We start from the raw sequence: 123,618 nt of genomic DNA, 5'->3' as shown, positions 1-123,618 counted from the left end.
AAAGTTAATGTCTCCTCAATCTTCTTATCTGTGAAATGAAGACAATGATAGTATCTCTCTCGGGCATGTGAAGCGTAAACCAGATAAATTAGGTCAAGTGCCTAGTATATAATAGGTGTGCTTACACAAAAGTAAGTTTCTTTCGGAAACTAAGACCTAGATTCCAGGACCTGGAACTGGAGAACAAGATTGATGAGGTTAAATGAACTAGCTGTCCCTAAGGTTAATTTCAGGGTGTAAGGAAGGATGGAGAGCAAAGTGATGATTTATTTTTCTCACATTTTGCCCATGAACTCTGTGAGTCAGAAAGTGTTTAAGTATTTTAAAACTTCATTCTTAAAAAAGTGATCAGAAGTACATTAAAATTTTGTATAACATACTCATGTATTATTATTTCCTCTGTTATTAAAATAGAGGCATAGGGGAAATTGGAAAGCCAGGTATAAAGAGAGATAATGTAAACACTTATGGTAAATCAGATAGCTGCATAATGTTATAGAATATTTTATGACAGAAAATTCATAAAATGTTAAGTAAAAAAAGGATACAAAACAATATAGTATATGGTATGACTATATATGTATAGAAAAAAAAAGGCTAGGATAGGCCAGTCATGGTGGCTCACACCTGTAATCCCAGCCCTTTAGGAGACTGAGGTGGGCAGATCACCTGAGGTCAAGAGTTTGAGACCAGCCTGGCCAATGTGGTGAAACCCCGTCTCTACTGAAAAAACAAAAATTAGCTGGTGTGGTGGCACATGCCTATAATCCCGGCTACTCAGGAGGCTGAAGCAGGAGAATGACGTGATCCCAGGAGGTGGAGGTTGCAGTGAGCCAAGATCTCGCTACTGCACTCCAGCCTGGGTAACAAAACCAGACTCGTCTCAAAAAAAAAAAAAAAAAAAAAAAAAAAGCTTGGATATTCAGCACAATGTTAAAAGTGGTTATTGCGGAATAGTGAGAGTTTTACTTTTCTTCCTAATATTTTTCTGTACTTTTCAAATACAATGAACATGTATTTATTTATATGATTGGGATGTGCCTTTTAAATCATATTGTTGAAAAATATGATACAGAAAAATGCTTTGAAATGATAAGAATAAAAGAAAGATACAAAACTCTAAATCCAGAGGCGTATATATACCTATTAGTGGTTCTCTCTGGGTGCTGATTACAAATGTTATCTTCTTTATATTTGTTTTATTTTCCAATCCTTTCTCTGAAAAATGCATATATTTTAAGGAAAAATGAACCAATGCTATTTTCAAAATACAGCATCAATCCAAAAGCTTTTCCAACCTCATTCTCTTCCACTTTTAGGTGAAAGTATTGACCAATCTCCCTTCTTTTCACCTTTTGGGACCATCACGGGCTCATAATCTAATGGGAGATCACTCAAGAAACTGTTGAAATGATCCAGCCACATGATGATGGTGGTTTAACCAAATAACTGTTGATATTTATTGAGTATGATTTTATGTCAGTTACTCTGCTAAGTACATTTTTACATCCTCACCACCTACCTGATAACCAGGCAGGTACCATTACTTCCTCTATTTTAAGAGATACAGAGAAGTTAAAAGGTAGAATTAAGATGGCCGGGCATGGTGGCTCACGCCTGTAATTCCAACACTTTGGGAGGCCAAGGCGGGCGGATCACGAGGTCAGGAGATCGAGACCATGCTGGCTAACACGGTGAAACCCCGTCTCTACTAAAAATACAAAAAAGTTAGCCAGGTGTCGTGGCAGGCAACTGTAGTCCCAGCTACTGGGGAGGCTGAGGCAGGAGAATGGCGTGAACCTGCCAGACGAAGCTTGCAGTGAGCTGAGATCGTACCACTGCACTCCAGCCTGGATGACAGAGCAAGACCCTGTCACACACACACACACACAAGGTAGAATTAAGATTTGAACCCAGGAAGTCTGACACTAGGACTGATAAGGCTTATGTTTTAGGTTTGGGCAAGGGATGAATGGTGGTACTCGTCACTGAAAATAGGAAAATATAAGAGATGGCAGAAGTTTGGGGAATGAGAGGGAGGTGATGAGTTCATTTTATACGTTAGGTTAGAGTGAAGATCTCTATCCAAGAGGTACTTAATTATATGTCTCTGAAGATAAGGAATGATCTGGAGTTAAATTTGTGAACTGTGAGCATACAGATGATAATTCAATCTGTAGGCATGAACATTATTCATGAAGAATGTGGAGAGCTTGGGGAAGAAACAGATAAACCCAAAAATGCAAAGAGAACTGAGAAGGAGCAGTCAGAGAGGTAGGAGGAAAAGGAGAATAGTATATTTTAGGATGTTTTCGGAGTTTCATGAAAGTAGGGACTATATCAATCTGTTCACTCTTACCCATGTGAGGCCTAGCCCCATCACACACACACACAAATTAATATATGTTGAATAAATGCATAAATAAGTGATCAACAATATTAGTTGCTATAGACAGGAGAAGGAAGGGGTAAAAAGTGTCTACAGGATTTAGCAACATGGAGGTATTTGATGTTATTGCTGAGAAATCAGTAGAGATACGAAGGCAAAAGTCATACTGTAGATGTTTGAGGATGGATTAGAAGTGAGGAAATAAAAACAGGAATTGCAGATAACTCCTAAGAAAGTATGACCAAAGAAAGAAGAGATGGTATCTGAGGAAAAGAGCGGCAAGGATTTTTTCTTTCTTGAGGCAGGGTGTTGCACTGTTGCCCAAGCTGGAGTGCAGTGGTACCATTACAACTCACTGCAGCCTCGACCTCCCAGGCTCAAGCAGTCCTCCCACCTAGCCTCCCAAGTAGCTGCGACTACAGGCGTGCGTCACTACGCCTAGCTAAATTTTTTTTTCTTTTTTGTAGAGGGGTGGGGAGGTCCTGCCATGTTGCCCAGGCTGGTCTGGAACTCCTGGGCTCAAGTGATCCTCCTGCCTTGGCCTCCCCAAATGCTGGGATTATAGGTGTGAGCCACCAAACTCAGCCAATTTTTTAAAGTTTAGTTCTATACTCGTATATTTTCTCTACACTAACACTCTAGCATACCATGGGTTTAATTATGTTTCTTACATATATGGCTCCAAAATCTCTATCTCTAGCCTAGACCTATTCCCCAAATTTCATCACCAAATCGATAACTATACTGCTGGGTAATTCTGTATTTATGGCCCACCAAAGTTAAATCATAAGGAGATGGAGGAGGTTAGAAAAACCTGGTTACAGAGTTGGACACAGCGGTTTACACCTATGATCCCAGCACTTCGGTAGGTTGAGGTGGGAGGATCACTTGAGCCCAAGAGTTTGAGGCTGTAGTGAGCCATGATCATGCCACTGCACTCCAGCCTGGGTGACAGAGTGAAACCATCTCTAAAAAAAGAAAGAGAAAGAGAGACAGGGGGAGACGGGGAGAAAGAGAGCGGGGGCAGGGAGAGAGAGAGAGAGAGAGAAACCTGGTTCAAGGTACAACTCCTAGCAGATAGACATAGATTTCGTAAAGATGTCATTAGAAAAATCTTTAAGAGGCTGGCCATGGTGGCTCATGCCTGTGATCACAGCACTTTGGGAGGCCAAGGCAGGTAGATCACCTGAGGTCAGGACTTTGAACCCAGTCTGGCCAACATGGTGAAAACTTGACTCTACTAAAAATACAAAAATGAGCCAGGCATGGTGACACATGCCTGTAGTCTCAGGTACTAGGGAGGCTGAGGCAGGAGAATCACTTGAACCTGAGAGGAGGAGGTTGCAGTGAGCTGAGATTGTGCTGCTACACTCCAGCCTGGGCGATAAAGCGAGACTCCATCTCGGGGGAAAAAAAAAAAGAAAAAGAAAAAGAAAAAAGAAAACTTTTTAAGAGCTTTGATTCATACCTCTCTGCTGTTCAAAAACTTTCAACTTCTCATTGCCTAACATGTTTGAAAGCTATTCTTCCCCCAGTTTCCTCCATCTGTGTGCTCCTTTCTTTGCTTTTCTCATCAATAAAATGGAGGAAGATAGTAACCATAATATTGAACAATGAAATAAATTACATGTAAGGCACTTAGAACTATGGCTGGCACATAGCATGGACTATGGAACTATTTCCTATAATTGTGACTATTTTAATAAATTGCACTGAGCTGCACAAACCAGAAATCTAGGGGTCATTCCTGATTTCCCTTTCCTTCAACTGCCACATCCAATCCATCTCCAGTTGTCAATTCTACCTTTAAAACCTCAAAGCCGTGGCTGGGCACTGTGGCTCACGCCTGTAATCCCAGCACTTTGGAGGCCGAGGCGGATGGATCACAAGGTCAGGAGTTCGTAACCTGCCTGGCCAAGATGGTGAAACCCCATCTCTACTAAAATTAGCTGGGCATTGTGGCAGGTGCCTGTAATCTCAGCTACTGGGGAGGCTGAGGTACAGAATTGCTTGCACCCGGAAGGCGGAGGTTGCAGTGACCTGAGGTTGCGCCACTGCACTCCAGCCTGGGCAACACAGCAAGACTCTGTCTCAAACAAACAAACAAACAAAAAACAAGTAACAAAAAAATCTCAAAGCCATCCAACTCCCTCTATTCAATCTCATGAATCCAAGCCACCATCACCTTTTGCCTGGACTATTAGAAGCCTATAAGTCTTCTCTCTACCATTGTCCACATAGTGGCCAGGTTGTTTAACTTTTTTGGATGTATAACATACATTTAAAAACGTGCATATCTAGCCTGATGCGGTGGCTCACACCCACAATCCCAGCACTTTGGAAGGCAGAGGCAGGGGGATCACTTGAGGCCAGGAGTTTGAGACCAGCCTGGCCAACATGGCAAAACCCTGTCTCTACTAAAAATACAAAATTTAGCTGGGCTTGATGGCACATGCATGTAGTCCCAGCTACTCGGGGGGTGTGAGGTGGGAGAATCACTTGAACCCGCGAGGCGGAGGTTGCGTGAGCCGAGATTGCACCACTGCACTCCAGCCTCGGCTACAAAGGGAGACTCTATCTCAAGAAAACACAACAAAAACAAAAATGTGCATATATCATAAATGTAAAGCTTGATGTAAATATTGCACACCCACAAAACCATCAGAGACATCTTTAAAAAATATAAACCTGGCCGGGCGCGGTGGCTCACATCTGTAATCCCAGCACTTTGGGAGGCCAAGACGGGTGGATCACAAGGCCAGGAGTTCGAGACCAGCCTGGCCAACATGATGAAACCCCGTCTCTACTGAAAATACAAAAATTGTAAACCCGGGAGGCGGAGCTTGCAGTGAGCCGAGATCCAGCCACTGCACTCCAGCCTGGGCGACAGAGCGAGACTCCGTCTCAACAACAACAAAAAAACAAAAACAAAAACAAAAAAAACAAAAATTAGCTGGGCGTGGTGGTAGGTGCCTGTAATCCCAGCTACTTGGGAGGCTGAGGCAGGAGAATCGCTTGAACCCGGGAGGCGGAGGCTGCAGTGAGCCATCACACCATCGCATTCCAGCCTGGGCAACAAGAGCAAAACTCCGTTTCAAAAAAAAAAAAAAAAAAATATATATATATATATATATGTATATATATACACACACACACTATACACACACCTGATCTCATCTCTGGTGTGTGAATCCTTGATTGGCTTGCTTCCCATTGCACTTGGACTAAAATCCAGGGTCGTTCCCATGGCCTGTGAGTCCCTGCATGGTTTGACCTGTCTACCTCTCTAACATCATTTTATGCCTTTCAGTCACTGCTCATTTCCTCATCATTTCACATTTTGCTAGCTATAATAGCCCTCAAACACACCAAGCTCTTTCCCACCTTAAGGTCTTCACAATATTGTTCCTTCTGCCTAATATTCTTTTCCCCAACTCTTCATATGGCCGGCTCCTCATAATTTAGGTTTGTTATGTCCTCAGAAGGACATTCCGATCATCCAGTCTAAAAGAGTTGGGCCTCCCAGACCTCTTATTCGACTTGCAATTTTTTTTTTTTTTTTTTGATACAGAGTCTTGCTCTGTTCCCCAGGCTGGAGTGCAGTGGTGTGATCTCAGGTCACTGCAACCTCCGCCTCCTGGGTTCAAGCGATTCTCCTGCCTCAGCCTCGAGTAGCTGGAATAACAAGCATCCGCCACCACTGCACCACTACTCCAAGCTAATTTTTGTATTTTTAGAGATGGTTTCGCCATGTTGGCTAGGCTGGTCTCAAACTCCTGACTTCAAATGATCCACCTGTCTCAGCCTCCCAAAGTGCTGGGATTACAGGTACGAGTCACTGTACCTGGCCCTACCTTTCCTTTTTCTTTTTTCTTTTCTTTTTTTTGGAGACAGAGTCTCGTTCTGTCACCCAGGCTGAAGTGCAATGGTGCAATCTCGGCTCACCACAACCTCCGCTTCCTGGGTTCAAGATTCTCCTGCCTCAGCCTCCCGAGTAGCTGGGATTACAGGCATGTGCCACCACGCTCGGCTAATTTTTTGTATTTCTAGTAGAGACGGGGTTTCTCCATGTTGGTGAGGCTGGTCACGAATTCGACCTCAGGTGATCCACCCGCCTCGGCCTCCCAAAGTGCTGGGATTATAGGCGTGAGCCACCGTGCCCGGTCTCCTTTTTCTTATGCCATTCATTTAGTTAACTTCTGGAGTACTTCCATGGGACTATCAATCAAGACATCTTGCCTTCCCCTGGCTAAGAGTAAAAGAGAGGGTGGAGAGGGAACTTGAACCGAGAGGTCAGTCGAAATTTGTATCATGAGCACAGACACAAACAGAAATTAGTGGAATCTCGTTCATTGCCAACAATGTTGCCTGGATAAGTACTTCTAATTCCTGTTAGGCAGTCCCAATAGTATTGTTACTTTCTTATTCTTTAGGGCTGGCTTTACCTATTTTTGTGAGGTATTCCATACACTTCTATAAATTCCGTTTTAGTTTAAATTAGCCTGTTTGTTTCTTTTGCTTGTAACCAAAGATCCCTAAGTGATAAAAATGTTTAATTTCCTGCTTTAGTTGATGCTACTTCTCAACTTTGTATTTTTGCTATTCACTTAAGAAAAGCTTGCACATAACAGTTACTATTAAACAAGCAACTAATATGTATCCAGGTGCTTTATATCGATAAACTATGTCCAGTCTTAAAACTCTGCAAGGTAAAAATCATGTATCAATATGATGGATTTTGGTAGAGTAAAAAACACTTTTTATAACTATAATTAAGGACAATTTGCAAGACTTTCTCTCCTATTGGAATAACTAAATCCAAACCTTGTTTTTGAGGGTTCTCATTATGCAAACCAATTATTTTTATAACATAAGGGCCTCTAGGGCAGTAAACAACACTTTCTATTCCCAGTTATTTAGCCCAGAGGTGGCACTTCCCAGAGGAAGGGAGGAGAGGTGGAACTCTCATAAGCCTGTGTCAGCCAACTCCAGCGAGACAAAGCTGTACATAATGTAAAAGTACTTTACAAACCTTAAGGTAAATCACATTCGTTTTGGCATAAAAACGGCATGAAGGGAACCTTTCTGTCAAGTGTTCCCAGTGCATGCTAGTTACAATTCATAAAGCTCCCTGTTTTAGCACTGTATTCACATCGCTGGTGGTGACATATCCAACTGTGTTCAAGGACGGAGACCATTTTCTTCCAGTATAGCAAGAGCATGGAGTTATGCTTGAATATAGACAAAACCTGGAAGACGTTAAACTACCAGCTTGGATGAAAATTAACCGTCTCAAGTACTGAGGAACAAGCATGAACCTTTCTCAATCCAATCATCCTTCCTGATAATTGGCGGCAATAAATCTAAGGCTCCTATCTCCTGCTTCGTCGCTTTAAATCCTTTCTGGAAGGCGAAGACATATAAATTAACCACCATCCCTGCCGCGCGTGTACAGCAAGGTCCTTTCCACCTCCAGATTCCCTTCCTCCCTCCGCCCCTAGCTCCATCGCCTGCAGGAGGAACACAGGGCTCAGCAACTGGCCCGAGCTCTGGCTCCCGGCGCCAGACGTCTGCGCGGTGCCCCAAACAGCTTGTCAAAAGGACCTCGCGAGAGAGGTTCAGAGCTGTAGCTTTCAAACAGCGAGGCTACCATGCAGACCCAGCTACGAAAACTAAAGCAAACCAGCTGAATATTCATAGCCAAAACCAGACCGCAAGACCCCTCTTCTATTTCAGCGGGACGGGAGCGGAAGTTCGGGTGGGTCATAGTTCTCTAGTTCCGGTTTCCGGGCCGCATTCGGGACTAGAGTGCCTCTCTTCCGCCAGGCGTCCCTGAGGTCTCGGTGGTTTCTATTTCCGGGTGCGGCTTCTGTCATAAAGCGGAGACCTCCCTTCAAACGTGGCGTCGTGGGTTCTTTGCGCCTCGCGTGGGGTCAGCGAGCAAGGACGGGCGCGGGCGGGGATACTCAAAGCCAACAGCTGGAGCTAGCCTTCATGTCCCGGGCTTACAGTGACACGACTGAATCCTTAAGAGTCGGCTGGCTTTTGAGCTCTCACGATTGGAGAGGAGGGGGTTTTCTGGTTCGCAGCTCGACAGGATCGCGTCCCCCACAGTCACGCTCTGCCCTGAGGTGCAGCATTTGACAAGTTACCCCCTCGCACATGCCACTTCCACCCAGATCCGAGTTAACTTTGTTATTAACCTTCTTGAGACTCCCCTCCGCCTCCAGAACAGGTCTTTTTTCCCCAGTTCATTTTTGCCCTTAAGATTGAGTTTCGAGTTTCAGATATTATGCAGAAAGTTTACCTTTAAGACTGAGCACGCATCTGATACCCTTCCTCCCGAAAAAGTTCATGCTCACGAGAGAGTTTGTGGGAAAAGTGAAAGCCAGTACACACAGGAAGCTATGGCTGAGCACGGGGCTCACATCACAACTGCTTCTGTAGCTGATGACCAGCCATCCATCTTTGAGGTGGTAGCACAGGACAGTTTAATGACAGCAGTGAGACCCGCTCTTCAGCATGTGGTCAAGGTAAGGTATTAATTCTTGGAAAGGTTTTAGGGACAACTGGGTAAAAACCAACGAATAATTTGTGCTTATTTGGTAGCCTAGCGTTTGAAATAGCCAATTTGCAAATAACTCGTATCCCATGACTTAAGAGTTATTGAGTCTGTGTTATGTGTAGAGACCTGTAGTGAATACCCAGCATTTCAGGGTCCAAAAGTGACTTAAGACAAAATGTGTAGACTTTAGAGGAAAAGGGGGAATGTAAATAGAAGGTGTAGAACTTGTGTAATGGAATGAATTTTACTTACTGCTTTATTTTGCTTTAGGTTCTTGCAGAATCAAATCCCACCCACTATGGCTTCTTGTGGAGGTGGTTTGATGAAATCTTTACTCTGCTAGATCTTCTGGTCCAGCAGCATTACCTGTCTAGAACCAGTGCCTCATTTTCTGAAAACTTTTATGGCTTAAAGAGAATTGTAATGGGGGACACTCACAAGTCTCAGAGACTGGCTAGCGCTGGTCTCCCAAAGAAGCAGCTTTGGAAATCAATTATGGTCCTGGTTCTTCTTCCCTATCTGAAAGTGAAGCTGGAGAAGCTGGTTTCTAGCCTGAGAGAAGAGGATGAATATTCTATTCATCCCCCTTCTTCCCGCTGGAAACGATTTTACAGAGCCTTCCTGGCAGCCTACCCATTTGTGAATATGGCCTGGGAAGGATGGTTTCTTGTACAACAACTTCGATACATCCTAGGAAAAGCTCAGCATCACTCACCACTGCTGAGGCTGGCTGGAGTTCGGCTAGGTCGACTGACAGTTCAGGATATACAAGCTCTGGAGCACAAACCAGCTAAGGCCAGCATGATGCAGCAGCCAGCCAGGAGGTAAGGCCTTAACATTTCCAAAAGATCTTTAGTTAGTAAATTCTAAAATCTTATCCCAGTTTTGTGAAATTCACCTGTTAACTTTGTGGTATTGCATAAAGTCACAGAAAAGCTATTCCTTGTGTCCATAAAATAAGGACTGTCATCTGGTAACCTTTATCATACTAGGTATACTTTAGTGCATACTTGCTATGTCCCAGGTTCTGTGCTAGGTGCTTTCTTTACATACATTATCTTAATCCTCAACACAACCCAATGAAGTAAATGTATTAGCTCACAGTTGAGGAAACTAAACCCAAGCAGTTAAGTACCTTGCCAAGGTCATGTAGCTACATAGCTAGAAGGTGGCAGAGCTGGGATTCAAGCCAAATCAATACAATTCTAAAGACTGTGCTCTGTGAGCCACTGCACCCAGCCTAAGACTGTGCTCTTAATCATGTTGTTGTGCTCCTTCTAGTTCATATTTATGTTCTCCTACAAGTTCAAATATATACATTCCTCAATACTGCTAAGTTTTTTGTTAAGTGAATTTTTTTTTTCTGGATCACTATCTTCCACTAAAAAAAGGGAGGAGATTTATATAATCAAATTCTCTACTGATTTCTCTTTCAAAACACAAAACCAAACCCTAATCATTTGTTACTAAAAACAAAGCTTAGCTCCTATGCCCCTAAAATACTGTAAGTTAGAAAGAATAATTTAGAATAGATCCTTAAGGAGATAGTCTACCAACCATTCAGTCCCAGTGATTCTGATCAAAAATGTAAGAACTGCATTTATGTTAGTCACTTTGTAATTATACCTAAATAAAGTTTCTCTCTTTGCCTCCTTGTTCTTTTCTCCCAACAGTGTTAGTGAGAAGATAAAGTCAGCTCTGAAGAAAGCTGTGGGGGGTGTTGCCTTATCCCTGTCTACTGGCCTTTCTGTGGGTGTATTCTTCTTGCAGTTCCTTGACTGGTGGTACTCATCTGAAAATCAAGAAACCATCAAGTCATTGACTGCCCTGCCTACTCCACCACCACCTGTACACCTAGACTATAACTCTGATTCTCCCCTCTTACCCAAAATGAAGACTGTGTGCCCACTGTGTCGTAAAACCCGGGTGAATGATACTGTTCTTGCCACCTCTGGCTATGTGTTTTGTTACCGCTGTGTGTTTCATTATGTGAGGAGTCACCAAGCTTGTCCCATCACAGGTTATCCAACAGAAGTACAACATCTGATTAAACTCTACTCCCCCGAGAACTGAAAAGGAATTGTGTCTTATCCTCACAACAAAAGTATTGCGCTATAATGCCACAGAGCTGGTTTCAGTATGGTACTGAGTTGACACTTCTCAGCCTCAATTCATAACTATATGAACTTTAAATGACTATATGGATTTCTTTAAAAGGATATGCCCATTTGATCCTAACCTTTTAGCCTGCTCTCCAGAACCCTACTTACAGTTGACCAAACTGCTTAAAGTAGAAGAATCAGGACTGGCAGGGGATATGAGGGCCAGTGTAGAGATTAAACAGAATAATGAGTACACAAGTTTTTGTCTATCCCTTTCCTTAAAATATAAGAAGTACAGAAGCTCTTGGGAAAAATAGACTACATAAAAAATAAAGTGAACAGTGAGTTGTTAGCAAGCCTTTTTAGAAAAGAAAGCATTTACTTGCCTGTCTGTAAGGTGGAAATTTCATCAGTTTGTAAACGATAAGAAATGTAGACCTGCTCTTGATAGAAATGCTTAGAAACACTTTGGGGGGGGAAAAAGCTCCTTCCATATACTGTGACCCATTTGGTAAGTGACATCTATAGTTTATCAGCTTTTAAGGATAAAAAAGGACATCTTAAAAGTTGGATATTTAGGATATTTAAGGATATTCCTGTATGAGCTCTCCATATCTTTCTTGAGAAACTGGTTAAAAAAGGAATAGGGGTTGAGTGTTACAAAGAGACTAGTCTGAAGATTCCTGTATAAAAGCAAAGCTAACAAGCAATGAAGATGTGAAGCAAAATACTAATCTAATTGTGTAAAGAAAGGATATTTTAATAAGTTCTTTCTGCTTGCTGCTAAGAGTTTGCTAAACTGTCATGAATTATTCTGGTTATTACTAAAGTTTCTATGAAACACTTAAGTAGATTTTAAGAATAAATGTTTCTGGAAAAGAACTTCCATGTTGTTATGATTTTGTAGAAATGTAAAGATTACTTGAGGTGTTTAAAATAATTTTTCATTCAGACTACTGTTGACTTTTTGAGGTGTTTTTATATTGATGTTTTGCCAATTCAGTTGTTGGAACAAAAATCCTCTGCTCCAACAATAAGAATTCAGCCTCATGCGAAATACCTTGCATCAACTTAAGAAACACTTAAGTTGCCTATGTAGAAGCATTTATGCCATTGGATTGGCAGGCTGGTGAAAACATGGTTTAAAAAAAAAATCATCACTAGAAGAGGAAGGATGAAAATGATTTTTGAGAGCCTCTGCTGACATAGGTGTTTTCCAATACTTTAACTCATTTTACCAATTCAAAGCACATTCTCTGATAGCACAGAGGTGATAAAGCTAAAACTTTAAATAGAATATCCCATGGATTTTAACATTAAGGCATTTATGATATTAGCTGAGACAATAAAAAAAATGTAAACTTTTATATGCCATAAGAAAAGTGTAATGGATTTTAAAATTCTCTTTAAACCTCAAAATTTTTACTAAAGCAAATATCATGGTTAAGTAAACATTTTTTATTTTTTATTTTTTTACTGAGACAGAGTCTCACTCTGTTGCCACGGCTTGAGTGCAGTGGCGTGATCTCAGCTCACTGCAACCTCCACCTCCTGGTTTCAAACAATTCTCTCACCTCAGTCTCCCAAGTAGCTGTGATTACAGGTGTGCGCCACCACACCCGGATGATTTTTGTATTTTTAGTAGAGGCAGGGTTTTGCCATGTTGGCCCGGCTGGTGTTGAACTCCTGACCTCAAGTGATCCGCCCGCCTTGGCCTCCCAAAGTGCTGGGATTACAGGCATGAGCCACCGTGCCCAGCCAATTAAATGTTTTAAATACAGTAATAAGTGAATAATAGAATTGAGCCAGATTCAAGATTGAAATGATGTAGTCCTCCGTGAAGAATTCAAAGCAAGATTTTTCATCTCAACCTAAGAAGGAAAACATGAGTATCAGTAATTCAAACGAACATAAAAGAAACACCTTAAACATGATAAAACCAGTGTCCAAACAGGATATAACACACCTGTGTGGAAAAACCACAACCAGAATCAGCTCAGAGAGAAGATTAAGAGATCATACCCTGGTCAAAGCCAACATTGAAGCAATGGCAATACCAGGTCAGACTACTTCACTCATCATCGCATTGCTGCATTTCATCTTGTATTACCTAAGAGCAACCCACTGCCCTAGTTTCACATCCAAGAAAACACAGGCTTACCTATGAGAAAAATAAAGCGTTCTATTCAGGTAAGTTTCAACCATGGGTTTCTAATTAATATTTCTTTTCTTTTTTTTTTTTTTAAAGACAGGGTCTTACTCTGTCACCCAGGCTGGAGTGCAACGGCCTGATCATGGCTCATTGCAGTCTCAACCTCCCCAGGCTCAGGTGATCATCCCACCTTAGCCTCCCAAGTAGCTGGGCCTACAGTCACAGGCCACCACACGTGGCTAATTTTTGTACTTTTTGTAGAGACAGGGTTTTACCATGTTGGCCAGGCTGTTCTCAAACTCCTGGACTCAAGCAATCCACCCTCTTCAGCCTCCCAAAGTGCTTGGATTACAGGCGTGAGCCACCATGCCTGACTTGTTTTCAATTAATATTTATTTTTATTTTTTATTTTGAGACAAGGTTTCACTCTGTCAACCAGGCTGGAGTGCAGTGGTGCGATCATGGCTCACTGTAGTCTCAAACTCCTGGGCTCAGGCGATCCTCCCAGGTGGCTAGGATTACAGGTGCACGTCACCACCCCTGGCAAAGTCTTTTTCAATTTTTTGTAGAGACAGGGTCTTGGTATGTTTCCCAGGCTGTTTTCAAACTCCTGGCTTCAAGTGATCCTCCCACCTTGGCCTCCCAAAACCCTGGGATCACAGGCTTGAGCCTATAAGCCTACCCTTAGCCTAGTTCAAAAGCAAAAGCTTTAGAAAATATATTTTCTTTTCTTTTTTTAAAATTTATGTCCTTTTTGTAGAGACAGGGTCTTGCCCTGTCACCTAACCTGGAGTGCAGTGGCATGATCATGGCTCACTGTGGCCTCAAACTGCTTGGGCTCAAGCTATCCTCCCACCCCAGCCTTCTGAGTAGCTGACATCTTAGGTGAGCACCACCACACCCAGGTAATTAAAAAAAAAAATGTTTGTAGAGACAGGGTCTTGCTATGTTGCCCAGGCTGGTCTCAAACTGCTGGGCTTAAGTGATCCTCCCTCTTTGGCCTTCCAAAATGCTAGATTACAGGTGTAAGCCACTGTACCTGATCTAGAAAAGATTTTTTTTTTTTTTTTTGAGACGGAGTCTCACTGTTTCCCAGGCTGGAGTGCAGTGGCACAATCTTGGCTCACTGCGGCCTCTGCCTCCTGGGCTCAAGCAATTCTCCTGCCTCAGCCTCCCGAATAGCAGGGACTACAGGCATGTGCCACTACGCCCAGCTAATTTTTGTATTTTTAGTAGAGACAGGGTTTCACCATGTTGGCCAGGCTGGTCTTGAACTCCTGACCTCAAGTGATCTGCCAGCCTTGGCCTCCCAAAGTGCTGGAATTACAGGCATGAGCCACTACACCCGGCCTAGAAAAGATTTTCTACTAAATTTCTTTATAAATTCCAGTTCATTTAATATGCAATTTGATTTATAATTCTTCTGCCAACAAAGATTAAAATTACAGTCATAAAAGTTTTTAAACCAGAATCTTCTTTTTTTTTGTTTTTCCTGAGACAGAGTCTCACTCTGTCGCCCAGACTGAAGTGCAATGGCCCGATCTCGGCTCACTGCAAGCTCCACCTCCCGGGTTCACGCCATTCTCCTGCCTCAGCCTCCTGAGTAGCTGGGACTACTGGCACCCACCATCATGCCCGGCTAATTTTTTTTGTAATTTTAGTGGAGACGGGGTTTCACTGTGTTAGCCAGGATGGTCTCGATCTCCTGACCTCGTGATCCGCCCGCCTCGACCTCCCAAAGTGCTGGGATTACAGGCGTGAGCCACCGCGCCTGGCTAAACCAGAATCTTCTATCTGAGGAGTCGAAGAACCCAGAGAGGCTATGATTTGCCAAAGATCCATAGGAGATTAACTGCAGAGCTAGAAAGAGAACTTGAGGTATGATTACCAGATTTATAGTTTTTCAGTAACAACTAAATAAAAGGTTCAATTTCATTTCTCTTTAGGGTCCTACCTTTAGATTTACTAATGAGGAAGGACATGGAAGATAAAGAAAGCAAGGTGAAGCATGGGTAATTCACAATCTGAAAAATCAATTTGTGAATGAAAAAGGTGACCTCCACTCCACTCCCTCACTCTGTCGCCCAGGCTAGAGTGCAGTGGTGCAATCTTGGCTCACTGCAACCTCTGCCTCCTGGGTTCAAGTGATTCTCCTGCCTCAGCCTCCCAAGTAGCTGAGACTGCAGGTGAGCACCACCATGCCTAGCTAATTTTTGTATTTTTTAAGTAGAGTTGGGCTTTCACCCTATTGGCCAGGCTGGTCTTGAACTCCTGACCTCGTGATCTGCCTGCCTCAGCCTCCCAAAGTGCTGGAATTATGAGCGTGAGCCACCACGCCTGGCCTCTTTATTTTATTTTTTGAGACAGATTCTCACTTTGTCACCCAGGCTGGAATGCAGTGGTGCTATCTCAGCTCACTTTTGCCTCTGCCTCCCGGGTTCAAGCAGTCCTACTTCAGCCTCCCAGGTAGCTGGGATTACAGGCATGCACAACCAGGCCTAACTAATTTTTGTATTTTCAGTAGAAATGGGGTTTTGCCATGTTGGCCAGGCTGGTCTTGAACTCCTCACCTCAAGTGATCTGCCCACCTCAGCATCCCAAAGTGCTGGGATTACAAGCGTGAGCCACCCCACCTGGCCTCTCCAGACTTTCAAAATGATATTGTCAGTATCTAAAAATCTTGGGGCCACCATATACTGCCTTCAGCCGTCTCTCAACATCCATAGACTGATATTCCCTAGTTAAAACTGATAGCTGTTGGTCTGTGTTCACCATTCAGCAACTAAGCTCCATAAAGAGGAAAAACTAGGTTGGGCACAGTGGTTCGCACCTGTAATCCCAGCACTTTGGGAGGCTGAGGCAGGCAGGTCACCTGAGGCCAGGAGTTCCAGACCAGCCTGTTCAATGTGGCGAAACCCCATCTCTATTAAAAATACAAAAATTAGCTGGGCATGGTGGTGGACGCCTGTAATCTCAGCTACTTGGGAGGCTGAGGCACAAGAATCACTTGAACCAGGGAGGCAGAGGTTGCACTGAGTCGAGACTGTACCACTGCATTCCAGCCTGGGCGATAGACTGAATCTCTGTCTCAAAAGAGGGAAAGTAACTTACGAAGTGCCTGTTACACAAGGGTTATGCTTGACCTTTTAACTTATCATCTACAGGTGAAATGAGTACACATTAGAAATAAGAGACCGGGCGCGGTGGCTCATGCCTGTAATCCCAGCACTTTGGGAGGCCAAGGCGGGTGAATCACCTGAGGTCAGGAGTTCGAGACCAGCCTGGCCAACATGGTGAAACCTGTCTCTACTAAAAGTACAAAAGTTAGCAGGTGCCTGTAATGCCAGCTACTCAGGAGGCAGGACAATAGCTTGAACCTGGGAGGCGGAGGTTGCAGTGAGCTGAGATTGCACCACTGCACTCCAGCCTGGGCGACAAGAGCGAGACCCTGTCTCAAAAAAAAAAAAAAAAAAAAAAGAAAGAAATAAGAAAACAGAGGCTGAGAGAGCTTAATAATTTAAATAAATCTGCCAGAAATAATGAAACTTGTGAGCAAAGTCAAGCTCTGAACCAATGAGTGCTTGACTCTAAAACCCACGTTCCTTTTGGCAGACAATACTGCTATCTCAATGGGCCTCCTGCCTCCAGTTTCTCTCCCATCCAATGTACTTTGAATCTTACAAACATACTAACCCTTATATATGGAGGTATGATTAAGTCATTACTCACTACTCACAAGCATTCAATTGCTCCCCATAGTCTAGGAAATAAAGTCCCACGACTTTGTTTAGCAATCAAGATGTTTCAAAACAGACCCAAATTTATCCTTAAATACACCATAAATAAAGCAAACATGTCTTTTGTTTGTTTGTTTTTCTGAGATAGAGTCTCGCTCTGTCACCCAGGCTGGAGTGCAGTGGTGCAATCTCGGTTCACTGCAACCTCCGCCTCCTGGGTTCAAGCGATTCTCCTGCCTCAGCTTCCAAAGTAGCTGGGATAACAGGCATAAGCCACCATGCCCAACTAATTTTTGTATTTTTAGTAGAGACGGGGTTTTGCCATGTTGGCCAGGCTGGTCTTACCTGACCTCAAGTGATCCACCTGCCTTGGCCTCCCAGGTGCTGGGATTACAGGCATGAGCCACCGCACCTGGCCTTCAAACATATCTTACAGTCTAATCAACCCAGATTTTCCTTAGTCCTCATATTGGCTCTATTTGACCTTATGCCCTCCATCTGCAAAGTCTTTTCCCCTCTGTAGAAATCCTTTCTATACTTCAAAATCCTATCCCTGCAGTTTGCAACCCTCCAAAATGCCATCTTTTGCATGAAGCCTTTTTTCATCAATCCAACAGGAGGTACCTGTCCTCCTTCTGAATTATGAAAGCACGTTAATATCTGTTTTCTGGTACCTATTTCACTTTGTATTTTAAGATCCAGACAGCCAGCCTACCATGTAATTCAAGATCTTTACAAGTCTAATCCCTCCCTATCTGCTCCATCGTCAGCTGGGCAAACCTCCCATGTGCTCCAGCCACATGATGGCAGGTACGCCTTCCTAGTTCCTGGAGTGCCTTCTCCACCCCTTTCGATGGGGAGAAAACCTAAGTATACTTTTTTTTTTTTTTTTTAAGATTTTTAACATTTATTTGGATTCTTAGTTTGTGGGAAAAGAATAAGATAGTCACATCTAGATTGTTACATAGTTCAAGCTTTTTAAGGGGGATATTTAAACATAGAGTATATAACTTTAAAATGCTGTATAGTTACCATAAAATAACAGCAACGAGAAACTAGCACTGTTCTACCTGTCTTCTCCCCACAACCCAGGTGTGGGGAGATTTGCCTTATCACTCAAAAAACGAGTGAAGAGTAATCATCCCAAGTTTAGGTTGAAGGGGGTGAGATGACAGCCAGAGATTAAAAGCTCACATATCCATAAGCAAGGTCCCAGTCAGGCATCTGGAACGGCAAAGGGACGGCTCTGTGCTGACTGAGTAAAAGGCGCTTTCGTGGAGGGATAAATACCCACCCTAAGTATACTTTTTAAACTTCACTCAAGACCGGGCGCGGTGGCTTTCGCCTGTGATCCCAGCACTTTGGGAGGCCGAGGCGGGTGGATCACGAGGTCAGGAGTTCAAGACCAGCCTGGCCAACATAGTGAAACCCCATCTCTACTAAAGATACAAAAATTAGCCGGGCATGGTGGTGTGCGCCTGTAATCCCAGCTACTTGGAAGGCTGAGGCAGAGAACTGCTTGAACCTGGGAGGCGAAGGTTGCAGTGAGCCGAGATCGCGCCACTGCACTCCAACCTGGGAGACAGAGCGAGACTCCCGTCTCAAAAAAAACAAAAAACAAAACAAAAATAAGCTTTACTCAAATATCACTTTCCGTTAAATGTCCCTAATTACTTCAATCATCCCCCCTTCTCTCACAGCACTTTCTTCAACCACAGCACGCATCACAGGCCAACTACTCACCAGTTCACGTTTTCCGCCCTCACTCCCACTTGCCCAATCACAGAGTTCCTAAAGAACCAGGACTATGTTCTACTGGCCTTTGTAGCCACTGCACTCGGAATGGTGCCTAGTACACAGGAATGAGCGACTGTTCCTACTAAACCCTAAGCTCCTAGATTATAAAAGCATGAACACGTTATAAATCCGACTTACCTCCAACATTTCACGTAGGTAAAGACCATACCTCAAGCACCTCCAAGCCCTCATTCTCCCAGCCTCTACCTCATGGCGCTCTGCACAGCCATCTGCGCACAACCAGTGCTTACACACAGGAGGCCCTCAAAATAATACTAAAAATCTAAGGTCCAAATCTCACGAACTCCCGGGAAGACAGAGTAAGGCCAGAGCCAAGGCTTGAACCAAACACCCAGGCAGGGGTCTGCACCCCGCTTTTTTAACTCGTAAAACTCCTACGACCTGGACTGTCTCAGGAAGCCTGTTCTGGCCTGAGGAGGATGAAGGTAGCCAAGCTCTCCAGATTTCAGTCCCAGGTCAAACATGTTTCCCGCGTCCCTCTCCTCTGCTTCTCCGCCCGGCTCCGGTCTTACAGCCTAGCGTGGCTCTCGCCGAACAACCAATCCCACGGCGGACATCGGGTCACGTGGGCGACCCTGAGGCGTGGCTGGTGCAAGGAGCAGCCAATCGAAGGTCGAGGCGAACGTCAGGGGTGGAGTGAAAGCGATGGCTGACGCATCTTTTTCGTCGTCTCTTTGCGTCGCTATTTCTACCCTGAGAGTTAAGCCAATCGCTTTCCAAGTTCTGAGCAATTCTCTCCCGCCCCCTCCACAATTCTCCGCCCTCGGCAGTCGGGGCCACTGTTAGGCAGAGTGATTTCGCCAGTACCCTGTTTCGTAACTGGGAATGAGCATCTGAGGCAGGATTATAGTAGTGTGTGTGTGCCCTGGGATTGCGGGAAGAAATGGTTTTGGGTGTTTTGTTTTGTTTTGTTTTGTTTTGTTTTGTTTTGTTTTGAGACAGGGTCTCACTCGAGTCGCCCAGGCTGGAGTGCAGTGGCGCGATCTCCTCTCACTGTCACCTCCGCCTCCCAGGCTCAAGCGATTCTCCTACTTCAGCCCTACGAGTAGCTTGGATTACAGACAGGCGTCACCACTCCCGGCTAGTTTTCTTTCTTTTTTTTTTTTCCGAGATGGAGTTTCTCTCTGTCGCCCAGGCTGCAGTGTAGTGGCACGATCTCGGCTCACTGCAACCTCCCTCTCACAGGTTCAAGCGATTCTCGTGCCTCAGCCTCCCAAGTAGCTGGGATTACAGGCACCCACCATCATGCCCGGCTAATTTTTGTACTTTTGTAGAGACAGAGTTTCACCGTGTTGGCCAGGCTGGTCTTGAACTCCTGACCTCAGGTGATCCGCCCGCCTCGGCCTCCCAAAATTCTGGGATTACAGGCGTGAGCCACCGCGCCCGGCCTCAACTGTATTTAGATTGGTGGGGGGCAGAGAGTGAAAGCTATTGCAATGGTCCAAGTGAGAGCTAATAGGAGCTTAAATTAGACCGGCAGTGGAAATAGAGGAGTGGCATATGAAAGGCGAATGAAGATTGTGATGAATGTTAGATAGGGATGGGTAGAAGGACACGAAGAAATAAAATGGAGAGTCTTCAGTACCAGACCGACTCTAGGCCTCTTTCGTTCGTTAAGGATTGGAGAGATTAGACAGTGAAGACAATGTGCCTTTGCGTGTGCTATTTCTTCTACCTGGTTTATCTTTCTCCCATTTATCTCCCTTTCTCTCAACCTGTTGCCTTCTTTCTTTTTTTTTGAAATGAAAGGTCTCACATATTTTTTACTGAACCCAGCCAACCAACACGTTCATAACAGATTCAGAGAGTAAAAATATATTCCCAATAAAAATATTCAACTCCCCAGATAGTGGTGACATTTTCAGCTTGATATGGTAATGTGATTGTGACCGTCAGACAGCATAAATATATGTGCCATTTCATGTGCAATTCCTTATAGACCCAGCTTGGTTCTTCTCCAATGTCTCCTTTTGGAGTTTTACCTGATTTTATTATCGATTTTCATCCAAATCCACTGGAGAATGGGACGATTTTGCTTTTGTTTTTTTTTGCCAGGAATCACTTAATCCTGAAAGTCTTGTGAGAAGACATGGCAAGAAGCAGAGTCAAGCACACACCATGATGGCAGAGAAAGGAAGAGAGGGGCCAACCTGTTGCTTTCTTACTTACAGGTTCCAGCCCACAAATCATCTCATTTAGGAAATCTTTTCTGATGCTCACTCATAGTTATTGTCACTCCTAGAACACCTAGAGAACACTGCTCATACATTGCAAACTCTCCAGAGTGGCACTGGGGTGTAGTGGTCATGTATGTGGACTATTTTGGCAAGTAACTTGAATTCTTTGTTCTTCAGTATCACTATTTGTAAAAAGGAGGATAATAATAACATCTACCTGACAGAACTGTTACAAGATCAATGACAACAATGCCTAATACATAGAGTGCTCAGTCAATGTTATCGTATATGTTGTACTGTCATGAGTTGCTTAGTACATGGTTTCCCTCTTTAGGTTGTGAATGATCTCAGCTCAGCTTACTGCAACCTCCGCCTCCTGGGCTCAAGTGATTCTCCTTGCTCAGCCTCCCAAATAGCTGGGATTACAGCGTGCACTACCACACTACCACACCGGGCTGATTCTTACATTTTTAGTAGAGATGGGGTTTCGCCATGTTGGCCAGGCTGGTCTCGAACTCTTGACCTCAAGTGATCCACCCACCCACCTTGGCCTCCCAAAGTGCTGGGATTACAGTCGTGAGCCACCGAGCCCAGCCGGGATGTGTGTCTTATTCTTCCAGCTAATGCTAAGGCTATGTGGCAGGATGAGAGTAATTGGGCTTTGGATTCAGATAGATCAGTGTTCAACTCTCAGCTCTGCTACTTACTAGATGTGTAACTTTGAGCTTTACCACAATGAACTCAGTTTTTTTCATTTATGTAATGTGAAATAATGCATGTCTTGCAAGTTATTCTGAGGATTATATTTGAGAATGAAAGTTGCATATTTGGCTCAAGGAAGGCAAGCTTTTATTTTGATGGGTAGCCCTAAATTGTAGCACCATGTTTAGAACATTGTAAGTGCTCAACAATTGGTTATCATTATTATTATTTGAGACAGAGTCTTGCTGTGTCACCCAGACTAGAATGTAGTGGTGCAATCTCGACTCACTGCAACCTCCGCCTCCTGGGTTCAAGCAATTCTCATGCCTCAGCCTCCCAAGTAGCTGGGATTACAAGCGCGTGCCACCATGCCCCGCTAATGTTTGTATTTTTAGTAGAGATGAGATTTCACCATGTTGGTTAGGCTGGTCTTGAACTCCTGACCTCAAGTGATCTGCCTGCCTTGGCCTCCCAAAGTGTGGGATTACAGGCGTGAGCCACTGTGCTAAGCCAACAATTGATTATTGAATGAAAATGACAGTACATGCCGGGCACCATATGCTGCAAAGAGCACATGACAATACACATTTACTCTTTATGTATATCATCTCACTTCATTCTGACAAATATTCTGTGGAGGAGGCTCTGTTATTATTTCCAGTTTACACAGAAGAAATCAGAGGCTTAGGTTAGTTTAACAAAGTTCTCATAGCTAGAATGTGGCAGAGCTGGGATTTGAACACCTTAGGCACCCCAAAATAGCTGATTGAATGAAAGAATGAATGAAAGTGAGGAAACTTACACAGAGTCAGGTAGTGGCATAATGGAGCCCTTGGTCACTATTCTATTTATACTCTTTGGATCATCTCTATGAAAGAACTGAGGTGAGATGGAGGCACCTGCGGGTAAAGAGACCAACTTTTCCCCTTTAGTTGCTATTTGACAGTTTATGTCTGATGAACATGCAGGCTTGTGTCTGGTGAACATAAGTACAACTGTTGATAAACAGAAATGCTTAGTGAATAAACACATCTTAAATAAATTTGGGGTTCTTGTTCTTAGCAATCATCAATAGCATGGCCAGATGAATTTTCCTGAGACAGGAAAAAGCATGATCTAAGTTACTAATTTCAAATTGCTTTGTATCAGGAACATTTGCTTGGGAGCTATCAAAGCCAAGATGTGAAGTCCTCCCTGGCCTGACAACCTAACTATTCATAACCAAGGGACTTGACTAAGGAGCTTTGAAGAAGGAAAAGAAGTTCCCATTGCTCATTTTCCACGTTATTCCCTGCTTCTCCTGATTTGATCCCCAGTACTACCCTGCAGAAGAACAAGGAGAAAACAGTAATCTAGTTCCTAGTTCTCCTGACCAAATGATGTTATTCCTCTTGACTGGGAAGAAAATGGGGAGATACTTATAAGACTTCTGATTTTGAAGGCTTTCAAGCAATCCAGGATCCCAGACTTGAAAGAGTGAAAGAATACAAGTCTTTGAATTAGACAGACCTAGTTTTGAATCTTCACTCTTCCACTCACTGGCCATATAGTCTCAGTTTTTGTGTGATGTGTAGTACTCCCAGCATTGTCTCTTGCATCTGGTAAGCATATTTTCAGTAAATGGTGGTCATTTTTAGCCTTTGAAATGTAAATAATATCAGAGGGATTTCAATATGAAAGTGAGGCTAAGAATTAAGGTAAACAGGAGAATTAAAAGTGAGACTGGATTCAGAAGTGACACGAATGAAAAATGAGTTAAATTCAAAGCTGAGAGCAGGCCTTTGGAGGTTTTTATGTTGCTGTGCGAATTATACATCATAGTACCCATTCTGACTCCTCTCCTGGAAACTCCATTTAGCCAAACATGTACAAGGAGTGATGCCAGCAGAGCAGAACTTTGTAGGGCAGTGGCCTCAGCTAACGACAATGACAAAAATAGGGATGTCCAGAGACTTATTTAAGGATGTCATTTCATCATAAACGAATTGAAGTAGAGACACAGAGTAGTTTGCTGGTTTGATTTAGAGGGAGAGAGGTATATTAGTATTCTGTGGCTGCTGTAACAAATCACCACAAATTTGGTGGCTTAAGACAACAGAAACGAGGCTGGGCGCGGTGGCTCACGCCTGTAATCCCAGCACTTTGGGAGGCCGAGGTGGGCAGATCATGAGGTTAGGAGATCGAGACCATCCTGGCTGACACGGTGAAACCCCATCTCTACTAAAAATACAAAAAATTAGCCAGGCGCGATGGCGGGCGCCTGGAGTCCCAGCTACTTGGGAGGCTGAGGCAGGAGAATGGCCTGAACCCGAGAGGCGGAGCTCACAGTGAGCCGAGATCACACCACTGCAGTCCAGCCTGGGCGAAAGAGTGAGACTCCATCTCAAAACAAAACAAAACAAAAAAACAACAGAAACGTATTGTTTTATGAAAGCTTATTTTAGGTTCAGGAGTACATGTGTAGGTTTATTATACGGGTAAACTCACATCACGGGGGTTTGTTCTACAGATCATTTAATTACCCAGGTATTAAGCCTACTACCCAATAGTTATTTCTTCTGCTCCTCTCCCTCCTCCCGCCCTCCAACCTCAGGTAGGTCCCAGTATCTGTTGTTCCCCTCTTTGTGTCTATGTGTTCTCATCATCGAGCTCCCAGTTATAAGTGAGAACATACAGTATTTGGTTTTCTGTTCCTGTATTAGTTTGCTAAGGATAATGGCCTCTAGCTCCATTCATTTGGTTATTTTTGTTGTTTTTGTTTTTGCTTTTGTTTTTTGAACAGCTAGAAGTTCAACATCAGTTTCACTGAGTTGAAATTAAAGTGTTGGCATGGGCCAGGTATGGTGGCTCACACCTGTAATCACAGGACGTTGGGAGGCTGAGGCAGGCAGATCACATGAGGTCAGGAGTTCGAGACCATCCTGGGCAACATGGCGAAACCCTGCTTCTATTAAACTTACATAAATTAGCCAGGCGTGGTGGTGCGCACCTGTAATCCCAGCTACTCTGGAGGCTGAGGTGGGAGAATTGCTTGAACCCAGGAGGCAGAGGTTGCAGTAAGCCGAGATCACGCCACTGCACTCCAGCCTGAGCAACAGAGCAAGACTCTGTCAAAAAAAAAAAAAAAAAAAAGAAAAGAAAAGAAAAATAAAATAAAATAAAGTGTTGCCATGGACCTGCTGGAAGAGGGGATACTCTTCCAGCTTCTGGTAGCTGCTGGCGTTCCTTTACTTATAGCTGCATCACTCCAGTCTCTGCTTCTATGATCACATTGCCTCCTCCCCTTTTGTGTGTATCAAAGCTTGACCCAGTTTAGCCACCATCCTCAAATGAGATAACTAACTGCCTCCCATCTGTTGTTGTTTTTTTTCTTTTTTTGAGATGGAGTCTTGCTCTGTCTCGTAGGCTGGAGGCTGGAGTGCAGTGGCGCAATCCCAGCTCACTGCAACCTCCGCCTCCCAGGTTCAAGTGATTCTCCTACCTCAGCTTCCTGAGTAGCTGGGATTACAGGCGCTGGCCACCATGCCCGGATAATTTTTGTATTTTTAGTAGAGACGGGGTTTCACCATGTTGGCCAGGCTGGTCTTGAACTCCTGACCTCGTGATCCACCTGCCTTGGCCTCCCAAAATGCTGGGATTACAAGCATGAGCCACTGTGCCCAGCATCTGTTTTTTTCTTTTTTTGTTTTGTTTTGTTTGTTTGTTTGTTTGTTTTTGAGACAGAGTCTTGCTCTATTGCCCAGGCTGGAATGCAGTGGCACGATCTTGGCTCATTGCAACCTCTGCCTCCCGGATTCAAGCAATTCTCCTGTCCCAGCCTCCCCAGTAGCTGGAATTACAGGCGCCCACCACCATGCCCAGCTAATTTTTGTATTTCTAGTAGAGACGGGGTTTCACCGTGTCGGCCAGGCTGGTCTTGAACTCCTGACCTCAGGTGATCTTCCTGCCTCGGCCTCCCAAAATGCTGGGATTACAGGCATGAGCCACTGCCCCCAGCATCGTTGGGTTTTCTTTTTCTTTCTTTCTTTTTTCTTTCTTTGTTTCTTTTCTTTTCTTTTTTTGAGTTGAAGTCTTGCTCTGTTGCCCAGGCTGGAATACAGTGGCACGATGTCGGCTCACTGTAACCTCTGTCTCCCAGGTTCAAGCAGTTCTCCTGTCTCAGCCTCTCCAGTAGCTGGGATTACAGGCACACAACACCATGCCAGGCTAATTTTTGTATTTTTAGTAGAGACAGGGTTTCACCATATTGGTCAGGCTGGTCTTGAACTCCTGACCTCAGGTGATCCACCCATCTTGGCCCCACAAAGTGCTGGGATTATCGGTGTGAGCCACCACGCCCAGCCCATCTGTTGGTTTTTACCATTTGTTTTTTAATTATGAAAAACAATTTATACTCATTATGAACCATTAAAAATACAGATCAGTTAAAGATAATGAAGGGAAGAAAAATAAATGGAAAAATTACCTTTAATCCTCCTACCCAGGGATAGCCAGCTCCTAATCTATGAGGATTTTTCTAGGCTGGGTCTTGTGTTTAACAAAGATGAAAAGTAGGAAAAAGAATAAAATTAAATAGAATAGAACAAACCATTTAGAAGGTAATTTAATAGGTTAATATTGCCCACAATGAATATGTACAGGACAGCTTAATTGAAAATAAAAATAGAGCTTTGCACACAAAATTTTCCAGGGCTGAAGGTACTTGTATGATATGTGGAAATGAAGCTCAGTCTCTTAGAAGTGCTAAGTTTAACTTTTGCCTTTCACCCTTGCATTTTCTCATTACGACCTCATTCACTCTCTGAGGTCAGACCCTGGCCTGCTAATCTGCCCTGTCACAGGCTCTTCATGAGTCCTTATCAGCCTTCCTCAGTATGTCAGTGTTATGAAGAAGTGGGGAGTCTGCTCCTCCCAGGCTAATATCGAAGGGCAAAAGGGGCTGTGACAGAGGCAAACATTCAGACTACAGCCAGATGTGAAACTGAAGCAGCGAGAGGAAACACAAGAACATAGGTAAAAAAGAAAAAAAAAAAAAAAAAAGAAAAAAAATTCTTTTTTTCCCCATTTATCTAATTTGAGGTGCAGTCTACGTCTAAGGGCATGAGGGATTAGTAAAATGTATTTAAGGGAAAATTTGTGAAGGAAAATGAGTAAAAAAATTCTAGGAAGGCCGGGTATGGTGGCCCATCCCTGTAATCCCAGCACTTTGGGAGGCTCAGGTGGGTGGATCACCCGAGGTCAACAGTTCGAGACCAGCCTGGCCAACATGGTGAAACCCCATCTCTACTAAAAATACAAAAATTTATCGAGAGTGGTGGCTCTTGCCTGTAGTCCCAGCTACTCTGGAGGTTGAGGCAGGAGAATCGCTTGAACCTGAGGGGCGGAGAGATCGTGCCACTGTACTCCAGCATGGGCACAGAGCCAAACTCTGTCTCAAAAAAAGAAAAAAAAAATTATGGGAAATGTGGAAAGGATATTCATCTGAAGCTAGAACCTCAGTAAATGTTGTATTTATCATAATTGTTATCAGTATTCAAATAACATTGATGAGACTTAGGAGTCACGAGACCATAGGGTCTGCTAGTTCAAAATCAATTAGATTTGTTTTGTGGGTCCCATCAGTGGAAGTTATGGGGAGACAAACTGCAGCTTAAAGTAAGGAGACCATTTCTAACACAGATGTCAGAGAACAGGAGAGACTAGAGGGACTATTTGATAGGTAGTGAGTTGCTCATCGCTGGAGGTTTGCATAGCAACTTGTTGGGAGTTGGGAATATTATAGAGGAGATTTTAGAATCCGATAGATTGTTGGACCGGAGGCTCTTTAAAGTCCTTTCTAATACTTCTGTGATTCTATGATATAAATAGAATGTTATGGGAAATTTCCCTAAGGAGCCATAAAAGACTACATTTACATGTACCTATAGAAGAGGCTCACATTCTAAAAACAATTCCCCAGGTCGACTCTGGTTTTCCTGAAGGAAGTGAGAAGGCAACCAAGAACAAACTGATGTCAGAGGAGTGCACATGTCTTGCCGGATGCCTGCTTTCTTCCTCTTGGTGAGTACGTACAACACCCACAGGGCCCCTGCTTTGCAAAGATCATGCAGAAAGATGGATTCTCTTCTCCTAGGGGAATAATTTTGGTTGAATTAGCAAATATTTTGTTTTTTAATTAACTAAAGGTAAGGGGATCTTTTCTAAAATATTTGTTTCAGAGCTCAAATTTCAGTTTAGGTGGTTGTTTTCTGGTCTAGGAAGCAAAAGAAGAGTGACAATAGTTTAGTGACCATGCCCCAAAAACTCGTGTTCTTTTCCAAGTCTTAGGGGTTTCCGCAGCACAGGGCAGAACTATTAGAAGGAAAGGAAAATGCTGCTCTCACATCACACTATATATGAAGAAATGTACTTTTGAGATTTAGAACATGTGAAGAGTTAAAAAGGTTTCTGCATTTGGTATCAAATGACATTCTTTCAGGAGTAAAATAAAGCTTTTCAAAGTGCATGAAATACTACATAAAAATACTGAATTTTATTTATTTACTTTTATTTTCATTTTTTTAGACAGAGTCCCACTCTGCCACCCAGGCTGGAGTGCAGTTGTGCGATCATGGCTCACTGCAGCCTCAAACTCCTGGGCTCAAGAGATCCTCCCACCTCAGCCTCCTAGGTAGCTGGGACTGCAGGTGTGCACCACTATACCTGCCTAATGTTTAACATTTTAAAAATCTTTTGTAGAGATGGGGTCTTGCTATGTTGTCCATGCTGGTCTCAACTTCTGGCCGAAAGCAATCCTCTCACATCCACCTCCCAAAGTGCTGAGATTACAGATTGTGAGCTACCACACCCAGCCTATGTTTGTGTTTATAGCAAGATCTTCTACAGTACATATACTATAAAATGATACTTCCTTAGTTCTCTAGTGCCTTCCTTTCTTCCCCTTTTGAATTATAAATAAGAGCATCTTCTCACTTTGACTTCTATTTCTGCATATTCTTTAATACCTTCCTGGGCTCCTGTGCCAACCCATGCCCTTTACATCCAGGCTCAGTGTTGGTGTTTACTGATTTGAAATGCAAAACGGCTGAAAATGTTAGCAATTTAATTTTTCCATTATGACAAATATTAAGCATTCACTTTTATCTATGCCTACTTATTCTGGCAAGGCTAAGGATATTTGGCAAAATGATTAGAAAACAGCAGTACCAAAGATAATTTCCAGTTGGGTGTGGTGGCTCACATCTGTAATCCCAGCACTTTGGGAGGGAGGTCCAGGCAGGAGGATTGCAACACAGCAAGACTCCATCTCTCTCTCAAAAAAAAAAAAAAAAAAAAAGAAAGAAAGAAAGAAAGAAAGAAAGAAAAAGAAAAATTAGCCAGGCATGGCACGTGTCTGTAGTCTCGGCTACTAGGGAGACTAAAGTTGGAGAATCACTTGAGCTGGGAGGTTGAGGTTGCAGCCAACTATTATTGCGCCACTGCACTCCAGGCTGCACAAGAGAGCAAGATCCTGTCTCAAAAACAAACAAACAAACCCTAAAAACCCAAAACAAACAAACAAACAACAACCAATATACATATATAGAGAGATGATTTCCAACATTAAAATGTATCTCCAGTAATTGATAGTTTTGAAGAAAATAATGTAATCTTTGGAATTCTTGTTAATGTAGAAACATTTCTATCCTGATTATAGGAACTCCTTTCTTTTATTGTTTGGAGCACAGAGGGGCTGCTGAAATGGAGAGTCTCAAGACTGATACTGAAATGCCCTATCCTGAGGTAATAGTAGATGTGGGCAAAGTGATTTTTGGGGAAGAAAACAGGAAGAAGATGACCAACAGCTATTTGAAAAGATCTGAGAATTCTAGAATTATCCGGGCTATATGTGCACTGTTAAATTCTGGAGGTGGTGTGATCAAAGCAGAGATTGATGATAAAACCTATAGTTACCAATGCCATGGGCTGGGACAGGATTTGGAAACTTCTTTTCAAAAGCTCCTTCCTTCAGGTTCACAGAAATACCTTGACTACATGCAGCAGGGGCACAATCTCCTCATTTTTGTGAAGTCATGGAGCCCAGATGTTTTCAGCCTTCCACTAAGGATTTGCAGCTTGCGCTCCAATTTATATCAGAGAGATGTGACTTCTGCTATCAACTTGAGTGCTAGCAGTGCCCTGGAGCTTCTCAGAGAGAAATGTTTTAGAGCCCAAAGAGGAAGACCAAGGGTGAAGAAGTTGCATCCTCAGCAGGTTCTCGATAGATACATTCAGGAAGAGGAAGATATGAGGATATTGGCCTCAGAGTTTTTTAAAAAGGACAGACTCATGTATAAGGAGAAACTCAACTTTACTGAGTCAACACATGTCGAATTTAAGAGGTTCACCACCAAAAAGGTCATTCCTCGGATTAAAGAAATGCTGCCTCATTATGTTTCTGCATTTGCCAACACTCAAGGGGGATATGTCCTCATTGGGGTGGATGATAAGAGCAAAGAAGTGGTTGGATGTAAGTGGGAAAAAGTGAATCCTGATTTATTAAAAAAAGAAATCGAAAACTGCATTGAAAAATTGCCTACATTCCACTTCTGCTGTGAGAAGCCAAAAGTAAATTTCACTACAAAAATCCTGAATGTGTACCAAAAAGATGTCCTGGATGGTTATGTCTGTGTGATTCAAGTGGAGCCCTTCTGTTGCGTGGTGTTTGCAGAGGCCCCAGATTCCTGGATCATGAAAGACAATTCTGTCACACGGCTGACAGCTGAGCAGTGGGTGGTCATGATGCTGGATACTCAGTCAGGTAAAGGGAAGTGAAGTCATTGTCCCCATCAGCAGGGAGGAACCCCTTTCTCTGCCTTTTGTGGATATTTGATCGTATATTTTAGTTAAAAAAAATAGAAATTTATATTTGCTTATAAGTGTTCTCCCATTACAGTGTTCCTTATCTAACATTTTTAGTTCTAAAGACTCAGAATATAAACCATTTGAGGTCAAGAAACGTTTGGATTCTATGGCCTAAACAACTTTTTTTTTTTTTTTTTTTTTTTTTTTTTTTAAGACTGTCGGCCGGGCGCGGTGGCTCAAGCCTGTAATCCCAGCACTTTGGGAGGCCGAGACGGGCGGATCACGAGGTCAGGAGATCGAGACCATCCTGGCTAACACGGTGAAACCCCGTCTCTACTAAAAAAAAAAAATACAAAAAACTAGCCGGGCGAGGTGGCGGGCGCCTGTAGTCCCAGCTACTCGGGAGGCTGAGGCAGGAGAAGGGGCGTGAACCCGGGAGGCGGAGCTTGCAGTGAGCTGAGATCTGGCCACTGCACTCCAGCCTGGGCGACAGAGCGGGACTCCGTCTCAAAAAAAAAAAAAAAAAAAAGACTCTGTCACCCAGGCTGGAGGGCAGTGGTGTGACCTTGGCTCACTGCAACCTCCACCTCCCAGCTGCAAGTGATTCTCCTGCCTCAGCCTCCCAAGTAGCTGGGATTACAGGCACATGCCACCATGCTGGCTAATTTTTGTATTTTTAATAGAGATGGGGTTTCGCCATGTTGCCCAGGCTGGTCTTGAACTTCTAACCTCACGTGATCCACTCACCTCAACCTCCCAAAGTGCTGGGATTACAGGTATGAGCCACCACTCCTGGCCAGCCTAAGCAACTTTTAAAGGAAATTTACAGTATGCCATCAGCCATGAGTTAGGAAAGGTCTCCTTTTATTCTCTATAAACCTGTTGAAAAAATTGTGTAGGCTGATCATCCCAGTCAAAATTGGAATAACCTCATTTTAGAGATGATATTCTAGAGAAACACTGTTTAAGAATGACTCCGAGGCCAGACGCAGTCCTAGCACTTTGGGAGGCCGAGGTGGGCAGATTGCTTGAGCCCAGGAGTTTGAGACCAGCCTGGCCAACATAGTGAAGCCCCATCTCTCCCCCAAATATAAAAATTAGCCAAGCGTGGTGGTGTACCGCTGTAGTCCCAGCTACATGGGAGGGTGAGGTGGGGGGAATTGCTTGAGCCTGGGAGGTAGAGGTTGCAGTCAGCCGAGATCATCCACTGCACTCCAGCCTAAGCAACAGAGCAAGACCCTGTCTGAAAAAAAAAAAAAAAAAAAATGACTCCACTATTCCACTAATTCTTTCAAGCAAAACATTGTTGACAAATTTGAACTGTTTCAGTAACATTAGGAGCTAATAACCTTAAGCCACTGGGCTTAGGGCACCACCAAGTGGGGGAAAATGACGCAAAAGAAGATGCGAACTAAGCCTATAGTCCTTTATGGATTATCTGCTTGCCTTCACCGCCAGTGTATTCCAAATTTGATCAAGACTTGAGTGATTAGAGAATTTTACTGGGTCATTCTTTCTCTTGTTTTAAATTTGTTTGAGTTCACTTCTCTCCTCCTCTCCCCCAAAGATCCTGGCACTTTGGATTCCATCTAACCTTAGATGGGGACATAAATAACTGTAACAACTTTTTTTTTTTTTTTTTTTTTTTTGAGACAGGGTCTTGCTCTGTCACCTAGACTGGAGTGCAGTGGCACGATCTTAGTTCACTGCAGCCTCTGCCTCCCAGGTTCAAGCAATTCTCCCACCTCAGCCTCCCGAGTAGCTGGGATTACAGGCGCACCACCATGCCCAGCTAATTTTTGTATTTTTAGTAGGGACAGGGTTTCATCATGTTGGCCAGGCTGGTCTTTTACTCCTGACCTCAGGTGATCCACCCACCTCAGCCTCCCAAAGTGCTGGGATTACAGGTGTGAGCCACCACACCTGGCCAACACCATTTTTCAAATACTGTGCTTTAATCCTTGCTGATCCCCACTAGATGCTTTTTCTTCTTAGAGACAACCTGGAGTCAGAATATTGTAATTGAAATGAACCTGAGGGATTATTACTTCACTCCTGCGTGAGAGAGAGGTGAAATGACTTGCCCAAGCTGAGTCACACAGTGACTTAGAATATGTATGATATGTCCCCTGCAGAAATCCCCAGACTTCCTTTCCTGACATATGTGAGCGGTCTGAGGCACAGTAAGTATGACGGCTCAGGCACCCATGCACATCACAGGTCTCCAGTAATAAGAGCCAAAAAAAGAGGCTTTTTTTTTTTTTACTTTTTATTTTTTGTTTGAAACAATTTTCCATGTAATTGTCTAGCTCCTTCCAGCTTGGCCACAGACTACAACTCTTACTTGATTTCATCAGCTTCATCTGCACGAAAAAGTCCTGGATATCCCATAAAAGTCCATGAATTTAAGGAGGGTCTGCAACGACATTTGTTTCCAGGTATTCATTCCCTCTTGATTTCAACTTAGGGGACTATTTGTTTTCTAAAATTGAGTTGGGAGGTATTAGTAGCAATGAGTTCAAGTGTTTCTCCTTAGAGAAGGTCAAATGAAGGACTTAGCAGACATAATGATCCTGAAATTTTACACACACATATATATCTATATCTTATAGATATATATGATAGATAATATCTATATATCTATATATTTGACCCTTGTTTCCAGTCATCTGATTCCCACTGTTACTATTTCTGTGTGCTTTCCAACTTCTCATAACATATGGCTTTTGTTTTCCAAATTTGAGAGTGCAGGGAATTTCTCAGGTCTCAACCATCAAAAAACTGCCCCCTGGCTTTCCAATGGAGAAGGAACTATTGGGTTATCTGAACTTCTTCTGAAGCAGGGTTTCTCAACCTTAGCACTATTGTCATTTGAGTCAGATAACTCTTTGCTGGGGGAGGGAGAGTCCTGTGAATTGTAGAATACTTAGCAGCATTCTGGCTGGTACCTACTACATACCAGTAGCTCCCCTCCAATTGTGACAATAAAAAATTCTCAGGCCGGACACGGTGGCTCATGCCTGTAATCCCAGCACTTTGGGAGGCCGAGGCGGGTGACCTCACCTGAGGTCAGGAGTTCAAGACCAACCTAGCCAACATGGTGAAACCTGTCTCTATTAAAAATACAAAAATTAGCCAGGTGTGGTGGCGTGTGACTGTAATCTCAGCTACTCTGGAGGCTGAGGGAGAAGAATCGCTGGAACCAGGGATGCAGAGACTGCAGTGAGCCAAGATTACGCCACTGGACTCCAGTCTGGGTGACAGCGAGACTCCATCTAAAAAAATACATATATATATATATTCTCTAGACATTGCCAAATATCCTTGGGGATGGGGGAGAGTTGGGGAGTAAAACTGCTCCTGGTTAAGAATCACAATTCTAAAGGAAAGCTCTTATTTTCCCAAGTGCACCAGGTATCACTTTTTTTCTGCAATGTTGCAGGAATACTTACCATATGCTTTTGTAAGTTTTGGTAACATCTATTCCTTGAATTTTCAGTGACACAGCAAGAGGTACAATTTAAACCAGAATCCCTCTGTAAGAAGCTGTTCTCAGATCATAAAGAACTGGAGGGATTAATGAAGACCCTGATACATCCTTGTTCTCGGGGGATTGTGATATTTTCTAGAAGCTGGGCTGGTGATGTTGGCTTCAGGAAAGAACAGAATGTCCTGTGTGATGCTCTCCTAATAGCAGTTAACAGCCCCATGGTACTCTATACAATCTTAATAGACCCCGGTTGGCTTGGAGGACTTGAATATGCCCGAAACACAGCTCATCAGTTAAAGCAGAAACTGCAAGCTGTTGGTGGTTACACAGGGAACGTGTGCATCATTCCAAGGCTGATACACCTGACCAGCACACAGAGTAGAGCTGGTGATATCCCGCTGCGCTACCCCAGGTCCTACAGTCTTGCTGATGAGGAGGAAATGGAAGACTTGCTACAGGCTCTTGTGGTGGTCTGCCTGTGCTCCAGATCTCTTCTGAGTGACCAGCTGGGCTGTGAGTTTTTCAACTTGCTCATAATGGAGCAGAGCCAGTTGCTTTCTGAGAGTCTTCAGGAGACACGTGAATTATTCATCCACTGCTTTCCAGGAATCAGGAAGACAGCCCTAGCCATAAAGATCATGGAGAAAATTAAGGACTTGTTTCACTGCAAACCAAAAGAAATCCTCTATGTTTGTGAAAGTGACTCCCTAAAGGATTTTGTGACGTAAGAGTTTTACCAACTACACACACACACAAATGTATTTAGTCAGTCTTTTCAAGAGTGTCACAAAAGTAATTTGTGTTTTTAGTTTAAGTTTTTTAGTGCCTCAGCTGCATAAGTGCAAGAGCCCAAACTATATACACATTTCCAAATAATCACAGAATTGAGCTGTAAACAGGTAATTTAGAATGTTCAACCTTAAACATCTCATTATAAATAACCCACATGTGCATAACTTAAATTTATAGAACCAGAAACTTTCTTTTTTCACAATCCTTAGCCTTAAATTTAAGAGAAGTAGAAATGAACCCATTCTGCTTTAAGTATACTTTTTGTTTGATACGTAATGTCTTAAAGTCATAGGGTATTTCTGCTAATTAGACATTGTACCTAGCGAAACTTAAATTTAAATACAGCTTGATTTTGTTCATAAAATATTTTCATTTTTGACTTGTAAAATCAGTAATTTTAGAAAATATACAAATTCACTTCTGATTTAAATCTCTAACTTTTAATTTAGTAAAATGAATTGGTCATTATGGAATTCAGCAAATGAGGGTGAAATCATTATGATTTTTGGTTTGGTTTTGTTATTCAATACATCTTTTTGAGCACTGTTGATATGGTATCTACTGTGCTACATTTGGTGTTAGAGGAGAAAACATATTGAAGACCTTGCCATAAAAAAACCATGTGTGTATTGTATAATAATAAAGGCATGCTCATTTTAATTAATTAATTTATTTATTTATTTATTTATTTTTGAGACGGAGTCTTGCTCTGTCGCCCAGGCTGGAGTGCAGTGGCATGATCTCAGCTCGCTACAACCTCTGTCTCCTGGATTCAAGTGATTCTCCTGCCTCAGCCTCCTGAGTAGCTGGGATTACAAGTGTGCCTCACCATGCCTAGCTAATTTTTGTGTTTTTCATAGAGACGGGGTTTCACCATGTTGGCTAGGCTGGTCTTGAACTCCTGACCTCAAGTGTTCTGCCCACCTCCTTCTTGCAAAGTGCTGGGATTACAGGCGTGAGCCACTGTACCTGGTCTCATGCCCATTTTAACAGGCTAGAGGTTGGTTGGCAAATATTCCCCAGTGAAGGAGACCATTGGGCACACTGTTAAGAAGTCAGCAGGAGAAGTGAATCAAATGTGGGAGGGCCTTCTAGGAAAAGGGCATAACAAGTACAAAGACATAGAGACACTAGAGAACCAGAATGGTAGGTCCGACTAGAGTCGTGCAGAGTGTGGGTATATAGCAGGTGGTGATGTTGAAAAGGAGGCAGATGCCAGATTATGAGGGATCCTGTAGACTGTGCTGAGGACTACATTCTTTATTAAGATTTATAGCTAAGTTTAAAAATACTCCAGTAAAAAGGCTAACTCAACAAATATCTATTAAACCCTTAATGTAAGAGGGATACAAAGATGGCTAAGAATCAGTGCTTTTATTTGAGTCCACACAGTCCAAACCAGAAGAGAAGAACATAGTTATGATTCAAGGCATAGGGAGTAAAGGCCCTAGAAACTGCATATGTAAAATCATGGAATGTGTAGGGATGAGTGATGTTACTTGGATCCAAATTAAAGGAGGCAAAAACCAACCAAATTTGTTAAGAAAAAATACACATATGCTAAAGCATACTATAAAGGAAAATTGAGCTAAGTAAATGAGGTAGCTCCAAAGAGGCATAGCCCCGTAGATTTGGCACCCTACTTGATGTGTCATGGAACTCAGCATCCTCTTGATGTTTTTCTTACCCAAATCTAAAGAAGCTTTAGAGGAATTTGAACTAGTGCATGCTTTTTTTGCACATAAAAGTTATGATATGCATCTAGGTAACTGTTCTCCAGCTCTAAAGAGGATAGAAAGTAAAGAAATGGTAGTGGTAGTAAGAGGTGTAACTTAACTTTGAGATTTCCTTTAGATGTAATGAACTTGTCTTCAGGATTGCCAGACAGTAGGAACAGACTGCTAATAGAAATAATACAATCTGTGACCTGGGTTCATTTCAGAAATTTCACATGCAGATTTAACTGGATAACCCCAAAGAGCAAGGTGTAAAATTATGCATTCGGTCTGTCAGGTAACTTGTAATTAGAACTGTTTTGTGGTATTCACACTACTGAATCAATGACTCAGTCTGCAGAAGAGAATCAGCCTCTGATTCCATTCCAGAGAGTAATGAATGCTGATGTTCTCTTTGGTGATATGCCTCAAGCCTTGTTTTTTCCATCCTTACAGCCAACAAACCACCTGCCAAGCTGTGACCCGGAAAACTTTCATGCAAGGGGAGTTTCTAAAGATTAAACACATAGTGATGGATGAGACTGAGAATTTCTGCAGCAAATTTGGCAATTGGTACGTGAAGGCTAAGAACATCACCCATCCAAAGGCAAAGGGGGCTGGAAGTGAAAACCTTCACCATGGGGTTCTCTGGCTTTTTCTTGACCCTTTTCAAATCCATCATGCAGATGTCAGTGGCCTTCCCCCTCCATCTGCTCAGTTTCCTCGCAAAACAATCACTGGTGGGATCCACTGTGCTCTGGAAATAGCAAATGTTATGAAAGAAGAAATGAAGAGGATCAAAGAAAATCCTCCCTCCAACATATCTCCAGACACATTAGCATTGTTCAGGGAGACTGCCTATGAGGAAGCAATGTGTGCCCAGGGTCTGCCTGGAGTGTGTGAGACAAAGACTAATCTGACAACAGAACAAATAGCTAACTATGTGGCAGGAAAATGTCACAGCCTGTTCCAGTGTGGCTATCTGCCCAAAGATATAGCAATTCTGTGCAGGAGAGGGGAGGACAGAGGACGCTATAAGCTTGCACTGCTAAAAGCAATGGAATTAATTGAGACCCACAGAGCATCAGAGGTTGTATTTAGCCAGGCCACTGGTGTTTGCGGAAGCCACATTGTTTTAGACAGTATTCAGCAATTTTCAGGCCTGGAGAGGACTATCGTGTTTGGGCTTAGTCCAGAATGCGACCAGTCAGAGGAATTTCATAAGCTCTGCTTTGCTTCAAGAGCTATTAAACACCTCTACCTGCTTTATGAAAAGAGGGCAACCTTCTGAAAATTATTACAAATAATAGAGGAAGGCAGGAAGAGCAGAGTCCTTTCTCCTAGACAGGTGGCAGTGACTCCCTTTTAATATTACAAGTGAGGAAATCAAGGTACATCAGTATGGCCTGGAGCCACAGAAATGTCTCTTGGAGCTGAGCCTTCCACTCTATTTCAATGCCACTGGCCTTTTCACAGTCTCCTTCACCTCCTACCTATGCAATTACAATAGACTAAATTAGTCCCCTGTCTCCAGCTTTCCCATTCAATCCAGCTATCATCCATTAAACAGAGAAGTTCTCCTTAAATAGGGAACTGATTTTATGTAATACCTTGCTAACATATCTTCAGTGAGTCCCCACGGCCTTCAAACCTAACCAGTTTTCAAGACTTTCATTAATATGCCTTGACTTGCTCTCCCAACTACATCCCTTATTGTATCTCCATCTCCCAGTGTTTCTCATGCACCCCAGCCTATGTGGCATAGTTTTTGGGTGGTGGTATGGTGCCCTCCAGGCTGGATCTTTGACTGGATAGGTCTCAAAAGTAGCCAGTTGACTGGCACCTCATACTGGCTATGGGTCTCAAGCTTTCCAGGTCCAGAACTCGATTGCCTTTTTGTACCAAGTCTAGATCAGTTTCTTGGGGATGCTTTATGCTAATCAAGCTCACAAAGGACCAATGCATAAATGAAAATGCTACTCTGTTAATTTATACTGAGGACCATAGTCATAAGTGGGTCAAATGCTTTTGCTAATCAATGCCCTCAACAGTAATTTAGGAAGCTAAATTATATGAACACAGCCTTACAGTAAGGGAAGCTAGTAATTTGATTCAAATGTTAAAAGTCTTCAGGCCATATTAGACTATTGCAATATCTATTAGGTGGGTTCAAAAGTGCAAAAACTGCAGTTACTTTTGCACCAACTTAATATAAAATAAGATTGCAATCATTTCTAAAATAAAGATATTTTTATCACAAGCACTAGACAAATTAGTTTACAGGTTTACAAGCTAAAGCAAATTTATTTATTTATTTTATTTTATTTATTTATTTTTTTTTGAGACAGAGTCTCGCTCTGTCGCCCAGGCTGGAGTGCAGTGGCCGCATCTCAGCTCACTGCAAGCTCCGCCTCCCGGGTCTATGCCATTCTCCTGCTTCAGCCTCCCGAGTAGCTGGGACTACAGGCGCCCGCCACCTCACCCGGCTAGTTTTTTGTATTTTTTTAGTAGAGATGGGGTTTCACCATATTAGCCAGGCTGGTCTCAATCTCCTGACCTTGTGATCCGCCCGTCTCGGCCTCCCAAAGTGCTGGGATTACAGGCTTGAGCCACCGCGCCCGGCCGCTAAAGCAAATTTAGAATGCTAAGGATGACTAGTTTTTCATTATTCTCTGCCTTCAGATGAATTTTTTTTTCTCTGTCTTGGTTTCTAAAGTTTCCAGGTTCACCACCAACCCTCTCTGTACTGCCCCCAACATTTTTTGCCTACATTTATTCTCTACGTATATGAATACACACATGTAGGCTAGAAACGCCTTATACTCTGGCCTGGAAAGTAGTCTTCCTATAAGAGGCCTTTGCACATCTCTGATCTCTTCCATTATGACTTGGTGCTAATTTTTAAATCCAACTCTCAGAGTTTACCGGGACCCTGAATGGCAACTTTACCACCGACACCACCCACACACATCCCTGACTCTTGGTCTGTGCCTGTGCCGTTTTCTCAGTCTTTAAACCCTTTTCTGTCCGCTCCACCTTTGAAATCCTTACTTGTCAATCACATCCTTGTTCAAATGCCTACTACCTCAATTAAACTTTTACTATCTCCTTAAGTGAAACTTTCCAATGTATATGATACATATGAGAAATAAAATAAAAATTCCCTTTTTCTAGTCAGCTCCTCAAATGGCTGAGCCAATTCTGTGCTCTTCAAGTTACTCTTGCTTTTGCAAGGATTTTTACATTGCTTTGGAAGTATTCCTATTTCCAAACTTTTTAACTTCTAGAAAAGTTTAGGATAACTTGATTGACTCTAGGGAGGCTTGAATCCAGGAGAACACGTGGAAATTTTGGTTATGATTTTAGATAAAGCCCCTCAGCCTCCCAAGAGGTGGAAGAGCAGGCAGGGTTTTGAGAAGCTCTCTTAGCTGCCTTTCTGAATTGCTTAGGCCCGTTAGAAGAGCTAGTCTGCACCTAGGCACGGATTGAAAAGAAAAACCTCTCCCTTGCTTCCCACTGCTCTAATTACCTGCTGTTTCTTCCTTTTGACCTTTCCTTGGGGGCTTTAAGGTATTTTTGGGTAGGAGGAAATGAAGTTCAGCAATCGGTTTTGCAAAAGATGCCAGTGCATTGACATTCTGATGTAAGGAGATGTATGAATTCTATAAAAATAATTTAAAGAGTCAAAGTCAACAGGGTATGAAGGAGTATGAGTGGGACAGGGAATTGTTATATTTTAGTCATAAGCCTTAGTGCCATTTGACTTTTTAAAATATATGCATGCATCACATAATTTTTAATAACATAATTGATTTGTAAAGAATCGTTTCAAATATTGAATTTGAGAGTCTTTGTCAGTTCTTAGTCTAGTGAAACAACTCAATCAGGATGAAAGTAGAATAACTAACTCAGTGATTCTCAACCCTGGATGCTCATTACAATTTCCTAGGGAACGTAAAAAAAAAAATTCAGTGATCAGGCCAGACATCAGACTAATTGACCTTAGCAAGTCTGGATACAGGCTCGGGCATCGGTATTTATTAAATGTTGTCCAGGCAGGGTGCAGTGGCTTGTGCCTGTAATACCAGAACTTTGAGAGGCTGAGGTCGGGGGCAATCCCTTGAGGCCAGGAGACCAGCCTGGGCAACATAACAAGACCCCATCTCTACAAAAATGTTTTTTAAAAACTTAGCTGGGCATGGTAGTGCATGCTTTTAGTCCTAGCTACTCCAGAGGCCAAGGTGGGAGGATCACTTGAGCCCAGGAGTTTGAGGCTACAGTGAGCTATGATTACTCCACTACACTCCAGCCTGGGTTAGAGAGCAAGACTCTATCTCTTAAAAAAAAAGTCCAAATGATTCTAATATGTTACAAGGGTTGAGAACCATTGAACCCTTCTCCTAGTTTCTTATTTCTGTCCTCAAAAAATGTGTGCACATTTCTCTTCCTATTAAGACTGTGAGCTCCTTAAGAGTAAGAGGATGAGTAGAGCAACTAGTACGGTGCCTGACACACGGCAGGTGCTCAGTAAATATTTGCTGAACTGTACTTGTAGCTTTTAGAAAACTAGAATCTACAATGATTCTATTCAATAGTATGAATTTCTAATGTTAGCGATTTCAAAGAAGTCAGTGTGGAGAATAATCTTTAACACTGTAATAATGAAGAATAAGGGAACAATAAAGGCAACTCAATTGTTTTTAGGCAACAGGTCAAATTAAGGATCTATGATGATAGTTCGTTAGATTCAAATGTAAGATTAGGAACTGGTGGGGACTAAGAATAATTGACTAACTGGGTTGTACTTAGAATTCTCAATGTTTTCTACAAAGTCTTAATATGTATGGGTAAAGCAATTAACTAAATGAAATAACTAAGATAAAAGAGAAGCTTTAGAAGCTGTGAGAAGCTTCTAAAACTTACTCTTAAAAAGGGTAATATAATATTATTATGGAAATGGAGAAAAGCAAAATTAAAAGTTCTTAAATCAGGCTGGGTGCAGTGGCTCACGCTGGTAATCCTAGCACTTTGGGAGGCTGAGGCGGGTGGATCACCTGAGGTCAGGAGTTCGAGACCAGCCTGACCAACATAGAGAAACCCTGTCTTCACTAAAAGTACAAAATTAGCTGGGTGTGGTGGCGCATGCCTGTAATCCCAGCTACTCCGGAGGCTGAGGCAGGAGAATTGCTTGAACCTGGGAGGCGGAGGTTGCGGTGAGCTGAGGTCGCACCACTGCACTTCAGCCTGGGCAACAAAGGGTGAAACTCTGTCTCAAAAAAAAAAAAAAAAAAAAAGTTCTTAAATCATCTTGTTATCTAGGTGTAACTTTTTTTCATTTTTGCTTCTTTATTTCTATTCTTTGTTGATATGGAAAAATATTTTCACATAGTTATGATCAAGTTGTGCTGTCAACTTTATATCCTATATATGTGCTTTTTCCATTTAATTGTTGTGTGAGATATTGCTGTAGACTACATTATTGTTCCCAATATTTCATACCTGTCTATATCTATACCCTTTGTAGTTACTAATGTTAGAGGTAGAGATATTTTCCAGCCCTATAATATGGCCTTGGTCATGTGACTTGGAATGTTAGTAGTTGTGATGTGCACTGAGGCTGCACCTGGACTTCCAGCATTGGGTTTACTCTCTCGGGTTTCTGCTATTTCCATACAAAGAATGTACCCTGGGTGGTGCTCCAGCCACTGAGATATGTGAATCCAACTCCAACTCAACTCATGGCCTGGAGCCAAGTTCCACCAGTCCTAACTAGCTCCACCAAAATCCAGCTGATCTGAAAGTGCATGAATGAGAAATAAAAGCTTATTATTTAATGACTGAGATTTCAAGGTTGTTCGTTTTGTAGCTGTAGCCGACTAATGCAGGCATTTCCTTATGTTGCAGCAGTCTTCAATATAATCATTTTTAATGGGTGCACCATATCCTAGCCAGATCATATGAAATTTCAATGATCATTCCCTTGTTATTTGTGTCACTAGCAATTTTACACCAATTAAAATTAAGCCAGGCACATACTCAGGCATACAACCTTTTCTTTTTCTGGTATAGTTATAAATCCCTGGAGATGGGTTTACCGGATGAAAAGGTGACCTGGATGAAAGAATCACCTTATTCAGATTAGTTCTGATGGGAAGTGAATAGAAAACCCCAATCACTGCATCTGATAACATAGACATTTTGCTGCATTAACTAAGAGAACAAAATGCTGACATCAGGTTCCGATGACAAAAAAGGCAATGATATCTTGGAAACGGGTGACTCTAAAAGGGCTGCAAGGGAGCACAGAGAGTGAAACTAAGGCTCACCACCCTAACCCAGAGCTGCAGAGGAAGCACTTAACTTGGAGAACTATGGGTAGAAACATGAATTATATAAGTTCGACACTGTATTAAAAAAAAAAAATCTGTGGTCACTTAAAACTGACATAGGGTACAAAGAGAAAAGAAAAGATGCCTCTGACTATGAACAGAACCTTTTAATATATTTTTAATTAAATTTTTTTTTGAGACAGGGTCTGATTCTTTTTGCTCACATTGGGGTGCAGTAGCGCAATCACAGCTCTCTGCAGCCTCGACTTCCCAGGATCAGGCGATCCTCCCACCTCAGCTTCTGAGTAGCTGGGACTACAGGTGTGCGCCACCACGCCTGGATAATTTTGGCACTTTTTGTAGAGACAGGATTTTGCCATCTTGCCCAGGCTGGTCTCAAACTCCTGAGCTCAAGCAACCACTTGCCTCAGCCTCCCAAAGTGCTGGGATTACAGGCGTGAGCCACTGTGCCCAGCCTAAAGAGGACTTTTTAAAAGGAGAAACTCTGACATGGAGAAACTCATTTGAGAAAAGAGGAGAAACTGCAGAGGTCAACTCGATCTTCTATGAAGCTGACTTGCCTCCGTTTCCCCAAGGTTTTGGGCAAGCTGAACATAAAATTATTTTCAAGAAGCTTCAATCTGAAATAAATACAAAGTTTATAATAAATGCATGCTACTATTTATTGAAATCTTACTATAATCAGCTACAATTTGCTAAATGCTTTGCATACATTCTCACAACAACTCTATGAAATATCTACACATTATCTCTACTTCGTAAATGATACAGCTGAAGCACAGAGAATTTCACTTTCTCAAAGTCACATATCAAGTAAGTGGCCAAGCTTGTTAAATGTGACATTTAAATAGAATCCTTATTCTCATAATCCAAACTCTGAGAAGTTATAAATACTCTGAAAATATTCTCCAGTGTATGCTGGAATATTCAGAGTGAACAAGAATACTTATGTTTTCCATCAGGGTCCTCTGTCAAGCTCTTGTCTCTGGAAAGTTTTAGCCTTTATTGTAAGCACACAGCTGACTAGCCTATTCTGTTTCCTACACTTAATATCTGCAGTCATCACAAAGCCTCTTGATCATTCTGGAAAAATCGGAATTTCTTGATCTGCAAAGCTCAGGATCAGACTCTGGTCATCTTCCTGATCCATCCAAGGTCAGACCCTACTGACATGAACTGCCAGATCCCCTCTAAGGCTGCTGCATCTTACCTTCTCCCCTTGCAACCTTGCAGGCATTTCCTGGTGATGTAGAATTATGATGTCCCCACCTTCCTTCCCTTAAAATCCCAGACAAATATAGGTACAACGTCAGAGCAGATATTGCTGATTATCAAAGGAAATGGGCATTTAGAAAGTTCCAGGGACAGTGTTTTCTCTCTGAATCTACCTCATTCGCAAAGGGAAGTAGGGCCCTTAGCTGCCCCATTCAATATCTTCAGTTAACAGAAGGCAAACATGATTTTGAAAGAAACAGGATCAGTTTTCACTTTTGTTCCTTCTTTCATTCTCAATTTAAAATAGGTGTGAATGAGAAATTAAGACATAGCCACTATGTATTTTCTCTTGTTATTGTTTACTACTTCAGAGTTCTCTTGGACCAATTGCAGATAAAGTCCCTCATCCCTGCTTTAATCAGGGAAGGCTGTCTTTGCCCAGTTGTACAGCTTGAAAGAGGCATGTGGTAGAGGGGGAGACAATGAAGGAAGCAGGTGCTTCCTTCCTAGCCAGCCAAATATGACAAACCCCACCAGCCAAAGGCTAATACATCAAAATACCTTTACAGTCCCATTGATGTCTCCTCCGACACATCCAGTTACAACAAACATATATTAAGTGCTTAGTATGTGCTAGACATGGTGCAAATTGTTTTAAAAATATATCTTTTAAACCCCCAGCCAGTCTTTGAATTATGTATAGCAGTAAGGTAGGATAAGGCAGTGTAAGTGTTAAGAGCTTGAGTCCAGGGGTCAGATCAACTCTGGCATGGAATTCCAATTCTATTCTTAATTGGCTGGATGACCTTGAGCAAGTTACTTTACCTCTTTAAGATTCAGTTTTCTCATCTATAAAACAGAGATAAAATTCATACCTATGTCTTAAGGTAAATATGAAGATTGAAAGCTAATAGTACATTTAGGTTGACCATGGTGGCTGACCCCTGTAATCCCAGCATTTTGCGAAGCCGAGGCAGGTGGATCACTTCAGCCCAAGAGTTTGAGACCAGCCTGGGTAACATGGTGAAACCCCATCTCCACAAAACAAACAAACGAACAAGCCCCCAAAATTTGTCAGGCATGGTGATGCGTGCCAGTAGTCTCAGCTACTTTGGGGGCTGAGGTGGGAGGACCACTTGATCAACCAGGAGATTGAGGCTACAGAAAGCCGCTACACTGTAGCCTGGGGGACAGAGCATGATACTGCCTGAAAAAGTAAAAATAATAAATAAATATGACATTGGCTGGGCACGGTGGCTCATGCCTGAAATTCTAGCACTTTGAGAGGCTGAGGCGAGAAGATCACTTGAGGTCAAGAGTTCAAGACCAGCCTGGCCACCATGATGAAACTCTGTGTCTACTAAAAATACAAAACAATTAGCTGGGTGTGGTGGCACGCACCTGTAATCCCAGCTACTTGGGAGGCTGAGGCAGAAGAATCACTTGAGCCCAGGAGGCAGAGGTTGCAGTGAGCCAAGATCATGCTACTGCATTCCAGCCTGGACGACAGAGTGAGACTCCGTCTCAAAAAATAAACAAACAAACAAATAAATAAGACATTTAAATAAAGCATAGTATGTGGAAAGCTCTCAATAAATTTTAGATCTTAATAGTTCCAATTTACAGCTGAGAAGACTCTGACTTAAAAGATAAATACTTAGGGCCAGTTTCGATGGCTCACACCTGTGATCCCAGCACCTTAGGAGGCCAAAGCTGGAGGATTACTTGAGGCCAGGAGTTTGAGACCAGCCTGGGCAATATAGAGAGACCCTATCTCTATAAAAATCTTTTTTAAATTAGCAGGGTGTGGTGGCACGCTCCTGTAGTCCAGCTACTTGGGAGACTGAGGTGGAAGGATTGTCTAAGCCCGAGAGTTCAAGGTTACAGTGAGCCATGATCATACTACTGCACTCCAACCTGGAGAACACCACAAGACTCTAGCTCTAAAAATAAATAAATAAGTAAATAAATAAACAAATAAATCATAAATACCTTACCCAAGATCACAGCACTAGCAAGTTCTGAGTCTGAGATCTGAACCCGTGTCTGTCCGACTCCAAAGTCCATGTTAGCTTCTATGTTCTTCTGTTTGTACTTCAAAGTTAAAGGCATAAGTCTCCTTCTGTGTTGACAGTAATTCATTTGATTTTATGTTGAGACTTGGATCAAATACACTTAGAATACTGATGGCATTCTTAGCCTCTAAATTTTTCTACAAAATCAATATGATTACGTAAATGACTTACATAATAGGAAAATGTTCAGAGGATAGCATTTTGTATACTAAGAAACATAAAAGATATATCTGTCATTACAAGTTCTATATAATTACATTATAGAAAGATTAGAAAATAGAGAACCACAAAAGAAAATTCAATCCCTATTATTACCGCCGAATCATGCAACTGCTTTCACTTTTGCTTGTTCATTTCCTGGGCTAGTCTACTGGCAGATATATTTTAGCAGAGTTGTAATCATAGCATACATTCCATTTTATATCCTGTTTGGGTTGATTGTTCCAGTGACCCCTTTCTTCTCTGCAGTCTCCCATATAGTATGTGAGGCATTTCCCACATTGCAGCCTAGGGAGAGGTGGTTCTCAGTGCCTTTGAGTAAGGAGCCAAGATTATCAGTGCAGTAGTGCTCCTTACCTTCCAACTGGTTTCATGAGCAGCCGGAACTCATGCCTATAGGGAAGAAGATGATGGGCAAGTAAAGGAGGAGAAAGCTCTTCACCTAACTCCATAAAATATGGGGTAGAGTGGGGTGGGGTGGGGTGGGGGCAGACATTTTAGGGAACTGCGCAACAGAGCAACACAATTAGGACAGAAGCAACCTTCTTTCCTTGCTTCCCCATGGGTCACTGTGGGAAGATGGTAAGTGAGTGTGCCCTCCTTGTGCAGTTGCCAGGCACAGAAATCAGGAGGTCTGTAAAGCAAACCTCTGTTTGGCTAAAGGTACCGAAGGGTGGCAGAATCGGTTGTCCCCAAATATGCCATTTTGGCACAAGGATTATTTTGAGCTAAAGGCACTTGAAAGTAGCAGATGCATATGAAGACACAAAGGCATAAAAATAATATAACGGACTTTGAGGACTCGGGGGAAGGGTGGGAGAAGGGTGAGGGATAAAAGGCTACACATTGGGTGCAGTGTACACTGCTCGGGTGATGGGTGCACCAAAATCTCAGCAATTACGACTGAAGAATTATCCATGTAACCAACACCACCTGTTCCCCCAAAACTGTTGAAATAATAATAATAATAAAAAGAAAATAGGCCGGGCGCGGTGGCTCAAGCCTGTAATCCCAGCACTTTGGGAGGCCGAGACGGGCGGATCACGAGGTCAGGAGATCGAGACCATCCTGGCTAACACGGTGAAACCCCGTCTCTACTAAAAAATACAAAAAACTAGCCGGGCGAGGTAGCGGGCGCCTGTAGTCCCAGCTACTCGGGAGGCTGAGGCAGGAGAATGGTGTGAACCCGGGAGGCGGAGCTTGCAGTGAGCTGAGATCCGGCCACTGCACTCCAGCCTGGGCGACAGCAGGAGACTCCGTCTCAAAAAAAAAAAAAAAAAAAAAAAAAAAAAGAAAATAGAAGATGCAAAAAGGGAATCTTAATCTTTTTTTCTTCCTGAAAACAGGAGATAAAAGTCCCATGTGAAAGATGCCGTCCCTGTACCAGGAGAAGAAAAAGCATTCTTTGACAGGGGTCATAATCCTCTATAAACAGACCTTGCTAAAATAACCCTTATCCTCCTTTGCCTCCACACATAATTTAATGTAATTACTTTTCTACAATTGCACTCTTTGCTCATCCTACTACACAAGCATTTAGGTTTCGGCACTTCTTCAATTTTCCGTAGGGGCTCCTATATGTAAAAATCTGTATGTTTTTCTCTTGTTAATCTGTCATAGGCCAATTTAATCCTCAGGCCTAGCCAAAATCCCTAAGAGAACAGAAGTAAAGTTTTGCCTCCCCTATAGTTTCTGGTAGTGAAAATGGGACCCTAGAAGGCTGGGATGCGCCAGTCACTTCAGAGCCTGTGGGTGGGATCCCGGAAGAGCTGACAGAACCTGCAAAAGGTAAAAATTCTTACCAAAGTCAGCTGCCCCACATATCTACCTGCAGTGCCCTGTAGAGAGGAGAACGTTAAACATTTTCCTTGTCTTTTCCTTTCCAAATTCAGATCGGCAGGAGAAAAACATTTGTAAGAATGAGTTCTTTGAATTGTAACTTTTATAAATTTGGTCTGGGTATGATCCACAGCCTCCCAGGAATAATAAAAAGTCCTTGTGTGCATTGTCGATGTCGTTTGTGCTGTTTGTCACAAGGAAGAAAATCATAAGATGAGATTCTTCTTTTTATGTCCCGAGAGCCTGGTTTTAAAATATTCTCTCTGGTCTTCGCCGCCAGGGGGCGCAAGTGTTGCTGGTTTGCATCAGGGGGCCAGCCTGGAACCCAAGTTCTAAGATAAGCAGCATTTTCGTCCAACTGTGCCAGCTCTCAGAGAAGTTTGTCTTAATAAAAGGTCCCAGTCCATAAGAGGCGTTTGTCATCTGAACCTTCATTGTCTTTTTTATTTTTGAGACACGGTTTCACTCTGTCGCCCACGCTGGAGTGCAGTGGCGTGATCTCAGTCACTATAACCTCCACCTCAACAGGCTCAAGTGATTCTCCTGCCTCAGTCTCCCGAGTATCTGGAATTTCAGACGTGCGCCACCACGCCCGGCTAATTTTTGTATTTTTTGTAGAGACGGGGTTTCACCGTATTAGCCAGGCTGGTCTCGAACTCCTGACCTCAAGTGATCCGCCCACTGCAGCCTCCCAAAATACTGGGATTACAGGCGTGAGCCACCGCGCCCGGCAAAAGGGCTGCATGGCTTGCATCCTCCTTGGGGATGCCTCTTGCATCCGTGGTTAAGTGATAAAAGCCTTATTGATTTTAAGCTATAAAAACTTACTGGTTTTGAGTCATAACTAAGATAGGTACAGCTTTGAAGATTTGAACTTTTATATCTAAAAGGATTTTGTTTTTAAAGAAAGCTGTCATCCTAAACAAATATCTATGGAAAGATGAGATCGAAAGAAAATATTAATAGGCAAAAATGAGAACTTTTACCAAAAGTATTAAATTTTGTGTTTATGTATACCTAATTCATGGCTAAGATTTTAAATGAAAATTTTAAGATCTGCTTGTGTCAGTCTCTTTATGCTTATGTATGTGTGTTGTGTATATGTGATATTTCTCTATCTCCTGATGATATTGCACCGCTACTTGATAGTCTAATTCAGAATGTCTGGGGAAGGACCTTAGCATCTGAATTTTTAAAAAGCATGCCAAAGGATTTGGACAAGCAGCCAAGATTGGGAACTAATTATCTGATTAATGAATGACATCTCTAATTCAATTACCTCTAGTGCACAGCACCTTTTCTTATAGCTAAAAATGATTGCTAAATCCACACTGTAATAATTTTTTCAATGTATAAAGATAGACACCCAAAAGAAATGGAACAAGAAACCAACAAGAGCTCAAGGGAATTGTGACTCCTGTGGGCTGTTGAGGGAGACAGCAGGTCAAAAATTAGCAGGAACTTGATTAGAACGATAGCAACAGTATTGGCAGCTAAATTAATAACAGTGAATCCAGCAGGAATTTCATCTCGGCTGCAGTTACAACTATTAGGATTATGTAGGCTACTATAAAAATTAAAAGAGAAAGTCAGTGAGATGCACCGTTTAATTTCCTTTCTGGCTCTTTCACTGTTTCTTTTCATTTTGTTTTTTCCCTTTTCCTTGCCAACAGAAAAATATTTCTTGAGTAACTCAGGCCTACTGTACGAGGTAACAATTCTCTCCTCCCTTTCCATCTTCTTCCTCTCCAGTTCCACTCCTGAGAGAGTAATCCTTAATAACAGTTTGGTGTGTATCCAAAAAACACTTTTTTGTAGCATTGTTCTCCAGAGTGTTTGAAGGATTTCTTCTGATAAAGTTTCTTTAGTCTTTAGCCAGAACTAGTCTTTCACCCACTTACTCTACTGATAAGCAGGAAATAGCACTTTTTTTCCCCCTTGAAGCTAGAAAGGCAGGCCTAAAGTGAGTAGGAGCATTCTGAGAAATAGAAACTTAAAAAAGGCGGCAACCTTCCAGTTTCAGTCTCAGAAATACCAAAGCAGTCTTTTTCCTGGGCTTGTTTTTCTGCAGAGAGCTCAGATTTGAGAGCCATTTCTAGCCTTTGAGGGTTACCACTGTCCTCAGCCAAACTGCAGGGACTCCTAAGTATATCAGAACTCGTGGAACTTTCTCATCTTTTCAGCATCTCAACCCTGTGGAATCTTTTAATTCGCAAGGTAAGTACAGATTGTCCGGAGAGATCTAAGCCATGCCTATTCAATGGAATGCAGAGTCTCTCAAAGAGACCTCATAACTCTCAGATGAAAATCCCCTCTGTGGCTGTAGACCCTTCGAGACATACCCACTTTAAGCAAGAGAGGACGAAGTAGACACTTCACGTCTACACTTTTAATAAATAAATGAAATAGACAATGAGAGGAGCTGGCCCTTAGACTGGACTCACCTTGTAGCTGAGGCCTGGGATGTAGGACTCCAGCCCAGAGAGTCCCGCATCCTGGCTGGGCTGAGAAAGAGAGATGTAGAGGGTTCTCATAGTTCTGGGGAGCAAACCTTCAGATGAGACAAGGGAGGAGCCTTGGGAGGAAGGGATGCTTGTGAAGATTCTTTTTTTTTTTGAGACAGGGTCTTGCTCTTTCACCCAGGCTGGCGTGCAGTGGCGCAATCACAACTCACTGCAGCCTCGACCTTCCAAGGCTCAAAGCATCTTCCCGCTTCAGCCTTTGAAAGTGCTGGGACTACAGGCACTGAGCACGAGGGTACCTGGCTAATTTTTTTTGTTTCTGTAGAGAGGAAGTCTTGCTAGATTGACCAGGCTGGTTTCAAACTCCTGACCTCAAGCAGTCGTCCTGCCGTGGCCTCCCAATGTGCTGGGATTACAGGCGTGATCCACTGTACCCGGCCGTGCCTGTGAAGATTCTTTAGCAGTTAGCTGATTGCTTCATCGCTATGAAAAAGGTTTTCTTATTTTGATTTTTCTTTTTTTTGAGACAGGATCTCACTCTGTCACCCAGGCTGGAGTGCGGTGATGCAATCGTGGCTCACTGCAGTCTCGACCTCCCCAGGCTCAAGTGATCCTCCCATCTCAGACTCTCTGGAGGAGCTGAGACTATAGACCAGGCACCACCACACCCAGCTAATTTTTTTGTATTTTGTAGAGACTGGATTTCCCTGCTCAGACTGGTCTCAACCTCCTGGGCTCAAGCTATCTGCCCACCTTAGCCTCCCAAAGTGCTGGGATTACAGGCATGAGCCACTGAGCCCAACTGTGTTTTCTTGTTTTTCATAATATATATACTGTTTTGTTTTCAGAGAAACTTAAGCTGTGTTGACTGGGAAACTATGATCTAGTTGGATTGAGATGTAATTTTTGCAAGTGCGTCACTGCATTGGGTTATGTTGTTTACTGACATTAATTAAAGTAGATACTTGTGAAAGCCCTATGTGTTCTGTCTAGCTATGTTTTTACGTATGACTTTTGCTTGCCTGTGTTTAACAGAAATAGACCCATGTTGTTCTTGTTATCAAATGTGTTTTATAAAATAAATGCTATCACAAATACCAGGGAGATTATTCCAGAACGGTTATTCTTACCAGAGTAATGAAAACTCTCTTGTCTTCCAAGAGGCCTAATAATTTGGGAGACCAGTTTGCACAATGATTAAGAGTCTAGATTTTGGGCCGGGTGTGGTCGCTTATGCCTGTAATCCCAGCACTTTGGGAGGTCAAGGTGGGAGGATCGCTTGAGCCCAGAAGTTTGAGAACAGCCTGGGTAACATAGCAAGACCCCATCTCTACAAAACAAAAAAACAGAAAAACTAGCCAGGGCCGGGTGCGGTGGCTCACGCCTGTAATCCCAGCACTCTGGGAGGCCGAGGAAGGTGGATCATTTGAGGTCAGGGGTTTAAGACCAGACTGGCCAACATGGTAAAACACTGTCTCTACTAAAAATACAAAAATTACCTGGGAGTAGTGGTGCGTGCCGGTCATTCCAGCTACTCAGGAGGCTGAGGTGGAAGGATCACTTGAACCCAGGAGGTGGAGGGTGCAGTGAGCCGAGATCCCACCACTGCCTTCAAGCCTGGGCAGCAGAGCGCGAATCTGTCTCAAAAAGAAAAACAAGAAAACTAGCCAGGCATGGTGGCATACACCTGTAGTCCCAGCTACTTGGGAGGCTGAGGTGGGAGGACTGCTTGATTTCAGGAGCTGAAGGCTGCAGTGAGCTATGACTGCACCACTGCACTCCAGTCTGGATGACAGCGAGACCCTGTTGCTAAAAAAAAAAAAAAAAAAAAAAAAAGAGAGAGAGAGAGAGAGAGAGAGAGACAGAGTCTAGGTTTTAATTAGAAGCACTAGCATTTAGAATCAAATACTCCTGGATTTGCGCCTCACTCATATGACTCTGAATATGTCCCCCAACCTCCGCTTCCTCATTGATAAAATAAAGGTAACAGTATTTGTTGTGAGGAATCAATGAGATTATGTATATAAAGGTTTTGGTACAGTTCCTGGCTCAATAAATGTTAGCTCTTTCAGCTCATGAGGAGCACAAACATCAATCTTCCTACTATGCCCTTTGTTTTTAATCTGGACTTGATTGATTTGATCTTCTTATATCAGAATTCTTGATCCCAGGCCTTGGTAGAGATTTCTGCTTCTGGCTGCTTAAGCTTTGGCATATATCCGGGTTCTCTCTCCACATTTGGATCCTTTCTCCCTTTCAGTGTTTGGCTAAGCTACGGTTTTTAATCTGGGGTGAGAAGCCGTATCTCATAAACAGCTCCCACCAGTGACTGGGCCCATTCTGGTTCTTATCCATTGGATTGAGATGGAAGAGGAGCAATTAAAATAATAGACACAAATTGCCATCAATCGCCAGGCCCCTCGGCTTACTTCTAAATCTCTCTCAACTCTGCCGGCTTAATTCTAAATCTCTCTCAACTCTGCCTACTTCTCCATTGTCACCACCTTAGTCTACGTCACCATCTGTTCTCATTTGGGCTGCTGAAACCATATCCTGAAAGGTCTTTTCCATGACTGCTCTAGCCTGCTTCAGCTAGAAAGAACTTTAAAAAATGTTCGTCTGATGCCGTGTCTGCCTGCCTAACATCCTCCAATTTTTTTATCAAACAAGTTTTGCTTTTGCGCCTTTTATTTTTTTGAAATGGAGTCTCACCCCCTTTTGTGCAGGGGAGTGCAGTGGTGCCATCTTGGCTCACGGCAACCTCCACCTCCCGGGTTCAAGCGATTCTCCTTCCTCAACCTCCCAAATACCTGGGATTACAGGCATGCGCCACCACGCCCAGCTAATTTTTGTATTTCTAGTAGAGTTGGGGTTTCACTATGTTGATCCACCTGCCTCAGCCTCCCAAAGTGTTAGGATTACAGGCGTGAGCCATCGTGCCTGACCTGTGCCTATTTTTTTTTTTTTTTTTTTGAGAGGGAGTCTGGCTCTGCCGCCCAGGCTGGAGTGCAGTGGCCGGATCTCAGCTCACTGCAAGCTCCGCCTCCTGGGTTCACACCATTCTCCTGCCTCAGCCTCCCGAGTAGCTGGGACTACAGGCGCCCGCCGCCTCGCCCGGCTAGTTTTTTTTTTGTATTTTTTAGTAGAGATGGGGTTTCACCGTGTTAGCCAGGATGGTCTTGATCTCCTGACCTCGTGATCCGCCCGTCTCGGCCTCCCAAAGTGCTGGGATTACAGGCTTGAGCCACCGCGCCCGGCCATCTGTGCCTATTTTTAAAAACCATTCATTTATGTTTTCAAATTTCTTTTTTTTTTTTTTTTTGAGACGGAGTCTGGCTCTGTCGCCCAGGGTGGAGTGCAGTGGCCGGATCTCAGCTCACTGCAAGCTCTGCCTCCCGGGTTTGCGCCATTCTCCTGCCTCAGCCTCCCGAGTAGCTGGGACTACAGGCGCCTGCCACCTCGCCCGGCTAGTTTTTTGTATTTTTTTAGTAGAGACGGGGTTTCACCGTGTTAGTCAGGATGGTCTCGATCTCCTGACCTCGTGATCCTCCCGTCTCGGCCTCCCAAAGTGCTGGGATTACAGGCTTGAGCCACCGCGCCCCTCAAATTTCTTAATACATATTTTGATGGAAACAAATCTTTCTCAGGTATTATTTTAGAGGAAGAAATCTACTAGAGTTTTCTGTGTATTTATTTTTTTCTTTAGGTCTTAAAGGGAGAAGAATAGATGAGCAGTTCTTGAGGTTTCTATTTCATATAATAATTCAGACAATAATTCACAAAATAATTCAGACTTTTCGATTTCTATTTCTATTATTTTCTATTTGATACAAAATAATTTTAGATATAGAAGAGAGTTGCCAGACCGGGCCCGGTGGCTCACACCTATAATCCTAGCACTTTGGGAGGCCGAGGTGAGTGGATCACCTGAGGTCAGGATTTCACGACGATCCTGGCCAACATGATGAAACCCCGTCTAAAATAAATAAATAAAAATAAATAAATAAATAATAAATAAATAAATATTAAAATAAATAAATAAATATTTAAAAATAAATAAATAAATAAATAAATAAATAAATAAATATTAGCCAGGCATGGTGGTGGGCACCTGTAATTCCAGTACTTGGGAGGCTAAGGCAGGAGACTCACTTGAACCTGGGAGATGGAGGTTGCAGTGAACCGAGATCGTGCCACTGCACTCCAGCCTGGGCAACAAGAGCGAAACTCCATCTCAAAAATAAATAAATAAATAAATAAATAAATAAAATAAAAGAAGAGAGCTGCCAATATGAAAATTTTATCCAAGGAAACCAATGGCATGCTATACTTGAAAGAATATGTCCATAGGAATAAACATTAAAACTTTAAAGCTTATATGTCACAAATGGCACTTTGCATAAATAATCTGACAAGGTTGTTTTAATGGTCATAAAATATAGAAGAAGACAGTTGTAAGTTTTATTACAAGGAGCATATCAGACATATGAGTAAGATTGTGAAAGATTTCACCTTCTACATAATTTCCTGCTTAGAAGTCTATTTCCTTTTCGCACCTGCATCAACCACCATTTTATTTGTTCATTTTTAAAAAATAATAAAGATGCTAGTGAAAAAAATAAAGACATTAGTGAGTTGTCTAAAAAGATGGAAAACTAGACAAAAAAGCAAAACAAGGAAAAACAAAACTTTTAATCTTATTAAGTAATCAAATAAATTGCTTTCTGATTTTTCAACTTCCTCCTGCCCTTACACTTATTATTCCCTTTATTTTGTATTCCTCTGTGATCTAGTTCTTATTCTAAGTTCTGTAAATGTTGATACAATTCACTCTACTTTTATCTTTCTCTTTAACCAATATAGGCATTTGGGGCTATGGATTTTTCTCCAGATATGTTTAAGCCATGTCATGGCAATTTGATGTGACCTAAACCATTTGTCCCCAGCAGGCAGATTCTTTGTATCTCTCACAGCACTGTGTTTAGTGTGAGCTTTCATTGAATGCTTCCTGCATGACTGAATCAAATAATGAAATGTTTTCATGGCATGCATGAATGCATAGTCAAGCAAAAGAGAAAGTGACTGTGCAGGTTGTGGCACAATTCCGAGAGTCTGAAGAGCCCCCTTCTCACTACAGCATGGCTAAGTTTTATTGATTTGCACAACCACTCTCAAATACAAGTTCTTTGAAATAAAAAAGGCTAAGAATCATTGATCTTCCTTTTACTTCATTTGTCAGATTTACCACCTCCCTCGACCATCTTCATTTCCCCCACTATCCACCTAAGAATGTACAGTCCAAAAGTTTAACTTCTCTCTTCTTTCTGTTTTCCTTCTTTCTTTCTCTTTCTTTCTTTCTTTCTTTCTTTCTTTCTTTCTTTCTTTCTTTCTTTCTTTCTTTCTTTCTTTCTTTCTTTCTTTCTTTCTTTCTTTCTTTCTTTCTTTCTTTCTTTCTTTCTTTCTCTTTCTTTCTTTCTTTCCTTCCTTCCTTCCTTCCTTCTCTCTCTTTCTTTCTTTCTTCTCTCTCTCTCTCTCTCCCTCCCCACCCCTCCCCTCCCTCCCTCTCTCCCTCCCTTCCTTCCTTCTTTCTTTTTTTTTGAAAAAGAGCGGGAGTCTCGCTCTGTCGCCACGCTGGAGTGCAGTGGCAACCTCCACCTCCCGGGTTCAAGTGATTTTCCTGCCTCAGCCTCCCGAGTAGCTGGGACTACAGGAGCTTGCCACCATGCCCGGCTAATTTTTCGTATTTTTAGTAGAGACGGTGTTTCACCATGTTGGCCAAGATAGTCTTGATTTCTTGACCATGTGATCCACCTGCCTTGGCCTCCCAAAGAGTTTAACTACTTTCTTACCAATATTCTAAATGCCTATGTCCCACTCCCCTTCAAATTTTTTGGAGGTAAAGGATTTTTTTAAATTTTAAATAACATTAATATTTATTGCTTTATTTGAATATTAGTATTGAAAGCCCAAGCACTCAGTTTATACACAGAAATTATACAATTATATACCACTTCACAAAGGCAGTGAACACATTACATTCTACAAAATCTACTTTACAGAAATTTTAAAACTCTAAATATAAAAAGGTACAGCTGAAGAAACAGGTATAAATTTGGCAGCCAGTAATTTTGACAGGGAAGTTGCAGCTTCCATGACTTTAAATATGTAAATTTGAAAATATTGAATTTAGAGTAATCATTGTGCTTTGTGTTGATCTGAAAAATATAACACTGGCTGTCAAAGAAGCATGTTCAAAAATATTTAATTCACTTCAAAATGTCATACAAATTATGGTGGTTTCTATGCACCCCTAAAGCTTCAGTCATTTAGTTCAGGTGCATACTAAAGTAATATGTTAATTCTTCCAGTACAGTGGTGTTTCATACCATTCACATTTGCATACACTAGAATAATTTAGAAAGACGTGTAATAGTCACAATGTTCAGAAAGCAAGCAAAAGATCAAGGAACCTGCTTGGTTCTTCTGACACGGTCTCATATCAGCTTCATAAACATTCATTCTACAAAATAGTAAGCTAACATTTGAACACAATTTCCAAGATAAAGCATATTTTCTCATAAATAATGAAGTCTTTTACTCAGGCACCTCAGAAGTATACAAAAGAATTTGAGTTTGAACAGCTTTCTTGGAATGTGTTTAACACATTCCATTCAACAGACTCAAGACTTCCAGGGTTTCACAAGGGCCAGATTTTTTTTTTTTTCTGAGACAGAGTCTTGCTCTGTCACCCAGGCTGAAGTGCAGTGGCACCATCTTGGCTCACTGCAAGCTCCACCTCCTGAGTTCACGCCATTCTCCTGCCTCAGCCTCCCAAGTAGCTGGGACTACAGGTGCCTGCCACCACACCCAGCTATTTTTTTTTATTTTTCGTAGAGACGGGGTTTCACTGTGTTAGCCAGGATGGTCTCGATCTCCTGACCTCATGATTAGCCCGCCTTGGCCTCCCAAAGTGCTGGGATTATAGCATAAGGACCAGATTTTATTTCAGTTACTCAGAAGAGAAAGAAAATGTCTTCTGAAAGAGGTGAACTCAATCATTACCAATAGAAAAAGTATCCACTGTTTTCATCTCTTGTAGAAACAGAAAAATATAACATTCCCCCCTTAGATTAATTATATATATATATAAAATATATGTATATATGACTTAAAGTTCCATTGTATGTAACCAAACAATAAAATCTGGAAACCAGCATGAAACCCTATAATTCACACGTTAAAATGTTGAAACTATAACCAAAATATGCAAACTGCTAGAGCTATCAGAAAGAGACAAAAAGCTTCTTGCATATGTATAAACTAAATGTGATAATCTCAAAAAAGTTTTCAAAATTATAATTACCTTCCAGTTTCAAAACTTTAATCCTAAATTAAAAAAAAAAATCTATACACAAACCACTGATTTGCCCAGACCAAGAAAAGAAAGAAAGAAAGAAAGAAAGAAAGAAAGAAAGAAAGAAAGAAAGAAAGAAAGAAAGAAAGAAGGAAGGAAAGAAAGTCAGTGGGAAGGTAAGCAGGACCCAGAGGAGCTGATGTTCACAGTTCTTACATGTACAACTCTTTCAGGAATTATCCATAAAGTACTTCATTTTACAACCTGCTTCTTTTGTAAAACTAAAGGTCCACTTTATTCCATAAAAGTTTTATACAGTGTTAAAACCAGAACTGTATGTAAAATACTGCATCTAAATGTTTCTAAATAGTTAGTCTTGTTCCATTGGTTCATCGGTAACATCTGTGGCTTCGTCATCATTTTCCATGGATGATTCTGAAAGAATCTCTCCAGTTTTACTGGGATTGGATCCTACTAATTCTTCTGTTTCACGACAGTCAGAAGAACCACTACTTTCAAGGCCTTCGTTTTCACTACCTTCCGAATGTAGTAAATCTTTCTCAGCTTGAGACACATCAGATTCCTCCATTTGATTATTTTCCTCAGAAGTCTCTTCGTTCACAGTTAAGGCATCATCAGATTCTTTTTCTTGATTTTTTTCTTTCTGGGATCATTTGTCTTGATGACATAAAAGACTCTTCTTCCTCTTCATCCTCTTCTTCATCCTCTTCTGGACAGTGCTGCTGGGTACAAGGGCTTTCTTTGTCTTTATCCTGAGATGATGATGCTTCTGTTTTTTCCACCATAGCTGAAGAAATTTCGCTGGAAGTCGTTTGACTGGCTGTTTCTCCGACTTCACCTTCTTTGTCAAACTTGAGTCTTTTTACCTTATGCCCCTCAGCTTCCACAGCATATTCATCTGGATGTTTATTTTTCAAAGGGCTCACCGAGGAAACTTCTGATTCAGATGTCAAAGAGTCACTGTGATTTTTCTCCTCATTTTGCTGCAAACTTGCCTCTTTGCTGTCTGTGCTCTCAGGCAAGCCATTTCTTGTCACGGGGGCTGACAAAGAAATCTTTGATCGATTAAGTGGCCTGGGTGTCCCAGGCCCATTTATATTAGACCTCTCAGTATAGCTTGGTGAATTTCCAGGAAACATAACACCATTCATTCGATTTAAACTATTGGAATTGTTTTTCTCTGAAGAAGGATAAACACAGCTAATAACCATCACATTCTTTTCTACTCCTCTAAGAAATTTGTCTGTTCCTGTATAGTTTCTCCTTGGATCTGTTAACAATTCACACAGTCGCTGAACAGTAAAAGGGATACCATTAAATCCAGCGACAATTTTCAGTATTCTTTCCTTCATTTTGTCAAAGGCAATATATTGGACATTAGAGTTGGGAGGACCTCTTGGCTCAGGAGCTGAAGTTCTGAAATCATCCATCACTTTCTCCAGTTTGAAAATAAAATAGCCTTTAAATTGGGACCCCTAAATCATTGTTTTTCCAGTCTTGGCTACGTGACAAACTGATCCAGGATAGGACAAACTTCCTTTCCCCGCCTCTTCTCAAAATCTCTCAGCGCCTCCTGGAGCCTCTCGACGTCCATGGCTTCCGGCGTCCCTCACAATCTCCGCCTCCCTCCGCGGGTCTCTCGGGACCGGAACGCCTCTCCCGATCCCCCCGACGCCCTCCCCCTCCCTCGCACACACTAGGCACGCAGGTGACGGGGGAGGGGGCGGGGGAACGAAGGGAGCCGGGGAAGCGTGCGAGAGAGCGAGACCCACAGAGCGCAGAGCGAGCACCTCCCCAAGCCGCTACCACCAACCCTCCCTTTTAGTTTTTAATGTTATGAATTATTTCAAACTTACAAAGAATTAAAGAGAACAATGTAATAAACACCAATGTGTCTGCCACCCAAATTTAATAGATGAGGTCAGTTTGATAACTTATGGAAACTTTAAAAATATGCACAAAAGTAGAGAGAATGGGATAGTGAATTCCCACTTATCCCACTTATACTTATTAGTGAATTACCCACTTTCAATAATCACTGATATTTTGCCAATAAGTGATATCACTTATTGGCAAATTTTAACCCTTTCTCCCTATTTCTATCTAGTCAATCACAGCACCATTTCTAAATATCTCCCAGATGTGCTCAATTCTTTTCATCCCCACTGCTACCACTCAGGCCCCGGCCACCATCATACTCACAGGATTACTGCAGAACCTCCCTACTGGTTTCCTCCTCTTTAATTCGTTCTCCACCCTGGATTAATAATGTGCCTCTACCCCTTAAAAAATTAGAATACGGTAAAATTAACTTTTTTGATGTACAGTTCTATGAGTTTTAACACTTTTTTTCTTTTTCTTTTTTTTTTTTTTTGAGACAGAGTCTCACTCTGTCACCCAGGATGGAGTGCAGTGGCACGATCTCGGCTCACTGCAACCTCCACCTCCCAGGATCAAGTGATTCTCCTGCCTCAGCCTCCTGGGTAGCTGGGACTACAGGCGCGCGCCACCACGCTTGGCTAATTTTCGTATTTTCAGTAGAGATGGTGTTTCACCATGTTGATCAGGCTGATCTCCAACTCCTGACCTTGTGAGAGGTCCGCCTGCCTCGGCCTCCCAAAGTGCTGTGATTACAGGCGTGAGCCGCCGCACCTGGCCCTAACACATTTTTTAGAGCTGTTAAGTCTTGCGATGTTGTCAGGATACAGAACAGTTCTATAACCATAAATAACTTATTTGTGCTACTCCTTTGTAATCGTATCCTCCCCCTTCTCATAACCCTTGGCAACCGCAGGTCTGTTTTTCGTCCATCACGTGTTTTTTAAAAACTTCTGTGTGTTCATGCCACTCCCATCCTTAAAACTCTTCTTTGGTTTTCCACTTTTGTAAGTAGTGGCCCTTTTCTAATTCCCTAGCCTCCTCTTTCACCATCTGTCACGTCACCACCCGCCCCCTATTGCTCTTTTTTTTTCTTGAGACAGGGTCTCACTCTGTCACCCAGTCTGGAGTGCGGTGGCACAGTCTCAGCTTACTGCAACCTCTACCTCTCGGGTTCAAGCGATTCTCCTGCCCCAGCCTCCCGAGTAGCTGGGATTACAGAAGCCCACTACCACACCTGGCTAATTTTTTATATTTTTAGTAGAAACAGGGTTTTGCCATGTTGGCCAGGCTGGTCTCTAACTCCTGACCTCAGGTGATCTGCCTGCCTCAGCCTCCCAAAGTGCTGGGATTACAGATGTGAGCCACCGTGCCTGGCCCCCCATCACTCTTAAGTTCTGGCCGGACTGAGCATTTCCCTCCCTCCCTCCCTTCTCTCTCTCTCTCCTTTCCTTTTCTTTCTTTCTTTTCTCTCTTTCTTTCCTTCCTTCCTCTTTCTTTCTTTCTTTCTTTCTTTCTTTCTTTCTTTCTTTCTTTCTTTCTTTCTTTCTTTCTTTCTTTCTTTCTTTCTTCTTTTCTTTCTTTCTTTCTCTTTCTTTTCTTTCTTTCCTTCTTTCTTTTTCTTTCTTTCTCTCCTTCCTTCCTTCCTTCCTTCCTTCCTTCCTTCCTTCCTTCCTTCCTTCCTTCCTTCCTTCCTTCCTTCTTTCCTTCCTTCCTTCCTTCTTTCCTTCCTTCCTTCCTTCCTTCCTTCCTTCCTTCTTTCTTTCTTTCCTCTTTCTTCTCTGTCTGTCTGTTGTTCTTTTCTGTTAAGACGGGGTCTTTCTCTGTCACCTAGACTGGAATGCAGTGGTGCAATCACAGGCTCACATGATCCTCCCGCCTCAGCCTCCTGAGTAGCTGGGACTACAGATGTTCACCACCACTCCTGACTAATTTTTAAATTTTTACTTTTTAGAGATGGAGTCTTATTATGTTGTCCAGGCTAGTCTCAAACTCCTTGGCTCAAATGATCCTCCCACCTTGGCCTCCCAAAGTGCTAGGATTGAAGGCGAGAGCCATTGCACTGGCCTGAGTATTTCTTTATTGCTTTAATACACTATTTTCTTTGCTGATTTCAGGCCTTCTCACATACTATTCACTCTGATTTCATTGCTTTAATTCCTTCTCCTAATCATCGATTCCTTTACTGGGCTAATTTAGATCTTAGCTTAGATGCCTTTTTCTCCTGGAAGGTTTCCGTATTCATATTAGGTTGATGGTTGCTATTAAGTGCTTCCCCTTTCAGAGTACTTATTGTGCATTACTACAGTTGTTTTATTCAACCGTATTTCCTCCAGACTATAAGCTCTGAGAGGTGGGGGGTATGTTCACCCTTGATTTGCTGCTGAATCTCCAGCCCCCAGCACTTAGCAGGAACTCAGTAAATATTTTTGCATAAATTAATAAATGTATTTTGTGTTTACCTACAGTCTACTTCTTTTTTTTTTTTTTTTTTTTTGAGAGAAAGTTTCCGTCTGTTGCCCAGGCTGGAGTGTACTGGCATGATGTTGGCTCACTGCAACCTCCACCTCCCAGGTTCAAGCAATTCTCCTGCCTCAGCCTCCCAAGTAGCTGGGATTACAGGCGCCCACCACCACGCCCAGCTAATTCACCATGCCTGGCTAATTTTTGTATTTTTAGTAGAGACGAGGTTTCACCCTGTTGGCCAGGCTGGTCTTGAACTCCTGACCTCAAGTGATCTGCCTGCCTTGGCCTCCCAAAGTGCTAGTATTACAGGTGTGAGCCACTGTGCCCAGCCAAAATCTACCAGGCTGCAGTGCAGTGGCGCGATCTCAGCTCATTGTAATCTTCTCCTCCTGGGTTCAAGCAATTCTCCTCCTCAGCCTCCTGAGTAGCTAGGACTACAGGCGCCCACCACCACGCCCAGCTAATTTTTGTATTTCTCTTGGAGACAGAGTTTTACCATGTTGGCCAGGCTGGTCTTGAACTCCTGACCTCAAGTGATCTGCCTGCCTTGGCCTCACAAAGTGCTGGAATTATAGGTGTGAGCCACAACGCCTAGCTGAGATTCGTGTTTTAATCGTTTTATTTGCAGAATGAACATAAATCATCTTTGATGGTAGAATTATCTTACCCAGGCTTATTCATCCATGTAGGAGAAATGACTGTTGGAGAAGTAAATAGTAAAAAATTGCAGAAAACTCAGAAAGACCAAGAAAGGGTGTGAGTTACATGGGCCGCATGAAGTTTCTTAAACTCAGGGGAAGGAGTGATTCAGATGGCCAAGAAGGATGAGTGTCTCATGGAGATGGGACTGGATTTAGTACAGTCTCTGAGAGAGCTTATTCAGTCTTCAGATTTGCAAGCCTTTGTCGAGCCCAAGCAACAAGGAAGGTCTTATAACATTTTTGTTAAACGTTGGAGTAGTGATCCTTTCCCGGAAGACAGTTCCTTCAAGCCCCACAGTTGCAGCCTGAGATCTTCACTATACTGTAGATCTGGGACCTCTGTGCTTTTCATGGATTCAAGAAAGGCGTTCTATTCCCTAAAAACCAAGAAAAGGAATGCAAAAATCTTGGGGAAAGAATCTTCTGGTAAAAGTCTCGAGGTTATACATCAAGACCTCAATAACTTGGATCCTGCTGACTCATTTTCTAAAAAGACCATCTGGTATATGGTGAAATCTTGCCTTTTCCTGTATTTCAATTTGTAGAGTTTAAACAGTTTTCTGCCAAAACTGCCCAAGAACATGTAAAAAACACAATTCCAGAGTATGTGTCTGCATTTGCAAACACTGGGGGAGGCTATCTTTTTATTGGAGTGCAAGACAATTTGGCAATATCTATTGGAATTAAAAAATACATTTACCCTTTAGGACTTACATATACTTTTATATAATACACACACACACACACACATGCACACACATGTGCCTGCATACATACCAAATATACAAGGTTATTCATAACAGCAAAAGATTGGGGGAAAAATCCCAAGTGTCCATCAATAGGGACTAGCTGAATATAATACATCCATAAAAGAGCATGTTCGATGTTAAAAAAAAAAAAGAATAAGGAAGTTCTTTGTGTATTGATATGGAAAGGTGTCCAATGTATATTGCTAAGTTATTCCCATGTCACGTAATTGTTCTTTGTTTGCCTGTGGCAAGCAGAAGATTTGTGTAATGGAGTGAGCCTCATACTGATCTGTAAGTGATGCAAGAATTCTGCTTCAGGACAGGTAGCTCTAAGGGTCTCTCAGTCCAAGATGGCTGAAAATTCACTGTCGAAAAAGTGGGTACTTACTGTATAAGAAAGGAGAAAATATTTGTTTGTATTTGAGTAAAGAAATTTTGGAAGCATAGGCAAGAAACTTTAAAAAAGCGTCTGTAGTAAGTGAGAAGGGTGAGACTGGGAAGGCAGGAAATGGGAAGATGGGAGTAGGAGTGCTTTGGTATTTGGCATGGAATATGTTCTAAAATTATTATTATTATTATGTGAGACAGAATTTCGCTTTTGTCTCCCAGGCTGGAATGCAATGGCGCAATCTTGCACCAAAATTACGGGCCAAAGTACCGGTAATTCCTGCACTTTGGGAAGCCAAGGCGGGCAGATCACTTGAGATCAGGTGAGATCAGCCTGGCCAACATGGTGAAACCCTGTCTCTATTAAAAATACAAAAATTAGCCAGGCATGGTGGCATATGCCTGTAATCCCAGCTATCCAGGTAGCTGAGACACAAGAATTGCTTGAACCCAGGAGGCAGAAGTTACACTGAGCCAAGATCGCATTACTGTACTCCAGCCTGGGTGACAGAGTTCAAAAGAAAAGAATAGAGATGTTCTTAGTGCACTAATTGTTAGAATTGATTGACAATAATTTGGCTTCAGATTCAACATTGTCAGTGCTTCTCTTAGAAGAAAGATAATGACTGTCTCAAACAAATTTTGTCTATAACTGGGGTTATTGGTACTGAAGAAAGTCGGGCCTGGGGTGGTAGGTCTGAATCAAGTAGCCCCAAAGACCTTCCTCTTTTTTTTTTTTTTTTTTTGAGACAGAGTCTTACTCTAATCTTGTCTACTTTATTTCATTAAGTTGATCTTTAATCTCTGATATCCTTTCTTTTGCTGGATCGATTTGGCTATTGATACTTGTGTATGCTTCACGAAGTTCTCGTGCTGTGTTTTTCAGCTCCGTCAGGTCATTTATGTTCTTCTCTAAACTGGCTATTCTAGTTAGCAATTCGTCTTACCTTTTTTCAAGTTCTTAGCTTCCTTGTGTTGGATTAGAACATGCTCCTTTAGCTCGGAGGAGTTTGTTATTACCCACCTTCTGAAGCCTACGTCTGTCAATTCATCAAACTCATTCTCTGCCCAGTTTTCTTCCCTTGCTGGCGAGGAGTTGTGATCCTCTGGAGGAGAGGAGGCATTTTGGTTTTTGGAATTTTCAGCCTTTTTGCGCTGGTTTCTCCCCATCTTCATGGATTTATCTATGTTTTGTCTTTGATGCTGGTGACTTTCGGATGGGTTGTCTGAGTGGATGTGCTGTTCCTTTCTGCTTGTTAGTTTTCCTTCTAACAGTCAGGCCTCTCTGCTGCAGGTCTGCTGGATTTTGCTGGAGGTCTACTCCAGACCCTGTTTGCCTGGGTGTCACCAGTGGGGGCTGCCTGTTCATTCCTTTGGAAACTTCATCCCAGAGGGGCACATGCCAGATGCCAGCCAGAGTTTTCCTGTATGAGGTTTTTGTTGGCCCCTACTTGGTTGGGGCCTACTTGTTGGTTTTGTTGGTTTTTGTTGGAGGTGTCTCCCAGTCGGGATACACAGGGGCCAGGGAGGCCATCCTCCCTGGAGGCCATCTGACCCTTAGCAAGCTCGAACGCTGTGCTAGGAGATCTGCTGCTCTCTTCAGAGCTGTCAGGCAGGTACACTTAAGTCTTCTGACACTGCACCCACAGCCGCCTCTTCCCCTAGGTGCTCTGTCCCAGGGAGATGGGGGTTTTATTTATCTCCCCCAACTTCTTAACATCTCTAAAATCTGGATGTGTCTCATAATAGATACCATCTCCTACTCACTGTCATCTAGGTTGCAGGCATAATCAAGTTGTGTGAACACCTGGTGTGAATGAGAAAGCACCGGCAACAATGAACAATAAACAATTACCAATAAAATTTGAGTAATTTCATTTGAAATTACCACTTACAAATCTTGATTCTGGTTTGTATTCTGACACTGCCACAACAGGGTAAAAACATTCTTGTTTTTCTCCCTTTGGACCCCATGATCATTGAAATATATATATATTTTTTTCAAAACAAGATCTGGCTCTATCTCCTAGGCTGGAGTGCAGTGGCATAATCTCAGCTCACTGCAACTTCTGCCTCCTGGGCTCAAGCAATCCTCCCACCTCAGCCTCCTGGGGAGCTGGGACTATAGGCTTGCACCATTGCGTCTAGCTCATTTTTGTATTTTTTCTAGAGACAGGGTTTCACCATGATGCCCAGGCTGGTCTTGAACTCCTGGGCTCAAGTGATCACCCATCTTGGCCTCTCAAAGTGCTAGGATTACAAGAGTGAGTCACCGTACCAAGCCTAAAATAAGTTTATAACTCTGTAGCACAAGTATATTCTCATGTCATGTAATTGTTCCTTGTTTGCCCATGACAAAGAGAAGACCTTTTGTAATGGGGGGAGCCTCAGATTGATCTGTATATGATGCAAGAATGTTTCAGGAAAGATGGCTTCAAGGGTCTCCCAGTCGAGGACTGCAGACAATTAACTACCAATAAAAGCTTTTTACATGACTCCCTCTTCTCTGCAAATATCGTGCTAATGAGTACCTTCTTCCTGGGAAGGCTCCTGCTACCCCCATCAGTGGGGACTGTTTAGGGACATTTGGAGATTCATACACTTTGAGAGTAGGATGGGGAACAGGACTCATCTTTTTCAAGCAGCTGCAATGAGCCAGACACTTTATGTTACTTCATTTATTCCTCTCCATAGGAAATGTGCTATTCTTAGTTTTGTTTTACAAATGAGAGAGCAAAGTCTCAGAGAGGTTAGGGAATTTCCCAAGGTCAAAGGTATAATAAACACATGGGTTTAGATGAGGCTTACCAGATATTTCAAAGCTTCTTTTCCTTTATAATTGTAACATAATGTTTATAGAAGAATATTTGAAATATCTGTAACTAATAATCAAATATATTAATCAATTAATTATAACTAATTGTCATAATCTGTATGATTCTTCTGCTTCCCCTAATTTATCATTCTTTTCACATCTAGTACCATCAGGACATTTGCGATGTACTCTGGAATCCCTCTGGAAGGAGCTGTCCTCACGGCATGAAGGATTAGAGGAGTTAATAAATAAGCAAACACAACCTTTCTCCTGGGGAATTATGATCCTCTCTAGAAGCTGGGCTGTGGACCTGAATTTGCAGGAGAAGCCAGGAGTCATCTGTGATGCTCTGCTGATAGCATGGAACAGCCCTGGCAGGGCCAGGACTACCGCACTTGCACTGCTCTTACTTGGAAGCAGAACCTGGTGAACCTGGGGGGGCTACACCAGGAAGGTGTGTGTCAGGGCCAAGGTCCTCTGCCTGAGTCCTGAGAGCAGCGCAGAGGCCTTGGAGGCTGCAGTGTCTCCGATGGATTACCCCACGTCCTATAGCCTTGCGGGCACCCAGCACATGGAAGCCCTGCTGCAGTCCCTCGTGATTGTCTTGCTCGGCTTCAGGTCTCTCTTGAGTGACCAGCTCGGCTGTGAGGTTTTAAACCTGCTCACAGCCCAGCAGTATGAGATATTCTCCAAAAACCTCCGCAAGAACCGAGAATTGTTTGTCCATGGCTTACCTGGCTCAGGGAAGACCATCATGGCCATGAAGATCATGGAGAAGATCAGGAATGTGTTTCACTGTGAGGCACACAGAATTCTCTACGTTTGTGAAAGTCAGTCTCTGAGGAACTTCATCAGGTAAGCAATTGGACTTATGTCTCTAAGCATTATTTAATCTGGGTTTAATTTTCTCTGCTAAGTAACCTTGTTCCTTGAAAATTAAGTGGTAAAATTATCTGCGACAACAAACTGTGTTTAGGAGAGCAGAATGGGGTAATTTTTTCTACCTTTTTTAGCTAAAGAAAACCGACTCAGGTCGTTTTTCATTTTTTTGAGACAGAGTCTTGCTCTGTCACCCAGGCTGGAGTACAGTGGTGCCATCATGACTCACTGCAGCCTCAACCTCCTGAGGTCAAGCATTCCTCCCACCTCAGGCTCCTGAGAAGCTAGGACCCAGTTACATGCCATCATGCCTGGATAATTTAAAAATATTTTTTGTGAAAACACTATGTAGCCCAGGCTGGAGTGATCATAGTTCAGTGTATCCCTGAACTCCTGGGCTGAAGTGATCCTCCTGCCTCAGCCTCCCCAATTGCTGGGGTTATAGGCATGAGCCACTGTGCCAGGCTCAGTTGGGTTTTGATGGTGCCTGCCTACCTCTGCAATCTGGCTTTAGCTAGCTGGGACTTACTTCATTAAAGATCTGAAAATCCACCCAGCCATGGTAAAATAAAACAAAATGCTTTTAAAATTTAAGTTAACTTTTTATTTTAGAATATTCATAGACTTACAGAAAAGTTGCAAAGATAGTACAGAAAGTTCCTGTGTACCCCTCACTCAGTTCCCTCTTTCATTACTACATTACTGTGGTTCACTTGTCACAACCATGGTACAGTGCTGTGAACTAAACTCCACAATTTATCTGGATTTCCCAGTTTTCTCCTATTGTGCTTTGTCTGTTCCAGGATCCCATCCAGGACACCATATGACATTTAGCAGTTATGTCTCCTTAGCTTCCTTGGATCTATGATAATTTTTCAGACTTTATTTTTGAAGATCTGGATAGTTTTGAGAAGCACTGTTCAGGCATTTTGTAGAATGTTCCTTTTGGGTTTGTCTCATGTTTTTCTCATAGTTAGGCTGGAGTTACAGGTTGTCAACTTAAAAATCACACAATTTATACGTTTAGAAAGGAGATTTTATTTATTATAAAGTGTTACAACCTGCAGGCTGGCCATCCTGATTGGGGGGAAGCTTAGGCAGAAAGGCAGCACTTTGAGAGAAGGGAGGATGGAACAGGGATTTGTGCTGAATGGCTTGGGAAACTATACATATTCATCAGGTTATAGGAGGAGCTATGAATATTCCTGAGAGGGGGTTGTGCATATGCATGGAGAGTAAACATGCTTATCGTGTGTATTGTCCCACGTTCACTTTTTAGTAGAGACAACTTTTTTGTTTTTTTGAGACGGAGTTTTGCTCTGTCACCCAGGCTGGAGTGCAATGGTATGATCTCAGCTCACTGCAACTGCTGCCTCCTGGGTTCAAGGAAATTCTCCTGCCTCAACCTCCCGAGTAGCTGGGACTACAGGCGTGTGTCACCATACCTGTCTAATTTTTGTGTTTTTAGTAGAGACGGGGTTTCGTCATGTTGGCCAGGCTGGTCTTGAACTCCTGACCTCAGGTGATCCACCTGTCTCAGCCTCCCAAAGTGTTGGGATTACAGGCGTGAGCCTCCGCGCCCAGCCAATAGAGACTTAACTTTTATATGTATTACAATTGGACCCTATATGTTTTGACTTTTATATCTATTACAATTAGACCCTATACATCAAAAGTCTTTTCAGGACAAGAAGGCACTCAAGTGCTCAGACTCGAAACCAGCCAGAACCTGTCCACGGTTGGTGGTCTTGTTATTAGGAGAAAGTTACAAAATCAGTCTCTTGTCCAGTCAAAGCTGTAGTTATGACTGGTGGAGCAGGGGGTCAGTTGGTTCATGTCTGGCAGTGGATGAGCTGCAGTTGTTTTAATATTGCTTATCTCCAGGCCAGTGCTTGTTTAGCTGATAGAAGAAAAGAAAAAGCTTGTGGCCATTAGAACATAGTTTATTCTTTAAGTGTAGGGATGTGTGACTTAACTTGGTCCTATTTATAACTTGGTATCTTATTGCCACAAAGAGACTGTTTCATCAGTCTTATAATGTTTATTTTAATCTGAGTGCTGGTCAGTTGTTGTGTCTAAACTGCAAAAGAGAGCGGTTATAATGAGGTGCAGCTGACCGGCCATCCCATCATGCTTGCAAATTCAGCTTTTAAGGTTTTTCTGGGGTCCCCTTGGCCAAGAGGGGTTCTGTTCAGTGGTTAGGGGGCTTAGGATTTTATTTTTCATACTCAAGGTTTTCAAGAGGAGAACCACAGGGGTGAACTGTAATTGTCATCATATCATATCAAGCTTGTATGCGATCAACATGTCTTATCATGTTGGTATTAACCTTGACCACATAAGTCAGGAAGTGTTTGCCAAGTTAATCCACTGTAGTTACTTTCCCTCCCTCAAATGTCATAAGTGCAGTTCACACTCAAAGGGTGGGGATTGAAGTGCCACTTCCTTCATGTGGGGAGAGAGGATGAAGCTATTATACATATGTTATTTGGAAGTCTTCTGTATAGGAGACCATTTACTCATTCATTCAATCCTTTACTCATATGAATGAACTTATAGGTACTTATTTAATATTTTGTGTTATATTTGAATACTACATTATTTATTTAGTTGCTCAAATTGTTCTAGTATTAGCCATTGGAAGTTCTTTCTTTTTTTATTTATTTTATTTTGCTTTAAGTTCTGGGATACATGTGCAGAACATGCAGGTTTGTTACATAGGTATATATGTGCCATGGTGGTTTGCTGCACCAATCAACCTGTCATCTAGGCTTTAAGCCCTGCATGCATTAAGTATTTGTCCTAATGCTCTCCCTCTCCTTGCCCCCCTACCCTCTGACAGGCCCCAGTGTGTGATGTTCCCCTTTGTGTGTCCGTGTGTTCTCATTGTTCAACTCCCATTCATGAGTGAGAACATGCGGTGTTTGGTTTTCTGTTCCTGTGTTAGTTTGCTGAGAATGATGGCTTCCAGCTTCATCCATGTCTTTGCAGAGGACATGAACTCATTCTTTTGTATGGTTGCATAGTGTGTATGTGCCACATTTTCTTAATCCAGTCTATCATTGATGGGCATTTGGGTTGGTTCCAAGTCTTTGCTATTATAAATAGTCTGACAAAGGTCTAATATCCAGGGTCTACAAGGAACTTAAACAAATTTACAAGGAAAAAAAAACATCAAAAAGTGGGCAAAGGATATGAAGAGACACTTCTCAATAAACATATGTGTGCATGTGTCTTTATAATAGAATGATTTATAATCCTTTGGGTATATACCCAGTAATGGGATTGCTGGGTCAAGTGGTGTTTCTGGTTCTAGGTCCTTGAGGAATTGCCACACTGTCTTCCACAATGGTTGAATTAATTTACACTCCCACTGACATTGTAAAAGCATTCCTATTTCTCCACATCCTCTCCAGCATCTGTTATTTTCTGACTTTTAATAATCGTCATTCTAACTGGCATGAAATGGTATCTCATTGTGGTTTTAATTTGCTTTTCTTTAATGACCAGCGATGATGAGCTTTTTTGCATATGTTTTTTGGGTGCATAAATGTCTTTTTATTTGAGACAGAGTCTTACTCTGTCACCCAGGCTGGAGGGCAGTGGTGCGATCTCGGCTTACTGAAACCTCTGCCTCCCGGGTTCAAGCAATTCTCCTCCCTCAGCCTCCTGATTAGCTGGGATTAAGGGCACCCGCCATGGCACCTAGCTAATTTTTGTATTTTTATAGAGATGGGGTTTCACCATGTTGTCCAGGGTGGTCTCGAATTCCTGACCTCAAGTGATCCGCCCGCCTCAGCCTCCCAAAGTGCTGGGATTACAGACATGAGCCACTGCACCTGGTCATAAATGTCTTCTTTTGAGAAGTGTCTCTTCATATCCTTTGCCCACTTTTTGATGTTTTTTTTTTTCCTTGTAAATTTGTTTAAGTTCCTTGTAGACCCTGGATATTAGACCTTTGTCAGATGGGTAGATTGCAAACATTTTCTCCCATTCTGTAGGTTGCCTGTTCAGTCTGATGATAGTTTCTTTTGCTGTGCAGAAGCTCTTTAGTTTGATTAGATTCCATTTGTCAATTTTAGCTTTTGGTGCAATTGCTTTTGTTTTAGTCATGAAGTCTTTGCCCATGCCTATGTCCTGAATGATATTGCCTAGGTTTTCTTCTAGTGTTTTTATGGTTTTGAGCTTTACATTCAAGTCTTTAATCCGTCTTGAGTTAATTTTTGTGTATGGTGTAAGGAAGGAGTATAGTTTCTGTTTTCTGCATATGGCTAGCCAGTTTTCCCAGCATAATTTATTAAATAGGGAATCCTTTCCCCATTGTTTGTTTTGTCAGTTTTGTTGAAGATCAGATGGTTGTAGATGTGTGGTGTTATTTCTTAGGTCTCTGTTCTGTTTCATTGGTTGATGTATCTGTTTTGGTACCAGTACCATGCTGTTTTGGTTACTGTAGGCTTGTAGTATAGTTTGAAGTTAGGTAGTGTGATGCCTCCAGATTTGTTCTTTTTGCTTAGGATTGTCTTAGCTATGTGGGCTCTTTTTATGTTTACAGTAGTTTTTTTTCTAATTCTGCGAAGAAAGTCACTGGTAGTTTGATGGGAATGGCATTGAATCTATAAATTACTTTGGCAGTATGGCCATTTTCACAATATTGATTCTTCCTATCCATGAGCATGGAATGTTTTTCCATTTATTTGTGTCCTCTCTTATTTCCTTAAGGAGTGGTTTGTAGTTCTTGAAGAGGTCCTTCATGTCCCTTGTAAGTTGTGTTCCTAGGTATTTTATTCTCTTTGTAGCAATTGTGAATGGGAGTTCACTCATGATTTGGCTCTCTGCTTGTATACTGTTGGTGTATAGGAATGCTTGTGATTTTTTTTTCTCTGCCCCAGCCCTAAAATCAGCCATTTCTCCATGAAGCTCTGGTTCCTTTTATTGAAGAGTGGCAAAACCAAGATCTGTGCCCTCACTGCTATTTGTTTGTTTGCTTAATTTGTTGATGTTGACTATTCTGGCTTTTGCCAGATGTCACTGTATATGGCTGCAGTGCCCATGGCACACATTAGCCATGTGTAGCAAATTAGTGCTTGCTATGTGGCTGGTCCAAATTGAGATGATATGTAAGTGTAAAATATACACTGGGATTCAAAAACTTAGTGTGATAAAGAATGAAAAATTACATGAATCATTTTAAATGGATTACATGTCAAAATGATAATATTTTGGGAATATTTAGTTGAATAAAATATTTTATTAAAAGTAATGCTGCCTATTTATTTTTACCTTTAAAAAATGTGCTTACTATATTAAAATCACATTTATGTATTGCATGATATTTCTGTTGGATGGCACTAGTATATGGATCATTAAAATAGGTCTGCTAATTGTTAAAATTAATCTGCTCTTCATTAGACTAGACCAGTGGCTCTTAATAGAGTGGGGGTGGGGGTGGGGGTGGTGGATTTTGCCCTCCAAGGGACATAATATCTGGAGATACTTCCGATTGTCACCACTTGAGGGGGGTGTGTTAATGGTACCTAATGGATGGAGGCCAGGGATACTGCTGAACATCCTAGAAGGTACAGGATAGCCCCCCACAAGAAAGAATTTTCCACCCCCTAATCTCAATAGTGCCAAGGCTGACAAATCCTGTACTATAAGAAGAAGGAGTATATTTCTATCCTCCTTAAATATGTATTCCAGAATGGAAGGGCAGAACTGGTTAGAATTTTAATCTGATCACAGTGACGGAATGTTTTGCTTTAGGACAATTAATGCTGATGCACTGAGGTTCTTATATGCTGGGGAGCTGGAAAACGGAATGAAGAATCTTAGGGGATTCCATGCCCCCAGTAAGGACCCCAGTCTTTTTGATGCTGAAGTAATAGAGTTGCAAAAACTGTTCTTGTGAAGTGGTAGTGATATGTCGAAGACAACTAAGGGAAGTAGTTTCCTCAGAAAAGTAGACTATCTTCAGTGGATATTAGAAAATAAGGACATTAATGTCTCTCAAATTCTATGGTCCTATGTTGATCAGCTTCAAGATGTTACTAAGTATTTATATAAATCTAGTAGAGGGGGTCTCTAAGAATCCCAGGGAAAAATTAAGAAATTAAGCCCAAAACATCTAATTCTTTAAATATGCGAACTCTTTAAGAAACAGTGGCGGGGTGCAGTGGCTCACGCCTGTAATCCCAGCACTTTGGGAGGCAGAGGCTGGTAGATCATGAGGTCAGGAGTTCGAGACCAGCCTGGCCAACATGATGAAACCCCGTCTGTACTAAAAATACAAAAATTAGCTGGGTGTGGTGGCAGGCGCCTGTAATCCCAACTACTTGGGAGGCTGAGTCAGGAGAATCGCTTGAACCCGGGAGATGGAGGTTGCAGTGAGCCGAGATGGTGCCACTACACCCCAGCCTGGGCAACAAAGAGCGAAACTCTCTCTCAAAAAAAAAAAAAAAAAAAAAAAAAAAAAAAAAAAAAAAAAAAATTGCTGGGCGTGGTGGCTGTGCCTGTAATCCCAGCTATGCGGAAGGCTGCGGTGAAAGGATCATTTGAGTCTGGGAGGCGCAGGTTGTAGTGAGTTGAGATCAAGCCACTGCACTCCAACCTGGAGTGACAGAACAAGAATGTGTCTCAAAAACAAACAAGCAAAAAATCAAAACAGACAAATAAACAAAAACAAAAACACTCTCCAGGCATGGAGAAAATAATATAAACTCAGTGGTAATCCTATACGCATGACTCTCTCTGAAACTTGCACAAATATAATAAATGCATTAACGATTTTAATCTTCAGAACCCTGAATCTTGCTTTCGGAGTGCCTGTCCTGCAGGCATCGGGTCTGCGCGGCTCCCTGTGCTCAGATGGTTCGTGAGCATCAGCTCCTTTCCCCCACCGCCGCAGTCCACATTCCGTGTTCTGGGGAAAAGGCTGGGTCGGAACGGAGCTGTCGCCGCTGAGGTATGCGGAGCCCTCTTCATCGGGTACTGCATCTACTTCGACCGCAGAAGACGAAGTGACCCAACTTAAAGAACAGGCTTCCAGAGGAAAGAAAGAAACAGAAGCTGGCCGAGGAGAGAGTTGAGCTTTCCAAGTTTGCTGACCTTAAAGATGCTGAAGCTGCTCAGAAATTCTGCCTTGAAGAGACACAGCTTTGGTGAAGAGATCCTAGCTCAAGGTGTAGGCCACCTGACAAATCCAAGTGCTGTGTGTGGACAGCCACAGCAATTACTGCAAGTGCTACAACAAACTCCTCCACCACCAGTGATCCAGATGCTTCTGACAAAGCCCGTACCAGTTAATCAGACACTTCAGCGCTTGGCTGAAGACAATGTGGAATGAGAAACAAATGTCAACATAATAAAATCTCAGTTAAAATACTTTAAAAATTCTTTTTTTTTTTTTATTATACTTTAAGTTCTAGGGTACATGTGGATAACGTGCAGGTTTGTTACATATGTATACTTGTGCCATGTTGGCGTGCTGTATACATGACGACCCATCAACTCGTCAGCACCCATCAACTCGTCATTTACATCAGGTATAACACCCAATGCAATCCCTCCCCCCTCCCCCCTCCCCGTGATAGGCCCCGGTGTGTGATGTTCCCCTTCCCGAGTCCAAGTGATCTCATTGTTCAGTTCCCACCTATGAGTGAGAACACGCGGTGTTTGGTTTTCTGTTCTTGCGATAGTTTGCTGAGAATGATCGTGTCCAGCTGCATCCATGTCCAAAAATTCTTAACTTGGTAGTTGAGCCTAAGGGCAAATATGCTTGTTATGAGCTATTCTATGCTGAAATCTACCAAAGTTAATGTTTACTTTGTGTAAATCCATTTGGTCTATTTTTTCCAGTGAAAAGCATATTTTGATGGAGATCTTTTCACTTTATAAGTACACTATGAGTTACTGAAATATCACAGATTTTGTTCATTTCTAAAACATGCGATTATAATGTACATATGGCCTTGCTTATGTTAAAAACACCCAGTGGTCAGTGTTGAAAAACAATATGAGGGGTGGTCTCCTCCCTTAATCTCAAAAAAAAAAATTTTCTAGAAATTAAAGTTTCCACATGGGAATCAGACTCTTTACTCATCATAATGAAATCCTTGAATTATACTGTTTCCGTTGCAATAATCAAAAATTCAAAGGCCATACTAACTGGAAGCAGACTCAGAAAATAGAAACAGGAAAACAATGGCTTAATTTAGTACATTCAATATTCTTGATATCCTTATCATTAACCATAATTTAATTAGAGTAATATTTTTGCTCCTTAATTTTTCAACATTGTATAAAGAATTTTCCATCCAAAGTAACGTGAGGCGGAGCTACCTGAATTTCAGTGGCGATAAGACAAAAATATTTTGACCCACAGCTTTCGCAGGACCACTCTGAAGGAAAGTTAACCCTGTGAGGTTTAATTTCTATCTTCCTTGGCCTACATTTTTTCTAAGGTAGTGATTTTTGGTGACCTGAAACCCAAGCTGCGCCTGTCCTTTTCAATGACTAAGTGGTTACAAACCAAAAAAGATTGAACACTGACTGACGAGGGAGAGCTGGCAACTCTACTTCCTGTGTTACTTCTCAAAGTGGGGTCTGGGAACACCCTGGGGTACTTGGATCCACAGGATATGCACTGGCCTCAGAAAGGCAATACCATCCAGTGTGGTGAGGGTGCAGGGACACCAGTGTTCTCACTACTGCTGCTGAGACTGTGAAATGGTACAACTTTCTGTGGGAAAAGTAATATTCATTACAGTTTACAATGCAGGCCCTTCGACTCAGTAATCCTACTTCTAATTATTTATACCCGAGCAATTGTGCACACACATAAGTGCATATTTGCTGCAAATCTCAGCTAAAGTCATATTAGCTAAAGGTCTTTAATTAGGCTTAGGGTTGTTATCCACATTTCAGAGAGTATAAATACTACCATTCATTATTAATGTTAAGGCAATGTTGCTAAAAATTGTTTTTACACCTTAGGTTAGGCATGTGCAGGAATTCAATGGCTACAAGTTACATGGCATTAGTCTGGCTTTAGCTATATGATGAGGAAAATTAGGAAGTCCTTTCTAAGATATGTCGTGTTTGGTAAGGACATTCTAAGCAAATTAGGAAGGCAGGTGCATGGAAGAAAAAATGGTATTCATACCTCCTCCTCCAGAATATCACAAGCCAAATAGATGTGGGACATGACTACTTGATGGGACTCTGATTTTAACTTCTTGGATTGTAAGCTCCAAAGTTTCATACAGGAGTTGTCAAATCCAGCAGCAAGCGGCTTGCTATTGGGGGAGATTTCTGCAGTGTTCAACAGCTGCTAGGTGTTATAGACGGCATAGAAGCAGATGGTAGTGAGGGAGGGAGGCCCATCCTTGACTTGCTTAATGCTCTCCTGTAAGACCTCCAGGGCAGCCTCCTTCTGCAGAATAGGGCTGGGCGTGTCAGGGGCGTCCAAATCGTTATTCTCACTTGGGGAGGAGCTGCCACTTGCATACAGCTGGTAGTCTGTTGTCTTGGCAGGCTGCACGTCCAGATGAATATGTAAGGTGAGGACTTTGCACAGGGCGATATTGTTGTCACTTTGGAGGTAGCAGATAAGGTAGTTGTAGCTGTCTTCTTGGAGACGGACCACCTACTTTTAATCTAGGAATACTCGAAGCTTGAAGTTAGATAGGATGTCCTGGATAGTTTGAGTGGTCTGTAGCTGCTCAATGACCTCCTTCTGGCTAGCGTTCTGCAGAAACATTCCATGGAAGCGGCTGTAAAAACTTTCCACTGTGCTCTTTGGACCGTTCTGGACCAGGTTGAGATGAAGGTAGACAAAGAGAGGGTAGAGGAGAGGCTTCACTTCGTGGCTATGCTGTGAATCGGAATCGATGAGAAAAAATTCCGCTGTCGTCCAAACTGTACTTTATATTGCTGGGATTCTGCCTGGGGGCAGACAAGGGGCTGCAGACATTATGTTGGCACAACGAGATTCTGATTGTACTGTGAGATTGGCCACTATCTCTTCAGCAGTCTGTGGCAGCCGCGGTCCTTGCTTCAGGGAACCCTCTGAGTCCATGTACTGCCAGCGTTTGAGGTAGCAAGACACTACCATCTGGATCTGCTCTGTACGCACTCATTTCATGACTGAACATCCCAGGCGGCTCCGGCTCCTCCCACCGCGGCCCCCCGCAGCCTCCACCTCCCGGATCGAGTTGCTTCCGCCTCCGTTGTCTCTGCTCCGACTGCCGGCTCAGCTGGGCCTCCGAGCCCCGCGCCCCTCTGCCCCCGCCGCCGCTCTGGGCGACCGCTCCCTGACTCTTTCTTTTAATTATTATTATTTTTTAGAGGGTCTCGTTATGTTGTACAGGCTGATCTCAGACTCTTGGCCGAAGCGATCTTTCCACCTTGGCCTCCCAAAGTGCTGGGATTACAGGCATGAGCCACCTCACCTGGCCCAAGAATCCTTTCTTTACTAAGATTTTTCATGAAGATTTAGAGGGTCTTAGTATTATTTAGTAACAAAAATACAAGAAAATCAAATGTAATGCTTCTAAAGTTATACCCTTTGTTAAAATTGTTTCATGAATCCAAGGTTTACACAATGCTTATGAATCTTCTCCCTGATTCTCCCTGGGGTGAAATAAACATTTTCTTTGAAAATCCAAAGAAGGCATTTTCAAGACTGTCGGATTGCTTTGGAACTTCTAAAATAACTACACTTAGTTACCAAGTCAGACCAGTGTATTCCCTGCACTAAATAGAACAGTATGAGAATATAAACGTGGCCTTCCACTAAATGGGGTTATAATGGAAAGAATATTAGCATGCTATCTTCCCTGCTCAGCCTCCTGAGTAGCTAGTACTACAGACAGTGCTGCTAAGCCTAGGTGGCTAGTTTTGTTTGTTTTTGTTTTTTGATGGAGTTTTACTCTTGTCGCCCAGGCTGGAGTGCAGTGGTGCATCTCGGCTCACTGCAACCTCCGCTTCCCGGGTTCAAGCGATTCTCCTGCCTCAGCCTCCCTAGTAGCTGGGATTATAGGTGTGTGCCACCACGCCCAACTAATTTTTGTATTTTTGGTAGAGACGGGGTTTCGCTATTTTACCCAGCGCTAGTCTTGAACTCCTGACCTCAGGCGATCCGCCCATCTCGGCCTCCCCAAGTGCTGGGATTACAGGCGTGAGCCACCGCGTCCAGCCTAGTTTTGTTTTTTGTAGAGACAGGAGTCTAGCTTTGTTGCCCAGGCTGCCTAGGCTCAACCAATCCTCCCGCTTTGGCCTCCCAAATTATTGGGATTACCGGCGTGAGCCACTGTGCCCAGCCTACAGTGGCTTTTGATACCCTGGGAAAACACAGCTAATTACGTGCGCCTACAGAGTTATTCCATTTGTACCGTCAGAGTAACGTTTTCAGCCGTTCTATTTCTCTGGCAAAACATTTCGGGCCCTCGGTGACTTTTTGCTGAATGGGTGACCCGCTCCCTGCACAAAGCCAAAAGAATCACTTGAGAGCTGAGGGTCTGGGGAGGCGCAAAGAGAAGGCTGAGAAGGCGATCTTGCTTTCATACACCTGCAAAGGGAAAGAGGAGCGCTGCACTCTCTCATTCCTGGGGAGGACAGGAAAATGCTGCCACCGTGGAGACAGACGACTACTGCGTGGACTTTAAATCCAGGGTGGGCGTGGGGCAGCGCTGGGGCTGGATCTCCCGCCCCGCTCCTTCCAGGGAGAAGGGAAGGGAGTCGAGGTCATGAGGGGAGGGAAGGGAAAGGAGGCGCCGGAGGGACGATGGGGCGGTGGGAAGTCGGAAGAAGGAAGGGTCGCGAGGGAGGGAAACAGGTCCAGGAGGAAATGCGGGGCTTCATTTTTTAAGGTGGTAGTGGATGCGCTGGTGGTTGTACACTTTTTTGTACGTCTGAAATATTTCATAATTAACATTTAAGAAATCTTTTTTTTTTTTTTTTTTTTTTTTTGAGACGGAGTCTTGCTCTGTCACCCAGGCTGGAGTGCAGTGGCCGGATCTCAGCTCACTGCAAGCTCCGCCTCTCGGGTTCACGCCATTCTCCTGCCTCAGCCTCCCGAGTAGCTGGGACTACAGGCACCCGCCACCTCGCCCGGCTAGTTTTTTGTATTTTTTAGTAGGACAGGGTTTCACCGTGTTAGCCAGGATGGTCTCGACCTCCTGATCCGCCCGTCTCGGCCTCCCAAAGTGCTGGGATTACAGGCTTGAGCCACCGCGCCCGGCCAAAATCATTGTTTTTTGAGTGGGTCTCACTCTTATCGCCAAAGCTGAAGTGCAGTGGTGCGATCACGGCCGATGCAGCCTTGATTTCCTGGGCTCGTAAGATTCACCCACCTTGGCCTCCCAAAGTGTCGGGATTACAGGTGTGAGCCACCGTGCCTGGACTAAGGAATAGTTCTGAACCTCATTCCCCAGGGATGGCCACAGGTGGTGTCGCCAGGATGTTTCCCTGGTAACTGGTCACGTCCTTAGTTCCCAGGGCTGCTCTCCTGCGTGCTGTGACAGCCATTTCGGGGGTGGGGGCGACCTCACTGCGCACCCAGGAATAGGCGAGACCTCAGCATCGGTCTGGTCTCGGTTTCCTGGTGGGGAATTTAACGCTCCTGAAGGCGCTGTAGACACTGTCATGTCTTGGCGTATTTGTTTTGTTTTGTTTTGTTGTGTTTTGTTTGTTTTTGTCTTTTTTTTCGAACCAGCTTTCTCCAGTCTCTTTCGCTCACGCTGCGCGCTTCAGATTCTGCCCTCATCCCAGCGGGTCTGGGGGTCTTCACCCTGACCAGTTGTTAGTGGGTGCAAAGGCCAGCGCCCGTTGGTGTCAGATCTCGGTCTAATCCTTGCCTGCCCCGAAAAGGGTTGGGTGGGCACCAATCTCTGCCGCTCGCAAGCAGAAGCGGACTGGTGGGGGTGGGATGGGGTTAGGAGGTGGGCGCGGGCCTAAGCTTCTGAGCGCAGCACCCCACCCCGGGCAGAGTCAAAGAAGGCGCCGGGAGTGGAGACACCTGCAGCAGGAGTCTCAAGTCCCACGCCATTGCCCTGGGGGATTGTTTTGGCCTGTGTTCTGGAGATGTCACAAACTGGGCGGGAGACCATAGCTGCAGGAAAAGGCGGCCAGTGCACAGAGCCTGCACTCTATTGCTTTATATGTTACTCTAAAAATAGCTATATTGAGCTATAATCGACATACTTGAAACTGCATGTATTCGAAGTGTACAATATGAAGGATATTGACCTACCTAGAAACCCTTGAAACCATCAGGGCACTTAAGACAATGAACCTACGGGGAGGACTGGGTAAGGAGAGTGAAGCACTTGCTAGTCCAAAATTCAAGGGAACACCAAAGAAACACCACCTCTCAGTGAACAAGATAAACAACATTTAAAAAATCAAAATTAATGTGGCCAGGCATGGTGGCTCATGCCTGTAATCCCATCACTTTGAAAGGCCAAGGCGGGCGAATTGCATGAACCCAGGAGTTTGAGACCAATCTGGGCAACATAGCAAAGCCCCATCTCTACAGAAAACAAACAAAAATGAGTCAGTGTGGTGGGGCGCCCCTGTAGTCCCAGCTACTCCAGTGGCTCAGGATCGTCTGAACCTGGGAGGTGAAGGCTGCCTTGAGCAGAGATCAGGCCACTGCACTCCAGCCTGGGTAACAAAGGGATACTGTCTCAAAAAATAAAAATAACTAAATAAATACATCAAAATTAATGCAAAAATCGGTGATGAATAAAACATAAAAATGTTAAATAAACACAGGCTCCAACCCTGCCTTTGCCTGGCCATGTGTCACTTTCCTCACCCCCATCCTGGCCCTGAACTAGTCCTCCTCCCACCACAGAAGCCCTCCCTCCCCTGCTCCAGCATGCTCCCTTCCTGCATCCTAAATCAGGTGACTGTACATTGCCTGCTTCTGGATCCTCTCGACTGTCCCATTGGTTTGCTGGTCTATTTGTGTGCCCAGGCACATTGCTGTCGTATTAGAGCTTTATTGTTTTTCAGGGTTGTTCAGCTATGTGTGCCTTATTGCACTGCCCAAGGCCTCCAGCACAAGCCGCAATGGAAGTGAAAGTAAAGAGTATCCTTGCCTCATTCCTAAAACTCCTGGGAGAGTGTTTAATATTTCCTCATTGAGTGTGATTTTTAAAAGTTTGTGTTTTATCAATAACCTTTAACAGATTAAGGATATTTCTTTTTTTCTAAGAAATAATTTTCTTGATCCTTTACTATACAAAATTTATTCAGATTACACCCATTTGAAGTGGTAAGATCACAGCTAGAGAACAGGTCACCCTGTAACAAATCTATTTACAAAATCCGTCATAAAAGCTTTTTTTGTTGTTTTTTACATTATATTACATATTTTCTTTTTTAAACTAGCCTACAGCACAAAGCTAAACTGATTAGTAGTTTGCCCACTCCCAGTTTTGGGAGAAATACTATCTTTTTACAAAATCACGTACCCCGTAGGAAAAGAAATTCCCACACCCTGACAATTGCCACCCGACTTACTCTGCAAGCCATCTTCCTTCAAATCCCTCCTTCTCATACACACAAGTTGTCATGCACACATTGAATTCTTATTTTCTTTTTCCAGAAAGCTTAAGCTTTAAATACTACAATTTTATTTACAGATCTACACGTACAACAAAAACGAAAACAAGAACCACAACGAAGACACAGAAAAAAAAAAAAAAAAAGAAAACAAAATAACACTCTTAAAACATTACAAACCAGCTAGAAAGTATTCTGGTAATGTTTACAAATTAATTGCTATTTTTGTACAAAATTACTAAATAATGAAAATGTGAGTAGACTACATATCAACTTAAATAAAACGATTGCTATGCCCAACTCTCATATAAACACATACCTAACACTGTTTGACAGCTCATGTGTTGCCCTTTATACATTTTATGTTCTAAGGTTCATGCAATCATAATCTGCACACTTGTAACTTTTAGCCATTTTGTGTGTGAGCTTTAATAGCAGCAACTCAATGGTACCAGGAAACCTGCATACTTAGTACTTAAAGTAATGCAAATACTGTAGTACTAACCCACTTTGTGTGCCGGATACTAAGTCAAAAAGAAAATTACTTAATGCAAACAAAATACAGTATGGACATCTAATTAATGTACACCAGTTAAGCCCAGTAACTGGAAAAAAATCTTATGCGTGAAGGAACTTTTAAGACTTATTAGTATTCCTTTCATTTTTAAAACAATAAATACAGCGTTACATTATGAAAAATTTCAACAAAACACACAACAACCTGGCCAGGTGAGCTCAGTCTTTAGACTTTGGAAAAAAATCAGCTTTCTGCAGCTGGCAAAGAGAATTACACTAAGCTGGAAGCAGAGGCAGTTAACCAGATGAGATAAATATGGGAAATGGGGAAAAGTTTGTCATAAATGGTTTTCTATACAGGAAAAAACCCCACAGTGCATTTCCAGTAGGCACTTGACACAAAGCTCCCTCTCCCTCCCCCACCCCAATGCTTCATCTAGAACCACACCGACATTTTCTACCAAGTCCAGTGTGTGTGAGGGGAGGAAGCCAGGGATGGAAGCTGAAGAAGAAAAAAGGAAGATAGTCTGCACCTTTGTTTTTCTTCCCAAACGTACACCCACGCATACGCACACACAGAGTTTAGAGTGCTGGTGTCATCTGCCTTGACCCCACCACCACTTTGCATATTGTGGAAATCTACCTGGAGTAAACTGGCTGGGGCTCCTGTGGTTTTGTGTGTGTGTGTGTGTGTGTGTGTGTGTTTTTCCTAAGGGGTATATTCAATTCAATTAAACATATGAATTGAGTGCCTACTACATGTCTACCATTGGGTCAGGCACATAGCATTTCAATTTAATTGTTCGTTTTGAGGTTTGTTCTTTATCTGACCCCCTCATCCCGCAGTCCTTAGCATCCAAGGAATGGACCCGAGATACTACCCCATATTCCCAGTGGGAGATGGCCACTGCCACCTGCCTGAGGGAAAGCCATTCTTGGACATAACTGGTAGGATTTGCAGCTGACACAAAGCCTCCAACTTGGGACACCATTCCTGAAGAGTAAAGTAGGAGACGCCCTGGCATTGTTTTGGTTCATTTTCTACGTCCCCGACTTACCTTGGTCCAACTTATTCCTTCATAGAGGAAGGGGAACAGGGTCTGCCCAGAACTATTTCACCCCCCGACACAGTGGGAGCTCCCTGTTCCTGCCAGCTTAAGGAAATGCCACTCACACAACGGGGATGTCTTTCTCCCTAGAGGTCTCTCCATCAGACCCCACCCTGAGAAATGGTTTCCCTGAGTGCGGTGTTAAGAGAGCCCTTTCTCCTATCACAGGGGTCTGGGAAGCCCAAGGGTGGAGGGACTCATGCCTGCTGCTTCACCTCACCTGGTTCTCCTTTCCAATGGGCCACCCATGTCAGCAAGCCACAGGACTGACTCGCTTCAAGCTCCTCCTCCTGGGAATGGAAGGACAATGGAACAAAGCTCCTTGCAGAGGCTGACAAACCTTAGATCACACAGGATTACATGTTCTGATCAGTACAGGTTCTCTCCCTCTGCTTAAGTAATGTGAATTTGCAAAAACCGCTTCAAAGTAAACAATTAAATTGAAATGACGATGGGTACCACAGGAATGCTTAAATGTCCCCCATTGCTGGGGGCACTGGGGAGGAGGGGGCCGGTGGCTACGGAGCCCTTTGGAGGAAGGAGGAACAGGAAATGGTGGAAGTGTTGGTGGTGAGGATCTGGATGTCGGATATTTCTTTCTATTCCTAATTTGCTAAGGGTTCTTTTTAAAAATCATGACTGGTTGTGGGATTTTTGTCCCACTTGGAGCATAAGATGCTGTGCTGTATAAACTGTAATAATGTTCCACAGCTTGGTGTTCCTCTCTGGAAGTGGATGATAGTTTTCTGCCCCATTGATATTAGGCTTGGCAAGGTGACTTGTTTTGACCTATGGAATAAGTGCAAACGTCAGGTGTACTCTTTCTGAGCGTAACTTTCAAGAGTCAAATGCTTTTCTGGCATCTATTGAAATAATCGTGTGGTGCTCCTTTTTTCATTAATGCAGTGAATAGGCTGATTGATTTTCACATCTAAATCACTCTTGGATACCTGGAGTAAACCTCTGTTGGTCTTAATACAATTTTGGGGGTACATTGCTGCATTCATTTTACATATATATGTGTGTGTGTGTATATATATATAGACAGGGTTTCACTCTGTCACTCAGGCTGGAGTGCAGTAGCCTGATCACGGCTCACTGCAGCCTCAACAGCCGAAGTTCAAGTGGTCCTCCCATGATAGCCTCCTTAGTAGCTGGGACCACAAGTGCACTGCCACCACGCCCGGTTATTTTTAAAAATTATTTGTAGAGATGACGTCTCCTTATATTGCCAGGCTAGTCCTGAATTCCTGGGGTCAAGCGACCTTTCTGTCTCCTCCGCTCAAAGTGCTGGGATTATAGGGGTGAGTCACTGCGACGGCATAGGAACAACATCGTAATCTTTTTGCTTACTTCTTGGACGCCTTCTTGGTGCTCTGGGAAAATCCCTGCACTAAATTTTTTAAGTCAGTGACTGAAGAAGAGTTTCCTTACTTCAGTGAAACTGTTTCCTTAGAGCTGGCATGAGAATCAGATGAAATGAAGAAAAGCACAGCTATGTACTTTGTTTTGTTTTGTTTTGCTTTTGAGACAAAGTTTCGCTCTGTCGCCCAGGCTGGAATGCAGTGGCGCAATCTAGGCTCACTGCAACCTCTGCCTCCCAGGCTCAAGAGATTCTCCTGCCTCAGCTTCCCGAGTAACTGGGATTACAGGCGCGTGCCACCACGCCCGGCTAATTTTTGTATTTTTAGTAGAGACGGGGTTTCTTCATGTTGGCCAGGCTGGTCTTAAACTCCTGACCTCAGGTGATTCGCCCACCTCGGCCTCCCAAAGTGCTGGGATTACAGTCGTGAGCCACCGGGCCCTGCCAGCTATATACTTTCAATGTATGTGCTCATTCAATGTGAAGAAGTACTCTGCCTCTACCTTGAGATTCTAGATGGGACTTTCAATGGCAGGCCCTTAATTGAGTCCGGAGTGGGATGGAGCTAGGGAGAAAGGGCAATTCAGACTGGTGAACTCCTCAGTTAGTGAGTCACTTTGGTCTGTGTGCATTTCAAAAGGTATGGGTTTTCGCAACAATTCTTAGACGTGTTGCCTGGAGAATTCTGTATTATCGTAATTATCATAATTACCCACGAAAGCAATGTGGCAGGAGGGCTGTATCCAGTTGGAGGAGCCACTGGAATGTCCGAAGCCAACTAATGGGCCTAGATGGCCGCAATATACTCCCTACACCGCAAGGGGTCCCAATCTGTCTGTCTGGGAGCAACCCGCTCCTCGCACCTCCCTCCTCCCCTGTGCAGTAGCAGCTGCTCTCCCCGCGTTTCTGGCGTCAATTGCGCTTTCAAGCAAGCGGATAGCAGTGCTGCGTCAATTTTGAGGCGCAGAGTCCCTAAAAGCGCGTGCGGCCACCACTTCCGGAGCGTCGGAGCATGGACTGCCCAATAGAAATGCAGCTGAGGGAGGGGCTAGCCGCTCATCAGACGCCGACAGCGGGAAAGTGGATAAGAACTCAGGTCCCCTTACTCGGTGAAGAGTGCACAGAAGTGGACGTCTCCAGGTTCGTTCTTTCTTTGTTCTCTTTAAATGACTTTTTTTTTTCCGCTTAGAAAATACAAATAGGTACAGACGAAACGGGAATTTCCGTTGATCCCGCAGAGCTATTCACTTGGGCGTTTAACTTTCAGTTGCTCAAGGGAAGGGCGCTGGCACCTGCGGTGCACTCGCGCCTGCAAGGTATCCTGTTTCCAGGGAATTGTGCGGAGATAAATTCGTCCCGTTCCATTGCCAAACCTTCCAGCCTCCGTTTCTTATTCCCAGGGGGGTCTGTTGGCTCCGGGACGAGGTGGGGTGCTGCCAGCGCAAAACAAACAAACAAACAAACAAACAAAAACCTGCCGGGGCTGCTTTCTCTCCTTTCTGAGCATTTTGGCTCCTTGGCTCCTGTCTCTGTAGCAACGTCTGTCAAAACCGCAGGCTGTGGTGGACTTAGCAATGTCAGACTTGAAAGCTGTGGGTGACAAAACTTCTGCCCCTGCGTGGGCTGGGGAGCGCCTTAAAAAGCCGCAGGGCGGGCGAGGGGAGCCGCAGGGAGAGCCGCGGGGATCTGCGGTGTTGGAGCAGAGCTAGAGAAGCGGGGAGTGCTGTATGGACAGGCCAGACTTGGCAGGTATCCGTCGGATGGGGGTTGCCCATCCTCCTGGAGTCCTGAGCATTCAGGGATTTGGGGAATGGGTTATTTAGGGAAATGTGACCGGGCACTGACGAACTGCGTCGCTAGATCCTGAAAGAAAAAAACCAGTCACCCTCTTGCGCTGCTGATTTATCATCTAGAAGAGGGGAAGGGTGAGAGCAGTGCTGTCCCGAACTAAATGCAAAATGGTATCCGAGGAGGGCAAATCACAAATCACGCTCCATGCTTTTTGTTCCCCAGGAGGTGGCTCTTATGCTTCCTGTTCCACCCTTGGGGGTTGTAGTTCTTTCCAACCTGCTGTTCTGGCATAACTCTAAGGAGATATGAATGCCACCCCCATTCCCATTAAAGATAGCCAACAATATAGCCTAAATCGTGAGTTCTGATAGAATTCTGATAGAATTTCCCCTATAGTCAAAAGTATAAAGGATTTCAGTGGAAACATCTAACCTGTAAACCTAGACCCAAGGTTTAAGGGAGGCCAGTGAATTTTAGGCCCTAGGGATTTGGTCGGCTCAGTCCCCAGCTCATTTTTATTTATTTTAATTAATTAATTAATTAATTAATTAATTTTTAGCATTGTGTTCCAGATGTATGCCTGAAGCCAGAGGTTTTGAACCATGGAAAGTTTTACATGGCTGCAGGTGTTGGACTGGAGTGGCCAGGATCCCAGGCTAGTCCACGAGTGCTGAGTCCTCTATAAGATGGCTCAACTGAGCTCCCATGGGTTCCAAGTTTCCGAGGGGTATGGGCACCCTCCTTAAGCAATCTGAGGGTGAGATGTGATTTCTGTCCCCTTCTGTGTATGGTGGGTAAACCAAAAGGGTTCATCCAGAGCAAGGCCTGATGCAGACAGTGCAGGAAGGTGGGCAGGGAGGAAAGGGGACAGGACTCCAGTTACAGAGGCTGCAGGAAGAATTGGAGAGCAGGGGCTGCCTGGCCAGGCATTACCGGAAAATGGTAGGGCTGGGGCTGTGTGACTGGGCAGATGTGGAACCGATTCCCCTGCTGCTTTTGCGGGAGTAAAAAGAATGAAGACTCTTTTCTGTCAGGTCAGCATGGAAGGTGGACTCGCCCTTGGGGCATCCTCGTGTCTAAGAAATATGAAGAAATTGGGTCTAAAGGATGCTAATTGTGGTAGAGTACTGTGGAGAAAGTTTGGCATGGTGGGATCATACATCTCCCTTTGCTTTTTTGTGTAACTTTGCCACATTAAGAGTATTATTACTTTTTCTTTTTGAGTCAGGGTCTCACACTGTCATTCAGGCTAGAGTGCAGTGGCATGATCATGGCTCACTGCAGCCTTGAACTCCTGGGCACACACAATATTCCTGCCTTGGCCTCCCAAAGTGCTGGTGTTACCGACATGAGCCAGTACACTTGGCCAAATTTTAAATTTAAACTTAAATGACTGTGCTTACCTGGCTTCACTGTTGTTCATCTACCAGGAGTTGAGTCTCTTTTCTTAGATTCTCTGTCATTTGTGATAATGTGGATGAATCTGGAGGATGTTAAGTGGAGTAAGCCAGGCAGCCAAAGATAAATACTGCATGATCTCACTTATATGTGGAATCTAAAAATAATTGAACTCTTAGAAATAGAGAGTAGATTGATGGAGTGGGTGGAGGTGGGTTGGGGAAATGTTGGTTAAAGGATACAAAATTTCAGTTAGATAGAGGAAATAAGTTGAACAGCTCTACTGTAAACATAGTGACAATAATTAATGTGTTTTATTTTTGAAAATTGCTTAAAAAGTAGATTTTAACTGTGCTCACCACAAAAAATAAGTATGTGAAGTAATGCATATGGAAATTAGCTCAATTTAGCCATTCCATAATGTACACATTTTTCAAGAAAACATTTTGGACATAACCAATATATGTAATTTTGTCTGTAACTTTAAAAACACAAAAACCACACAACTATATTAAATATTTTCAAAGAGATAAAGGAAAACATGGACAAAGAACTAAAGGAAATTAGGAAAAATTTATGAGCAAAATAGGAATATCAACAAAAAATAGAAATTGGCCTGGCGCTGTGGCTCATGCCTGTAAGCCCAGCACTTTGGAAGCTGAGGCGGGTGGATCACCTGAGGTCAGGAGTTCCAGATTAGCCTGGCCAACAGGGTGAAACCCTGTCTCTACTACAAATACAAAAAAATTAGCTGGGCGTGGTGGCGAGCACCTGTAATCCCAGCTACTTGGGAGGCTGAGGCAGGAGAATCGCTTGTACCGGGGACGCAGAGGTTGCAGTGAACTGAGAGTGCCACTGCACTCCAGCCTGTGCAAGAAGAGCAAAACTCCATCTAAACAAATAAACAAACAAACAAACTAGAAATTTTAAAAAGGAGCCAAATGGAAGCTGTGGAACTGAAAAATAACTGAATGGAAAAAAATTATTATATTAAAGAGTTTCGATAAGAGATGTGAGCAGGCAGAAATAAGAAAATCAGTGAACTTGAAGGCAAGACAATACAACTTATCAAGCCTGTGGAGCAGAAAGAAAAGAATGAAGGCGATGGGTGTGGTGGCTCATGCCTGTAATCCTAGCACTTTGGGAGGCCAAGGTGGGCAGATCACCTGAGGTCAGGGGTTTGAGACCAGCCTGGCCAAATGATGAAACCCCATCTCTACTAAAAATACAAAAATTAGGGGGCCTGGTGGCACATACCTATAATCCTAGTTACTTGGGAGGCTGAGGTAGGAGAATCACTTGAACTCCGAGGCAGAGATTGCAGAGTTGAGATTGAGTAATTGCACTCCAGCCTGGGTGAAAGAGCAAAGCTCCATTAAAAAAAAAAAAAAAGAAAAAGAAAAAAGCCTACAGAGCACAAGAGACTTGTGGAATAATGTCAAGGACACCAATATATGCATTATATTAACCCTAGAAGGAGAAGAGAGAAAGGATCAGATAAATGATTTGAAGAAATAATGGCTGGAAATGTCCCAAATTTTATGAAAGATGTGAATCTACAACTCCAAGAAGCTAAATTAATTCTGAGTAGGATAAATCCGTAGAGACCTACATCAAAACCCATTATAATCAAACTGTCAATATGCAAAGATAAAGGGAGACTTTTGGAAACAGCAAAAGAGAAGACACTCATCATGTATAAGCTGTCCTCAATAGGATTAACCGCCAAGTTCTCAGCAGAAACATTGAAGGCCAAAAGGCAGTAGGGAAAAGGCTGATATATTTAAAGTACTAAAAACAAAAACAAACAAACAAACAAAAAGCAAAAACAAAAAAACTATCAACGGAGAATTCCATATCTGGCAAAAACTTTTCAAAAACGAGGGATAAATTAAGACATTCCTAAACAAGAGTTCAGAGAGTTCGTTATATTGGACCTGCCCTACAAGAAATGCTAAAGGGAGTTTTTCAAGTTGAAATGAAAGGACACTAACCAGTGACTGAATGCCACACTGAAAATATAAAGGTGAAAAAGACTGTTTCTTGGGCTTCTGCAGCAGCTCCTCCCCCACTGAAGGTGAGATGGAGGAGTGCATGCTTTCTTGTTGCCTCTGCCCTTAGCCCTACCCTCTGGCTCTTACTTTTAAGCACCATATACTGGACTGCAGCCTGAACTACACCACCAAACAATATTACATCACTACAACAAGTAATGTCTGAGAAAGCCACTGCACAAACCTATCTGCAGCAAGGGAATCTGTACAGAGCCTTGGCACTCTGAAAACACCCAGAAATGGAGTCATATATTGGAGCCATATAATGGAGGTATATACCATGGTAATACCCCCAAGGGAAAAAAGAATAAAATATCAAGATGACCCATCTAAATAACAGCAAATTCAAAAACAGGGGAAACATCAACTCTCTCAGATAAGAAAGAACCAGTGTGAGAACTCTGGCAATACGAAAAGCCAGAGCATTTCTTCTCCTACGAAGGATCCCAGTAACTCCCAAGCAGTGAATCGTAATCAGAATGAAATGTCTGAAGTGACACATATTGAATTCAAAAGATGAATGGCAAAGAAATCCAAGAGAAAGTTGAAATCCAACACAAAGAAAACAGAAAAATGATCCAAGGTTTGAAAGATGACAAAGATATATTAAGAAGGAAACAAACAGAACTTCTGGAATTGAAAAATTCACTACAGGAATTTCAAAACAGTTGGAAGTGTTAACAACATATGAGATGACACAGAAGAAAGAATGTCAGAACTCAAAGACATTTCCTTTAAATCAAACCAGTTAGACAAAAACAAAGAAAAAAGAATATATAAAAAAGAACAAAGCCTTTGAGAAATATGATATTATGTAAATTGACTAAGTATACAACTTATTGGCATTCCTGAGAGAGAAGAGACAGTAAGCAACTTGGAAAACATAGTTGATGATATAATTCAGGAAAATTTCCCAATCTTGCTAGAGAGGTAGACATGAAGATACAAGAAATCCAGAGAACTCCTTTGAGAAGATGCTATACAAGATGACCATCTCCAAGGTACATAGTCATCAGACTAGTCAAGGTCAATGCAAAAGAAAAAAAATCTTAAAAGTAGCTAGAGAATAGGGCCACATTACCTAAGAGGGAAACCCATCAGACTAACAGCAGACTTCTCAGCAGAAACTTTACAAGCCAAAAGAGAGTGGGATCCCCGTCTTAGCATTCTCGAAGAAAAGAAATGCCAGCCAAGAATTTCATATTCTGTCAAACTAAGCTTCATGAGCAAATGAGAAATAAAGTATTTCCCAGGCAAACAATTGCTAGGGGAATTAAGCATCATCAGACTAGCCCTACAAGAGATGCTCAAGGGAGTTTTAAATATGGAAACAAAAGAACAATACTTGCTACCAGCACATAGCCCACAAACCCTGTAAGGCAACTGCACAAATGAGACTACAAATCATTTAACTAACAGCACTATGACAGAAATAAAACCTTACATATCAAATTAACCTTGAATGTAAGCAGCCTAAATGCCTCACTTAAAAGACACAGACTGGCAAATTGGATAAAAATATAAGACCCATCCTTCTGCTGTCTTCAAGAGAGTCATCTTGCATGTAATGACACCCATAGGCTCAAGGTAAATGGATGGAGAAATATCTATCACACAAATGGAAAACAAAAAAGAGCAAGGGTCACTATTCTTGTATCAGATAAAATAGACCTTAAGTCAACAATAGTAAAAAAAAAAAAAAAAAAAAAAGGACAAAAGAGGTCACTACATAATGATAAAGGGTCCAATTCAACAAGAGGACTTCACTATCCTGAATATATACACACTCAACATTGGAGCACCCAGATTCATAAAACAAGTACTTCTAGACCAAATAAAATACTTTGACAGCCACATAATGATAGTGGGAGACTTCAATACCCCACTGACAACATTAGAGAGACCATCAAGGCAGAAATCTAGCAAATAAATTCTAGACTTAAGATTGACATGTAACCAGTTGGACCTAATAGACATCTACAGAATACTCCACTCAACAACCACAGAATATACATTCTTCTCATCTGCACATGGAACACACTGAAAGATTGACCACATTCTGGGTCATAAAGCAAATTTTAATAATTTCAAAAAAATCAGAATCATACTAAGCACCTTCATGGACCACAATGGAATAAAAATAGAAAGCAATACCAAGAGGAACTCTCAAAACCACACAAATATGTGGAAACTAAACAACATAATCCTGAATGACTTTTGGAAATGATTTTTTTTTTTTACTTTTTAACATTATTATGATAATGAAAACATGTAATAATTACCTTTTGTTTTTGAGACAGGGTCTTATTCTGTTACCCAAGCTGGAGTGCAGTGGCATGATCTTGGCTCACTGCAGCCTCCACCTCCCAGGCTCAAACAGTCCTCCCATCTCAGCCTCCCGAGTAGCTAGGACTACAAGCATGTGTCACCGTGCCCAGCTAATTGTATTTTTTGTAAAGATCGGGTTTTGCCATATTGCCCAGGCTAGTCTCAAACATCTGGGCTTAAGTGATCCACCCACCTCAGCCTCCCAAAGTGCTGGGATTGCAAGCATGTGCCACCATGCTTAGCTGTAAGCAATGAATTTAAGTCAGAAATCAAAAAGTTTTTTGAAACAAAATAAAATAGAGATACAACATACCAAAACCTCTGCGATATGGCAAAAGCAGTGTTAAGAGGAAAGTTTATAGCACTAACTGCCTGTATTAAGAAATAACACTCCAACCTTGCACCTAAAGGAACTAGAAAAACAAGAACAACTAAACCCAAATCTAGCAGAAGAAAATAACTAAAATCAGAGCAGAACCTAAAGAAACTATGACTCAAAAATTTATACAAAGGATCAATGAAACAAATACTTGATTATTTGAAAGGATAAACAAAATTGATAGTCTACTAGCTAGATTAACAAAGAAAAAGAGAAGATCTAAATCAGCACAATCACAAATGACAAGGATGCCATCATGACCAATCCCACAGAAATATAAAAGATTTTCAGAGACTACTGTGAACATTTCTATGCACACAAATTAGAAAATCTAGAGGAAATGGCTGGGTGTAGTGGCTCACACCTATAATCCCAGCACTTTGGGAGGCTGAGGTAGGTGGATTGCTTGAGCCCAGGAGCTCAAGAGCAGCCTGGGCAACATGGTGAGACTCTGTCTCTACCAAAAAAATTAAAAAAGTTAGCCAGGTATGGTGGCACATGCCTGTAGTCCCAGCTACTCAGGAGGCTGAGGGTGGAGAATCATTTGAGCCCAGGAGTTCGAGGCTACAGTGAACCTTGATTGTACCACAGCACTCCAGCCTACGTGATAGAGTGAGACCCTGTTAAAAAAAAAAAAAAAGAAGAAAGCAAGAAAGAAAGAAAGAAGGAAATAAAGAAAAGAAAAGAAAATCTAGAGAAAATGGATAAATTCCTGGAAACTCACAACCTCTAAGAATGAACCAGGAAGAAGCAGCAATCCTGTACAGATAGATAATGAGTAAGGAAATTCAATGAGTAATAAAAAATCGACCAACCAAAAAAAGCCCTAGACAAGATGGATACACAGACAAATTCTACCAGAGGTACAAAACGACCTGGCACCAATCCAACTGAAACTGTTCTAAAAAATTGAGTAGGAGGACTCCTCCCTAAATCATATTCTATGAAATCAGTATATCCTGATACCACAATCTGACAAGGACACAAGAAAAAATAAAACTACAGGTCAATATCTCTGATAAACATAGATGCACAAACCCTCAGCAAAATTCTAGAAAACTGATTCCAGCAGCACATCAAAAAGCTAATTCACCACAATAAAGAGGGCTTTATTCCTGGGATGCAAGAATGGTTCAACATACGCAGATCAATAAATGTGATTCACCACAGAAACAGAATTAAAAGAAAAACTATGTGATCATCTCAATAGACACAGAAAAAGCATTCAATAAAATCCAACATCCCTTTGTGATTAACAACTCTCAACAAACCAGACATTGAAGGAACAGCCCTCAAAATAACAACAGCCATCTATGAGAAAATCCACAGCTAACATTATACTAAACAGGAAAATGCTGGAAGCATTTCCCTTATGAACTAGAATGGTATCATGACATCTACTCTCACCATTCCTATTCAACATAATACTGGAAGTCCTAGCCAGAGCAATCTGGCAAGAAAAAGAAATAAAAGTAATCCAAATAGGAAAAGAGGGAGTCAAATTATCTGTCTTTGCTGATGATATGATTGTAGACCTAGAAAATCCTGAAGATTCTGCCAAAAACTCCTAGACCTGATGAATGACTTCAGCAAATTCTCAGGATAAAAAATAAATGTACAGGCCGGGCACAGTGGCTCATGCCTGTAATCCCAGCACTTTGGGAGGCCTAGTTGGGCAGATCACGAGGTCAGGAGATTGAGACCATCTTGGCTAACACAGTGAGACTCCGTCTCTACTAAAAAATACAAAAAAAAAAAAAAAAATTGGCCGGGCATGATAGTGGGCGCCTGTAGTCCCAGCTACTCAGGAGGCTGAGGCAGGAGAATGGCGTGAACTCAGGAGGTGGAGTTGGCAGTGAGCCGAGATTGCGCCACTGCACCCCAGCCTAGGTGACAGAGCAAGACTCCATCTCAAAATAAAATAAATAAATAAATAAATAAATGTACAAAATCAGTGGCATTTCTATACAACAATAATGTTCAAGCTGAGAACCAGATAAAAAACATAATCCCATTTATAGTAGCCAAAGGAAAATAAACTTAAGAATACACCTAATCAAGGAGGTGAAAGAACTTTACGAGGAGAGCTATCAAACACTGCTGAAAGAAATCACAGATAACACAAACAAATGCAAAAGCATTCCATGCTCATGGGTTGGAAGAATCAATAACATTAAAATGTTCACACTCCCCAAAACAATCTACAGATTCAATGCTATTCCTATGAAATTACCAATGTTATTTTCACAGAATTAGAAAAAATGATTTTAAAATGTGTATGCAACCAAAAAAGAGCCTGAATAGCCAAGGCAATCCTAAACAAAAAGAACAAAATGGGTAGGGAGCCTTACATCACATTACTGCATTTCAAACTACACTTCAAGGCTACAGTAACCAAAACATAGTACTAATACAAAAATAGACACGTAGACCAATGGAACAGAATAGAGCCCCCTGAAATAAAGCTTCACACCTACAACCAACTCATCTTTGATAAAGTCCACCAAAATAACCAATGGAGAAAGGACACCCTATTCAATAAATGGCTAACCATATGCAGAAGAATGAAACTGAATCCCTATCTCTCACCATATACAAAAATTAACTCAAAATTAAGACTTAAATGTAAGACCACAAACTATAAAAGTTCTAGAAGAAAACCTAGGAAATACTCTTCTAGACATTGCCTTAGGCAAATAATTTATAATAAAGATGTCAAAAGCAAATGCCACAAAATCAAAGATAGACAAATGAGACCTAATTAAACTAAACAGCTTCTGCACAGCAAAAGTCTCAACAGAGTAAACAGAGAACCTGTAGAATGGGAGACAATGTTTGCAAATCATGCATCCAACAAAAGACTAATATCCAGAATCTATAAGGAACTTAAATGAATCAGGAAAAAACCAAACAACTTCATTTAAAAAATGAGCAAAGGGCATGAACAGAAACTTCTCAAAAGAAGACATACAAGTTGCTAACAAACGTGAAAAATGTCAACATCACTAGTCACCAGAGAGCTGCAAAGTGAAATCACGATGAAATACCATCTCATACTAGTCAGAATGACTATACTAAAAAGTCAAAATATGTAGGAAAAATTAATGAAAAATCAAGAGTTGGTTTTTTGAAAAGATCAAGATTGACAAACCTTTAGCTAGACTAATGAAAGAAAAATCTCAACTAAAATCAGAAATGAAAGAAGGGACATTACTATTGATTTTATAGAAATCAAAAGGATTATAAGAGTGTACTGTGAAAAGTTGTATGCCAACAAATCAAATAACCTAGATGAAATGGACAAATTCCTAGAAACACATCACCTACCAACACTGAATCAGGAAAAGCCAAAAAATCCGAAGAGACCTATGTCTAGTAAGGAGATAGAATCAGTAATCAAAAACCCAACCAAGAAAAGCCATGGACCAGATGGCTTCAGTAATAAATTTTACCTGAGTAAATATTTTTTTGTGCGCCTCTGTCAATATAAACAATTTGAATCAACCCAAATCAGCATTATCAGCACCATCCTGGCAATCCAATCTGACTTGATCCTGTGAAAGAAATCCTGCTCCAGGTGGTGAGAGCAATGCACTTGCCAGGCTATTCTCCTGGAATAGGACCTAGCCATGAGGTCCTAGGACAACCTCACAGGCACAAGTCCCAGGGTTTCTTGGGTGAAGGGCCATTGAGTTTCCCAAATGGAAGGAATGGGGATGTGGGTAGTTCTGTCCAGTCTGGGGCACCCTGCCAGGATGACACTGCTGGTGCTGATTGGTACCTGGCACTGAAAATGGCTTAGATAATTTCAAGGAGGGCATTCCAGAACACAGAAAGTGCTTTGAACCCCCTGAGGTTCAATGTCTAAGGTAGGAACTGAACCAAAGCTTCTCCTTCTGGTATCTTAAATGATTAGGACTCCTTGCTTGATTTCCTGCAGTTTGAAAACAACTGAAAAGATAAAGAAGATAGAAGGACTAATATTTTAAAATTTTACACAAACCTTAGATTTAGTAGCTTATTAAATAGGACAATTTTTATTAGGTAATGGGAAAAAATAGATATATGAACAAAAATGAGGAAGTTTTACAATCAACATTTATGTAACTATATTATAAAGTAAATTATATTTGGATAACTATGAAATTTTTGATTACACAAAGTGTGAGTCTGATTACCTCTTATATTTTTAACTCCCACATAAAGTAATATCTATGAATAGTTAACCCATTTATGCTGGAGGTTGCGAACTATTCAAGCAGTCATAGAAAGACATTTAACTCAAAGTTGAAAGAAACTATGTTGCTGCAGTTTTAGGAAATCTTATTAAAATTGGGAAAAAATGATGTTCACTAACCTGAATATCCAAAATGTTATCAATAGCACTATAGGACTATAAAGTTACTACTTTAAACACATTCCAGTGAGAATTATTATGAGGTCAAACTTTATGTTTCTAAAGTTTCCATATAAAATTTCTTTAATTTCTAAAATTAAATTAATATTTGAGCTCATTCATTTCTGTATAGAAGTTAAATCCTAATTATTTGCTATGTTTTCATTAACTATGAATTTTATGTAATTCTGAAATTATTTATTAGAATAAAATAATTGCTTGAGTGAAAAAAAAAAAAAAGAAAAGAAAACAACTGCTCTGGCCACTTCACTGCTTTGTTTCTAAATATTTCCCTAGATCTATGGTGAAATTAGTGCCAAGTACAAGTACAAAGCTCAGTGGGAGTAGCAGAGAATGAAGGACAAATATGGGAGTTCTGGGATGGATGATAAAGAGTTTATCAGGCGACAAAGGTGGAGGAAAACGTTAGTCTCAGAGCACACCTATGCAAAAGCACAGAGTCCCCAAATCACATGTGGAGTGGTGACTACTCTGGTGCACAAGGAGTTGTGTCATTTATTGAACATCTAGTCTGGTCCCTGTAAATTGTTAAATGTTATATGGAATAGATGGTACTTTTTCCCTCTGTATGTTACTACCATGATTTGCATATAAATTCTCTTGATGTAACCCCAGTTGTCCAAATGATCTGGGGCCTCAATTTTATTATTGTTTACACATGATCAGAAATTTATAGAGACACAGGTGGTATCCACAACCTTAGCTGAGTATCTGCATGATATTGGTCTAGCAGTGGACAGGAATATTCTGACCCCTTTATAGCCCTTTCCTAGTGTAGTGATTACTACCTATGATGGACTTTACTCTCAACTGTCTCTAGGCCACTTGAAAAACCTACAATATTTTTAGATTTTCGTCTATAGCAATACAGTGATCCCAATAGATTTTAAAGGAAAAGAGCTAATGGATTAGGTATACATAGACTAAAGCACACTGTCTTAGTCTAGTCAGCCTGCCATAACAAAATACCATAAACTGAGTGGCTTTTAAATACCAGAAATTTATTACTCACAGTTCTGGAGGCTGGGAAGTCCAAGATCAAGATACCAGCATCATTGGATTCTAGTAAGGACCCTCTTCCAATTGCAGACTGTCAACTTCTTCTGTGTTTTTCGTATGGCAGAAGGGGTGAACTAGTGTTACGGGATCTTTGGGGTGTCGATTTTCTGGCCAGAAACCTCTGTGGCTGGTGGCACCTTTGCCAGAGTTCTTGTCCTGTGTCCAGGAAGAATGAGGTATGCAGACAAATGAAGGGTGAACAAGACGAAGATGAATTTTATTAAGTGTTAGGACAGCTCAACGGAGACCTGCAGTGAGTAACTCCTCTCTCTGCAGGCAGGTCATCCTGTGGAATGTTCAGCTGTCAGCAGAGGGGAGGCCCTGGGGAGGGTAGCTTCTCTCTGCTACTGGTCCTTCCTACGTCTGCTGCTCTCAGCAGAGAGGAGGCCCTGGGGACAGTTGCTCCTCTCTGCAGCTGTAGTCCCAACGTCTCTGCAGGTCTCTGAAGCTCTCAGCAGAGAGGATAGTTCCTCTCTGCAGCTGGTTGTCCTGTCCTCTCCTGCTATCAGCAGAGAGGGTAGTTCCTCTCTGAAGTTGGTCCTCTCTTCGTCTCTTCCTCCTCTGACCCTGCTCTGGCTGAGCCCAAGGCTTTTATGGACCTCAGAGTGGAGAAAGTGTGTGCCATCAGTCCACATGCAGCCCCAGAAGAGGCACCACAAGCCCCCACAGTCCACAGGACTGGCAGCCCGGTCCCCAGCCTTCAGGCCCTGAAGATGTGGCCCTACCAGGGACTACTTCCTTTGACCCAGGAATCTGTCTGCCTCCCACTACCATTTATGTCTCCGGAATTTGGCCAGTCTTTGCTCTCAGACCAGAGTGGGCATTGGTAGCAGGGAGAAGGAGAAGCCAGGCAGTGGGAGCAGCCACTTCTGAGCCTGCGAGGGCAGGGGAGTCTTCCCAGGCCCCAAGATTGCAGGGATGCCTGAATCTGCAATCTCGACTTGGGTGACTGCAGCTGCATGGGGCAGGGTTGTGGGGCAGGATTCCAGCATGCTCCTTAGAGCGGAAGGCCTGGGTCTACAGTGGTGGTCTGGGTGGCTGCAGAAGCACCTGGGAAGCTCACATCCCGGCTTGGAAGAGGCAGGGCTCCCATGGGCTCCAGAAAGTGTGCAACCCTAACTGCACCTCCCTGCTTCTGCCTTTGTGATGGCAGGCTGCCATTGCTAGCTTTCTAAGGTCCCTTTTAGAAGAGTACTAATCTCATTCATGAGGGATCCACCCTTTAATCTAATCACTTCCCAAAGGCCCCATCATGTTGGACATTAGAATTTCAACATATGAATTTTGGGAAGACACAAACATTCAAGGTAGGGCACAGGTGTTTTGTATATAAGAATATTACCTTGACTGGGCATGGTGGCTCACACCTGTAATCCCAGAATTTTGGGAGGCTGAGGCAGGCGGATCATCTGAGGTCAGGAGTTGGAGACCAGCCTGGCCAACATGGTGAAACCCTGTCTTTACTAAAAATACAAAAAAAAAAAAAAAAAAAAATTAGCCAGGTGTGGTGGCAGGTGCCTGTAATCCTAGCTACTTGGGAGGCTGAGGCAGGAGAATCCCTTGAACCCAGGAGGCGGAGGTTGCAGTGACCTGAGATTGTGCCATTGCACTCCAGCCTGGGCAACAAGAGCAAAACTCTGTCACAAAACAAAACAAAACAAAACAAAACAAAACAAACAAACAAAAAAACCAATATTACCTGTAGGGTCCAGTCCTACAGGGTCTGTGGGTTTTTCTCCTCATGTGTGGAGATGAGACATCATAGAAATAAAGACACAGGACAAAGAGATAGAACAAAAACAACTGGGCCAGGTGGACACTACCACCAAGGTGTGGAGACCAGTAGTGGCCCCGAATGCCAGGCTGCACTGTTATTTATTGGATACAAGACAAAGGGGCAGGGTAAGGAGTGTGAGCCATCTCCAATGATAGGTAAGGTCATGTGAGTCACGTGTCCACTGGACAGGGGGCCCTTCCCTGTTTGGTAGCCAAGGTGGAGAGAGGACAGCTCATGCCATTATTTTTTCTATGCATTTCAAAGACTTTTAGTACTTTCACTAATTCTGCTACTGCTATCTAGAAGGCAGAGCCAGGTGTACAGCGTGGAACATGAAAGTGGACCAGGAACGTGACTGCTGAGGCATAGCATCACAGGGAGATGGTTAGGCCTCCAGATGGCTGCTCCACAAGAGGTGGTGGAGCAGTCTTCTCTAACTCCCCTGGGGAAGGCAGACTCCCTTTCCCGGTCTGCTGAGTAATGGGTGCCTTCCCCAGGCACTGACGCTACCACTAGACCAAGGTCCGCTAGGTAACAGGTGCCTTCCCAGGTGCTGGCGTTACCAGTAGACCAGGGAGCCCTCTAATGGCCCTGTCAGGGCGTGACAGAGGCTCACACTCTTGTCTTCTGGTCACTTCTCACTGTGTCCCTTCAGCTCCTATCTCTGTATGGCCTGTTTTTTTCTAGGTTATAATTGTAGAACAAAGATTATTATAGTATTGGAATAAAGAATAATACTACAAACTAATGATTAATGATAATCATATAGAATCATATCTATAATCTATTTTTAGTATACCTATTCTTAATTCTATATTTTTTCTTTATTATACTGGAACAGCTAGTGCCCTTGGTCTCTTGCCTTGGCACCTGGGTGGCTTGCCGCCACAATTACCTCATTTAAAACATGGATGTTTGATAGGGAAAGGGCACAGTGAGTTGTTCTACTTTGCTTGAGATCAATGCCCAACATTTGTGAATCTAATTCATTCTTATAAGAATAAAAAATAATTAAGATTTTTATTGCTGGACTCTCTTAGACCCTATCTGGCAGTTTTCCAAAAGGATTTCCCATAAAAGGAGATAATCAATGAAGGTAAAAGCTGAAATTACTAAAATAAAAAGTAAAGCAGAAATAATATGTATGACTAAAACCTGGTCCACTGGGAAGATAAAAACGTAGAATCCCTCCAGGGATTTACTTAAAGAAAGAAAAGAGAAAACAAATTGTACAATATTAGTGATGAGAAAGGACACAAGGACATATAAAGACAAAATTAAAATTATTAGAATAAGATCATATAAAACAGTTGTAACAAATTTGAAAATTCAGTAGGCGTATAAATTATGACCGCCTGAGCTCAAAATTTGTCAGAAATTGGTTATCTCAGACTCATATACTTACCAGTCTAGTGGAAAATATACAGTAAAGGATTTTTCTGTGTTTGCCTCATAATGCAGAATGTGCTGTCTCTCTGGTTTAGCTCCTATTCTAACGACTCTGTCTATTTTACAGAAAAGAACTTCTGCTTGGAAACTGCTTAACTGCTGGGAAAATGAACATCAGTATTGATTTAGACACAAATTATGCTGAGCTGGTTCTAAATGTGGGAAGAGTCACTCTTGGAGAGAACAATAGAAACAAAATGAAGGATCGTCAACTGAGTAAACAGCAGAATGAAAATATCTCACGAGCTGTGTGTGCTCTGCTGAATTCTGGAGGGGGAGTGATCAAGGCTGAAGTTGAGAATGAAGACTACAGTTACAAAAAAGATGGAATAGGACTAGATTTGGAAAATTCTTTTAGTAATATGCTGCCATTTGTTCCTAATTTCCTGGACTTCATGCAGAATGGTAACTATTTTCACATTTTTGTGAAATCATGGAGCCTGGACACCTCTAGTCTGCAGATTGCCACGTTGAGCTCCAGTTTGTACAAGAGAGATGTAACGTCTGCAAAAGTCATGAATGCTTCTGCTGCACTGGAGTTCCTCAAAGACAAGGAAAAAACTGGAGGGAGAGCATATTTAAGACCAGAATTGCCCGCAAAGAGGGCCTGTGTTGATGTACAAGAAGAAAGTAACATGGAAGCCTTGGCTGCTGATTTTTTTAACAGAACAGAACTTAATTATAAAGAAAAATTGACCTTTACTGAATCCACACACGTTGAAATTAAAAACTTCTCAACAGAAAAGTTGTTACAACGAATTAGAGAGATTCTCCCTCAATATGTTTCTGCATTTGCAAATACTGATGGAGGATATTTATTCGTTGGTCTAAATAAAGATAAAGAAATAATTGGCTTTAAATCAGAGAAGAGTTACCTTACTAAGTTAGAAGAAGTAACAAAAAATTCCATTGGGAAACTGCCTGTGCATCACTTCTGTATGGAGAAGGGGACGATAAATTACTTATGCAAATTCCTTGGAGTATATGATAAAGGAAGTCTTTGTGGATATGTGTATGCACTCAGAGTGGAGCGCTTCTGCTGTGCAGTGTTTGCTAAAAAGCCTGATTCCTGGCACGTGAAAGATAACAGAGTGAAGCAGCTGACCGAGAAGGAATGGATCCAGTTCATGGTGGATTCAGAACGAGGTTGAGGAAGGAGGATTGGCAATAAGGACACACTTGGCTTGGGTGGCAGGAAGGTTTTATTGTATCTTTGGGATTAGGGACGAGATTAAAAGTCTTCAAATTTCGGCCGGGCGCAGTGGCTCACGCCTGTAACCCCAGCACTTTGGGAGGCCGAGACGGGCGGATCACGAGGTCAGAAGATCGAGACCATCCTGGCTAACATGGTGAAACCCCGTCTCTACTAAAAAATACAAAAAACTAGCCGGGCGAGGTGGCGGGTGCCTATAGTCCCAGCTACTCGGGAGGCTGAGGCAGGAGAATGGCGTGAACCTGGGAGGCGGAGCTTGCAGTGAGCCGAGATCCGGCCACTGCACTCCAGCCTGGAAGACACAGCGAGACTCCGTCTCAAAAAAAAAAAAAAAAAAAAAAAAAAAGTCTTCAAATTTCAACATCTAATTTACTAATCTCTGGTGGATATAATCAATACTTCCCTGCCTCTTGTTTTCTTCTACACACTTAGAAGACAGATATTTCATACAATAAGTAAATATCTACTCTTAGTAGCAAAGATCTAGATGTTTCTTCTCTACCACATCTTTGCTCACTTTCAAGGAAAGCCTGTTCAATTCTTTTCCTTTTTCTTTCAGAGCTTAGTTTCTATAACTAACCATTGCTTTCTTTCGGGAACACTTACTCTTTTACTTACTTGCTCTTTCATCTTTCTTTACCCCCTTTCTATTTATTTCCTGTAAAGCCTTTTCCCTCTTCCTCTCACATTTATGAGCCAAAGAGTAACCCTAAGTTGTACCAATGAGCGAAGAATAATGCTGAGATTTTATCTGGTTTTGGAAAAGGAAAGACTCCAGTGAAATTAGACCAGAACTGGCAATTTAACAAAAATCTCTGAAAATGCAAGCTTGTCCCTCAGAATCTGCATAAAACCCAGCTTTCCTTCACTAGCCATCACATTCTTCTAATTTTAACTTCTTTTAAAATAAAGTCAGTTATATGGCAATGTATTAAGTTGCTATCAAAGCATTTTTACTGTTAATTTTCATTCCAAGTATAGAGTGTTTCAGCAGCATCAAGGGTTAATTTTACAATTTGTATCTGACCTAGGAATCTAACCACAATATGTAACCACAATATCTAATATTTTGTATTGGGAATGCAGGGTCAGTTCTAAATAGAGTTTTCATTACTTAGGTTGACTCTCTCTTGTGCCAAATTAAGAGTGTGATTTTGTTTTCTAATATTATTCCCTAGTATATGAAGAACTGCCCTCTCCAGCGAGTACATCATCACCTGTCTCCCAGAGTTGTCCTCTTCGTGAATATATTAACTTCAAAATTCAGCCACGGAGATATCACCTTCCAGGTAGTTTAATTCTGGCTTCCATGGAGTTGTTGGTGCGACTATGTTTAAACCTCCTTCTCTTCAAACTAGCTCTGTCTTGACATTTGTTATGGAAGCACATTCTTGTGTTTATGGAAATTCTTTGGTGTTTTTAGTCATTGAATTTGTCAAATTCTATTTCTTTAGCTTTGGATTATAATTTTCTTGGTGTAATAGAAACTTCTTTACTTGAAAATAAGAGCAACCCAATTCAGCTTAGTTTAAGCAGAAAAGGAAGAATATACATCATGTCACTGAGCAGTCTGGACTGGCACCCAGCTTCAGGCATGGCTATATTCAGTTACTGAAGAAATACTCAGCATCTCTGATTTATTCACCTGTTGTTGTTGATAGGCAATGAGTTACTTCCTGTTTTCTGCTTTGTGAACAGTGTTACCTTTAATATTCTTATTCAGTCTTTTGATGCATACGTGCAAGAGTTTCTCTTGGGTGCCTAAGTAGGGGTAGAATTGTTGGTTCAGGCAGTGTGTGAATATTTAAGTAATAAGATAATGCCAATAAGATAATTTCCAAAGTAGGTGGCTCACTTTACTCCCACCAGCAATATATTGGAAATGCCACATCTCTTCCAATGCCAGACTTCTCTCTTCATCTTTCTGCTTGTTCACCTCTTGAACTTCTTTTCTCCCTCAGTCAAATGGGTATAAAATGCTATCTCTTTTTGGTATGCCTTTCCCTGGTTATTGATTGGGTTGAGCACCTCTCCATATGCTTATTGCCATAGAAGATATTGTATCTTCTATGAAGTGGCGATTCTGTCTTTTGCTCATTTTTGTAATAGGTTTTGTCTTTTACTTACTGATTTCTAGGAGTAATTCACATATTCTAACATAAAATTCTCATTTAGTCACAGATATTACGGATTTCAGATGTCTTCTCTAAGTTCATGACTTGCATTTTTTCTTTTTGCAAGGCATATTCTCCTTAGTAGTTTTAAATTGGATATAGTCAAACTTACCATTTGAAAATGTTGTGGTTTAGTGCTCTTTGTGCCTTGTATAAGAGATCTTTCCCTACCCTGGGGTTATCAAGATATTTCTGTTTATTTTCTTTTAAAAATTTAAAAATTTTGCACTTAACATTTAAATATGTAATCCACATCTATAAGCAGTGATGTAGGGGGCTATTTCATTTTATCCCATGTGGATAACCACTTTTCCTAGATCCAGTTACTGAAAACTCAGTTTCACCCACTGATCTGTCACGCTACCTCTGGGATATTACTACATACAATTGACCCTTGAACAAAGCGGGGCTTAAGGGTATCAAACCCCTGATGATTTTTATCCATTGATTTCAATTTTCTGAGCCTGTAAGAGAATCAGGATATCTTTATCTTTTCATCTATTTTATCTTTTGGGGGCTTTTAAAAAAGATATTATAGTAATTTTAAAGTCCCTCTTTGATGACTCCAATATCTGAAGCACTTGCCAGTCTTTTTCTCTCATCCAGTTTTTCTCTTATTTTCTAGTAATTTGTTCTGATTTTTATCCTGTCTCTTAATTTTGTATAGTATCATGGATTACAAATTGTAGAGACTTCAGTAGATGTTGCATTTCTCCAGATAGGGTTACACATTTTTTTTTTTTTTTTTTTGGCAGGCAGGTAGAGCACCGGTGATTACTTTTATTCTTTTGAAGTTTTGTTTTATGCTTTTCTAGGTATAGTAGCTTTTAATTTTGCACAATTACTAGGTCATGGCTCTTCTGGGGTCTTAAAGTCTGGGATATTTACCAAGACCCCTCTACTTGGCTGGGAGTTGAATTCCAATTTGTGTCTCCTGAGCACCATGAAGCTGATGAAATTGATGTTCAGCTCTTTAATCTCCCAGTTGATCAGTTGATATTTTCTCCTTTCCTTTCCTTTCCTTTCCTTTCCTTTCCTTTCCTTTCCTTTCCTTTCCTTTCCTTTCCTTTCCTTTCCTTTCCCCTTCCCTTACCCTTCCCTTCCCCTCCCCTCCCTCCCCTCCCCTCCCCCTCCCCTCCCTCCCCTCCCCTCCCTTCCCTTCCCTTCCCTTCCCTTCTTTTTGTGACAGGGTCTCACACTGTTGCCCAGGCTGGAATGCAGTAGCATGATTACAGTTAACTGCAGCTAATTTTTGTATTTTTTGTAGAGACAGGATTTTACCATGTTGCCCAGGCTGGTCTCAAACTCCTGGGCTCAAGCAATCCACCTGCCTCTGTCTCCTAAGTGCTGGGATTACAGGCATGAGCCACTGCACCCAGCCCCAGTTTATATTTTCTTCTGTGTTTCATCTCACCTGTATTAGCCAGTGAGTTGAGGGAAATTTGTAGGTAGATTTTGGCTTCTCTGCAGTTTCATCTTCTCTGGGATTTTGCTTCTGAAATCCCAGCTCCTCTGGCCGCCCTGAATTCTGACCTCTTTTTTCTTTAGCCTAGTAAAACTGCTGATTTCTGTGTGGGCTCTATTTACCAATGCTGTGATATGGAAAATCTCCTTAGGGAAAAAGCAGAGGTGAATGTGAAGCTACTTCCTGTGCTTCTTCTCTATTAAAGATTGTAGACCTTTAAGTCCTGCTTGTATTGGTTGCTCTCCAGTCCTTTAAATAATAGTTTTATGTTATATATATACATATATATAAATTTTAAAAAATATATATATAAATGTATATATTTTTTGAGACAGGGTCTCACCCTGTTGCCCAGGCTGGAGTGCAGTGGCATGATCTCAGCTCACTGCAGCCTCAACTTCCTGGGCTCAAGTGATCCTCCCACCTCAGCCTCCTGAGTAGCTGGGACTACCAACATGCACTACCATGCTTGGCTAACTTTTTAACCTTTTTGTAGAGAAGAGGTCTTACAATGTTGCCTAGACTGGTGTTGAACACCTGGGCACAAGTGATCCTCCTGCCTCTGCCTCCCAAAGTGTTGTTATTACAAGTGTGAGCAACCATGCTTGGCCCTGATACACTTTTACACGCTTTTATAGTTGCTTTTGGTGGGAGAATTAATCTGATACAAGCTGCTTTGTATCCATGGCTTAAGTTGGAAGTTCTCAATCTTTTATAATTTATCATTATTTCCCCATCTAGGGCTATCAGAAAAGATAACTTGTACTCCAGAAACCCTCTGCAGAAATCTGTTCTCACAGCATGAAGGACTTGAGCAATTAATATGTGAAGAAATGGGCTCTGTCAGTAAGGGCTCACTAATCTTCTCTAGGAGCTGGTCTTTGGATCTGGGCTTGCAAGAGAACCACAAAGTCCTCTGTGATGCTCTTCTGATTTCCCAGGACAAGCCTCCAGTCCTATACACCTTCCACACGGTACAGGATGAGGAGTTTAAAGGCTATTCTACACAAACTGCCCTAACCTTAAAGCAGAAACTGGCAAAAATTGGTGGTTACACTGAAAAAGTGTGTGTCATGACAAAGATCTTCTACTTGAGTCCTGAAGGCAAGACAAGCTGCCAGTATGATTTAAACTTGCAAGTAATTTACCCTGAATCCTACTATCGGACAACAACTCGAACAGTGAAAGACTTGGAAGAGGCTCTTTCAAATATCTTACCTGAGGAGAATCAAATCTTTTTGTTTGTTTGTTTGTTCATTTTGTTTTTGTTTGTTTGCTTTTTCTTAAGATGAATCTCGTTCTGTTGCCCAGACTGGAGTGCAGTGGCATGATCTTGGCTCACTGCAACCTCTGCCTCCTGGGTTCAAGCAATTCCCTGCCTCAGCCTCCTGAGTAGCTGGGATTACAGGTGCCCGCCTCCACACCCAGCTATTTTGTTTTGTATTTTTAGTAGAGATGGGGTTTCACCACCTTGACCAGGCTGGTCTTGAAGTCCTGACATCGTGATCCACCCGCCTCAGCCTCCCAAAGTGCTAGGAGTACAGATGTGAGTCACCGCGCCCGGCCAGAGAATCAATTCTTTTACAGACCAATTCGCCTTTGACATTTTCCAGTGTCTCCCAGATAATCAGTATAGATAAGGATGTTTAAATCTTGTCCAATGCTCACTTGGATCATGGAAGATGGACTGGGCTACAGAAATATTTTTCATTATATATTTGATAACATTCTCTAATTCTCTAAAAATACGTCTTTGAAAACTTTGCAAGTTAAGCAACTTGACGTGATGTTGGAAAACTGGGATTAGCCTATGTTCACTTCTTCATAAGTTCTTTATAAATATTCCTTAAGGGATATTAGGAAAATTAATTATCTACACATGTTTTGCCATACCAAGATGTCATTTGACTATAAAGGAAATATCCGACATTCTTATCCAATGGACATGGAAAACATAGTTCTCTAATATCTTCTTGAAAACTACATTGCAATGAAATTCAGCCAATGAAGAGATTAATCAAAATGGAGAACTTGCGGAGGTAGGTGGATCACTTGAGGTCAAGAGTTGTCACAGGCTGGAGTGCAGTGGTGTGGTCACAGCTCATTGCAGCCTTGACCTCCCGACATCAGGAGATTCCCCTGCCTCAGACTCTTGAGTAGCTGGGACTACAGGCATACACCACCATGCCCAGCCAACTGTTATATGTTTTGTAGAGACGGGGTTTCCCCATGTTGCCCAGGCTGGCTTGGAACTCCTGGAATTAAGCAATCCTCCTGCCTCAGCCTCCCAAAGTGCTGGAATTATAGGCACAAGTCATTGTGCTTGGCCCTCCATTAATTTTTAGAATGGCATAGGTAGTGATAACTACTGTTAAATTTTCCTTCAGGCATGGGAGTGTGGGGTGTATGTTTTGGCTGAGACAAGGAGTATGCCAGGATGATAGGCTAAGCAGACAGTACACTCAGAAACATAATAGAATCCCTGATATCAGAGGAAAAAAGGCTAAATGTTCTGTGTCCAGTTTGTGCCTGAGAAGAGACAGTCCATGGATGTCACTGGGGCGAAGGTTTTTGTGTCTAGGGTGATGCCATGTCTGGTGCAGGAGTAAATTCATCTCTGATGGTAAGCTGGATCGGTGTCATCTGAGGCAGCATCATCTCCAGTCCTTTCTCTAAACACCACAAAATTTACATGAAGACTGGAATCACATCTTGCTGTTTCTCTGCTTAAAATTGAGCTCCGATGCAGGAAAATGTCATCTAGGATATAGGTCTTGAGTGTTTCTTTTAAGTGGATACAGACTCAGGTTGATGTGGGGCTTAGCATTTGCCATGATTGATTGAAACAATGGCTTGTATGGAGGGTTGGTGCCTCTAGATGGTAAAACAACAAAAGCACCCACATCAATAGTAAGATCAGCAGGCTGAGCATGACAGCTCATGCTTGTAATCCCAGCACTTTGGGATGCCAAGGAAGGTGGATTGCTTGAGCTCAGGCATTCAAGACCAGCCTGGGCAACATGGTAAAACCCTGTCTCTACAAAAACCATAAAAAATTAGCTGGGTGTGGTGGCGTGTGCCTGTGGTTGCAGCTACTCGGGAGGCTGAGGTGAGAGGATTGCCTGAACCCAGGAGGTAGAGGAGGGGAGTGATTCATGATCATGCCACTGCACTCCAGCCTGGGTAACAGAGTGAGACCCTGTCTCAGACGAAAACAAAAAGCAAGAACAAACAAACAAAACAAAAAAGATAAACAAAACAGAATGGTGTGCAGCTGCATTTGACAGAGTTTTGGTTTTTCTTGCTTGCTTGTTTTATGGTTGAAGTTTAGGCTCAAACGGGTCTTATATCAGATAAGCAGCTGCCTAGCCCATTGGACAATCACTATTAATTGGTCCCCAGAGAATATACACACTTGCTGTGTCCCTCTGATGGGAGGGGTTTGATATTGAAAATCTATAAAATTAAGTTAAAGCCTGGGGCAAGATAAAGACACATTGAGAGGTCCGTTTGTTGGACTGGAACTTTAAAAGAAGTTGTTTGGAGAGACTCTTATGTTTCTCAGTTAAAATGGCTATTTGGGACCTATTAGAGTCATGAAAGTTTTATTGAATGCCTCTTTCAGGAGCCCATTCAGGGTGTATTTTGCAATGTGAAATGTCTGCCTTGGTTATCACCTCGGTAATTGTAAGGCCTCATATGGTGGCCTTAATATACACAGGCATGTGATTTTGGATATCTAAGAGGAAAGAGGTTCTTAGTGTTCCTTAATCTAAAAGGGACAATTCATTAGGCAATGGCTCAACTCTTCATAAAGAATGTGGAGATGGGGCCATTTGTTGGCCAGGGCATCCAGCATTCAGTAATATTCCACCTAGCTCCATCACGTATGGTGGTTGGCAGTGGCATTCATATAGTTTGTGAACTTCTACTGCTCTTCACTCAGTCAATCCAAAGGAGCTTCCCAGGTAGCCAAGGGGTCTGGGGGAGAGGTGACCTCCTCCAGCACTATGGCATCTGGCAAGGGACCAAGGACAGGGGACGTCACTCCCTTCTGCGTGTGAATATGCTAGAGACCCCAGGACTTGGTAGCCTCCTTGAGACAGGATAGAGACAAACCTGGGCCCTCTGAGGGGCTGAGCTTACAGGGTGCTGTTTCCATGACCGAAAGCATAACAGGTAGCTAGGTATGGAGGGTCACGGACTCAGAATCTGTGAGAGCCTCTATGTCCAGGAGAGCCCAGTATAGAGCTAGTCATTTGTGGTTTTAATGGCATATAGCATGAGGCTGAGAGCACTCAGGCAATTCGTAGCCAACACAGGTGGCCTAGACTTTAGGAGGCATGAGTAGAGCTTGTTAAAGTCTCCTCAGTAAAGGAATCTCTGCAGGCACCAATGGGTGTGTCTGTTGGTATTAATTTGGATAGCTTGTAGAGCCTTTTTTTTGAGGGGGCCACATTTAAAGTGGGTTGATTTATAAGTTACAGAATCAATGAGATTAAGTAAAATTTGTAAGTGAAGAATATTTTGCCATGAGAACACAAAAAGGATGAAAAGATGTTGCACTTTTATGTCCATATGAGTAGACTAAATGACATCTCCTTGGAGGAGGTTATTAATGTAATATCATATCTGTGCTCCCAGAGGAAGATGCATGCACTTAAGATCTTGTCTGTCCCTGTCTCTTTAAAAAGAAGGCCATCTGAAAAAGCCATATACTGTATGATTCCAACTATATGACATTTTGTAAAAGGCAAGATTATGGAGACAGTAAAATGATCAGTGGTTTCCAAGGATTAAGGGAGTGGGAGGAATGAATAGTTGACCCACAGAGGATTCTTAAGGCAATGAAAATTCTGTGTTTGATACTATATAATGGATATATGTCATTATACATTTTTCCGAACCCATAAAATGTACAAGAAGAATGAATGCTAATGTAGAAGTTCCAATGGATTTTGAGTGATTATGATGTATTAATTTAGATTAATTGATTGTAACAAATGTACCACGCTAATGGGAGATATTGCTAATGGGGGAGGCTATGCATGAATGCGGGCAGTGGGTATATGGAAAATCTTTGTACTTTCTGCTCAATGTTGCTGTGAACCTACTCTAGAAAAATTAAGTATTAAAAAGGATCTTGTCTGTAAGATGTGTGCATCAATGCAAAATTATGAAGGTACCGAGGTGTAGCCTGCAAAAGGTATATTGTGTCTCTTCCACAATAGAGGCAAACTACAGTGGAGTCTGTTGAAATTGGCATGGAATTGAACATATTGAACATATTAGCCAAGTCTGTAAGAACAGAGTATTTAGCAGTTATTGACTGGATAGAGTTGGTAATTTTAGTCATATTAGATACTGGATATGAGGCCCTAGTAGATAAGTCCACAGCATTAATGTTGTAGTCCTCCACCGTGAGGTGCCTGCTGCTTATTATTTTCCAGGTTTAAGAACAGGCAACACTGGGCTGTTAAATGGACAAGCAGCAGGGAATAATTATCCCCTTTATCCCTTTTATGTTATATAAATGAGGTTTTAGGTAACAACTTTCAGTCCTTCAAGGGCCTATTTTAACTTACCTTGAATGATATTAACTATTTTAACGGGATTTATATGATCCTATTTTATCAAGCCAATTTTGAGTGCCAAAAATTTAATTTTAATTTATTACTTATTGTGTCATGGAGTCTATGTTCAATATGAGATACTTTAAGGCACTGAGTACAACAACTATGGGCAATTCAATCAAGATATAAAATAAGGCATAGCTATTTTTAAAAAGTGATTTAGCTATCTTTTAAATTTATTTGGGGTATAATGTTTAAATTTGTTGGAATCTCAGGCATAAGCATAATTTGAGTATTTATTAAGTCCATGAGGTTTCTCAATTGGTGCATTTTGGCAAATGTTAAAGTTAATTTAGAGCTTTCAGTTCTGGCCAGGCATGGTGGCTCATGCCTGTAATCCCAGCACTTTGGGAGGCCGAGACAGGCAGATCACTTGAGGCCAGGAGTTCAAGACCAATCTGGCCAACAGATAGCTGGATGTGGGGGTGCACTCCTGTAGTCCAAGCTACTTGGGAAGCTGAGGCAGGAGAATCACTTGAACCTGGGAGGCGGAGGTTGCAGTGAGCCGAGATCACGCCACTGCACTCCAGCCTGGGTGACAGAGTAAGACTCCATCTCTAAAAACAAAAAACAAAAAACAAACAAACAAAAAAACCCTTACAGTTCTAAATGCAATCACAACCTTATCTATCTTTTTGTTATATAAATTCTTTGGTATATAAATTTTGGATTTCCAATTGGGTGAAATTATGGATGTTTGTTTTAATTTAGATATACGTTTGATATCTATATCTATGTACATGTACAATCTATTCATTATGTCTATATTAACCTAAAAGCTCATCAATGACAGATTAGATAAAGAAAATGTGGTACATATACACCATGGACTACTATGCAGCCATCAAAAAGAATAAGATCATGTCTTTTGCAGGAACATGGATGGAACTGGAGGCCATTACCCTTAGCAAACTAACTCAGGAACAGAAAACCAAGTCCAGCATCTTCTCACTGATAAGTGGAAGCTAAATGAAAGAACTTATGAACACAAAAAGGAAACAACAGACACTGGGGTCTATTTGAGGGAGGAGGGAGAGAAGCAGAAAAGTTAACTATTGGGTATGGGCTTAATACCTGGGTGATGAAGTAATATGTGTTAAAAAACCCCATGACACATGTTTACCTGTGTAATGAGCCTTCACATGTGCCCCCAAACCTAAAATAAAAATTAACAAAAATTATATCTACATATAATTCAGTTGGTTATTTTTTTTTTCTCTCCCTGTGCTATAGTTTGGATGTTTGATCCCCTCCAAACCTCATGTTCAAATTTGATCCTCAGTGTTGGAGAGGGAGCCCAGTGGAAGGTGTTTGGGTCATGGGGGAAGATGTCTCATGAATAGATTAATGCCCTTTCTTGGGGTGAGTGAGTTCTGACTTTATTAGTTCCCATAAGAGCTGGTTGTTAAAAAGACTCTGGCACCTCTCCCTACTTTTGTTTCCTCTCTTGCCTTGTGATCTCTGCACACACTGGCTCCTCTTTGACTCCCGCCACGAGTGGAAGCAGCCTGAGGACATAACCGGATGCAGATGCCCAATGTTGAACTTTTCTAGACATCAGAATTGTGAGCCAAATGCATCCTTTTTCTTTATAAATTACGCAGCTTCAGGAATTCCTTATAACAACACAAAATAGACTAAGGCACCCTGAATTCAGGTTATTATGATTTTTTTTTTTCTATTCCTCTCCCTCAGGCTGTTACAAAAAAAAAAAAAAAAAAAAAAAAAAAAAAAAAAACTGGCACTGCAACATACTCCCAAACTGAGAAAGTGCCAAGAAACCAAAGAATGGTTGAGACAAATCTAGGTTTGTAAGTAGATGAATTTATTAGGATTTATTGAATTTATTACATACAAGGTATTCCTGGGTGGCAGCAGGACAGCTCCAGAGATCTGCCCCATCATCCAGCCCTAAGCTTCTTTTAAGCAAATATTCTGGCTCTTTGCCTACTGTTTGCAATGAGACTGTTTTCCTTGGTATGTTCCCAGACACATTCTGGGATGTTTGGGTTCTTAGGGATACCTACTCCTCAGGTAGGCATCATGGCCTTTGCTCAGTGCTCAGCCTTCAGGGTGCGAGCAGCAGATATGAACCCTTAAGTAATCTGGTCGGGGATCCATCACAAACAACCCCCTAGTTTTAGGTTGTTTTAGTTTCTATCTTTGGCTCATAAGAGGAAAGAATGGAGGAGAAATGGACACGGTGCTTCTTGACAGTAGCCTTTCCCTGCAGTCCCCTTTCTCCCACGTTTTCATTAAACAAAATCTTTCAGAGTGGCTTGTATCTCAAGGGTAAAATTTTCCTTCTCTCTTTTACTCCTTTTGGTCTCCTTTATCCCAATCATTTTTTTCCTCTTTTGTTCTCTTGGATATTTACCTGATAACTCAGGTAAACACAGATTCAAGGAGCTAAGCAAATCCCAAACAAGACAAACTCAAAGAAATTTGTACCGAGACAAATTTTAATTAAATTTCTGAAAACTAAGGACATAAAATATATTTAAAGCAGCCAGTGAAAACACCTTCTTTATAGAGAATAACAATTTGAATGACGGTGGAATCACGGAGAACAGAAGGAAATGTCATAACATTTTTCAAGTACTGAATAAAAGGAACTCTCAACTCAGAATCCTACGCACAGAGAATGTTTTCTTTAGGAATGAAAGGAAAACCAAGGCATTCTCAGATGAAGAAAAATAAGAGAATTAATCGCCATCACGAAAAGACCTACTCTAACAGAACAGCTAAAAAAAGTTACCTAAACAGAGAGGCAATGAAAAAAAAAGAAGGAGTTACGGAACATAAGAAAAGAAGAAAGAACACAATAAATAAAAATATGGGTAAATGCAATAGGCTTGCTTTCTCTGCTTGAGTCTTCTAAATTATGTTTGACAGTTGGAGTAAAAATTATAACATTCTCTGATGTGGTTTTACATGTTTTTAGAGGAAATATTTAATATAATTTTATTATAAATAAGGAAATGTGGCTAAAAAGACATGACTGGAGGTAAAATTTCTATATTTCAGTAGAACTAGTAAAATGACACCAGTTCACTGTGAAAAATTATGTATGTATAATATAATACCTATTACAGCTTTTATAATTACTATAAAAGCTATACAAGGAGATACACTAAAAACATAATAGATAACTCAGAATTCTGCGCAACATTCATAACCCATAAGAAGGCAGGGAAAAGAAAAAATATTAAAAACACAGAGAAGAAATAGAAATCAAAAAATAAAATGGCATACTTAAGCCCAAACATATCAATAATTATATAATATATAAAGGGTCTAAATATACCAATTAAAGAACCATTTGGCAGAGTGGATTAACAATCATGACCCACTGTATGCTGTCTATAAGGAACTCACTTCAAATGTATGAAAGTTGAAAATAAAATGATGGAAAAAGACATATGTAGGACCAGGCATGGTGGCTCACACCTGTAATTCCAGCACTCTGGGAGGCCAAGGTGGTGGATCAATTGAGGCCAAGAGTTCAAGACCAGCCTAGCCAACATGGTGAAACCCCATCTCTACTAAAAATACAAAAATTAGGTGGGCTTGGTGGTGGGCGCCTGTAAGCTCAGCTACTTGGGAGGCTGAGGTGGGAGGATCACTTGAACCTGGGATGCTGAGGCTGCAGTGAGCCAAGATTGTGCCACTGCACTCCAGCTTGGGTGACAGAGCAAGGCTTCGTCTAAAAAACAAAACAAAGGCGAGCAGGCATGGCTATACTAATATCAGATAAAGTCAAGAAAATTACCAGAGACAGATAGGGACAGTATAATAATGATGAAAAGATCAGTTAACCAAGAAGATATGGCAATCTAAATGTATGTGTATCGAACAACAGAGCTGCAAAATATGTGACACAAAAAGTGATAGCACTGAAAGGAGAAACAGACTTCGCAATTGTAGTTAGGGACGTCAACACCTTTGTACAGTACCTTGTAGTAGAAGTAGACCAAAAAATCTATAAGGCAGATTTGAGAGCAGCCTGCACAACACAGCAAGACCCCATCCTTAAAAAAAATTGGGGGCGGGCGTGTTGGTGCACGCTTGTAGTTCTAGCTACTTGAGAGGCTGAAGTGGGAGGCTTGCTTGAGTCCAGGAAATGAGGTCACAGTGAACTATGATCATGCCACTGCACTCCAGCTTCAGTGACAGAGTGAGACCCCATCTTAAAGAAAATCTGCAAGGATACAGAAGAACTTAACATCACCAGTCAACAGGATCTAACGACATATATAGAACATGCTACCCAACAACAGGAAAACATATATTCTTCTCAAATGCCTATGGAACATTTATCAAGATAGAACAGAACCTGAGCCATAAAACAAAGCTAAACAAATGTTAAAGAATTGAAATTATACTTAGAGTGTGTTCTATGACCAAAATGGAACCAAACTACAAATAAGTCAGGCAAACAAGATTAGAGGAAAAAAGAAGTAAAAAGAATGAACAAAACCTCCAAGAAATATGGGATAATGTAAAAAGACCAAACCTACAATTGATTGGGGTACCTGAAAGAGGTGGGGAGAATGGAACCAGGTTGGAAAACATACTTTAGGATATCATCCAAGAGAACTTCCCCATCCTAGCAAGACAGGCCAACATTCAAATTCAGGAAATGCAGTGAACCCCAGTAAGATATTCCATGAGAAGATAAACCCCAAGACACATAATCGTTCAGATTCTCCAAGGTCAAAATGAAAGAAAAAATGTTAAGGGTAGCCACAGAGAAAGGCCAGGTCACCTACAAAAAGAAGCCCATGAGACTAACAGCAGACTTCTCAACAGAAGCCGGAAGAGATTGGGGGGCAATATTCAACATTCTTAAGTAAAGAATTTCCAGCCCAGAATTTCATTTCCGGGCAAACTAAGTTTCATAAGCAAAGGAGAAATAAGATCCTTTTTAGATTAAAAAAAAAAAAAAAAAAAAAAAAAAGCTGAGGGAATTCACAACCACCAGGCCTGCCTTTGCAAGAGCTCCTGAAGGAAGCACTAAATATGGAAAGGAAAAACCATTACCAGCCACTACAAAAACACACTGAAGTACTCAGACCAGTGACACTATGAAGCAACCATATAAACAAGTCTGCAAAATAACCAGCTAGCATCATGATGACAGGATCAAATTAACACATAAGAATATTAACCTTAAATGTAAATGGGCTAAATGCCCCAATTAAAGACAGAATGGTAAGCTGGATAGAGTCAAGACTCATTGGTATGCTGTATTCAACTCGTGTACAGACAAACATAGGCTCAAAAGAAAGAGATGGAGGAATATTTACCAAGCAGATGGAGAGCAGAAAAAAGCAGGGGTTGCAATCCTAGTCTCCGATAAAACTTTAAACCAATAAAGATAAAAAAAGACAAAGAAAGGCATTACATAATGGTAAAGGGATCAATGTAACAAGAAGAGCTAACTATCCTAAGTATATATACATCCAATACACGAGCACCCAGATTCATAAAGCCAGTTCTTAGAGACCTGCAAAGAGACTTAGACTCCCACACAATAATAGTGGGAGACTTTAACACCACACTGACGATATTAGACAGAACATTGAGACAGAAAATTAACAAAGATATTCAAGACTGGAACTCAACTCTGGATCAAGAGGAGCTGACAGATATCTACACAACTCTCCATCCCAAAACAACAGAATATACATTCTTCTCATCACCACATGGCACTCACTCTAAAATCGATCACATAATTGGAAGTAAAACACTCCTCAGCAAGTGCAAAGCAACTGAAATCATAACAGTCTCTCAGATCACAGCACAATCAAATGAGAACTCAAGATTAAGAAATTTACTTAAAAATCACACAACTACATGGAAATTGAACAACCTGCTCCTGAATGACTCCTGAGTAAATAATGAAATTAAGGCAGGAATCAAGAAGATCTTTGAAACTAATGAGAACAAAGAGACGATGTACCAGAATCTCTGGGACGCAGCTTGATTAGGGTTCTCTTAGAGGGACAGAACTAATAGGGACAGAACTATTATATATATATCCTAATATATATAACTCGTGTATATATATATGAGTTTATTAAGTATTAACTTTCACAATCACAACGTCCCACAATAGCTTATCTGCAAGCTGAGGAGCAAGGAGAGACAGTCCGAGTACCCAAACTGAAGAATCCGAAGATGTAGGCCGGGAGGCTAGGCCTGTCTCTCCTTTTAACATTTTCCTGCCTGCTTTATATTCACTGGAAGCTGATTAGATTGTGTCCACCAGATTAAGAGTGGATCTGCCTTCCCCAGCCCACTGACTGAAATTTTAATCTCTTTTGGCAACACCCACACAGATACACCCAGGATTAATACTTTGTATCCCTCAATCCAATCAAGTTGACACTCAGTATTAACCATCACAAGTCCCCTCTTGTCAACTTGAACCCATACACATCTCCATTTGAGATTATACATAATCTTCAAATAAAGACAATAATGAAGTCATAATTCTGATTAGCATAATACAACTATCCTTCGTACAACCAGAAATGCACCAATCCCTAACCCAAATACTATTACATAAAGTTAACAATACTTAAATGCTGATATGAAGTAAATAAATCTTATGTCACGTGATAAAGGAAAAGGAAATAAAATGAAGATATTTTCTTAGTACAAGTGTATACATGCACACACATGTTTTTAACAAAAGAAGGAGGAAATACTCATGACAATTACAGCCTTCATTTCTGCAGCTGGTTGTGGCCATAGCTGGTATTGATGACTGCTTTCTTCTACTACCCATTCTATATTCTCTTTGTCTTCTGCAAGCACCTCAGCAGGTCATGGTTTTTGTTTTTTTTTTTTCTCCCTGGTGGAGTGACCCAAACTTTCATTCCTGAAGGGTCTGGACCATTTGTAGTCCTGCCTGGATTGGGCTGTTGTAGTTTCCCATTGACCTTAATCACAGGGCATGGTAATACTAAGGGACTCCTTAGTGGATCTCCTGTATTCCATGAGTACTCTTCCTTACCTCCATTGTGGAGTGGTAGACTGATTTCATCTTGATAGTTTGGGCCAATCACCCCAGCCAACACTGCAAGTCCCTTCTTAGTCTGACTTAAAGGTAGGAGGAGCCCAAAGTGTCCAGGTGGCAATCTTAACTTCCAGTTTAATGGAATCATTGTTGTGTCTCCCAGTAGCAGCATTCATCCCTCTGTAGCTAGGACGTCTAGGCCAGTATAACCTAATGTTGCGGGAACAGAAAGCAAAAATTTTGCTAGTGGATCACTAGGGGTGATGGTGAGTGTGCCGCTTCCACTTTCACCCCTTGATTCCTGGACCAGTGAATCCTGGCTATTGGAGAAACAGTACCATATATCGGATGCTGATTCAGAGCATACACAGCCTTTTGGAGAACTCTGCCCCAGCGCTGCAAAGTATTGTCACCTAGCTGGCATTTTAATTGTGACCTTAAAAGGCCATTCCACCGTTCTATCAATCCAGCTGCCTTAGGACGATGGGGAACATGTTAAAATCAGTGAATTCCATGAGCATGAGCCCACTGCTGCACTTCTTTAGCTGTAAAGTGAGTGCCTTGGTCAGAGGCAATGCTGTGTGGAATACTACAATGGTGGACAAGGCATTCTGTGAGTCTATCGATGGTAGTCTTGGCAGAAGCATTGCATACAGGATAGGCAAACCCATATCTGGAGTAAGTGTCTATTCCAGTGAGGACAAACCTCTGCCCTTTCCATGATGGAAGAGGTCCAATATAATCAACCTGCCACCAGGTGGCTGGCTGATCACCCCAAGGAATGGTGCTATATTGAGTGCTCGGTGTTGGTCTCTGCTGCTGACAAATTGGGCACTCAGCAGTGGCCATAGCCAGGTCAGCTTTGGTGAGTGGAAGTCCATGTTCCTGAGCCCATGCATAACCTCCATCCCTGCCACTACGGCAACTTTGGTTGCCCAGATCAATAAATTCAACCTGATCCAACTTTATGTTCCTTCCACCATTATCCCATGCCCTTAATACCCATTTCCATGCCTGTTCTCCAGATTGCTGTTTATATAAAGTAGGGAACTCAAATAGTTCTTTTTGAGTGTATCGCATCTCCTCATGGGTCACACTCTCAACCTCACCTCCAGGGGCCTGAAGGGACTTTAGTCTAGTTATAGGTCTAGAAGCAAACAGCAGTGTTGGGGTGGCTCCTGAGGAGGATCAACATTATCTTGCCTGGCAACTGCCTCAGGGAAGGCCATCACTGTTGCCTCAGGTAGCACAGGGTTTATCTCCTCAGACAAAGGAGGAAAGGCTGATGGCAGCATGGGTCGAGGAGGGGATGTTGCCACTACTTGGGATGGGGAAGCTGCTCCTTCTCACAAGGTTCATCAGAGTTTACAAACTCAGTGTCCCCAGCTTCATCAGGGTCGTCCCACACGTCCCCATTCCAAGTTGCAGGGTCCCATTCTTTTCCAATCAATGCCCTCACTTTAACAGTAGATACTTGGCGAGGCTGTGCATGCACCTTTTGTTGCAGGTCAGCCACTCGCACCAGAGCTTCGTTTTTCCACAATTTCAGCTCTTTCTCTGCAGGAGATAAGGCTGTCACTCAGGGCAATCTTAGGAGATTTGAGGCTCAGTATCTGCTTCTGAAGCCGGGAGACAGAATCCCTGAGCTCATCATTTTCTTTCATCACTTTATCTACTGAACTTAGGAGCAACCAATCCACTTCATTATGTTCCTTGGTTCTCCACATATGGTCAAAGGTATTATGTATAGAGTCACTAAACTCCTTGCCTCTCACGAGCAGTGACTCAAGAGTGCCAAATGCATTTACTTTGCACAACTCTCTAAACAGTTCATGGCAAGGACTGTCAGTGTTCTCCATATTATTAGAAGCAGAGTCCTTAGCATTTTTGGGTCTAATCGTATTAAGCAGCCAACTCCAGAAACCCCTAAATCAATGAAAAAATTCCATCCTTAATATTCTGTTCCTTTAGAACTACTCCTGGTACCAAAATCTGTATTAGTCAGGGTTCTCTTAGAGGGACAAAATTTATATATATATAAATTTTATATATATATATATATATATATATATATATATATACACATATATATATATATATAAAGGGAAGTTTATTAAGTGTTAACTTACACTATCACAAGGTCCCACAATAGGCTGTCTGCAAGCTGAGGAGCAAGGAGGGCTAGTCCAAGTCCCAGAACTGAAGAACTTGGAGTTCGATATTCAAGGTCAGGAAGCATCCAGCACAGGAGAAAGGTGGAGGCTGGGAGGATAGGCCCGTCTCTTCTTTTCACGTTTTTCTGCCTGCTTTATATTCACTGAAAGCTGGTTAGATTGTGCCCACAAGATTAAGAGTGGATCTGCCTTACCCAGCCCACTGACTCAAAAGCAAATCTCTTTTGGCAACACCCTCACAGACACACCCAGGATCAATACTTTGTATCCTTTAATCCAATCAAGTTGACACTCAGTATTAACCATCACAGCTATACATGGCTATTTATAGCAGTTCTATTTATAATTAACAAACTCAGGAAACAGCCTGAATGTCTTTCAATGGGTTAATGGTTAAACAAAAAGTGGTACATCCAAACAATGGAATACCACTCAGCGATCAAAAGAAATGAAAAATTATTAGACACAGCAGGGAAGAAACTCAAAGATATTATGCAAAGAAGCCAATCCCAAATGGTTACGTACTATTTGATTATAGTTATACAACATCCTGGAAAAGACAAAACTAGGGATAGAGAACAAATCTGTGCTTTGCAGGGACTGGAATTGGGGGAAAGTATTAGTGTGTGTGTGTGTGTGTGTGTGTGTGCGTGTGTGTGGTGGTGGCTGTATTCTTTTTTGTGGTGGTTAAATGATTCTAAACATGTATTAATAGAACTATATGTAAAAGGTAAATTTTACTGTACATGAAAAAGTAAATTCTACTGTATTTATGTTAATACTAAAAAAGGCATGTGAATGTGAAACGTGAGCTGGGAAAAAGAAGGCATCTCATGTAAGATGAAAAAGAGAGTAACCTAATTTGCAAAGGCACAATTTCTACTTATGGAATCTGTGCTTAAGAAGGGTTCCCATGTAATTGGTCAGGCCTTGGATATATTGGTCATATCACCACTGCCTAGTCATTTTCCAGCTGTCTGTAAGGGAGAGGTTTGTTAACACCCATAACAGAGTGGGAACATCATGGTTTTGCCTTTTTTTTTGGAAGACAGGGTCTTGCTTTGTTACCCAGGCTGAAGTGCAGTGGTGTGCTGGGTTCAAGTGATCCTTCTGCCTCAGCCTCCTGAGTAGCTGGGACCACAGGCATGTACCACCATGCCTGGCTAATTTTTGTATTTTTGGTAGAGACGGGGCTTCACTATGTTTCCCAGCCTGGTCTCGAACTCTGGGATTCAAGTGGTCAGCCCACCTTGACCCCCACAAAGTGCTGGGATTACAGGTGTGAGCACCTGGTCCCTATATTATCTTTAAAAATTTACCGATTTTGTATTTTTGTATTTATGTTTTTATTTTGGCAGAATAGATTTTGGAGGACAGGATGCAAATTAATATTTTTTCTCTAGGGATAGCAGATATCTCAACACAATTTATAAAATAGTCTCTCCTTTCCCCACTTAACTGCAATGCCACCTCTGTCATAGATTTTTCCATCAATATGTGAGTTTGAGGCTCTGTCATTTATTCCATGCTCTATTTTTTCTAATTATTATTGCTATATAAGAAAATTTGATGTCTGCCCACAACGTGCTTTTTCTTTTGAAGAGTGTTTCGGGTCTTATATATAAATCTATAATCAGCATGTAATGTTCTAGGAAAATACTGCTGGGATTTAAAATGGAATCTCAATGGATCTACTCATCAATTTAGTGAGAATTAATTTTTTTGTTTGTTTTTGAGATGGAGCTTCTCTCTTGCTGTCCAGGCTGGAGTGCAATGGCATGATCTTGGCTCACCGCAACTTCCGACTCACAGGTTCAAGCAATTCTCCTGT

The 123,618-nt window shown here is 42.1% G+C and overlaps 3 protein-coding genes, 1 long non-coding RNA gene, 1 other non-coding gene and 4 pseudogenes across 7 annotated transcripts; 5 read left to right on the top strand and 4 right to left on the bottom strand.

Moving 5' to 3' along the window:
* The first annotated feature begins 8,203 nt into the window (after positions 1 to 8,203).
* On the top strand, positions 8,204 to 11,938 carry LOC105485128 (peroxisomal biogenesis factor 12). The gene is given in 4 exon segments (XM_011747328.3): positions 8,204 to 8,465; positions 8,468 to 8,922; positions 9,225 to 9,778; positions 10,628 to 11,938. Coding segments are annotated over 4 exon segments (1,491 nt in total). The 5' UTR covers positions 8,204 to 8,383; the 3' UTR covers positions 11,028 to 11,938.
* Positions 11,939 to 13,048: 1,110 nt separating this feature from the next.
* Positions 13,049 to 13,143, bottom strand: LOC112427327 (Z30 small nucleolar RNA). Its single transcript, XR_003018833.1, has one exon. It is a non-coding gene; the product is annotated as a Z30 small nucleolar RNA (small nucleolar RNA).
* A 13,422-nt stretch (positions 13,144 to 26,565) lies between these two features.
* On the top strand, positions 26,566 to 38,783 carry LOC105485136 (schlafen family member 14). Of its 3 annotated transcripts, none has more exons than XM_071082743.1 (6): positions 26,566 to 26,655; positions 27,602 to 27,702; positions 29,339 to 30,442; positions 32,844 to 32,924; positions 33,986 to 34,700; positions 36,940 to 38,783. In XM_071082743.1, the coding sequence occupies exons 3-6, from the start codon at positions 29,383 to 29,385 to the stop codon at positions 37,772 to 37,774; spliced, it is 2,691 nt and encodes an 896-aa protein (XP_070938844.1). In that variant the 5' UTR covers positions 26,566 to 26,655; positions 27,602 to 27,702; positions 29,339 to 29,382; the 3' UTR covers positions 37,775 to 38,783. The 3 variants fall into 3 exon arrangements, with proteins under 3 accessions (XP_070938844.1, XP_011745642.2, XP_011745643.2); XM_011747340.3 differs by having other exon boundaries at positions 32,796 to 32,924; XM_011747341.2 differs by lacking the exons at positions 26,566 to 26,655; positions 27,602 to 27,702 and having other exon boundaries at positions 29,342 to 29,424; positions 29,654 to 30,442; positions 32,796 to 32,924.
* LOC105485135 (uncharacterized) lies at positions 32,821 to 51,064 on the bottom strand. The gene is made up of 4 exons (XR_989364.3): positions 50,626 to 51,064; positions 46,046 to 46,735; positions 33,939 to 34,599; positions 32,821 to 32,902 (listed from the first exon to the last, which is right to left on the bottom strand). It is a non-coding gene; the product is annotated as an uncharacterized lncRNA (long non-coding RNA).
* Positions 50,157 to 114,238, top strand: LOC105485134 (schlafen family member 12 like). Its single transcript, XM_011747338.3, has 5 exons — positions 50,157 to 50,398; positions 67,179 to 67,869; positions 102,169 to 103,247; positions 104,493 to 104,603; positions 107,695 to 114,238. The coding sequence occupies exons 2-5, from the start codon at positions 67,544 to 67,546 to the stop codon at positions 108,243 to 108,245; spliced, it is 2,067 nt and encodes a 688-aa protein (XP_011745640.3). The 5' UTR covers positions 50,157 to 50,398; positions 67,179 to 67,543; the 3' UTR covers positions 108,246 to 114,238.
* Positions 58,258 to 59,627, bottom strand: LOC105485133 (serine/threonine-protein phosphatase 4 regulatory subunit 2 pseudogene; annotated as a pseudogene).
* LOC112427313 (schlafen family member 11-like) lies at positions 63,057 to 63,793 on the top strand (annotated as a pseudogene).
* LOC112427319 (mitochondrial import receptor subunit TOM20 homolog) lies at positions 74,645 to 76,228 on the top strand (annotated as a pseudogene).
* Positions 77,048 to 78,034, bottom strand: LOC105485132 (TAF5-like RNA polymerase II p300/CBP-associated factor-associated factor 65 kDa subunit 5L pseudogene; annotated as a pseudogene).
* Positions 114,239 to 123,618: the final 9,380 nt, after the last annotated feature.

Source organism: Macaca nemestrina, chromosome 17 (assembly GCF_043159975.1).
Source record: "Macaca nemestrina isolate mMacNem1 chromosome 17, mMacNem.hap1, whole genome shotgun sequence".
Classification (NCBI taxonomy): Eukaryota; Metazoa; Chordata; class Mammalia; order Primates; family Cercopithecidae; genus Macaca; species Macaca nemestrina.
This window is presented reverse-complemented; position numbering and strand designations above follow the sequence as displayed.

Excerpts from the sequence above, each read along its gene's own strand:
- LOC105485136 (XM_011747340.3), top strand. The coding sequence starts at position 29,383 with ATGGAGAGTCTCAAGACTGATACTGAAATGCCCTATCCTGAGGTAATA. Across the intron at positions 30,443-32,795 it reads GATGCTGGATACTCAGTCAG|CTCCTTCCAGCTTGGCCACA; the intron begins GTAAAGGGAAGT and ends GTAATTGTCTAG. Across the intron at positions 34,701-36,939 it reads TCCCTAAAGGATTTTGTGAC|CCAACAAACCACCTGCCAAG; the intron begins GTAAGAGTTTTA and ends CCATCCTTACAG.
- LOC105485134 (XM_011747338.3), top strand. The coding sequence starts at position 67,544 with ATGGATTACCCCACGTCCTATAGCCTTGCGGGCACCCAGCACATGGAA. Across the intron at positions 67,870-102,168 it reads TCTCTGAGGAACTTCATCAG|AAAAGAACTTCTGCTTGGAA; the intron begins GTAAGCAATTGG and ends TCTATTTTACAG. Across the intron at positions 104,604-107,694 it reads ACGGAGATATCACCTTCCAG|GGCTATCAGAAAAGATAACT; the intron begins GTAGTTTAATTC and ends TTCCCCATCTAG.